Here is a 144,179-nt window from a genome sequence, read left to right as displayed (position 1 = left end):
ATGTTTCACGTGGTTGACTTGCTCGACCGATAGCGCGCGATCAACAGTAGTTTTCTCTCACCTTCGCCTGCCATGCGTCGATCGGTGTATGGAATCGCTTCGCTCCTGTCCAAAACCTCTTACCATTCAAGGGTGCCCCGATCAAAAACGCCGGTTTCCAGAGCGCAGGTCCTGCCTTTGTACTTTAGTGCTTTTACCTTTTCCCGCTTGCGGTCCTCTGGTTCCCTCACGTGACTGGGTGCTTGGGCTTTCCCATTTTGGCCCTGTTCACTTAGCGATGCGTGATTAGCGTTAAGCGCTAATTGCACATCAAAAACCTCACCCTTTTTTCATTCCGGAGCTCCCACGGGCTACTTTGACCTCCTGCGTCGTCTCCATGGGCCTCGATCAGCGCACTTTGACCGAGGTCCTCATCGTTACACGTTGGCTGCCATGGCCACTGGTTCAGGGTGTTTTTGATACTGTTTTGGATTTCATTAGAGATTTGTTTGACCTGATTCAGTCATGGTTCTTGACAGTCTTTCTATGGATCCAATTCGGATCAGGCCTTATCCTACAATGCCTCCTCGACAACGACGTCAAAATGTCGGGCGATATAAATGCAAGATTTACACCAACATTTAATTTGTCAATCTGGGTAAGTAAACTTAGAGGCATAGAACAATATATGCCAGAATACAACCTCTGGGATCCATCAAATAAAATCCAAGCTTTTACAAGAAATTCAAAAGAAGCATCATTTAGGAAAAAGAAACAATACTTTTTGAAATAAAGTAAACGCACTCCGGGAATCTATTTCTAGCTCCTCTATGGGTTGAGTTAACTCCTGCAGTAAGTCTTGCTCAGTTGTCCAGGGGACAAGGGAATGTAGGCCCCATTCAAAAGAATGTGATTCAAGAAATAAAGAATGCAAAACCTCTTAAAAGATTATTTCTATGTTGCAAGCATGATATTAAACTAGAAATTACATGACAACTTCATTCCAACTAATTTAAGGAAATGATAGAATGCTTTAAAAAGAATCAAGATAATAATGCATTGCTTCTCTTAAAGACAATTTAGTACTTTAGCTGTAAGGAAAATATGCAATAAGAAACAATGAAATAAATATATAATTTCTGTTGTTTACCCTGATTTTATTAAATACTTCCTAAAAATATTATGTATAATATATGCAACATTTAATTATAATGAAGAATTCTGTGAGCATTTTGTCAACAAGGTTCACAATCTTTCCTGATGCTGATCTTCACATTTGCTTGTAAGAGTGCAAGAATAAATGTTTTTCTGCAAAGGTACAGGAATCAGTCTCATATAATATTCAAAGGAAATCATGAATGCATGTTAAGTTAAGTTAACTAGAAGTCTTGCTCAACAATTATTTCACCATTGCGTCTTGGAATAAACTTTGTTATGCAACAATTAGATCAGGGCAAATCTTTGTAATAATAAATAAGAGACACAACTAAAACATTCACCTTTTACTTTAGTTAAACCTTTATGAAAATACATCCAAAAGCATTGATATTAAACTTAAATAACCAGAATGGTAAAATAAAGCTTGTGGAACGAAATTTAAAATTAAATGACTCAAAGAAGAGCTATGAAATGAAATTGTAGAACCACAAATGCACTAGTACAGACAATGTGCTTGGACTGGCAGCATGCTTGTACTGATCTTGCAGAAATGAAATCAATCATGAAAAGAAAAGCTTATGTAAATTGAAATCAAATACTTCTAAGCACTATGCAAAGAAAAATGCAACAAAGGAAATTAAGAGGTTTGGGGCAACAAACTGGCTGGTGGGCCCAACCACCCAACTCGTTTCCCTTACAGCAATTAAATCACAACCTTAAAACATTTAGGATATACAAGAACTCATAATCGAATGCCAAGTAAATTCGTATAAAAGTCCTGTTACAGAATTCATTGAATAATGCAGTGCTGGCTCTAGTGGTCCCCTCCAGGGATCATCCCACTGAGCGTGCAACTCCTCCCCTCCTACACAATCAAATTCGATTCCTTGTTCTCTTAAAAATGTAATGTATATAATACAATTCCATTGATCTGCATTTTGTATGCAGCCCTCTATCTTATAGCAGCAATGATGCCCCTATTTTTTCGTATCTATGCATACAATTTTAGCATGGTTGTTAAAACAAATTGGAACCCGAAACATGAAAATCCAATTTTGGCCAAGTTTGAACTGATGCTAGACGCATTTGCTGAATGTATCATGCGGCTAACAACTTCATAACTTCTAGAAGTAATTTGATTTTAGCTCCACGTATTGCTTTCCACACTGGTGAACATCCTTAGGCTTGGTATTATAATTATATGCTATGGTCTTGGACTTTAGCTGTATTGAAACAATAAATATTTTGATACGAATTTTCCAACTGGACGTTTTCTGGAATTCTGGAAAAATTGGTTTTTTTAACAAACTACCTCCAAAGAACTCTTTGTATCTCCTTAACCATTACGAATTTTGGAAAAATGTTTGGAGGAAACCTAATTTGTTATATTTACAACAATAACCTTTCTCAGAATTTTCTGGTTTAGCTCCATTGCCTTGGAAATCGTGCCCGAACTTGACTGTTTAAAATCTGAGATCCTAAAATTCTAGAAAAACAGTCTCTTTTTATAAAACTGCCTCAAATACCCTTATGTAACTTTTAGACCATTACGAATCTTAGAAATCTGTTTGAGGCTTAGTCAATTTTCTATATTGGGGCAAAAATTCATGTTCCATAATTTCTCTTTTTACATTCACCTGCACAGAAATAGAGGTGGAAGTTGGCAGTCTGGAAACTGCTATGAATTTGGGGCTAAAGCATGAATTATTCCCTAAACATAAATCCATATGACCTGGGTGTATCTTAGCTTATGTGGAAGTGTTCAAACACCATTTTGAACAAAATCCTCCTTCATATTTCCCTAGAAATGTTTCAATATATGAAAGTCCCAAATTGGTGTAGGCATGTTGGTGCAGGCACAACTAGTGCAGGAATGTTGGTACATGCACAACTGTAAAATCTGAATTGGTGCACAGATATTGTATGATACTAGAAGGTGAATGCAGGAGCAAGGCTTGTTTTCATATGCATAGGAATGTCAAGGTCCATGCCAAGCTATCAAAACTAGCAACATTAGTATCTCTGCACTATTGGTATAGGAACTGCTGGTGCTGGAATGTAGGTATAGGAATGTTAGCACCTGCCACAAAATAGCCTAACTTTAATGACATTTTCACATTAAATACTCTTCAAATTAACAAAACAATAAGAGTTCATGGATCAATAACTATCAACTCTAAATTCCTCTAAATAATAACTTAATAATGCGTAAATAGAATAATAATGATTATAAACACTTAGTACAGGTATAGAGTTATTCAACAAAAAGTGTGAAAATTTGGACAAATTGGAGGCTCAACATTAATGTATGCTAAATTATTATGCTCCTCGATAACTAATTGATGATTCAATGACTAGTAAAGAAAAGGAAAAATATTGAAAATTTTGATCCATCGGTACAATACTAAATCACCCCCCTCACTATTTTCAAGCTCTCAAAATTTGATCCACTTATTGATTATTTTGTTCAACTCTGGTTGCCCTACTTATATAAGTGTCTGAACTATATTAAGATTTTAATTGATAGTCATTAAAATTTGATTGTTCCATCTAGTTACAGTGATTTTCCTTTAGAAGATAGAAAGATGTGCATACACCGACTCAATAAAATGTGTGAAAAGTGGAAGGCAAGTCATGGTTTACTTGTTGAGCCACCAATTTCTCTTTATCATTTCTTGCATTAGGAGATTGGTTGGTTGAAAAATCTAAGTACTTTTTTGGTGACCATTATGTGGCCAAGTTAATGTGTCGTAAAAACTTTTAAGAGTTGTAGCAACAACCACTTGACTGAGTGTTGCAACATTGCATTTGAGTGAGTTGTAGCAACAACCACTTGAGTGAGAATTTTAGCACTATGACAGAGTGAATTGTAGTTATATCACAAAAGAGACTTACAAAAATAAAGAGTCACCATGAAAGTGTTGGCCTTGTAGAATTGTAGCACAAGCATATTTAACTCATATTTTTAGCATGAGTTTGATCAACTGAAATATGTAGTAATTAAGAGATGTAAAACTTTATAATTGTAGAACTATATTGCAAGGTCAGCCATAAAATCATGCAATAGAGAGTCACATGTGACACCCCTATGTTTTGATTTTTATAATATGACTATTTTTAGGCTATTGAATTGTTGTTGGACTTAATGGCTATGGACGTTAGGATTGAAATTAATTTATTATGTAATTAATTTTTATTATATTAAATTAATAAATGTTTTTACTAGGATTATTTGAGAAATCACACTTGAGTATTAGAGATTTATTGCTAATTTATAAAAAGTTGTCTGCGGTTAAGTCCAAATGGTGGAGCTTCCCAAAAACTCTCCTAAAATCCCAAGGATAAAGATAAAATATAAATTAATATAATGGGAGAGAAAGATTGTGTTAAACACTTAGCTCGAGAGAAATGTTAAGTTGGGAGAAAAGAATAATAAAGCACAATGGGAGAGAAAGGTGTGCTTTAAAGAAAAATAGAAGATATTTTTCTTAAATTAAAAACAAAAAATCCTAGGTAACTAAGGGATGTAGACCCTTAAATAAGGATACCGCTAAGGAAAGATCTGTTGGGAAGAATCTATACGAAAACTGCACAAGAACACAAGAAAGTTGTTGATTCCTAGAGGAAAGAATGTCTAAGATCAGGGGGACTTGTTGGTGACAATTCATGTTTGGGTGGAGCATGCCTTATTGTTGAGTAATTCTCAAGTAGCTAATTATAGTTAGATTTGTGTTATTACATGTTGAAGTACAAAATTGTTGAATGCTATTATGAAGACAAACTAGAGTATATGGGGAATTAAAGTATAAATTGTGAATGAGATAAATCATAAATGCATAGTTAGAGTATTTATTTTAGATAATATAACCTAATTTTTTAAAGTTATGTACTACAATTGACTCTGATACTTAGAAATAATCCTATTAGACATACCATCAAACAGTGATACAAGTATAGAATTTTATGTTAAATTATATAGTAGATCTAAACACTTACTATTGGAAAATTATTATGTTCTTAATTTGTAAGTGATATATATATATATATATATATATATATATATATATATATATATATATATATGAGAGTATACCTCTCACAAAATATCATTGGGAAGTATATTCATTGAAATAATATCCAATTAATCATTATGGGACCTACTAGTTAAATCCTTGTATTGTTGTAGGAATGCATGAAAATTTAACGTGTGATACAAATAGAATTAATCAAATCGGATTTGAGAAATCTCTACAATATTTTTCAATTATTAATAGTCTAACCTATTGAAATACTATGCAAAAATTGTTATTTATAATGAATATTAAATTAATATTTTGAGTAAGGAAAGATGGAATATGAAAGTACTAATTACATAAATATATGTAAAAGGACTATGTTTGTGATTCTCGTTAATGAAGTGACCTAACTAGTAGATCTCATGAGTGAATGAAATTTAACTAAAGCGAGCTAATATCTATATGTGCCTGTGTCTCTGTGTGTGGTTATTCTATGATAGAGAGACACTTATGTTAATACTATTATTAAGAATAGAACTCGAGAGGAATTCATTCCTCAACCTTATGTATAGAATGGTGACTGAGGAAATAAATTACAAGCTAAAACTATAACACATTTAGAAAGTATGCCTAAATCAAATCTAGGCTAAGTACATGAAGGTATTAAATTATTGTAACATCTCTAAATTCCATACAAAAAAAATTTACTATATATCTCTTCGGTACCCATAAGTTTTATTTTTACTTTTTTTTCTCTAAATTGGATCTTATTTGCCTTTCATATATAGTTAAGACAATTTCCACTTGATAAATGTATTCACTTATGCGTATAGTGGTGTCATATCTATATATACATATACGTATACATATACGTACATATTAATGTTCTACTTTTGCATTTACACTTTCAATATCAAAACTATGATTTATATCTCCCACCACATGGCATGCATTTTTCCAAACTACACATATATAAACTATTAGCATATGGATGTGTCCAATATCATTCTCATATCTTTGAATAACTAGTTATCTATGTATAGATCAACAATTATGTAACATTGAATTCTTATTCCATTGAATTGATGTCATTATGCATAATTAATTTAATATATAAGCCTCACAACTTTGGTAAAATTTGGAGATGTGGGATATAACAATCCTCATTTATTTTTTTCCTGGGTAACAATATTCAATATGAGCCCAATAGGCTCAACCGATGTGACATCACACATTATCTTTCACATGCATTTTTTATGCTTGTGATCTTAAAAAATCACAAAATCACAGACGCATTGGTTTCCCTACAGATGTCTCACGTACTAATAAGGGAAGAACACAATGTTGATGCACACATAGAAGGAGAATCCAATGATCACTGTTGGCTTATTGGGGCCTGACCCAGGTTTAGAAGTGATTTAGCCAAACAAATCCCGCACTACCAGCCCTTTCAGCAACAGTTCGCGGAGTGCGGACTGAGGTCCCACCAGAGGTAGTATGGGAGGGTGCTGGAACTAGGTTTCCGCACCCTAGGGAAGTCTTGATGAGGTCTGGAAAGGTCGTGACCTGATCCTGCACACTCGCGCTGCTCCACGCAGTTGTCTGATCTTCGCATAGTTTTGGGTATAGAGCGTGAAGAGGCGTTGTCTAGATCCTTTACTCTTACTGTGTTATTATTATAGATCTGACTTAATTTTGTGGGCCCAGTAGTCTTATTAATCATTCACATTCATAACACGTGCACACAATCACAGAATGTAAAAAGATGCATAAAAGTATAACAAAAGCATAAGTACACTGATCTACAAGCAGATGCACAATATTTCAGAATCCACGTATCTTTTATTAATCTTCTTTTCCGTTACAATCCCACTTCACCCTGCACGCTCAGCTGCAGGGGTCCATGCACACAGCTGCAGACTCTACTAGGCCTCTGTGCACACAGCTGCAGAGCCTTTTCTTACTATTGCCGACCACAACTCGGACTTACAGACTCAGAGCCAATTTCTCCTTCAAAAACCCATAATTCTTAAGACTAAGACTCCAAAAAAACTCCCTTATACCCTTAGAGCCTCACTCTATTTATACATTCCCATGGTCCACGGACCATGGGTAGGCTGACACATTCTATATTAAGTTACAATATTTTATGGTAGACTACCCTAGACTCTTGCACTCCGTGCCTGCATTTTTCGGGGTCTTTACATGACATTAACCCAAAACTTGGGCTTTAAGTCCCAAAAACCCACTATGGGGGGATCTGCTGCCCAACAGGCCCCCAACACAATCATCGTGACTCGTCCCGAGTCACTCAGCTGGTGCAGTGATCTTTGCGCGAAGTTCATCTAGCAACCTCTGCGCTTCACTTACATCTGCAACACATTCTTCCGCTGTCTACTGTACTTGTTGTGTGTGTATCTCCGATGCTTCATTGTCAAGTGCAATTCCTTGCCTGAATGCGTATATGCCCTGCATTTTTTCCAACTTTCCCTTGATCTTGGCTGTGACCGTGAATGCTTCCTCAAGCCAAGGCTGGATGCATTCTTTAAGCACTGCTTCTTTCTAACGCGCGACGTCCACCTGTGCCTTGAGAGCCTGGGCCTCCTTCATCTTTTCCAGTCGCTAAATAAGGGCAACCGTCTGTGCGGTCCCCCGGACATTGTCGTAGGCCTGTTGCAATTCCCGCACTTCTGTCTCTAACCACTGTAGCGTTGGGTATTCCTGCAGCGAAGTGAGGGTGGAGAGTGATTGATCTAACAAGCTTGTGTAATCTTGTATGGCGTGCTCTATTGCTTCCAACCCTGACTGAATGTCACGGTTCCGCTGCTCTCTAACTTCTGGTGGTGTAGAAGGCTGTGCTTTCAGCCTTAGCTCCATGATCTGCAGGTTGAGGTCCATCTGGATCCTTTTTGCTTCCTCCTTTGCCTCACGAAATCCACTGGCCAGTTTGTGGATCCAAATACCTACTGGTAAGTCTGCTGCAATCTCTAGCTCGGGGACGCGGCGACATGCTTCCTCGATGATTTGCTCCAACTGCTGAGCCTGTGCTACCGCTTCATCGCATTGGAGGCTTAGCTGCTCGATGTTGATTCGCTATTCACTGAGCACCTGTACTACGCATCCTTCCCTAGTGCAGAGCTCTATCGTTGCTCCATCCTGCAGCTGGTATAATATTTCTCGTGGCAGGGCAGCCAAGTTTAAACCCAGTCCCTTGAGTCGGCTTACCGTGGCTTTGTCCTCCGTATTGTCTGCTGTCAGTGCTCCTTCTGGTAGTGCAATGGTATTTTCCATTTTGGCCCGCAACAATTGCTCGGTTGCTGATGTACCCGTAACCTCGGCTACCGTTCCCTGCTGTGGGGCCCGCACCTGAAGTTCCTAGAGTTGTGCCCTAAGCTCCCCCAACACATTCTGCTGCTCCGTCATTGCCTCCTGGAGCGCCTCCCTGGTGACTTCATGAACTGTGTCGCTGATGTCATATAGGTCACCCTCAATCAGTGTAATAGGCTCCCCATCCAACTTGGAAGCCTTGGTCTTCTTCCATGGTCCTATTCCTCCTGTCCTGCGTCAATTGTGTCGAGGTGGTGCTTGGGTCCGTGCCTTTAGTTGTCTCATCTGTCCCCTATTATGTGGTTAGGTCTAGGCCTCTTTCTTCCTGCATCGTAGTGGCCCCTACTATGGCTGCTTTTCCGTGGCGGCCTTCGCTGTTTCCCAGAACACTCGTACTTCTGCAGCTAGTTGTTCGTTCCGCTTCTATTGTGCTATCCACTTGGCAGCAACCTTCTGTTTTTTAATCTCTATCTCTTCGTGCACTACCACATCTGGTGCGTGCCATTCTGGTGGCCATTTGTCGAGCACCATGAAAATAGCGTCATCTATGGAGATGAAGGGGAGCGTGGTCCACTTCTGCTCCAGATCCTTCCGCACTCTGATATACACATTGTGCATATCTGCTTTAAAGTTTGGAAAGCTCTTCAGATTGTCATATACTAAGCGGGATAGGCATGGCTGTTTGTTGACCCATAGTCGTACGCTCGCCTCCATCAGTACCCAAAAGATCTTGGTTTCTTAGATGCCCGTGGCATCCTTTGTTGCCCATAGTGACACATATTTTGCTGCCTCTGGCGAGTCTTAGTCAAGGGGAGGAAACTGACTATCCTCAAGAAATTCTCTTGTAACCAACATGATGGATAAGAGTAACCACGTGTAGTGGAAGGTCTTACCCTGCTCCTGGGCCTCCCTGTAGTTCGTCAAGAACTTCTCGCAGAGGAACTGCGACTAGTTGAATCGTACCCCTTCTGCGCATTGCTCGGCCAACGTAATGACCATTGCTGGTACCTCATTTCCACGAGATTTTCTCATCACCTTTCCTGCCAACAATTGGGTAGCAAGGGCTCCTTTGTCCTGAATGCTAGTAATAACGTAACCCCTCTGCTTTTTCTCCAACTTATATTTCTTTTTCATGGCCTCCGTAATCGCCAAGTCTCCACTTGTGCCAACTATTTCTGTGGGGTCCCTTCTCGTACAGGGAAGCTGAGAAATCCTATGAATGAGCTCCGCTGTGATGGGAATGGGCTCCTCCAACCAAAAGTACCCATCGTGCACCAAGCAAAGTAGTTTCCTGATGACAAATATCATGATTGGGGCCCGATGAAAGTGTGGAATCGATAGGAGGTGGAGTAGCCCGGCCTCCTCCACCCCACACAACCATTTCCGTGGCTACAACATTGTAACTGCCCCCTCCATGCTTTGTTCCATCAGATCGCTAGTTTCCAAATGAGGGAACTTCTCACTATCCGCGAGGTCCTAGTCTTCAAACTTCATAGTAGGTACATGGCCCACAGTCGAACCTTCGAACAGAACTTTCGTAGGGAGGAATGGGGTGTTGAGTGTGCTCTTAACAACATCCAAATCTTTATGTACCTTTACCCTCCCTTTCTGTGAAGGGACATACTTGGGCAGCTTTGCTGTGGGGTGTACTAGCTAGATGTCTTCTTCTGTCTCTTCCTTTGGTTCCATCTCTTCGACAAAGGTCGGAGGATCCTCTTCCTCATCATCGCTCTCAATATTAACTATTTTTCCCTTCTCTTCCATCGATAGTTTGCCGAACCACGGATTTCGCAGAGACATACGGACTGGTCTTGCTACCTGTGGATCCTTTTTGGGCCTCGGTGTCCGTTGTGATTTTGGAATTTCCGACGCATCCCCCACTGGTGACATAGGGCTTGGTGCGGCTTCCTTGGCGGTCGACATTGCTCTGCTGAGAAGGTCCTGCATCTCTTTCGGTAATGCTTCAAATACTGAACTCGCTGTCAAAGCCTCTAAAGTCGTAAAGTCCATGCGCAATAACTGAATTCTCAAGATGCCAAGGGTTGTTCAGCAGATGACCATCTAGGATTTATAGGCCTGCTAGAATTCAAATTCGACCGTTCCCCCTTTCTTGGCTCATTAATGTGATATTGGTGGCAGATCATTCCAAATCTAGTTCTGACTCTGTGTCTTAATTGTCCGATGTCCGCTCCTCGTTGCCTTAAATTGAACATCTTGTCATGAATAGTGACACCAACGGTCACTTTCCATCCCATCTGTGCAGCAGCGCAGTCCCTTGTGCGCGAATGCGATCTATGCGTCATACTGATTTTACGTGCAATGTCCGGGCTGCACAGCTCCCATACAGACTCTTTTATAATCTCATGCTCTCTTTCAACTGCTTGGAGTGCTAAGATTGTGGTTCCTACAGATAGTCAGGTGGTCGCACTACTGGTGCAAGGCTTCAAGTCACTGCCCAGCCCGGTCCGCGGGCCTTCGTTAGTTACCCCTGAGCCAATCAATGCCTCACGTTCTTCCTTATGTGGAGTGCTTACTTGGTTGCTTCACCTAATAAGGTCCGGTCGCAGCCATGGTAGTATAGCCAAAAGCTCATAGTGACAATCTTCTAGCGCGGTGGTAGGGTTGCCCATACATGGACCCGTCCTACTGTCGACGCGTAATGCTTGTGAGATTTTGGTTTCTAGTTCTTTGATATCCTCTTCCATTAATATACTTTTTTACTTTAGTCATACCCGATTTTCTTTCAGTTCGCGAAGCTCAATGTTCCCTCACTGAATGGCTTCTTAAATCTGCATATGTTCATCCTCACGCAGCTGCATAATTTCTTTGCTCTGGTCCTCACGCGCTGTCACAATTATGGGAGTGATTGTGTGAGGATTCTTTCCCAAAACTACGGCCTTGACTCTGCTCGTCGTCTTCGGAACCATTTCCGTGCCCTATATTCCCATCGGTTAGCTGGCACACGTAGGTCCCAATCAGTTCATCCTATCTGGTAAACTTTGTTCATGATTCCACATAGCTTTGTGAAGGCTTCGACGTGAAATTTTTGTGGCATGCATCGCGTTCCCTGATTTTTGATCCCTAGTTTGGGAGGTTCTTGCACAGCACACATCTGCACCCATCAACACAAGTGGGTGCGCAAAATACTACGTCCTAGCTGCCCAGCTCGCGTTCATCACTAGGGACTTCCAAGTCATAAGTGCATCCGTCTTCTACATTCGTTCCAGTTCCCCATAGTCTTCTGATGTATATTCCCCCATTATGTGGGTGTTGCGCGCAACGCCCATTCTAGCGCACTGCACTGCTGCTGTTCAGGTACTACACTTTCAAATTTGTTTAAGAATTCATCCACTCTTGTTACCCCTTGATATGTTAGCAGTTCCCATGCTTCAGTTGTCACGTGCCCTAGTGATCTAATCATCATGTTGTAATTCAACATTGTTACTTTGTGCAACCGGTTTTGCCAGCAGTCTATTTCTTCATCTGAATCTGACGTACATGAACTGTCGCGCTCCCATGAGATTCTTCTCTCCGCTGTTGGGTTCACACGATCCTGTCTTACGCCGTTATTTGGTAAATGCAATCCAATTCATCGTCGCACACAGGTTCAGTGTAGCACGCTCCTTCGGCTGGATCCAACGGAACTACTACACGTAGAGACTTTTTCTTGAATATCATCTTCTGCTTCTTCAGGTTGATGACTCCATTCATACCAATGGCCCGATCTATTCCTAGCAATGTGGGGTAAGGGTTGCTGTCATCAACAATCTCTATTACCTCAAAGTCCATCTGCATGCTCGCACCTTTGATATCCACTGTTACCCTTTGCAAGCTTCCCATGGGCAAGATCTTTTGTTGGTTCGCCATTCGTAATTGAATCGGGGACCACTGCAATGCGGGCCTACCCATGCGTTCCCATGTTTGCTTAGGTAATGAATTCACATCCAAACCCATGTCTAGGATTACCTGATCCATCTCATATTCGCCAATCTGCGCCGTTAATCTCATTTCCCTCCTGGTGCGCAATGTATGCCTGTCCAGCTTCCAGACTATGCAAGGTTCACTTGACCCTGCGCACCTAGTGATTAGCTCTTGCAGTCCTTTAACTGCCTTATTATCGCGCATGAACTTCATGCATGTCTCTAAAAATGTAGTAAGCATAGAAGGATCCATTCTCGGCTCTGGTTGATCCTTACCCCCTGAAGTGGAGGCCTCCGTGAAGCTCTTCTTAGATTCCATAAACATCTCTCTTGCGCGTTCCAAGTCAAACTCAGGTTCCTTTGTAGGAGCCTTACGAACCCATGTATCTTCCTCAGGCTACTTCCCCTTATCTTCCCCTGTGGTCGCACCGCTTCTAAGCACCATGTTCACATTGGGGTATTCTTCGCGTGGTTTAGATCTCATCATTTGGATATTCTGGGTTAAAGTAGGTTGTAGTAGCCCCTTCTCGTGCATCTGTGTGATCATCATAGGACAATATACCATTTCATGATAAAACTGCTCACAGTACGAACAAGATATTCTCGTTAGGTTGGTACAATCACGAGCATAGTGCCCTGGTCCTCTGCAATTGTAACAAATTAACTATCCGCGGCCCCTTCCTGGCCCCATTCCTCCTCGTCCTTGACCTCACCCTTGAAATCCCCCATGCGCCATCCCCGTTGTTGGGTTGAGGGCTTGCGTTTCTATCTACATCCGATAGGCTGGGGTTTGATCCATCATTAACTCGTAGCTCCAACAAGTATGCTCGTCGTGGCCCACTGATCTACAAAAATTGCAAAACAGCTGCTGGGGGGTCTGTGTATATTTCTGCAACAAATGATAGTTGTCTGTCATGTGCTTTCCTCCCACCAGACAGATCGTGCACTAGAGCGCAGGTGCCACACTTGGCCCTGCCTGTGCCTCTAGTCTCAACAACATTGGTCCCCCTCCTGCCAAGTAGTTCACAAATACTGGACAGTGATCCTTGTCGTGGCCCTGGCCTTTGCATTTTATGCACCATATCTCTTTGCGTACCTTTGGCCACGGCGCCCTATCCTGCTTCAAACTCTGCATCTCCAAGCATAGATTTTGTAGTTGTGCGTGGATTTGTTGGACTCCCAATCCCAGATCTTGTATCGGTGTTTCATGCAACCTCATTTCCATTTCCAACACTTCTTCCTGGGTTGAAAGCTTCTACTGTGACAACGCCGTTCTCAGTGCATGGTGCTGCGCATCCATTAGTGTCATATTAGCCTCGCAGATCATACTCTTCAGCCTCTGATCCAGATCCCAAGGGGTCTCGCCTGGAAGCATCGTGATCTCTTTAAACCTGATGATTGACTGTTTCTCTGATTTTGGCTAACTAAATTCTCTATTCAACGCATTTTGGATCTCTGCTATTCCTGCATTTTGGTGATCATTCGAGTGCTTGATGTACCATGTCAACGCGCGATCCTGCAGCATGCTTACCAATGTGGCCTTCTTAATGTTGTCATCTATGACCCCATGTGCTTCCCACACTACTCTTACCACGAACCAGAACTGATCCAGATCCTCATTCCCTACTCCTCTGAATACAGGTAGCTTGATCACACTCGCCATGCTGAACTGCGGGTTTGGTGGAGGTGGGGTGGTTGAAGATGGAGGTGAAGTAGGTGAAGTGGGTGATGGCATAAGTGGAGGTGATAACTGCGGAATGCGCTACCTTATCAAACTGACCGAACTTCTCAGAGAAACCTGAGTGCGTTCTTCCTCGCTCTCTCGCGAAGGTGAAATTAAGGGACTGTTTCCTAATCCTTTGATACCATGGTAAATCTTTCCTCTCCACATTGTTCCAAACATTAATGTATTCGCATAACCCGCTTTTCACATTACAACATCTTAATCCAAGTGTTCAGGGATTTGATGTACCTACCTCGCGGTCCCTTGAGAAAACGTCGTTCTGCTTCGCTATAGCTCACGGTCTTATCTACCGTGAACTCAGTGATAAATCCCCCTATTATCCGGTTGAGCCAATGGTCCACGACCCACACGATATTATCTTCTGATGCCTCTAGTCTGTGCACTAACTCCAGAGTCCACACTATCAATTGATTGAGCTTATACCTTCCCTGGCTGTCGGCTAACCTCACGATCCAATCATATAGTTCAGAAGAGAAGGACACGAAGAAGATCTCATGGATTTCTGTATATACGTAGCGATCCAACCACCTCTTCTCGGATATCTACAGAGTTTTGTTTTCATGTACCATGAACTCGTGAAGCTTCTAATCCAACCATTCTTCAATTTCCTTCTTTGTGGGGTTCCAGTGTTTCGACATCAGACATCGCTTAGGTAGATCTCAGTCCCAGCAACGGAACCATTTGTTGGCTTATTGGGGCTTGACCCAGGTTCAGAAGTGATTTAGCCAAACAAATCCGACACTATCGGCCCTTTCGACAATAGTCCGTGGAGCACAGACTAAGGTCTCACCTGAGGTAGTATGGGAGGGTGTTGGAACTAGGTTTCTGCACCCTAGGGATGTTTTGATGAGGTCTGGAAAGGTCGCGACCCAATCCTGAGTGCTCGCGCTGCTCTGCGTAGTTCTCTGATCTTCACGTAGTTTTGGGTATAGAGCACGAAGAGGCGTTGTCTAGATCCTTTACTCTTACTATGTTATTATTATAGATCTGACTTAATTTTGTGGGCCCAGTAGTCTTATTAATCATTCACATTCATAACACGTGCGCGCAATCACAAAATGTAAAAAGATGCATAAAAATATAACAGAAGCATAAGTACACATATCTACGAGCAGATGCACAATATTTCAGAATCCACGTATCTTTTATTAATCTTATTTTCCGTTACAATCCCACTCCGCCCTACGTACTTAGCTGCAGGGGTCCGTGCACACAACTGTGGACTCTACCAGGCCTCTACGCACACAGCTGCTGTCACACGGAATTTGTCAAGGGTGCGGACACGACTGACCTTCCTAGAAGTCTAAGACGTTCTAATGACAAACAAGACAAAATGGAGTGATCTTTCTCTAAATACACCTTTTACAACATGAAAACTACAAGTGTTTAGGCTTACCTTATTCCAAAACGTTGTTGTTGAAGTCCGTTCTTGACGATCCGGATGAGCTCCTCCTTCAAGTCAATTCCTGCAACCACAAACAATCAAACAATTACCAAGCACTTGTATTTCATATAATAAAACATATATTCAACATGCAGACCAAGGAACACATGAAATAACTCATTAACACAAGCTATTGAGAAAAATAAACCAGTTTGTATTAATAACGAAACAAAGAAACTCTTACAACCTGGCCTTGGTGTTGTGCAAGTTCCTCCCAGGGTCCATCAAGGGTTTTCCTCTACTTTGACAAAGCTCACCCTCTTCCAAGTAGAATCAAGTAAAGACAATCTCTCGTCACAAAGGCTCTAATGGAAGACCTAAATCCTGCAGCATTTACCCAAAGAAAATGTATAGCTCCAACCTCCTCTCCCTCTGGCTCAATGTCTTTATTTATAGTGCTGTAAAGAGGTTATTCAGGTCCACTATCAATGGGATCATCCCCCTTTTTGGGTGGGATAGCTCCCTTATTGATGGGATAAGTTCCCCCTTAATAGAGATACATGAACCAACTGGAGGCGCATCCATTTCATCAAACCGACCTCTAGAATGTTCTAGAAGTAACCACAAGTAACTTTTTCAAGATAAAACTCGCGCATTTTGCCTTTTACAGAGGGACGCACCTGTCCCTTAATATACAGAGCGTCCATGGACGCAGATTTTGTGAACATGGTCAGCGTCCCCGCAGGTAAGGCTAGAGAGAACCTGCGACCCCAGAGATAAACATAGTTTTTACAAGACTTTCTCTCTTCTTTGAGTTTGAGATGGATAACAGAGGCATGAGACTTGCCTAAGAGGGTAGCATGACTGTTGATTTGAGCCATACTAACTGTAAGTAGTCAAGGTGACATTTTTTAGTGTAACAGATTGCCCCCTAAAGTGCGAAGCCTGGAATAGAGTAGGGTTTTGTAATTCTAGGAAGGGTGAAGCGCTTTATCATTTCAAGGATTGTCTTGTGGATGGCCTGGTTGGAACCTGCAATTTTCAACACAAAATACATGGATAAGATTATATCATCACTGAGGTAGGCATTCCCATACTCAGATTCAAAACTTTAACTAATGGACTAACTATTCTGATACAGGAATGATCTTGCAGTACATCATTTTTATAGACTTTTGTAGACACAGTATGGACGCAGCCATCTGTTCATGATTAGTCTATATAGATAATGAATACAAAACTCCTCGCAGCCTGGATGGTAGAAACTAGATCCAGGGTCTTCACTTCTACTTCCCGAATTGGTACGATTCTAGCCATGTGATTAAATGATTCGATGTCGAACATGTTAGAAACCACTTGATTACCAGTCGATGATGTAAACTGTTAACAAGCATGAGAGAGACCACCAGTAATGTCAATGGTTCTCAAAGTACCAAGCACAACCCGTGAAATGTGAATAGATGTTTTGATGTCGAACACTTCACGGAATCCTTTGATCGAAAGTCAATGATGTAAACTGACGTCAAAGGCGAGAAACCTGCCATTGATGCATGCAGACTTCAAGGTACTGTCGATTCCTAAGTCATCTTTCTAGATAATGTGTCGATGTCGATAGAAAGCGACCCGTTGCAGGCAAGCCCACAACACGAAATCATTGTTCAAGTTGAAGAAATGTTGCTGTAAGGACTGACTCAGGGATGGTCAAATGGATGACAAGTATTTTGCAGATGAAAGTTTTGCTTGCAGACCTCTTGAACACATAACGACACGACAGATGGCTTGGTGACGAATAACTCAAAGTTAATCCCCGGAACCCGGTTAAAGACTTTCAAAGTGGTTTGGTCAACTGTGAGGTAAAAGATTTCCCAACCCAGGTGAATAAAAAGTGTCGTGTTCAAGAGCGGTAATAAAGTTTCTTTTGAGACAAAAGGTGACGAACAGGTTCATTCTTCTCTCTTTTCCCCCACCATTTCTGGCAAGTACCTCTTTATTTTTAACAAGCTTGAGGAGGATAACATATGCTTGATTATAAGCTCATCCTTCGGACGAGTCCAACCTAGTTTAAATTCGAACCCTAGGAAGGAGTGGTTCGTTCCTGTTTGTAATTGAACAGGTCCTCTACTGTAAAAGTTTAACGAGCCCAGTATAGGAGAAACTTGGCGTTTTTCAATTTTAGAGAGTCTGAAAAAACTAAAGGAGACTCCACGTTGAACTTTTTCGTATATTTGTGTCCCTCAAGCCCGAAAAAGTATAAAATAATACCTGGGGGAACCGCTTGATCTTGCGACCAAGGAGTACTTTCATAATAGTGTCGTTGACCTGAAAAGTAAAAAGCGATCAAGGACACGTCGTTTTATTTCCTTATCGAGTTCGAAACGACAAAAACCCGGCAATCTTTTCTTGATTTTGCGGTCAGAAAAGAGCTAAAAGGGGACCGTCTTTTAATTCCGTTTTAACGAGTGAAAAAGAAACACTCGGCGATCTTTTCATGTTTTAGGAGTCAGAAAAGGGCTTAAAAGATGACTCTGATATTTTTGTTTGTGAAAAATTACAATTTCCCTCGAAATCCCTTTGTCCTGCACAAAAGCAACACATTACTCATACCTGTTTAAAATAGGCAAAAATACATTCAAAAACATCTTTTCATGGTAAAAAATGAACTAATTCATCCAAAAAACCTATAAAAAGACCTTTTACCATGTCATTTTTACCGTTTCACTGTTGAGGTTGAAAAAGGAGCTTTTGACAAGAAACTTCCTGTGGTCGCTGCAGAAAATCTGACCGTCGGAATCGAACGCCGTCTCATCCAGGTATTTTACACATCCTACTCTGCATTTCTATCCGTTTAGAATCAATTTTTAGGTCTTAGTTTTATTTTTTGGGGGGGTTTTGGTTTTGGAATGCGCCTCTCGGCGGACGCAGGTGCCCTTCGGGTGACCTGCGTCCCCCGACTTTTTCTCATACGGGAAAACGGTCGGAAGACGCAGCCCGCCTTCAGGCCAGCTGCGTCCGGGCGCCCTGTGCTACAAAGCCGGGGTGCGTCTTCCGAGAAACGCGCAATTCAAAACCCCAACTCTCTCAAAAAACCACCAAAAATTCCCAAATCAATTTCTAATTTCTATTTTTGATATGCAGGGCATTAATCATGTTAGATTGGAGAGAAAGAGAGCATGTAGAGGAAGATGAAGCTGCAATAAATCATCAACCTTCCCTGGATGCCCTAAGAGCATGCGGATTATACAAATATTGGACCATACTGGGCATGAGGGGCCATGTAAGATTCTTGGAATGGCTGGTTGAGCGATGGAACGTTCAAGAACAATGCTTTTACATAGGAGGGCACCAGCTCGAGATAGAGCCCTCGGATGTATACTTTCTCACTGGCTTGCCAAACAGAGGTGAGCAACTCAGTCTTGCGGGGACTAGGCCGGGTGGCCAATCCCTTGATAGTCTCCGCGAGGATTGGTGCACACGTGGGGCTCACCATTCAAAAGGCATAGAGATAAAACACATCACTTTACCGGAACTCAAAGTCATAGCGTTCACGGTTACCAGAATTTGCGGCGCGGCCGCTTTACACATTGCTTCCGGATCCCAAATGCGGATGGCAATTGACTGTTACCAAGGCACCATTTTCAACTGGTGTGAAGCTGTGTCGGCTCATATGAAGAGCCAACTGACCAAGGCAAAGAACGGATGACTAAAGACTTTTGGATATGGGCCTATAGTCATGAGCTTTGCCTTGGAGAGAATTCCAATGTTGATCCCTCAGCAACTCACTGTTGATATCTTGGGTCCTCGGCAGCCAAAGCTGATACGATGGGTTGCGGTGATGGCCCGGCATCCTGACGAGGGCGCGACAGTAGTTCGATTCTCAGATAGTTATTTTGACTGGTTAGAGGGCCAGCTTTTTGTGATACAGGACTTTCCGTATGCCGGAATGGATTTCAGAGGTGATCCGGACATGGTTCTTCCACAGGGAGAACAATGGGACGACAGAGGTACTTTTATTTTCACAAGTTTTCTAGTTATGTATTTTTTATATATATCGTCTCAAAACTAATAGTAAAACTTTTTCAAAATGCAGATGTTGGACCACAGCGTCCAGCCAACCTCCGGCCTTATGATAGACTACATCCAGCTGCACCGGTACCGGTCCCACAGGATGTGACAGCAGAAGTACTAGCTGAGTTGGAGCATGATCTAGAGCGTCTCACGGCAGATATACCTGAGACTACTATGGACGACATTCCTATCAGGCTTCAGCGCTTCGTAGTCGCGGTCCCTGGACCGTTTAGGAGATTTTTGCGTAAGGTAGCCCGCGCAGTGGTGTCGTACAGAGAGCACCACCAGTGATTGACTAGTCACTTTTGTAGTCACATGTGACATTTTTGACTTTTTGTACTATCATTTTGCCGATCATAAGGTGTTTTCAACCTATGATCGAAGACGATGTATATGTTTTTTGACACACTTCTATCTATATATATATCACTATTACCGGCTTATCTTGTTTAACATGTATGATGAAATGTTTTTAAATTTACTTGCATGATTATTATAAATGTCTGTCCAACACTCGAGAAGCAATTGCATCTGCTAATGTATTCAGGGACCTTGGAATATGTTGATATTCAATGTAATCAAATTCACGTTCCAAGAGATGCACTCTCAAAAACAACCTTAATAACACAGGATTTCTAATGGCATAAACTCTATTAAGCTGTAATACAACAAGTTCAGAATCTAACCTCACTATCAAACGTCGAATTCCAAATGAAATAGATTCGGATAATAATTCAACCACTGCACTGTATTCTGCAATGTTATTCGTTGTTTGACCGAGGCTTACCCCATGCATAGAAACTAACTCGTCAGAGGGTGAATAGATAACCCAAGCTGCGGAAGAGATATTCCGTGTATTACGACAAGCACCATCAGCAAATCCAATGTATGTTTGGAGAGGCGTCGACATCTACAATATCAAGAGTAAAACCAAAATAAGCCAGAATAATGACGAAAAACCACACTCGCTAAGCTAAGCACACTGACTAAACTAACACACTTGCTAGCTAGAAAGGAAATCTAACCTATCTAAAAATTTCTCCATACCCATCATTTTAAGCATAATACCTCTTTAGGTAAAGTCCATTTCTGGGTTTACCCAAAGAGTCCCCATCAAAATCAACTAACTCATAAGCCCCTTTTGCTAGCTTTCGCTTTACAATGTAGGGCCCATGCCACATGGGAACGAATTTTCCGGCACCTAGCTTATCGTTAGCTTGATCATATAATAGTACTAGGTCTCCTTCCGAAAAACTTCGAGGGGTTACATTTTTATCGTACTGAGCTTTCATTCGTTTCGCGTGAGTCTCGATAGCTAAAGTAGCGTCACGTCGAGTCTCATCTAATTTAGCCAAGTATAATAACCGTTTCTCCTCTTCGGAAGTAGCTGGAAGTAATTCGACAGCCATTTGAAGTGATGGGATTTCGCATTCAATAGGTAACACGGCTTCTAAGCCATAAACTAGCTGGAAAGGGGTGAAACCTGTTGAATTTTTCACTGAAGTTCGATATGCCCATAGCGCCGAAAATAACATGTTATGCCAATTCGTTCGATGGATACCAATGATCCGTCGAATCATGATGACTAGAACTTTGTTGATTGACTCAACCAAACCGTTGGCTTGTGGATAATAAGGAGTAGAGCTATCGTGGCGCAAACCAAGCTGGCTTGTAAGCTCAGTCATCATGACGTTTCGAAAATGGCTCCCATGGTCAGTAATGATTGCTTGTGGGACACCAAACCTAGTTATGATATGATTGAATACGAAAAGTGCAGCTGTCTTGCCGCTTGCGTCGAATGTAGGCATCGCCTCGGCCCATTTTGTAAAATAATCAACCGCGAGGATGATATACGCATGCCCCCCGGCCGAGTGAGGGTTACAAGTAATAAAGTCAATGCCCCATTTGGCGAATGGACCAGCGGCAATTATAGGGTGGAGAGGAGCAGGTGGAGCGCGCATCTTTCGATCAAACACTTGACAGTTGTGGCATGTTCTGACGGCAAGGATACAATCTTTAAACATAGACGGCCAGAAATAGCCAGCGCGCAACACCTTCTGAGCTGTGGCGTACCCAGACATATGACCGCCACATGCTCCAGAGTGACAATCATTCAAAACTCTCTCAGCCTCGTCGTGAGTTAAACAACGTCGAAAAACTAAGTCTGCCCCCCGGCGATAAAGTGTATCTCCGATAATTCTGTATTGCTGGGATCGAAACCGAATTTTTCGACGGTCTTCCTTGGAAGCTTCAGGCCGAAAGGTTTGGGTTTGGAGATAGATGATTATATCCCCATACCACGGATCTAAAGTGCTAATAAGAAACAAAGATTCGTCGGCAATGGACTCCTCTGCCACAGTCTCTGTGTCAGCACTCGGGAAATCACACATCAACTCCGCAAAAACTAAAGATTTCTTAGACTTGGACTTCTCGAACTCCAAGTCGAACTCTTGCAGGATAACAATCCATTTAGAGTACTTGCCCCCTAGCAGTTGTTTTGTCAATATATAAATCATAGGGTTGCAATCCGAAATAACCGTAGTTTTGCGAAGAAGAATGTAGTGACGAAAACGCTGGACAGCTTGAACGACTGCCAGGGCCAATTTCTCCACATGCGAATATTTTAACTCAGTGGGATTTAAGGTTCTACTAAGATAATATATCACATGCTCTGCTTTGAATTCATCTTCTTGAACTAACACCATTCCAATGGTGGAATGCGAAGCTGCGAGGTATAAGAAGTAGTCCTGGTTGTAGTTGGGAGGATGCAATAACGGTGCATGGGTCAACGCGTGTTTTAATGCATCAAAAGATTGTTGGGCAATCTCGTCCCAAAAGAATTGTGCGTTCTGTTTCAACAACCGTGTAAAACCTTTAGTGACCTCGGCGTAGTTTGGGATGAATCAGCGTAAAAAGTTCGCTTTCCCTTGCAAACTTTGGAGTTGGCGCAAACTCGAAGGAGGAGGCAATTTGATGATAGCCTCGACTTTCGAGGGATCGACGCGAATGCCGGTTTTTGAAACAACAAATCCCAGCAATCGACCTGTTTCTATACAGAAAACACACTTGTGGGGATTCAACCGAATTCGATAATGCCTACACCTCAGAAAGATTGCTCGTAGGTGGACAAGGTGGTCAGCTCGACGTAAAGAATGAGCAGGCAAATCATCGAGATAGGGTTGCACAATGTGCTTGATGTCATGAAATGCATAAGACATCGCCCGTTGAAAAGTAGCGCCGGCGTTCTTAAGCCCAAAAGGTAACTTGCAATAAGCAAATGTCCCCCATGGACAAATGAATGCCGTTTCTGGTTGATCGGCAGGTAGAATATTGATTTGATTATAGCCTGAGAAACCATCCATGAAGGAAAACATCTCACTTCCGGCCACCAATTTGTCACACGGAATTTGTCAAGGGTGCGGACACGACTGACCTTCCTAGAAGTCTAAGACGTTCTAATGACAAACAAGACAAAATGGAGTGATCTTTCTCTAAATACACCTTTTACAACATGAAAACTACAAGTGTTTAGGCTTACCTTATTCCAAAACGCTGTTGTTGAAGTCCGTTCTTGACGATCCGGATGAGCTCCTCCTTCAAGTCAATTCCTGCAACCACAAACAATCAAACAATTACCAAGCACTTGTATTTCATATAATAAAACATATATTCAACATGCAGACCAAGGAACACATGAAATAACTCATTAACACAAGCTATTGAGAAAAATAAACCCGTTTGTATTAATAACGAAACAAAGAAACTCTTACAACCTGGCCTTGGTGTTGTGCAAGTTCCTCCCAGGGTCCATCAAGGGTTTTCCTCTACTTTGACAAAGCTCACCCTCTTCCAAGTAGAATCAAGTAAAGACAATCTCTCCTCACAAAGGCTCTAATGGAAGACCTAAATCCTGCAGCATTTACCCAAAGAAAATGTACAGCTCCAACCTCCTCTCCCTCTGGCTCAATGTCTTTATTTATAGTGCTGTAAAGAGGTTATTCAGGTCCACTATCAATGGGATCATCCCCCTTTTTGGGTGGGATAGCTCCCTTATTGATGGGATAAGTTCCCCCTTAATAGAGATACATGAACCAACTGGAGGCGCATCCATTTCATCAAACCGACCTCTAGAATGTTCTAGAAGTAACCACAAGTAACTTTTTCAAGATAAAACTCGCGCATTTTGCCTTTTACAAAGGGACGCACCTGTCCCTTAATATACAGAGCGTCCATGGACGCAGATTTTGTGAACATGGTCAGCGTCCCCGCAGGTAAGGCTAGAGAGAACCTGCGACCCCAGAGATAAACATAGTTTTTACAAGACTTTCTCTCTTCTTTGAGTTTGAGATGGATAACAGAGGCATGAGACTTGCCTAAGAGGGTAGCATGACTGTTGATTTGAGCCATACTAACTGTAAGTAGTCAAGGTGACATTTTTTAGTGTAACAGCTGCAGAGCCTCTTCTTACTACTACTAACCACGACTCAGACTTACAGACTCGGAGCCAATTTCTCCTTCAAAAACCCATAATGCTTAAGACTAATACTCCCAAAAAAACTCCCTTCTACCCTTAGAGCCTCGCTCTATTTATACATTCCCATGGTTTGCGAACCATGGGTAGGCCGACACATTCTATATTAAGTTACAATATTTTAGGGCGGACTTTCCTAGAATATTGCGCTCTGCGCTCACATTTTGTGGGGTCTTTATATTACATTAGCCCAAAACTTGGGCTTTAGGTCCCAAAACCCCGCTATGGGGGGATCCGCTGTCCAAAAATCACATTCACTTCCATGGATGTCACCAATATTCAAGCCACCATACACCCAATTTGGACATGTACAAATTTAATGATTATAACCCAGTAGTATGGGTGGCACAAATGGAATAATATTTCCTCCCTAACAATATTGTGAATATGAAAATAAACTACATGTGGGAGCTCTTTAATTTGACCAAGAGCACTGGCAGTGGTGATAGTGGCATAAAAAATGCTATCCAGGGAGACCAACATGGAAATTTTTCTCAAAATCCATTTGTGATCATTTTGATCAAGAATGTCACTTTCTAGGTTGTCTCACTAACCTCACATAAATGGGCACAAAATGGGACTACATTGTATCCCTTGAAAACTTGGCCATCCATATTGAAGGACTAGGAGATGCCTTTCACTTGGAATGTTCCATCAATGGCTTAAAGTAAGCCATCCAAGCCCATGTCAGAATTCATCACCCAACTAATTGGTTGGAAGCATGCAACAAGGTTGTATAGGAAGAAGTCACTTTAAATGCCCAATCCAATCATCCAAATTTCATCGCACAGGAACATCCAACCTAACTACGAGCCTCAACCAAACACTGAAGGTTCAAAAAGTGTCGCTGATAGAAATGGCCAAAAAGAATGAAACAAGAACTTTGCTATTATTGTGATGATAGATACTCTCGGGACATAAATGTAAGGAACCAAAATTATTCTAAATTAATGCTATTGAGAATAGTTCCACCGATGAAGCTTCAACCACTAAAATGGATGAGGAGGAAGAGGGTTAATGCCCAACAACCCCAAACACTGATACTCTAGCTATGCCAAATGAGCCAGTTATCTCTCTCCATACCCTAGTTGATATTTCTTCTCCCCAAACTCTCAAAATCAGAGGTTTTATTAAACATCGGTCATTAGTGGTGTTGATTGATAATGGAAGCACACATAACTTTGTCCATAAGATGGTAGCAAAATAAGTTCATTGTTTTATCAAGGCAATATCTAGTTACCCATTCCTTATGCTGATGGGGGGACAATGAAATGTGAAGGACAATGTGAAAATATTAAGCTTAAAATGTGGGATTATCACCTCAAAATCCACATGTTTTCCATTGAAATGGGTAGTTGTGATATTGTCCTTAGGGATGAATGGCTTTGCACAGTGGGCCGTATCAGAATGGACTTCCACGAGTTATATATGAGCTTTAAAAAAAATGACCACACTCATACAGTGCAGGGACTCCAGGAAAGTGCTCCTACTATGATTTGGTCACATCGAATGGAGAAGATTTTAAAAGAAGGCCCATCATGGGATAGTAGCACAATTTGATTCCATTCATTCCATTGAATCCACTCCTCTCATTCATCCCGATATGCAATAGGTATTAGTTCGCCACTAGCAAGTCTTCGACAAACGTAAGGAGCTCCCACTCTCTAGGGGGTGAACATGATCATAGCATCCATTTTATCGTGGTACCCAGCCGCCAAATGTTCATCCCTATCGATATCATTTTTCCTAAAAGATTAAAATTGAAAAAATCATCAAGGAACTCCTCGATGTCGGTGTTATTCATCTTGACACAAGCCCTTATTCATATCCAGTGTTCACGGTTCTAAAGAAATATGGTGAATGGCGCATGTGTCTATACTTTACTGTCCTTAACAAGCTCACTATCAAGGAAAAATACCCTATCCCAGTAGTTGATAATCTACTTTATGAACTGCATGGTGCCAATTTTTTTACCAAGATGGACCTCTACTCAATCTATCACCCAATACGAATGAAGGAAGTTGACATTGCCAAGACAACCTCTCGAACTCATGAAGGCCATTATGAATTCTTGGTCATCCATTTCATCTCTGTAATATCCCATCCACTTTTCAAAGCCTCATGAACCACCTTTTTAGGTTGTATCTCAGAAAAAGCATCTAGGTCTTTTTGATGGCATTATCATCTACTACATAACATGGGACACTCACCTTTAACATGTTGACAAAGTATTGCAACTGCTCCAAGATCATAAATAGTTTGTCAAATTATGAGAGTGCTCCTTTGGCATGGAATAAGTAGAGTATTTGGGACACATTGTGGATCCTACAGGAATGAGGGTTGATCCGAAAAAGATTCAAGAAATGCAAGAGTGGCTCCAACCAAAAATATTGAAGAGTTTGAGGGGATTCTTGGGTCTCACAGGCTACTATCGTAAATTTTCCCACAATTATGGACACATTTCCCAACCCCTCACTAATATTCTCAAGAAAAAATAATTTCTTTGAGTTGACACAACTCAGTAGGACTTTTTGGCTCTCAAATAGGCCATGTGATCCACTTCAATATTGGCCCTACCAGACTTTACAAAAACTTTTGTGAATGAATGTGATGCTTCAGGTATGGGAAATGGCGGAGTATTAATGCAGGAAGGTAGACCATTGGATTTCACGAGTCAATAACTCAATGAAAAGAATAGTGTTCAATCTACATATGATAAAGAAATGATGGCAATATTACATGTAGTAGACACTTGGCAAAAATACTTATCGAGGCATCGTTTCCAAATCCACGTTGACCATCATAGCCAAAAATATTTCCTTGAGTAGGGCCTATTTTCGCCACGAAAAAATAAATTTCTCACAAAAATGTTTGGATATTATTATGAGATAATTTACAAGAAGGGGCATGGAAATGTAGTGGTCAATGCCTTATCACACCAATTTGAGAATGAGGTTACCCTTTTATCCCTCTCTCTACCCATACTAGATTAGATTGAAGAAGCTCTTCATGAATGGTTCTCCTACTTCTTTCTGTCCTATCTCATTAATAGATTAAGAGCAAATCCTAATTACTCAGAGGAATACTCTTTGAAGGATGAGGTTCTTCGTTACAAGGATTGGGTAGTGATATCCCCAACCTCCACCCTCAAAACTCACATCTTGGAAGAGTTGCACTCCTCTTTGGTCGCAAAACATTCAGGTTTTCAGAATACTTATGCATGAGCATGCCACTCTTCCTTTTGTACTAACATGAAGAATGGCATTCTTACTATTTTAGGTGAATTCCATGTATGCCAACGCAACACAAGGGAAATGATCAAGATCTCGAGAAAGTTACAACCATTTCTACTCCCTACATCTATCTCGGCAAATGTTTCCATGGATTTCATTACAGGTCTCCCAAAGTGAGGAAAAAAATCACTCATCATGGTAGTTGTTGACATACTTTCCAAAATTCTCATTTTTTCACTCTACACACCCATTTACTTCAATATTAGTGGCCCAAGTTTTCACGAACCAAATATTTAAAGTGCATGGCATGCCGACTTCCATTGTGTCTAATCGAGACCTCACTTTCACCAACAAATTTTCGCAGGACATTTTCAAGCTACAGGGCATACAACTCCAACTAAGTACAACTTATCATCCCCAAACTAATGGTCAAACAAAAGTAGTCAACAAATGTTTGGAGACCTATCTATGGTTCTTCACTTCAAACAATAAGAATCAATGGGTACAATGGTTTCCTTTAGCTAAATGGTGTTATAATATTATCTATCATGAAGCCACCAAGATGATACCATATGAGACAATGTATGGCCAACTCCCACCTTCACCAGATTTTTATATCCCTTGATGTTCCAAAGTATAGGCAAACGATGAGCTCTTGCAAAACTGTGCCACCATGATCGCTTATCTCAAAGATAATATACATCAAGCTTAGAATAGAATGAAGCAATAGGTTGTTGAACAACATCATTCCGAGTGGTCATTACAAGTTGGTGACTAGGTGTTCGTGCAACTCCAACTTTATAAGTAGACCTATCTCAAAGAAAAGAGCTACCAAAAACTAACACCAAATTTCTATGGGCCTTATCAAGTACTTCAACATATAGGCATAGTCGCTTACAAAATTGCCTTGCTGACTACTTAAAAAATCCACTGAGTCTTCCATGTATCTTGCCTCAAGAAAGTTGTGGGGAAAAATTGCAAGGTTCAAACAAGTCTTCTATAATTAGATGATGAAGGCTCACTTTGGCTCTGACTCGAATAGGTCTTCGATACTCGTGAAATACATCCAGTGGAAAGAAACTTCTCTAGAAGATGCGACATGGGAACTCACCACTATCCTTCAGCAGTTTCCACAACTTCAACCTCGAGGATAAGGTTGTTTTTGATGGGGGAGGGCATGTTAGGCTCCAACCTTAACCCCTTATTTATGTAATAAGCCCAAGGGGCCTAGTTAGGGTCATAGTTAATTAGTTGACTCAATAAAGCTCGTAAGTGGTTATCCAAGTAATAATAATTGTAAGTGGTTGTCCCACATTATATAAAAGGGACCAAAATTAGTTATAAATAGGCCATAGTTAATAAATAAAATGTTTAACCCATATTATGCAAGGGACGAGTAGTAGTTAGGGGTTTGGATGTCATAAAGCTATAAATAGTCTTAGATATCAAGTGAAGAATCATCGGGTGCTATTGTAATTAAGATCTGCTATGTTGGAGGTTTCCCCCTTGAAAAGGCAAGTGAACATTGTAATATGATTCTGAATAATAAAATATCCTTGTAGCTTGTCTCAATTCATGTGATATTTCTGTATTTCTGGTAATATTGTTTTGTATTTTAGGCACTCTGTTATTCTCACAGGTCAAGTGCATTACAGTATGATTAAATATTTGAACACATTGAATGCTGAGACAACTATTCTAGATAAATGCTAGAGAAAACAAGCTATGCCATCTGACATATCAGAACATTCCCATACAATGGTTCATTTACTTGGCTAGTTTTCCTTACAATTATTGTCAAGTATGTAATTTGGAAGAATCGATTTTGTTTGATGTTACAATTTCCTCAATTATTGCGAGAGATAGTTGTACCTTAAATGAGTCAACTTGGAAGCTAGAACATTGTGGCAAAGAAAGAGCATGGTCTGTGACATTTAAGAGTGGGTAGAAGTGCCGTTGAACACATGTGAGCTATATGTGAATTCTAATATGCATTTGGTATGTAACCATTAAGGGAGGGACTTTGATGATAATTCATCCATGGTAAGTTTTGAGTTGGTTTGATATTTGTAGGTGGTTTTTGAGAGATCCTCTCAACTCCTCTATATAATGTTAGAATCAATTTGATCTCAATCCAACTATATATGTGCATCATATTTGTGAATGGAAAATAGTTTTGTTGTGTGAAAATTAATTTTGTTTGTGTTACAAGTGTGTTAGTTTTCAAAGTGATGTTTTTAAAAAAAGTTGTAATTTTGAATTGAAAGTGAGATTTGATAGAGATGGAACATTTTAATTTTAGGATTCATTTAAAAACTAAAAAGAAAAAATTTCCCTTAGCAGCCCAATATGTGTAAGATGTTGTAGTGGTTGTAAATAATCGTAAACATTTAAATGCTACCTCAATATCAAAGAAGTGTTGCAGTGTCACTAAAATGAAGTATTAGATGATGGGACCAGCCTGCAATTCCACACTCTAATAGTTGACAATAATATGTGATTGCGCTAATAAAAAATTAAATGATTAAGTAATGATTTGGGACTTAACACTTGGGATTAGGGGTTAATCATGGGATGGTTCTAGATTGTGTTGGATGGCATTTATGTTGGAATTTAATTCTGCAGTGCTGGCAGTACTTGCCTCAGTTACCGTTTCCCGCTCTTTGGTTTATACCAAAACCCTGCCTTCTATGTCATTTCTTCATTTTTTCGTTCTTGTGACTTTGCTACACTGAGGGTTTGGTCTGGAAGTGAGGTTTCGTGCTGAAAATGTATGGAGCTAAGCCACGGATCTGCATGCGCCCAACTATGGGTTGTGCTGCTTGTTGGTATGGCACCTTCTTTTGTTTTGGTGGCTTTGTTGCTCGGTTCCTTGGGCACAGTGTGACGGTTCCGATCATTTGTGTAAGAGAAGGCTACTATATTTGTCTGTTCGGTTGCTAAACTTATATTTGCTCCACTGTTCTTGTTTTATTGAGGTTATTCTGCTTGTTAAATTTGGTTAATGGGTTTGCATGCTACAGGTCACAATCGTGGTGGCCTCCTCTGCTCGCAGTTCTTTTCAGGTATGTTGTCTCTCCATGATCTGTTTTCCCTCTCTGTCTTCCTCCTGTTCTAACAAGAATGACTCGTTCGTCTCAGGATGTCACCGTGGACTGTGGCTTAGTGGGTTTGCATTTTTTCCACGTGACTAAACCTCCAGGTAAACAATTTGGTTTACTGTACATACAATTCCTTACTCTTCATTTGCTTCCACCTTTTCTCTGTTGACAGTTGGCTGACAATGTCGCCTTGTTTTTTTTGCATAGGTGGGGGTTCGTTCCTTGGTGTGGTTGGTGAAAGCACTACGGCTTTTTCCGGGTAGGCTCTGCCACTGTTATCAACTTTTTTTTTTACTATTGGTCTCTATCAGTTTTGCTGGGCAGAGTCCCAGTCCTTGTTCGCTTGTTCTCCTCTGTCGTCGCTATGTGACCTGGGTTAGTTTGGTACAAACCCTTGTTTGTATTCCACAATTTTGTAATTGTAAAACACTATTTTGGAGGGTGGTTGTCCAAAACCCTCGCCATTAGGGTTTTGCTGGTTCATTTGGTTCTTCCACCGTTCTAAGGGTTATCCCTGGACTGTTATATGTATACAAATATCTTTTGTTGTTGGAATGAAAAGAATTAAATAGTGTATTTGGTTATACTTTGTTACCTCTGTCCTGGGTTTTGTTTCTCAGCGTTTATATTCTCATTCTTGGTCAAACTGTTCATGATGTGCTCAGCTCTTTCATTTCTAAACTCTGTATATTGATTTCCAGCCTTCGTACTGGAAATACTCGTGCAATTTTCTTTACCTGCGTTCTATTCTTTAAGAAAGGAAATAATGAAAAGTATAGGAATGCACAGTATTTACTTAGTTTAGCTTGCTCAATAATTAAGGGAAAAAGTAAATGAATATAAAAAATAACTGTTACAGATGGACTCAAATGTTTTCGAATGAAAGAAATTATTCTCTGTATTTTATTTCTATTTGCACATGTTGAACCCCTCCATGATTGTATTACATTGACTTTTATATTGTGCTAGAACAGTTACTAAAACTGTTCTCGATTCCATACAGTTACCCTCTATAGTTACATGGTTGATAATCTTGTTCGGTTTTCTTGTATTGTAGGAGTTACAAAAGTACTGTAGGAGTTACAATATTACACTTTTTGTTTATGAACAAACACCTGTAAGATGGATTAAGAAAATGACAAAACAATGCAACTGTTGTGACATTACCCTAACTGTACTGTTTCTAATGTTTCTTAACTAATTAATAATAAAACAAACTAATTCCTAGACACTGTTTTATTCATCAAACGTAAATGAAAGTAAAAGTTTTTTAACCTATCCTTCTTAGCTGAGACCAACACCCGGTCATGATGCCCTTAGCTGGATGCTCCTGCATCAAGGTCCTAGGGTAAGAAAAATTCATGACTCTGGTCCATGAGCTTCTCCACTGAATAACTTGCCTGCTCTATCTATCTAGCATTAAGCCACGAACTGTCGTCAATAGGATGATTCTTCCACTTGACCAGATATTGCAGATACTCTTTCCGCCGAGTTCTCTTGGCCACCTGAGTGTCGAGGATCCTCTCGATCTCGAGGGGTTGAGCATAAGGCATTTGTCTCATCCAAGTATCACTTCCATCTTGTGTGTCCCATGTAGGCCATGCGGTACTGTCTTCTTCTGGATCAGCAGTGTATGGAAACAGGTCTGCCACATTAAAGATGGGCGAGATGCCTATTCCTGGTGGCAGCTGTAATTCATAAGCGTTTGCTGAAAATTTTCGGAGAACTTTGTAGGGGCCTATCTTTTTGTACTTTAGCTTGTTATATGCACCTCTAGGAAAACACTCCTTGTGCAAGTGTGCGAGGACTTCATCCCCTACATTAAACTGCACCTCTCTCCATTTCAAATCTGCTCACTGCTTATATTTTTGACTGCTGTCCTGCAACTTTATTTTCACCTGCTCGTGTAAATCATTCATCGCTTTAGCGAAATCCTCCCCATCAGCGCTTTGTCTTTCCTGCTTTCCTAGATCTCGTAATTCGTGTACTCTGCAAGGATGCATACCATATAAGATTTGAAAAGGACTGTAAGCTGTGCTGCGATTGGGTGAGTCGTTATAAGCAAACTCTGCCTGGGAAAGTACTCAATCCCACATTCACGAATTTTCACTAATCAAACTTCGTAGTAGGTTCCCTAGACTTTTGCTTACCACCTCTATTTTCCCGTCAGTTTGCGGGTGATAAGCAAAGCTAAAACTTAACTGCGTGTCCATCTTCTTCCACAGGGTGCGCCAAAAGTTCCCCGTAAACTTCATGTCCCTGTCAGAGAGAATGGACTTAGGTAGAACATGTAGCTTGACGATCTCTATAAAGAACAAGTGGGCCGAGTGGCATCGGTGGTTTTTCTGCAAGGGATGAAATGCGCCATCTTCGAAAATCAGTCCACTACTACCATCATCGAATCATAACCCTACTGTGTCTTTGGTAGACCCAAGACAAAGTCCAAGCTGACTGAGTCCCACGGTCTACTTGGAATGGGAAATCGTGTGTAAAGTCCCGTATTTTGACTGTGTCCTTTTTCCAACTGACACACTTTACATCTGGTCACAAATCTTTCCACATCCCTTTGCATTTTTGGCCAATAATAAAAATGGTTGAGTTGCTTTAATGTTTTGTCTATGTCGAAATGTCCGGTTAGACCTTGTTATAGACATATTTGGGCACTGCAACCCTAATCACATATGTCAATAAACCAAGGGCTCTTAAACCCCTAAAAGTGTTGTTTCACACCCTAAAGAATCATGGTCAACTGATTACATCATTTCCCAGATGTTCCACCTAAAAAACCACTCAGAACTGGCCAAAACTGGACCATACAGACTGCTCCATGGTCAAGGTATGATGCATACTAGCTGCTACACTGGTCAGGTGCGATGCATACTGAAAGAGCCTTCTGTGGGGTGTGATGGGAAAGAGTAAACAAATGGCAGAGATAGTTTGCTAAGTGGAAACCTAGAGAATCTTCTACAAACTTCTAATATGACACTTGCCTCTCTGAATTAGCCTAGGGATGAGTAAGAGATCATTGAAATCTCCAAGTGGAACCAAGAACTATCAGTGAAATGACACTAATCAAAAACCCAGAAGTTGACTCACCCCTCTGCAAATATATATAAATGGATCCCTCATTTGAGAGATCTAGAGGCTGGAATTTTGTAATTTGTAAGGAAGTGCTATTGGTTTCTCTTTGAGAAGAAACATTTTATTGTTGGGTGATCTTGCTTTTCATGAGGTGAAGAGGGCTTTCATGCTGGGAGGATGATGCTGGATCAGACAGCTGGGTTGTAATCCTCTCTTCTATTTCTACTATCAATAAAGTTCTTTGAGTTTTCCTCCATATAATCGTGTATTTGTGAATCTTGTTATTTGTAGATGCAATTATATGGTCAATGTATTTCTGATTCTGCATTGTTTATGATATCATAGATTGAGATGCTTTGATAGTGTTTTTTTGCTTTGCCTCTACAGGTATTCTCTAAAGCAGGACAAGTAGGAGAAGAGTGGCAAGCTCTATCAAGGGAGAGAGGAAACAAGCAAGGAGCCAAGCGGAAGATACAGGTTGGTCCTCTTTGCTTCTCTCTTATCTATCATACATAAAGGAAATCTTGAAGCGCTTTGAATTGTTTGTTTCTAAGATAGCTACCCGTCTTAGTGGGACTAGCAAATCGAAAAGACACTAGTTTTCCCGGAAACAAAATGGTGACTCCGCTGGGGAGCAAATAGTTTGTTTGTTTGTTACTGTTGTTTGCTTTATAAACTACAGACAAAGCCTGAAGTTAAGCCAGCTAGCCTTCAAATTGCCCTTGCTATGCAAGTGCAAAGTAGATCAATGCTACTTTAGTCAATCTCTGGGTTGGTTTATGAAATGAGCACCTGTCTTGCAAACATCCTAAGCGCCCTTGTGGTAGCTCAATAACCTCATAAGATCATACCTCTGACTTTGTTTTTACTGTCTATCATAGCTTAACCTAAATCACTGATCTTAGCTGCAAATTTTGAGTGAAAACCAAACTCAGTTTCGTTCCCTAGTCCATCGCATTGTCTATAACTGGTAGCCTGTATGCATCACACCTCCCATGTGTTGCAGGTGAGATGCATCCTTGTTTCCCTTAAAGACAGGTGCGATGACTGAATGATACTATTTCTCTCTTTGGAATTTGGTTTTTTCCTCCTTGTTTTCAGCTCTATTCAGTACTTTTTCTGCTTATGATCAATATATCATTGTTGAAGCCTCCTTCCTTCACATTATTTAGCCTCCATTGATCAAGATTTGTGAATGTTTTTATGTATTTTTCATCATTTACAGTCCTCCTTTGTCAAGAGTAGCTTAATCGAACTATCGTTTTTGATGCAAAGAAGTGTCGTAACTGTCATTGTGAGTCGAAAAGAAGAGTGTCGTAAAGTCTTCCTCTTCTAGATAGTCTATTGTACTTTTGCCATTGTATTTGATTTGAATTGTCAATATTTGAAGTTTCAAAAGTAGTTTTCTTCGAAATTGAAAGTGTCGTCTTAGTCTACCTTTCATTTTGAAAAGAAATCGTTGAAGTTGTTATCTCAAAATCAGACCCTGATAGGCTGCTGGTCAGGTTGACTCTAAGTAACTATTTCAAACCTACTTTAGGCTGAGGCTTAGCCTCCTCAACCTGAGAGGGCTCTCTCTAGATGGGTTTGTGATTTTAATTAAGATAAGATGGCTAACTCTTTGTGAAATAACTGAGACAAATATGGATGCTGGAAAAACATTAAACAAGTTTCCATTGGGCCTATGGAGTCAACAACACCTTAATAAACAATGATCTTGACTTTACATAGAAGTCAGGGCATTCAGCATTTGAATATTCAGAACACAACTCATATGGAACCACAGTTTATAAATGCATACAGGAAATCAGAGCACAATCAGTGAATTCTGAGTGATTATACATCTATACAACTGTAAAAAATTAAGGAAAGGAAAAGATCACACATTCTGAACATAGAAATCCTTCATGAATCCTGAGAAGTAAAGCCAAATTATATTACTGAAACTCTGTCTTTACATAAGCCAAATACAATGCTCTGTTATAAAGTTTTCCAACCCTCATTACATTGCTGTTTCAGCTATATATAGAATTCTTATTCTAACTAATTGAGATTCCTCCTCCAGCATGAGGGGAATTCGATAACTACCTCTAATGACACCTATCAACTATTTAACTAACTAATAAATACAATAAAGTGCTGACTGGAGCTTTTTTAGAGTTCTAAATCTATTATGACTCTAACTCCATATTATATGCATGATGGCTTCTCCTCATTCTTTGACACCTGGTCCTCTTTCAGTTTGGCTGAGATGGCTGAGATGGGTATTTAATGTCCCATGTTGAACTTGGATGTTGAGACTTTTTAACTGCTCAGAAATATTAGGAGGTTACCCTTTCTTCTCGGCTTCAGTTTTTTCCAAAATCTTCGAATGCACAGAAGCATGTTCTTTAGCCTTTAATTACCCAAGATGTGGAATACTGTCACGTCCTTGATGCGTTGTAAGCTTTTTTGATGAACATGTGTACAGGCAAAAATTCCTTGCAGGCAAATCGTTTGATATATTTTGAACTGTGATAAAGGAGCTTTATGACAAAAATTCAACATTGGATTTGAATATTCAACCCTTTTAAACATCCATCTGTCTTGACCTGATTGACTGTTGTTTGCTCTAGCTGATGTTTTGCACACCCTTTAGACGTTTCCCTTTCGAAATTCCCGCTTATAATTCAAACTACTTGACTTGCATTAAAAACAACATCTTCAGCAGTTTCGTAGCACGCTATGAAACTGCTGAGTTATTTGAAACAGTTTGCCTTTGACCCGAGATCTTTATCAACCGAGTATTTGATTGCCAAAAAACTCCCTTTGACTTTCCACATGTTGAACAGGGATTATATTTCTTCAGAAAAGTAAGATTAAGCAAATTTGTCAAAAATTTGAAACAAAACCTTTTTTAAAAAGAAAACTCATTTAGTAGGTAGCTGGCTTAGTTGTGTCTTCAAATCTTCAATTTGTTTCCTCATAGCTCTATTCCCAGCTCTCAGTTGCATATTAATCCTTCTGATATACTTAGCTTCTTTGATTGCTGGTACTGTCCAGGTGTGAAATTGTGTATGGCCATCAACCACTGAATTCAACTGAGCTTTTACAGCTTCATTTCCTTCCCATAAGGTTTTATAATATTTTGCATGTATGGCCGCATGCTTTCTAGCGGCTTTCTTCAATTTAGCAATCTCATACTTGGCTGACTCTAATTGGCTCTTCAAGGCTGCTATATTGTTTTCTTTAACTGTAATAAAGGTTCTGCCTGTGTCTTTTTGTGTTCCTTCCCCTGTTTCCTCTGTTCTCGGTAGTGCTTCCTGTACTTGCTGGAATCTCCTTGTCATAGTTCTTCTAGGTTTAAAAATGAATTCTTCAGCTGGCTCATCAAATTTAAGCCTTTTTGAAGCCTTGGATTTCTTGGTACCTTCTTGTTCTGACTGCATCAATTCAATTTGGACTGGTAGAGACTGCTCGAATTCAATGGCCTGTAATAAATCATTCAAATTTGCCTTGGACACTGGGCTCTCTTCAACTGCTACAGCTTTACCTTTTTCCTTATTTATCTGGCTTCTTGTTCTTACCCTTGAGACTACTTCAGATGTGCTTGTTTCAGGTATAGTCTTCTTACCATGAGCTTTTTCCTTGGTTGATTGCTGAGGTTGATCTTGAATGATTAGTGGCTTCACTGGTTTTCTTAGTTGTGGCTTTGGAACCCTTTTAGCTCTTGCTTCTTTTTGGAGCTCAGCTATTGTAAAATCTCTGGCCGGTTGTGGAGTGAGGCCAGTCTTGCTTTGGAATCCAGCCATAAAAATAAAAGAATTCCAGTCTCTGTCTATCTTTTGGAGGCCATCTAAAACCAGCAGCTTGATCAAACCATGATGAAACAAAGAGGTTTCAGAATCCTCTTTTCTCAGCTGAACTTTATCACACATCTTACTCAAACTACGGAAGAGATAAAACGGTAAGTCTATGGAGACCTTCCCGGTGAAATGCAAAAGTAGTTTGAAATGGTAAGAATAAACCTTGTTATACCTTCCTTCACAAGTCAAATATTTTTGTATGCAGGTGAGTAAGAGAGCATAATGTTCTTTGACATAATTCCTGGGCACTCCTCTACTTAAATCTTCATTTACATATGCGTCCTTCAAAAACTCCTTACAAGGATTCATGTCAAATTTGAAATTTTTGAACCATTCCTCTTGTCCCCTTGGGATCTCTGTCACAGCAGATATCACCTCTGGAGAAACCTGCACTTCTAACATAGCTACCTTTGAATTCAAACCAGTGAAGTTTAGTGCAAATTCTTTAGTTACCTGTGCATGTCCTCCTTGTAGCTTTTTGCAAAAGTTCCAGCACCCGGCGTTTTTAAACGCTTTCTTCACCCCTTCATCTCTCAGCGTTATATCCAGGCCCTCGGGTTCAGTCCTTAGAGGTTTACCGGATCTGTGCTCTTTTTTCTCCATGGATTCTTCCAAATCTTCGCACACAAAGACTACCAGCTCCAGTTGGAATTGTGATTCAGCTTCTTTTTGAATTCAGCCTCGCTTGATTATCAGCCTCGCTTGATTATCAGCCTCGCTTGAATTTTGAATCTTTCCGCTTAAAACCTTTCAAGACATAATCTTGCAGATTTATCATTCATGCAAGACTTACGACCATCATTAAGGCTTATGCACGGTGAAATTTCTTGGGAATGATAATACATGCGTATCAACAGATCTAATGGTGGTGATAATGGCAATGAGCGTTAAAACGTGATAGGAGAGATATATGAACTGACATGAGAAGACATGGCTGATGACTCACCTAACGGACTTGATATTTCGGGAAAGATTCGCTGCAGAAGTACGAATCCATGATTTCGCAGCACTGTTAGTTTTAAATTTTAATGATGCACTGCGAAACTACCTAATCATGATGCGCTGCAAAACTGCTTAATCATGATTGCGCTGCGAAACTGCTGCATTGGAATTGTGCTGCGAAATTACTAAAAGACACGGTGGCTACAAAACAATGATGGGTAGAGGAGGACCAATGGGAGTTGAGAATGACTTGAGTTAAAAACTCTTTAAAACTCCAAATTCTAAGGGAAGAAATTAAAACTAAATTAAACTAACACAGACCTTTGTCATCGGGCTAGGATAGAAAATTATATGCATCAAATTTTTAGTTCTAAGTGATAACAGTGGCTCCACTTGGGATAGTGTGCTCCTGTAGTACACTAAGAACTTGCAGGTCCAGTGCTTTGTCCAACTTATGAAAACTTAAACAGAGTTGACAAGCATCCCTTTCTAGCTTTGTGAGCCTTCACCTCGGGCTTGAGCTTCCTGTTCAGCTTGTCATTTATTTGCAACAAAGAAAGACTAATAAAACGGTTATATACAATGTTTGTGAGATACTTGGCAGAAATTCAATCAATTGTAATGCTTTAGGAACCTGCCATTAACAGGTCCTCCAACATATGGTGTTCCATCAATCTATTGTAGAATGTAGGTGTTATTCCCATGGAAAGCAGAAATTTGATATGGCCCTTTCCACAAATTTTCAAATTTACCATGTTTACCTTTCTCCTCAATTCTAGCTTCCCATTTCAAGACTTTATCATGAATCTGGAATGTAACTTCTTTGATCTTTTTGTCAAATGCTCTCTTGATCCTGTTCTGGTTTTGTTGATGACTGTCAAACACCTCATTTCTTTTCTCTTGTAAAGCTATTAGTTGATTGATCCTTCGTTGTATAGCATTTGGTTCCTCTTCTAGTCCTTGAATCAGCTTCATTACTGGTACTCCGAGGGATGTTGGAAATATAGCCTCTACTCTGTATACTAGCTCATATGGTGATGTTCCAATGGACCTCTTTGTGCAAATCCAGTCAGCCCACAAAGCATATTTCAGTTTCAAATGCCAAGCTTTTTTATTTTCTTGCAGCAGCTTCTTAATGATTCTCACAAGACTTTTGTTTGATGACTCAGCCAAACCATTTCCTTGTGGATAATAAGCAGTAGAATGTCCAAGGGAGAGATGATACTGATGGCAAAAATTTATCATTCTTTTTGACTTGAAAGCTTGAGCATTGTCTGTAATGATCTTGATTGGGCAACCAAATCTTGATAATATATTGTTTTCTAAGAAAGAAATAATCACTGAATCATTTGCTTGCCTTGTGGGTATTGCCTCTATCCATTTTGTAAAGTAATCGGTGGCTGTGAGAATCCAGCGATGCTGTCCTGATGAAGGAGGATGTATTTCCCCTATAAAGTCTAATCCCCACTACTGGAACGGTGCTTCAACATAAATAGGAACCAAGGGCATTAGCATAAGCTTTCTCTTTCCTTCAAACACTTGACATTCATGGCATGTGGCTATCTTTTTATAGATATCTCTAAACATAGTTGGCCAAAAATAGCCAGCTCTCAAGATCTTGTTTGCAGTGGCTTTCCAATAGTGATGTCCTCCACAATCCCCTTTATGAAACTCATCAATTACCTTATCAACTTCTTCTTCAATGAGGCAGTTTAACAATATTCCTCCTGCATCCTTCCAAAACAAATTTTGGTCGTACACAAAATATCTGAGAGATTTCAATTTGGTAAACCGAGCTTTGGATTTTGAAAGATTATCAGGAGCTCTATTATGCTGCAAAACAAATGCTATATCCTTGTACCATTCTGAGATCAAGAATTTTTCATTTATCTGGACCAATTCCTCTTCATTTTCAAAAATTTCTGAGATTTCTGTGCTTAAATTAATATCAATACAGTCCAGATTTGACTGGGTCAACAATTTGGCTAGGCCTTGACCCTTTACCAACTTGGTGGGTTTGATCTCAATATCATACTCCAATAGTTTTGCTATCCACTTTCCCCTTTTTCCATTTGGATCGGCTTGTGTAAGAATATCTTTAATAACAACATTTGGGACGTATGCAACAATGTGAGAGTGCAAAACATAGATTCTGAAATCTTTAATTGCTTTCACCAATGCATAGGCTTGTTTCTCTAAGATATTATATTTCAATTCAGCATTGGCCAATGTCTTGCTAAAGAAAGAAATGGGCTATTCAGTACCTTGACTTCCTTTTTGCAATAAAACTCCAGCAATTGTGTCCTCAGAAGCGAATGTAAAGATAAGGAACTCCTTGGTAAAATCCGGGCTGATGAGTACTGGCGCTTGAGTAAGTGCCTTCTTGATTTCTTCAAATGATTTCTTTGCTTCAACTGTCCATTTCAAATCTGTTCCTTTCTTTAACATCTTTGTTATGTTCTTGACAACTTCAGCAAAATTAGGAATAAATCTTCCAACAAAGTTAACTTTCCCAAGAAAGGATTGAACCTCCTTCTTACTCCTTGGTAAATCCAATTTTTGAATTGCACTAACTCTATTAGGATCAATCCTAATTCCTTCTTCAGAGATAATATGACCAAGCAGTTTGCCAGAAGTTAGAGCAAAAATACTTTTGGTTGGGTTTAGAGAAATACCAAACCTCCTACACTTCATTAGGACCGTTTCAAGGTGCTTTAAGTGGTCTTCTTCCTTTTTTGAAAAAACTGTGATATCATCAAGGTAAACCACCACTGATTTGTCCTTTTCTTCAGCAAAAGCAATATCCATTGCTCTCTGGAAAGTGGCTCCTACGTTCATGAGGCCAAAGGGCATCTTTGCATACATGAATGTTCCCCATGGTGTAGTGAAAGCTGTTTTCTCCTGATCATCTGGGTGAACAAGAATCTGATTGTACCCTGAGAAACCATCAAGCATAGACATCCTTTGTGAACCAACAATGTTTTGCAGAATGAAATCCATTTTGGGGAGGGGGTAATTATCTTTCAATGAAGCCTTGTTTAAGTTCCTGAAGTCTATACAAATTCTGATCTCTCCATTCTTTTTTCTGACTGGTACCAAGTTGGCAAGCCAATTTGAAAATCTGATTGGGACAATAATTTTAGCATCAAAGAGCTTTTTCACTTCTTTTTCAATCAGTGGCATTAGAAGAGGATTAATCCTTCTTAGCTTCTGCTTAAAAGGCTTTTCATTCTGCTTAATAGGAATGGTATGCTGTATGATTGAAGAGTCATATTGTTTCAAGTCAGCATAGCTCCATGCAAAAACATCAATGAATCTTTTCATCATCTCAACATATTTAGTCTTCATATTAGCTGAAAGGAATTTGGAAATCTTGACTATTTTAGGCACAATAGAGTCACCTAAATTGCAGTTTTCTACTTCTTCTTCATTAGCTTGTAATCTTGGTGCTTTGAACACATCATTTTGATCAAATAATTTTTCAAGGGGAATGAGGCCTTTAGGGATTAAGTTGTTTTGTAACTGTAAGACTTCAGAACTTTCCTTTGACTCTATTAACATATTCTGTTGATCTATCTGATTGTGCTCAAACTCTTCTTTTAATTCAATGAAGTTCCTTACTTGCTGATCATCTTCAAAAACTTGCCAATTTGTGATATTATCCGGTATGACTGGTCTATGGCGAACCTCCACTTCATAGCTTTCAGAAGAATGCTTAGGAATAATAAAGAGATTGGCTGAAACAGCAAGAGAATCTGCAATAGAGTTTTGATCTCTAGTTTTGATGCTAAAATAATAGGTTTGAAATTTTTCCAACATCTCCAACACTAAATTTCTGTATGCTCTCATCCTTGCATCCTTAGTTTGATATGTACCTTCTACTTGTTTAATTACCAATTCAGAATCTCCACAAACAACAATATTTTTAGCTTTCAACTTTATCAAGGCTTCCAAACCTAAAACTAGAGATTCGTACTCAGCCATATTGTTGGTACAATCAAAGTTTAATTTGTATGAGAGAAACTTACTTTCTTCAGTTGGACTAGTGATCCAAATCCCAGCTCCTGCCCCTTCTTTTCCTGCTGATCCATCAAAGTATACTGACCAGCAGCCCATGATGTCCCTTTCATCTCCTTGCTGCCCTTCTTGACACTGATTTTCTGCAGGTTTATCCTGTGACTCTCTTCCAACTGATTCATTGAAAAGGATAGCTGATCCAAGACCAGTATCACATGAGTAAATAGGAAAATTCTGAGGCTTTTCTTTGCTGCTTACCATGTAGGCCATCCTTGTTTCGCGATACAACCTCCTTTGTTCACCAAACACTGGGATGGTAGCATATGTAAGATCCATCTGCATTGTGCCCTTGATTTTTGCTGCCCATGACCTTGAAAGAAGCATCCCAAACTTTGGTGGAATGTCTACAACAACAATGTCCATAACAGTTGTTTTTACTGGAATTTGTGTGAGCCCCACAACAACATGTTTTATCAAACCAATGCAATGGACTCTTTTTGAATCAAAGGAAAATAAATCCTTATATGGCCTAGTTACCTCTAACCCTAGTCTTTCCATGATTACCTTAGGCATGAGATTATGTGATGCCCCCGAGTCTAACATAGCATTATGTAGAGTCATATCATGAATAGTAATGCTTATGTAGAAAGGGGGAAACTCTTCATTTTGTTCGTCCTCAAGTCTTGGACCCAAACAGATAACAGGATTATCTTCTTGTACATTTAGGATATCAGCCACTCCTGGTTGTGAATTAAGCATTTCAACAATTTTGCTTCTGTATTTGTCTACCTTGAGAATTTCATTAAAAGGGACTGATATCTTAATTTTTGCAATTTCATTCTCAATATTAAAAACAGAAGTGGTCTTGTCAATTTCTTTAGGAGGAGAAGGAATTTGAATATCCTTTTTAACAAGAGGAGGGTCATCCTTACCTTCAATCACCTTTGATTTTTCCTTTTTATCTTCAGCTGTCTTTGAGATATTCTTCTTGGGCTGTGCTTTATTTGCTGTAATAGGAACATCTCTATTCCTAAGATTGTACTGCTTTTGCATCTCAAAGATAGCGTGCTGATATCCCTTTAAAAAATCTGAAGGCTCTTCTTCTGATGTTATCATACTAGACTCATCATGTTCCTCCTTAGTCATGAAAATCCCTGACACTTCTTCATCAAAACAATGGATTGATTCCTCAGGGACTTCAGGTTCATCTTCTTCCTCTTCATCTACCAAATTTTGTTGGAAGGGAGGTCTCACTGGAGGATCTGCCTGCTGATTTCTATTGTCTCTTGGCCTTTGCTGATTCTGAGGTCTTCTGAACTGAGGGTTCCTGAATTGAGGTCCTTGCTGTGCTGGAGGAGCAGAAGCATTCCCAAGAGCTAATCGGTCCATCAATTTCTCCATGGTTTTCATCATTGTTTCAAACTTGTCTTCTTGAGCAGAAGTAGAAGGTTTCTCTTCTTCCTTTAGCTTAGTCTTTGCCATCTTTGATTTTTTAGCAGCAAGCATGTTCACCTCCACTTTAATTGCATCATTTTGCATGTCAGCAAGAGAGGCAGACTCTCTCTCTCTGAGTAAAAGAGAAAAATCTGAATCAAATGATTCAGCATATCTCAACTGTGCCAAAGCTCCAGGAGGTTTCAAATGAGCTAGAATAGAATTGTATATTTTATTAAACCTCTTAGAGAAGTTTTGGACAGTTTCCTCTGGAGCTCTCCTAAGATTGTTGTATTCAGTAAGGGCTTGGACAGGGTTGGTTCTGTTTCCCCATTTCCTTAGAAAACTGTCTTCAAATTCAACCCAACTATGAATGCTTCCGGCTCTAAGGGCTTTAAACCATTTTCGAACTTCCCCAATGAAAGTTTGAGCAAACAATCTTAGTTTTACATCTTCATCATCCACTTCCTCCCTGTCAATTAAATCATTGAACCTATCCACGTGTTCCTCTGCTGTAATATCTTCATCTTCTCCCCATGTTGGAATTCTGGCAGCATATTTGCTAGGAAGATCATGTAAAACAGCAGGGAGAGCTAGAGGAGCATACCTAGCAGGTATAGCCATAATGAATGGAGGAGCAGTAACAACAGGTATTGTATGACCGGTGGAACTAGAACTAGTATGAGATAGTGTCTGAGGACTATTAGGACTAGCAGAGGCAGAAGATAAAGTATTGGTCCGAAAAGGACTATTTGGACTTTGCAAACCACTGACAAAGGAACTCCAATTTGGGAGAGGTAAACTAGTTTTGGACTTGAGAAAAACCTCAAAAGGATCAAGTTCTTTGAGTTGATTCAAATCTTCTTCCTCTAATAATAATTCTGAAGTAACAACCTCCCAAAATTCTTCCTTATCCTTTTGTGACACTAAAGATGAAGTATCAATGCCTCTTTTTTGTAAATCTAAAATAATTCCAATAAGCTCTTCTTCGTTTTCAGACCTCAACAATACCTCATGAATTTTATCATCAACAATTTTATCTTCAAGACTTCTAGAAAATTCAGGGAACAGAGATTTTGATACAGATGAAGTACCTGATATATCAGGAAATCTTTGCCTGCTCCTTGAGATGGTGTTCGGATTATCCACAGGAGTAGGTGGATTCAGGTCAGGATTACTCCTTGTATATCTTCCTCTCGAAGCCACCTTTTTAACATTAAGATTGTATGGAGTCACCAACGTAGAATGCAGCCTCGAAAACCCTCTGAGCTCCTGCTACCTTCAGAAGTTCAGCTTCATAATTTCGGGAATGAGTAATCTTCAGACTCCCGGCAGACGCACCAAAATGTTATCTCAAAATCAGACCCTGATAGGCTGCTGGTCAGGTTGACTCTAAGTAACTATTTCAAACCTACTTTAGGCTGAGGCTTAGCCTCCTCAACCTGAGAGGGCTCTCTCTAGATGGGTTTGTGATTTTAAGTAAGATAAGATGGCTAACTCTTTGTGAAATAACTGAGACAAATATGGATGCTGGAAAAACATTAAACAAGTTTCCATTGGGCCTATGGAGTCAACCACACCTTAATAAACAATGATCTTGACTTTACATAGAAGTCAGGGCATTCAGCGTTTGAATATTCAGAACACAACTCATATGGAACCACAGTTTATAAATGCATACAGGAAATCAGAGCACAATCAGTGAATTCTGAGTGATTATACATCTACACAACTGTAAAAAATTAAGGAAAGGAAAAGATCACACATTCTGAACATAGAAATCCTTCATGAATCCTGAGAAGTAAAGCCAAATTATATTACTGAAACTCTGTCTTTACATAAGCCAAATACAATGCTCTGTTATAAAGTTTTCCAACCCTCATTACATTGCTGTTTCAGCTATATATAGAATTCTTATTCTAACTAATTGAGATTCCTCCTCCAGCATGAGGGGAATTCGATAACTACCTCTAATGACACCTATCAACTATTTAACTAACTAATAAATACAATAAAGTGCTGACTGGAGCTTTTTTAGAGTTCTAAATCTACTATGACTCTAACTCCATATTATATGCATGATGGCTTCTCCTCGTTCTTTGACACCTGGTCCTCTTTCAGTTTGGCTGAGATGGCTGAGATGGGTATTTAATGTCCCATGTTGACCTTGGATGTTGAAACTTTTTAACTGCTCAGAAATATTAGGAGGTTACCCTTGCTTCTCGGCTTCAGTTTTTTCCAAAATCTTCGAATGCACAGAAGCATGTTCTTTAGCCTTTAATTACCCAAGATGTGGAAGACTGTCACGTCCTTGATGCGTTGTAAGCTTTTTTGATGAACATGTGTACAGGCAAAAATTCCTTGCAGGCAAATCGTTTGATATATTTTGAACTGTGATAAAGGAGCTTTATGACAAAAATTCAACATTGGATTTGAATATTCAACCCTTTTAAACATCCATCTGTCTTGACCTGATTGACTATTGTTTGCTCCAGCTGATGTTTTGCACACCCTTTAGACGTTTCCCTTTCGAAATTCCCGCTTATAATTCAAACTACTTGACTTGCGTTAAAAACAACATCTTCAGCAGTTTCGTAGCGCGCTACGAAACTGCTGAGTTATTTGAAACAGTTTGCCTTTGACCCGAGATCTTTATCAACCGAGTATTTGATTGCCAAAAAACTCCATTCGACTTTCCACATGTTGAACAAGGATTATATTTCTTCAGAAAAGTAAGATTAAGCAAATTTGTCAAAAATTTGAAACAAAACCTTTTTTAAAAAGAAAACTCATTTAGTAGGTAGTTGTCTTAGTTGTGTCTTCAAATCTTCAATTTGTTTCCTCATAGCTCTATTCCCAGCTCTCAGTTGCATATTAATCCTTCTGATATACTTAGCTTCTTTGATTGCTGGTACTGTCCAGGTGTGAAATTGTGTATGGCCATCAACCACTGAATTCAACTGAGCTTTTACAGCTTCATTTCCTTCCCATAAGGTTTTATAATATTTTGCATGTATGGCCGCATGCTTTCTAGCGGCTTTCTTCAATTTAGCAATCTCATACTTGGCTGACTCTAATTGGCTCTTCAAGGTTGCTATATTGTTTTCTTTAACTATAATAAAGGTTCTGCCTGTGTCTTTTTGTGTTCCTTCCCCTGTTTCCTCTGTTCTCGGCAGTGCTTCCTGTACTTGCTGGAATCTCCTTGTCATAGGTCTTCTAGGTTTAAAAATGAATTCTTCAGCTGGCTCATCAAATTTAAGCCTTTTTGAAGCCTTGGATTTCTTGGTACCTTCTTGTTCTGACTGCATCAATTCAATTTGGACTGGTAGAGACTGCTCGAATTCAATGGCCTGTAATAAATCATTCAAATTTGCCTTGGACACTGGGCTCTCTTCAACTGCTACAGCTTTACCTTTTTCCTTATTTATCTGGCTTCTTGTTCTTACCCTTGAGACTGCTTCAGATGTGCTTGTTTCAGGTATAGTCTTCTTACCATGAGCTTTTTCCTTGGTTTATTGCTGAGGTTGATCTTGAATGATTAGTGGCTTCACTGGTTTTCTTAGTTGTGGCTTTGGAACCCTTTTAGCTCTTGCTTCTTTTTGGAGCTCAGCTATTGTAAAATCTCTGGCCGGTTGTGGAGTGAGGCCAGTCTTGCTTTGGAATCCAGCCATAAAAATAAAAGAATTCCAGTCTCTGTCTATCTTTTGGAGGCCATCTAAAACCAGCAGCTTGATCAAACCATGATGAAACAAAGAGGTTTCAGAATCCTCTTTTCTCAGCTGAACTTTATCACACATCTTACTCAAACTACGGAAGAGATAAAACGGTAAGTCTATGGAGACCTTCCCGGTGAAATGCAAAAGTAGTTTGAAATGGTAATAATAAACCTTGTTATACCTTCCTTCACAAGTCAAATATTTTTGTATGCAGGTGAGTAAGAGAGCATAATGTTCTTTGACATAATTCCTGGGCACTCCTCTACTTAAATCTTCATTTACATATGCATCCTTCAAAAACTCCTTACAAGGATTCATGTCAAATTTGAAATTTTTGAACCATTCCTCTTGTCCCCTTGGGATCTCTGTCACAGCAGATATCACCTCTGGAGAAACCTGCACTTCTAACATAGCTACCTTTGAATTCAAACCAGTGAAGTTTAGTGCAAATTCTTTAGTTACCTGTGCATGTCCTCCTTGTAGCTTTTTGCAAAAGTTCCAGCACCCGACGTTTTTAAACACTTTCTTCACCCCTTCATCTCTCAGTGTTATATCCAGGCCCTCGGGTTCAGTCCTTAGAGGTTTACCGGATCTGTGCTCTTTTTTCTCCATGGATTCTTCCAAATCTTCGCACACAAAGACTACCAGCTCCGGTTGGAATTGTGATTCAGCTTCTTTTTGAATTCAGCCTCGCTTGATTATCAGCCTCACTTGAATTTTGAATCTTTCCGCTTAAAACCTTTCAAGACATAATCTTGCAGATTTATCATTCATGCAAGACTTACGGCCATCATTAAGGCTTATGCACGGTGAAATTTCTTGGGAATGATAATACATGCATATCAACAGATCTAATGGTGGTGATAATGGCAATGAGCGTTAAAACGTGATAGGAGAGATATATGAACTGACATGAGAAGACATGGCTGATGACTCACCTAACGGACTTGATATTTCGGGAAAGATTCGCTGCAGAAGTACGAATCCATGATTTCGCAGCGCTGTTAGTTTTAAATTTTAATGATGCGCTGCGAAACTGCCTAATCATGATGCGCTGCGAAACTGCTTAATCATGATTGCGCTGCGAAACTGCTGCATTGGAATTGTGCTGCGAAATTACTAAAAGACACGGTGGCTACAAAACAATGATGGGTAGAGGAGGACCAATGGGAGTTGAGAATGACTTGAGTTAAAAACTCTTTAAAACTCCAAATTCTAAGGGAAGAAATTAAAACTAAATTAAACTAACACAGACCTTTGTCATCGGGCTAGGATAGAAAATTATATGCATCAAATTTTTAGTTCTAAGTGATAACAGAAGTGTCGCTTTGAAGAAAATAGTTCAAATCTGTACTTAGTTTTCCTTTTTGGCATTCTCACATTAAGGAAATGGAAAAACAAATACATGCATGTGCATTTGCATTTAGACTGCATGCAGGAAATGATTTAGGAAAAGTGCATTTAGTGTGTGCTATCTGCTCTCTTTTGAAAGAATCGTACTCTTCTTTCCTTAGTAGCTAGGTTTTTCATTGCTAAAAGAAAACAAACGACTGTTTATCATTTTAGATTGCATATTTAGGAATTTTACATCTACATCACATGGTGAACCTTGAAAGGCAAACTCCTGAAAAGATCAACTCTAAAATAAACCTCAATGAACATAAAAACATTTTGGAACCTAATGCAACACATGTAGAGGTCTAGGCTAGAGACGTATTCCGGCATCGTAAAACCTGGTAACTATCGTTTTCATCAAAGGTTGGGTGATTCCTCCTCTTTGATATGACAAGTGCCAGTATGGACTTGTGCTCCCCGTACCGTTGAGTATATATTGGGAGACCACAATAGGCATATATCCTTTATCCTTAGGAAGCCGTGTCTGCCACCCTATCGATCGCAATGCACTGAACACAACATTCAGGAAGATTGATTGCCATACGTAAAATCCTTGGTAATTTCTCTTTAATTTCCACCAAGGTGTATATTGCAGTTTTGTGATTGGTTTGGTAATCTCTTTGTCTAGGTTTCCATAGTAGTCACTTTCGTTCCTTTTCAACTCCTTAAAAGAAAAGGTCCATCTGAGCAATTGTCACTTTAGTCTCATTAAAAATCGAAGGCGACTAGAGTCATCTTTAGCTTTTTCTCGACTCTTAAAAATTGAAAAAGAAAAGTTGTGTCAAAGTGTCATAAGATTTATTTAATTCGGAATAAAATTTTCCCCTTTTTAATTTTGAGTTGATCAAGTAATCTACAATCATGGAAGAAAGTCAATCAAAACCCTGTCGTTCGCGGAGGCTAGTGATTCAATTGTCTTTGACTCTGGAAATGAAACCATTCTGGGTGAAATGGTCTCGTTTAACTGAGTCCACCTCTCCTGGTTTATTTGAAACTTGTGTTTCAACATCATCAGAGACTACAATTACTTTGATCATTTCTGGTACATCTGCCTTTATAGAAGAAGTTTCGTAGTTACAAGAGGACATTAGAACTAATCCTAGTGTAACAGTAAACACCTCTATACCTGAAACAGCTCCATCTAGAGCTGATCCAGAAACTAAAGTTCACTTACCTGAACATTTGGAAGTTGTGTTCCAGAATTCAGAAGGTGTCTGTTACATTGTGTATGAGTGTTAATCGCCTTTGAGTGTTTTTAGTTTATGATCTTTGGAACTCACACCCGTTTTTCTTGATTTGCACTTGATTGGTTCTTAGATTACGTTAGAATCATCGTGTGTTTGAGAATTCTCTTGCATAGATCACACTTGCATAATTAGAATTCTCATTTTCAGGATATGAATGAAAAGTGTGCATAGATTACATTTACATACTTTGGGTGTTTTCCATTTTCCACCGATTTCACATTTTAGCCCTAGGGCATTTAGTGGCTTTGTGCATCGAGCCTTCCTTAGGAGTTTTGGTCTTCTGTTGGTCCAGTCAACTTTTTAGTTACTCTCTTGCACTTGTTCAGTGATTGTTAAACTTTTTATTGCGTTATTCGAGTGATCCTCTTCTTTTCGCTTGGATTTCGCTTGGCTTCGTTTTGGGCTTAGATTACATGGCCCATTGAGGTCTTTGAGATCTTCTCTTGGTTCTGAAGGACTGCCTTGGTATTTATGGACTTGATTGTATTTTCATTGAGTGAAATTTGTCTTTTTACTCTTTGTTATTGTTTCTCAAAATTTGTTTAGTGCATTTTGCCATCAAAAAGAAACAAACAATCTCTTTTGCTTTGTATTAGTTAATGGAAAATAAAGCTTTTCGTTGTTATTAGCAATTAGTAACTTTAGAGAAAAGTTTTGTTAATTGCCATTAGCTGCATTAGAGTTATTGTTGATTGTTTTATGGTCATTTTTGTTTGTGTGAAAGCTCTCAACCCTCTCGTAGTTAGCATTCATCGAACGAAATGATATATTTTGGCATATAGTTTGCATTTAGGAAATTGTGAGAAATTACATACGGTAAGGCCTAAAAATCGAAACCTAATCAAAGATCAACCATAAAATAAACTGAATGAAATTAAAAACGCATTGGAACATAACGCTCACTATTTAGAGGTCTAGGCAAGAGACGTGCTCCGGCGTCGTTAAACCTAGTCACTTTTGTCTCACTTAAGGTTCGGTGATTCCTCCTTTCGTGACGCAACAAGTGGTCTAGCACGGAATTGAGCTCCCATGTACCATCGAGTATATGGGGAGACCCCACTAGGTTATCATCCTTTGTCCACAGGAAGCCGTGTCTGCTACCTTACAAGCCGTAACGCACCGAATACAGCATTCAGGAAGATTGACTGTCGTACAGGAAGTCCTTGGTTTTCATATGACTGCCAAGGTGTATATGCAGTTTTACGGATTTGTTTGGTAAACCTTTTTGCCTAGTTCTCCAGAGTAGTCACTTTTGATCCTTTTTAGACTCCTTAAATGAAAAGGCTCATCTGAGCATATGTCACTTCGAGCTCACTAAACATTCGAAGGAGACTAGAGTCATCTTTTTGTCCTTTTCTCGACTCTTAAAACATGAAAAGGTCAAGTTGTGTCCTTGCGTCTTAAAATTTATTTGGCCACGATTAACATTACCCGGTTAGATTTTGTTTGCGTTATCTTGAGTAGGCTTCTTTTCGTTCTCAATGGCAACTTTTCCGGGGTTCACCAACCCAGGGACCCCCTCTGATGAGAGCCCTGGTCATTTCGCTCCTTTTGGAAATGTTGGTGCTCCTTATATGGCAACGTTGTCCCTCCCAGGGTTAACTGTTGGGTTGCCAGTTTGGTTGTTCTCAACCTCCTTGGTCCCTGCCGTCTCACTGTCTAGTCAATCCGTCCCTCCACCTGAACAACATCATGTTGATCCTAAGGTGGATCTCTCCCCTTCTACGCCCACTTCTACGTCCTCATCTTCTACTTCACCCGGTGAAAGTCTAGATTTGAGTAACCAGGTGGCTAAGAAGAAGAAGAAGAAGACGAAGAAGAAGAAGGCTCCTAAGGGAGAGGTTACAAGTGCAGCTACCCCCTCGAGTACACCTGAAGTCGGGCCCCCTTCCGCTCCTCCGCGGAAGGTCAAGTTTCCTTGTCGATTATGCAAGGAGGACCATCTTCTTCGTGATTGTCCTGGCATTCCCAGGGTACTAGAAGTATGGTCTCGCGATCCGGCCCGCCCCTCATCGTCCTCTGAAGCTCACGACGATGCTACCTTATCAGTTGGGAATGGTAAGGGAAAAGGGAAGATTCGAATCCCCTGTAGACTTTGTGAAGGCAATCATCCCCTTCACCTTTGTCCACTCATGGATAAAGCCTCCGTTGTCTTGGAAAGTCTTACAGCTCCTTCACCCCAACTACCCGTTGGATATCGACGTCTCTCTGTAGCTGCAGATCATCCCCCTGCTGACAAAGAGATTGCTTCAAATTCTTCTCTTGTCTAGGCCCCTCTTCCCAAACCCGGCTGTCCCCAGCCTGTTCCAGACCAACCATTGGTCGGAAAGAGTGTCGACTCGAGTCCGCCGCTCGCTCACTCTGTTTCGGAAGAGAATCATGCCCATGTTCTTCTCGTCTCTTCAGATTCTCCTGAGTCCTGAAATGACTCTCCTAACCCAGCTGCTCCCGAAGGTTCTCCTTCGGTTCCTTTAGCACATGGGGGCAATCATACGATTCCCCCACCAAGTAGTTTGGTCGCTTCCTTTGATTGGAATCGCCTGATCGTTGGTCGCCTTCCATCCCATATGCCTTTCCAGATCACAGTACATGCCTGTGCTAAGGCAGTACCTGGCACTGTTTTGGATGAAGGGGCGTCTGTCAGTCTTATGCCGTACACTACTTGGCAAGCTTTAGCTTCCCCGCAACTTGGGCCAGTCACTCAGAATCTGTTGGCCTTCAACGGAGGAGCCTGTCCATCTCTAGGAGTTCTCCCGAAGTTCCCTATTACTTTGGGAGGCAAAACCGTCTATATAGACGTCTTGGTTACCCAAGGTGTTTTAGACTTTAGTCTTCTCCTTGGTCGCGACTATGTTTACGCCATGGGGGCCCTCATTTCTTCGCTTTTCCGTGTGGTTTGCTTTCCGCATGATGGAAGAATTGTGACTATCGATCAAGTGTCATCGTTAGTCCCCCGATGCCTCCTACACTGTTGTCGTCCCCTCCTAGTTTTCGTCCACTAGTTGCATCTACCCCACCACAGATCAACTACGTGGCCACTTATCCCATGCCTGGATCCAGTGATGCTGCCATTGTGCATAGTGTCCTGGGGGCATTGGGCCCTGACTTCCAAGATGTTTCCCTTCCACCGGGAGTGGCAATCTTGGAAGCCCCGACTTTCTATTCATTATGATGAAGTTCGGGTGGAGCATAGTTCCTTTCCGGTGTCAAGCTCCTTAAAAAATGAAACTAGGTTTGGTGGAGCATAGTTCCTTTCCGGTGTCAAGCTCCTTAAAAAATGAAACTAGGTTTGGTTGGAGCATAGTTCCTTTCCGGTGTCAAGCTCCTTAAAAAATGAAACTAGGTTTGGTCGGAGCATAGTTCCTGATCTTGTGTCAAGCTCATTAAAAAATGAAACAAGGGTTTTGAGGATAGTTCTTTTACTGTGTCAACCTCATTAAAAAATGAAACAACTCCCTTTCCAAATCGAGTCTTTTGATTAAGATCTCGTAAAATACAAGTCGAGTCTTTCATTGATCTCGAGAGTGAACCTTCATTCCATCCACTTTGTTGAATGCAATGAAGCTTGGGGGGCATGTACCTCGATTTGCGTCATTATGCTGGGGGCATGCGAGCTTATAACAAGCATAGTTTTTCATTTCAAGCTTGTGTAAACATGAAACCGAATCCAATCTGAGTTCTCCATGGTTCAAGCTTGTGTAAAAATGAACCCATACTCGATTTACATATCGTGATTGTCGTTTATCCATTAAAATTAGATGACCCTTGGTTGTTTCTTTCCATCGCCACCATCTCTTTGGCCGATCATATGCTTTCACTTGGTTGTTTTTCCTTTCCTGAGGAACCACAACGATGAGTGGTTTTATTAGCCAGCCTCTTAACCATTACATGTTTTGAGTAGTTCCATCATTGCCGGAACCAGTTGCTACCTTTTATACCACTCGTTCCTCTAGGACGAGTCTCCTTTAAGCTCTTTTCTGACTCGTAAAAGATGAAAAGATTGCCGAGTATTTTCCCTTTTTGACTCGTTAAAGAGAATAAAAATGGAGGTCTGCTTTCAGCTCTTTTTCGACGTGAAACAAGAAAAGATAGCCGAGTCTCCCTCTCAACTCGTTAAAAGAAGCGAGAGGCGGTTGCCTTTAAGCTCTTTTTTCGACCGTTTAAACTTAAAAAGATCACCGGGTTTTTGTCGTTTCGAACTCGTTATTGGTTACAAAACGACATGCTTCTGACCGCTTTTCTACTTTTTCGGGTCGAAGTCACTACTTACAAAAAGTACTCCTCGATCATACTAGTCGGGCGGTTCTTTCAAGCATTGTTTTATACTTTTTCGGGCTCGCGAGACACAACTTTACGAAAAAGGACCCCCCTGGAGTTTTCTTTTCTGCTGTCTTTTCAAACTCTCTAAACATGAAAAGACACCAAGTTCTTCCTTTGTCAGGCTCGTTAAAACCTGATGACATCGGATCCCGTCGGAATGACGCCTCACAAGCATATGCTATCCCCGTCAAGCTTGTTAAAAATAACTGGGGTACTTGCCAGAAATGGTGGGGAAAATGGGCCCATAATTATTGTCGTGTCGGCAGTATGTCGCTCTTGAACATGGCACTTGTCTGCTTTCGTGTCTAGGTGGGGACATCTCATCTCGCTTTTCACTTGCCTCTGTGGGTTTTGGGTGATCCTGTTTGACCTCTCATCTACTAATTGCCTCGTCACCGTGACCTTTGATCCGTTGATGTCAAATACTGCCAAGTCCACTGTCGTGCTTCCAATATGTTCAAGAGAAGTTGACCTCTGCAGAATTACAACCTTCCTCTGATACCTCACATAATTCTGATTCACCACAACATTCTTCCTCTGTCTCGTGTCAATGATGTGGGAAACACTATGGCCCACCTTTGATCAACGTCACTTCCTGTCGACTTCAGCTTATTATCTGGGAAGCTGATCTAGAGACTCCCTTCCGGTGCCTTGGAGCCTGCATGCCTCAATGGCAGGTTCTTCATGTTCGACACGAGGTTTTTATCATTGGCCTCCGATCGAATGATTCTACGGGTGTTCGACGCCAGCTTACTGATTCGCACGCCGTAGATTGTACCTATAGTACCTTGAGGGCCATTGTCATTATTGGTGGTACCTCTCGCGTCTGTTAACAGTTTTCATCATTGACTGGTAATCAGACGATGTTCTTGCATGTTCGACTTCGACTCCCATATTTGCATGCCTGAACTTGTACTTTGTTCGGGTCGAGATGGAGCGCAAGACCCTGGATTTTGTCTGTTGAAATCCAAGTTGCGATTTGTGGCTTATTATGATCATTACATGACTCATTCACTAGATGGTTGCGACCATGCCTGAGTCTACTTATCGATCCTTACTGGATGGCTGTGCCCATACCTTGGATCTAGATTTTTATGTACTCTGCTATGGATGGCTGCGCCCATACCACACACATCATGTACTTTAGATATCAGTTGTATTTCTTCATGCAGGTTCTTCGGTGGTAGTGTTTTTAGTTACGCATGTTCTTGTAAAAGCATTTCACCCCTCTCTCTCTCGGGCCTCATGCTTTAGGGGGCATCTGTTACACAGTAATTTGTCACCGTTTATCACCGTCCCTATTTCCCCTCTCCCGTACATTGAAGGACTCATTCTGGGACTTGTGAGAAGTGACATAACCTGAAACCACTTGCATTATATTCCTTTAAGTATGAGCTTCATATGACCTGAAGACATCTCCTGCAGAATACCCATAAAAAGACCTCTTTTGCATTGGCACGGTTCCACAGTGTACTGCTCGCACCAATGGGGGAAATCCTCTAAAGAGGGTGCGCCAGTTGGTGCTCTGTCTCAGAGTCGCACTCGCGCCAACCCAGTTGGGTAAAGTTTTTAACAAACAAACTTCCGAAGGTTCTCCCTAACCCATTCATCAACTGAATCTATGTTGAGCTAGGATGGTTTTGCTTCGAATCTCCATAGAAGGGAAGTGGTTTGCCACCTTTCATGGAAGCTTCTTAGTGATAAAGCCAATCCCATGAATATTGTGGTTGATCCTATCTCCTTCCCCTCTATCTATAAAAGCTTGTTCTTTTGCCTTGAGCAAGCTAGTTCCAGCAGAGTGCTAGTGATAGTAAGAGTTCCAGGAGTTCAAGAGATTGAAGTTGCAAGAGCCTTCTTTGCATCCATAAGGCCAAATCTAAGTGAGGAGATTCTTGTCACCAAGGAGAGAGAGGCTTGTTTCCCATCCCAACAAGCTTTGCAAGACTTGTGTAGCTGATCACCCAACCAAAGGAGGATTTGACGTCAGAACTATGGTTGTATTCTTCTTTGTTGTTTATCAATAATAGATGACTATCATTATGGTTCCACTCTCATTGTCCTTTGTAATGATTGATGTTGAGTTATATCTTTTCTGACTGATATATAATTGCATCTATTGGATTTTATGCTTGTATTTGTGTTGTTCTTTGCATGTGCAGGTGTCCAATCACGGAGATCGTGGGGATCGTGACCGGCCGAAGCAAAGGAACGAGAGTGACGTCTCTTCTACGAATATTAGCGTTGGAATCCAAGTAGGTTCTCATCATCCACCTTTAATTTGCAATTAGGAACTTGCGTGATAGCATTGTTTGATTGTTGCTAGACCCGGTCTGGGCTAGTAGGGATCGCCTCTGTCCGCAGAGGGGATTTACCTCCACAACAGTGTCACCCCTCCAGTATCTGTCACTGCAGAGACTATACCTTCTTCGGCCCCAGAAATATTTTATGGACCTGACGGTCTACCTCTTCCACCTGGACTGATTGCTATAGAAGAAGTTGTAGAGGATCTTCCATCCAGTACTCCATTGCATTTTGGAGCTGGGATCCACTTATATCCTTCTATTCCTGAAGTTAGTTCTTTCAATCATCCTTCATCGCAAGTCCCTGTTGAATCGCTAGGAAATATTTTGGATAGACTAAATATGTCTGAACAACCGTCAACATCTAGGACTGTGTCATCTAATACAGCCGCAACAGAACTTCCTGCTACCACTCCTACGATGTTTGCTGGTATACCATATGTCCCAACTAGTTATCAATCACTAGATGGAGTTCACCTAGGGACTGTTTCAATGACATGGTATGTTCCCATTGGTTCCTTCGGGATCCTATCTGGCATTTCTTATGTTGAAACTGAGAAAATTGATCCTGCATACCGGCTTCAATTTGGGCAGCCCAGTCTTCAAAGACCCATCTATCCTTTGAGCACTGGATTACCACCATATGGGGGGTAGTATGCTTTTTCATTGTTCCCTCCTGGAGAACAACCGTATGAGAGCTCACAACAAAATTCAGGTCAAACTGGAATTACATCCGGTGGTTGGATACCAATACTGCCTCAACAACCAAGGGTTGTATATTCAATGCAACCAACCCAACCTGTGTCGAATATTACCACTATGCCTGCTATTGTGACTGTGTCGCAAGTACAAGCATAACTTGTTGTATGTCAACCTCAAATTTCTCAGGTTGCATTACAATAGCCTCTTGTCTCTACGGCTCCATCATAATCTTAGATTAGTGCTTCCTTAACCAGAACGACTCAGGCTCAAACAGGTGTTATCACTTTGTATCTTGGTCAATCATCCAGTATTGGGCAACAGCAAATGGTTCAAAAACCATGGCTGGTGCAATATCAACAACCCCAATTCCAACAAGTTTACCGAGGACCTGAGCAACAAGGCGCTTTAGGTAATGGACAACCACATTTTCAAAACGGTTATCAACAACCATTCTATACTGGTTATGTCCATCAACCTTATCAAAGTTACCAGCATCAGATACATTATGCTGGTATGCAAAGACCCACTGCTCAGGCAATCCCATCTTATCCTGGGTATGCTTCACCAAACCTGAATCAACAGTTTCCCTTTGTAGCAACTCTAGAATTACCAGATTTGAATTGGTTAACAAATGATCCAATTGCTTATGCCCCTTGGTGGCCAGCGATTCCTCATAAAATTCCCTCAGATATTCCTAAATTCAATGGAAATTCGGGTGAAGATCCATTGAATCACGTAATGACCTTTCATTTGTGGTGTTCATCCAACACCCTCAATGATGATTCGATTAGGCTTCACCTTTTTCAGCGAACGCTAACTAGTTCAGCAGTGAAATGGTACATCGAATTGCCTAGAGCTTCATTCGATAACTTCGACGCCCTTGCCACTACCTTTTTAACCCACTTTCATTTACCCATAAGGTACGAAACAGGGACATAACCCCTTACCAACTTTAAACAGACAACAACCAATCATATATCTGATCATATTCATGAATGGCGACGTCATCGTTGAATGGTAAAGACATATGTTCCTAATCAGCTTCTAGCTGAGTGGTTTATTAAGTCATTATTACCTTCTATTACAAAAGATGTGGTGAAAGGAGTTGTCACTGAAGAGCAAGTCATTGCTCGTGCACAATATTTGGACTTGATCTATACTTAGTCTGGCACGCTCTATGAAAAAATCCCTGACACTCCCAGACCAGAATTTTACGTTCCTCCCCCTCCTAAATCAAACAGGGACTCTCATGCCATTGATGGCATGATTGGTACCTCAAGTACGCAAACCGCAAAGGCTCAAACTGGTAAAGCCCTTGTAGTTTCTAGTAAAAAAGCAAATGACAAACTTCCTACCTCGGAGGTTAATGCTGTGTCATCCGACAAAGGCAAAGAATCGAAGAAACTAGGAGGCAAGAAGAAAGGGAAAAAAAAAAGAAGAAACAGGAAGATTCAACTCCTGAAAAATCTTCTGAAAACCCTGCTGGGCAAAAGAAACCTAATCAGCCATGTTTCATATGTAATGAGGACCATTATACGAAAAATTGTCCACATCGAGTTGAGGTCAAGAAATTTTTAAAAACTTCAAGCACCTCAGCAGTATTGACTGATCCGTTTCCAAACCCAGAAACTAATCTGGTTGCTATCGATCATGCTTCCCCATCCCAAGTGCTTATGTTATCCGTCTCGAAGCAGCAAAATGATGCTTTGATATCGACGAGGAATAAAGATTATGGGAATCCATAGATGTCGAACAACAAGGCTACAGATCAACCCAGTAGTTCGACAACAACTTCGTCAGAAGTTGTGCCACCCATCATTCCTGAACTAACAATAAAGCCACCAAAGGGAGTAGTACATAAATCGACATTTAATCCTCATGCTCGAGTAGCACAGAATTATAATATAGTAGAGGATTTGGCTCAATCGCCATCCACTATGTTGACACTTGAAGTACTGCAGAATTGCCCCTCCCAAAAGCAGGCTTTATTATCAACAATAGGTGGGATTGACCCAATGGATTCCAATCTTGTGGCCTTTAACCACAAAGGATATGAACCTCAGTTACCGGCCCAACTTGCTTTCCTTATACAGGTAAAAGCCCTCAACAAAACTGTTCATTGAACAATCATTGATGAAGGGGAATCTACCTGTATTATGTCAACGAGTTGCTGGAAAAATTTAAGCTCACCACCCTTTTCATGATCATCAACGACATTAAAAGCGTTCGATGGAAGAACATACATGCTGTATGGGATATTAAGTAACTAGCAAGTTGAACTGGGGGGCAAGACAGTAGAAATTGAAGTCGAAGTTATCGATGGAAACCTTGATTACAATATCCTACTTGGAAGGCCTTGGATTTATGCTATGGCTGCTTTTGTGTCAACATATTTTAGAAATATTGCATTTCCCTTCCAAGGCAGAATAACAATCATTGACCAATTGACCTTTCTCCCCAACAGTTCACAAGCTATGGGAAGCATTACAATGATCCATGGAAGCTCTCAATCGCTTCAAAATGTTGGAGTAGGCCTCCTAAAAGACCCTACCTTAATGGGTACTTTTACCCTCCCGCCTTCGAGTAATCTGGCGGAAGTGGCCACGGTGGAAACCTGTCATATGGTATCTTCTACATCAGCAAAGATTAAGAAGATTTCCAAACATTTTGTTAGCATGGATCATCACCAGGTATTGCCCCCAAGCCCCATAGAAATTTTGTAGCAATCAATTTTCTGGGCCTGGGTGGCAAACCCAAATCAACACTCATCAAGTGTTTGGATAGACAGGTCTCTAGAATATGGCACCTCTTCAAATCCTTGGTCACGTATACATTCCACAGACAAAGAAATCATTCAGTCATTCATGATAGGAGAGGCACCATGGGAAGATTACCACCATCGTTCCCATATTCAAGATAACGACGAAGATTATTCCAACGACCTTAATCATCCTTCAGTTTTTTATTTTCTTTCAAATACTATAAATACGATGGATTCTGAGCGAAATCTGTCCAATATTGAAGAGACTATTGCCATAAATATCTCAACCAAACCTAATGTTGTAGAGAATATTCATGTTGGCAAATCTTGTTCTCCTTCAGAACTGGAAAAATACTACGCTCTTTTTCGCGAATTTAGAGATGTCTTTGCATGGTCATATGAAGAAATGTCAGGCATTGACTCGAGCATCGTTGAACATGAAATCAAGATCTATCCAAATGTCAAACCAGTACAACAACGGCTTCGACCGGTTCACCCAAAGAAATCCGCTGCCATCAAGGCAGAAGTTGAAAAACTTTTACATGTTGGTTTCATTTACCCTGTTCCTCTAACTGATTGGGTATCGAATATTGTTCCTGTGATGAAAAAGCAAGGAACGATTAGAGTGTGCGTTGATTACAGGGATGTAAATCAAGCTTGTCCAAAGGAAAACTACCCTACACCCTTCATCGACTAGATAATTGATGAATGTGCCAGATGTGAAATCTTTTCCTTCATGGATGGATTTTCCGGATACAATCAAATAAGCATCCACCCATAGGACCAGTTGAAGATTGCATTTATATGTCCGTGGGGCTCATTCGCGTACCGTAAACTACCTTTTGGTTTAAAGAATGCAGTGGCAACTTTTCAGAGGGCAATGAACTATGCCTTCCATGACATCAAACACATCATTCAACCATATCTCGACGATCTACTGGCTCATTTGCGAAAGTGGACTGATCATCTGCAACATTTGAGAGCTATATTTATACGTTGTCGACACTACAAGATACGACTCAATCCACACAAGTGTGTGTTTTGTGTTAGTTCTGGTTGTTTACTTGGTTTCATAGTTTCTAAGGACAGGATTCGACTTGACCCATGTAAGGTTTAGGCAATCATCAACATGCCTCCACCTTCAAATTTGCTTCAGATTTAGAAACTCCAAGGGAAAACAAACTTTCTAAGGAGGTTCATTCCAAATTATGCCGAACTTGCTAAAGGTAATACACGTCTTTTGAAAAAAGAAGTACCCTTCAACTGGGATCAGGTGGTGCAAGCTTCCTTTGATGCTTTAAAGGATTCCCTAATAAAAGCATCATTAATGTACGCTCTTGACTATCAAAAAGAATTTAACCTATATCTCGCCGCAGCAGATACAACCATCGCAATGGTTTTAGTACAAGAAGACAATGGAATTGAACATCCAGTTTATTATTTAAGCTGAAACTTAAATGATACAGAAAGCAAGTACTCCTATGTTGAAAAGCTAGCTCTAGCAGCTATTCAAGCAGTACAGAGATTTTGACACTATATCCTCTTTCACAAAACTACCATTCTGTCAGATTGCAACCCTATGACCTACATTTTGTTGCGTCAATTACTAGGGGAAAATATTCAAAATGGATAGCCATTTTGCAAGAGTTTGATCTGGAATTCACAAAATCCAAATCAAAGAAATCTCTAGTGTTCACGGAGTTACTATGCGACCTCCCATCGTCATCCAACGGTCCAACATCTAAAGCATCAATCATTGATGAATCTGTCTTTTTGATATCATCAAGTGATCCATGGTATGGAGATATACTGATCTATCTCCAAACCTAAACCTTTAGGCCTAACACCTCTCGCAACGAACAACGGCGTACTCAATACCAAGCCAAAGACTACATGATCGTCGGTGGTACACTTTACCATCATGGTGTCGATACAGTTATGAGAAAAGGCCTCATGCATGAGGACGCTGAAAAAGTCCTAAATGATTGTCATTCAGGTGTGTGTGGGGGGCATCAATCTGGTTACGATAGGGCACAAAAGATCTTACGAGCTGGTTACTTCTGGCCTACTATATTTAAACATTGCATAATCGCAGTCAGAAGTTGTCATGCTTGTCAGATTTTCGACTGCAAAACCAGACTACCACCCGCACCACTGCATCCAATAGTTGCTGTTGGGCCATTTTCCAAATGGGGCATAGATTTCATGACATGTAACCCCACCTCGGTCGGGGGGCATGGGTATATCATAGTTGCAGTCGACTATTTTACAAAATGGGCTAAGGCGATGCTTATATTAAACAACAATGGTGAAACGGCTGCTCGTTTCTTTTTCAATCATGTAGTCTCCAGATTTGGTGTTCCACAAGCTATAGTCACAGATCATGGATTGCATTTTCGCAGTCACATGATGGTTGAATTGGCTGCCAAATTAGGACTGTCCCATGACAGTTCTACTCCATATTATCCGCAAGCTAACGGACAAGTTTAGGCCATCAACAAAGTCCTAAAGCGCATGCTGCAAAGAATGATTGGAGTCCACAAATGGAATTGACACTTAATCATGTACTTAGCTTTGTGGGCATATAGGACATTGGTGAGAAATGCGACCGGATTTACACCCTTTCAGTTGGTGTATGGCCTGGAAGCGGTCTTACCGATTCAGTGTGAAATTTCATCTCTCAAGCTCGCAATCGATCTACTTCCCGAAACTTTAGAGGAAGAGGCTCGTTTCTTGGAACTAATCCAATTGGATGAAACCCGTCGTGATGTCGCATTGGCTAACAAAGCTCATAAGAAATGTGTTAAGGCACAATTTGACAAAAATGTCAAACCTCGTGTCTTCTCAGAAGGTGACCTGGTCTTGCTTTACGATCAGGACTCCGATAAACTGGGAGCAGGTAAGTTCGAACCATTGTGGATGGGCCCCTACATTGTTAAAAGAGTATTAGCGAAAGGAGCCTATGAGCTAGTAGATTACAATGGGATTCCACTGTCGCAACCCTGGAATGGGTTGTCTCTTAAGTGTTACTATGCTTGATTAAGTGTAGTAATCTCTTTATAGATATGCTTTTGTTACATTTTTGTTTTCGTCAAGAGGTATCGTTTTGGTTAGGTAATCCACTTTGCATTTGTTGCAGATGTCGAACCTGTTGGAATCATTCGTTGGATACGCCGACGGAGCTAGTCGTAGTACGCGGAACCTATCTTCTGCAGCCTGGGCCATTTTTGATCCAAGTGGCGAGTTAGTGAGTTTCAGAGGGATATGTATTGGTTGATCAACAAACAACATCACTGAGTATAGCACGTTGATGGAGCTTCTCTCTGATGCCATCGCACATGGCATATGCCAACTTGTTGTTAGGCTAGATTCGCAACTCGTCATCTTACAACTTACTAGCGTCTATTCCGTTCAGAATCCAGCTATCTATCGTATGTTTCTAAGGGTCAGGATTTTGGAAAGGCAGTTTGATTCTATTCAATATCAACACATTTCCAGAAACTTCAACACATTAACTGATTCATTAGCAAATTATGTGTTAGATAGACATTTGCAACATTTATAAAGGAAAAAGCATTTCACATTAACATTTGCATCAGGATCACATCACTTAACCAAAATAAAACTCCGAAAATCAAAAATATATATAACTGTTTATAGTTTTTTACAAAATGTTCTGTGTCCAAGACAAAATCAGTCATACGACCCAAAACTCAAAAATGCAGAAAAGCACCCTAAACTAATGGTGCTATTGATGACAAGTCACTGCCTGTGCGATCATAAGTAAGAGACTAGTCCATCGACTCGGCACACCAGTGGTATGGCGCTATAATCTCAGAGGTAACTCATCAGTACTCACATCTTGAATACCAAGGGTGAGACCCTCAATTTGATCCTGCAACACTGCAAGGGTCTCCGCTATGTCCAGATCGCGAAGGAAAACCCTCCCTACAACCTCTCTTGCTGGATAGGCAGCTGTTGCCCTTGGGCGTGCTGTTGGTCGCACTGGCCAAACATATGCACACATATATGAGTTTGATTAGTCTTGATAACATTTAAAAAACACAAGAAAAGTATAAAAACCAATAAAAAAAGATATGGTCAGATCATTTTACGCATAACACTCCACTGCTCACCAGTCGGTAAAACCAAAACCGGGTCACCTCGGAAATCCATCCCAACGTATGGATACTCTACAAAGATCATCTCCTGACAGTCGAACCACTCAAAGAAGGAATCGGAGAATGAAATCTGTGACTAACCAACATGTCTGGCCATGAGGTCAACCCATCTCTGCATCTGTGGTTCCCTCGGTGCTGGCAATCCTAGTGAAATGTACTGTGGTTGCATCAGTGGAATCCTCTCCAAGGTGAAAGCAGTCAGAATGGAACCATAACCAAATTTCTTGGATCTTCCATTCCTTGGAAAGTTGTTCTTTTATGACCGGAAGTACCGCCTCACACCAGTTTAATACCTTTGGTTCCAGGCATTCCAGGGCATACTGCATATAAGATCTGTTGGCCAAATGAAGAGTCGCGCTACCAACCAATCTAGAAAAGGTGAATAAAATGGTCCTCAAGGACTGATTAGTGAAATCTTAGATACTGATCTTGCCATCCCTGCTCGGCTGAGATCCATCTCTACAAACTGGTGAATGTAATCCCTTACAGATTCACCCCCACAGGCGGATGTTGATAGTGAGAGAGGGGCACCACGCCTCGATAACCCAGTCAAAAAGTAGATATCCTCGACTGTCAAAGGAATGGATTTGCCTCTAATCTGGAATACCTAATTGATCGGATCCCATGCATCAAGAAGATATTGAAACAAATTGATTTGTTGCCTCATGCTGGATATGCGGAAGAATTTGAGCAAGCCACAGTTTCACAATGCAGTAATCATACCCACATGATGTAAGGCAATCATATCCTCTTCTTCATGCTCGTGTTCATGCCATGTAACGACCATCTTGATCTGATGAATCTCTGAAACACAAACAAAAGATGAATTAGGATCCTGATTTGGGCAAAAACAGGCAAAAATTTCATGAAAAAACATTGTACAAACTTTCCCTTCTGCACCCATCGCACCCTGCTTGTGTACAGGGTGAGATGCATACTGACTGGCCAATGACCAGCTCAGTATGCATCGCACTTTTCGATGCAGACTAGGTGCGATGGGGAGAGAATGAATTCTTCAAACCCCTGGGGCCCAGAAGAAAGGGAAAGCTTGCTAAAAATCAGAGAAAGATGAATTGCAATTGAAGAGCTCAGGGTTAGCTCCTACCTGGTTCGGATGGCATGGAGAATAGTCCACCGGATCTCCTGAAATCAGCTAATGAAATTTGGGGGGGAAAACACCTCCAGAGCTCCAAAAATCCCAAATTTGAATGAAATGGTAAAAATGAGAGGCAAAACTACTTTTATGTTACTATTCACGTACTTCAAGTAAAATGTTGGTTTTTAACTCATTTTTCAGGCATGTATTTGTATTTCTAATCAATTTGATGGAGCAATTGAACAGGTTGTACGACCATCAAAAGAATCTAGTGTTAATGGTAAATTGAACATCTCTGACTATTATTATGAGCAATGTTTCCGCAAGGTTCAAGCTCATTAAAAAATAAACCTGCCACTGAGCATAGTTTATTCTGATTCAAGCTCATTAAAAAATGAATCCACCCTCGGTAAATAACCTTTGTGATTGCCTTGATATCAACCTTTTGAGCCTTGTTTGTGTTCTTACCCTCACCTCCATTCTTTTGGCCGATCATACGCTTCCACTTGATTGTTTACCCTTTTGGGGAAAAGTTGTGATGAGTGATTCTATTAGCCACCCTCTTTACACTGCCGTTTTTGAGAAGTTCCAAACTTACCTGGAACCAGTTGCTACCCGAAAACATCACTCATTCCTAAAAAAACGAGTCTCTTTTAAGCTCTTTTTAGACTTGTAAAATATGAAAAGATTGTCAAGCTACTGGCATTTCTAGCTTGTTAAAGTAAGGGGAAGCGTCATCCCTCCTCTACATTTTAATCTTTTTGGACCCGAGGGATCATTCTACAAAAATATCGAGTGCTTGTCTCTTTCGGCTCGCTAAAGCAATCGAGAAGTCATCCCTTTCGTATTATTTTATACATTTTTGGACTTAAGGGATTATGCCACGAAAAAGGACTGCTGGAGTTTCCTTTTTGTCCCTTTTTCAAACTCTCTAAACATGAAAAGGACCAAGTTATCTTTGTCATTAAACTCATTAAAACAATAGTGACAAACTTGTCCATCCGGACAAGAGCGAGTTTCACTGTCGCTAGGCTCGCTAAAACATAGCGACAAGTTTGCCCGAAGGGAAAATTATAGAACAAGCATATGTTATCCTCCTCAAGCTTGATAAAAATAAAGAGGTGCTGGTCAGAAATGATTGGGGAAAAAAGGGAAGAAAACTTGAAGAACTTCATTGGTAGCAGGTCGCTCTTGAACATGACACTTTCACTCCATCACCATGGTTGAGTTGGGTTGGGTTATTCTGTTCACCGGTCACATCACCATTGGTCCTTCGTATCATCCATTTTTTGGGTTAACGCTACCAATCCATCTCAGTGTCACTGATATGTTCAAGAGAATTCATTCAGAGAACTCACCACCTAGCTAACGCCTCATCCATTGCAATACCTTCACCCACCATTTTTCATGACTGCAATTCCTGAGCCTTGTATCATCAGATTGTTTTCACCTCCAGAAAATCATTTGCTTCGTTTCGTGTTGTAGATGTGGGATTCATTAAGGCCCTCCTACGATGAGTCACTTCTTGTCGACATTAGCTCATTATCCAAGAAGTTGACTTAGGAACAACCCTTTCAGTACTTTGAATCTTGCATGCCTTAATGGCAAGTTTCTCACTTCCGGCAACAGGTTTACATCAATGGCCTTCAACCGAAAGATTTTTCGTGGTATTCGACATCAGATCCTATATTCAAACCATGTGAATTGTACTGTAGTACCTTGAGGGTCATTATCATTATCGGTGATTCCTCTCATGCCTATTAATAGCTTACATCATTGGCTGGTAATCAGGTGATGTCTTTCCATGTTCGACTTTAGAACATCTTTTCACATGGATCGACTTGTACATCGGGTGAAGATTGAACGAGTTTGAAGACCCCGGATCTAGTTTCATCCATCCGAGCTGCAATATATTCAAGAAGATAAAGACATCAAATGTACACAGTAGCTACATAGATGATCATCCAAGCTAAGGGATGATGACTCTACAAGAAACACCAGTCTGCAACAGCGGACGATTATCTATCCTATGTACATGAAAATGAATTTATAAAGCTGAGCATGGGAATGCCCACCTTAGCTAGATCAAGAAAATAATATGAAGATGATGTATTGTATTGCATTTTATACAGGTCACCTTCTAGTTTGAATACCTCAGATCCTCATGATAAAGCATTTCACCCGACATAAGAAGATTTACGACCTCATGCTTTAGGGGGCAACTGTTAAAGAAATATTTGGGCACTACAACCCCAATCACATATGTTGATAAACCAAGGGCTCTTAAACCCCTAAAAGTGTTGTTTCACATCCTAAAAAATCATGGTCAACTGATTACATCATTTCCCAGAGGTTCCACTTGAAAAACCACTCAGAACTGGCCAAAATTGGACCATACAAACTGCTCCATGGTCAAGGTGCAATGCATACTGGCTGCTACACTGGCCAGGTGTGATGCATACTGAAAGAGCCTTCTATGGGGTGCGATGGGTGAGAGTAGACAAATGGCAGAGACAGTTCACTAAGTGGAAACCCAGAGAATCTTCTAGAAACTTCTCATATGACACTTGCCTCTCTGAATTCGCCTAGGGATGAGTAAGAGATCATTGAAATCTCCAAGTGGAACCAAGAACTATCAGTGAAATGACATTAATCAAAAACCCAGAAGCTAACTCACCCCTCTGCAAATATCTATAAATGGATCCCTCATCTGAGAGATCTAGAGGCTGGAATTTTGTAATTTGTAAGGAAGTGTTGTTGGTTTCTCTTTGAGAAGAAACATTGTATTGTTGGGTGATATTTCCTTTCATGAGGTGAAGAGGGCTTTCAAGCTGGGAGGATGATGCTAGATCAGACAGCTGGGTTGTAATCCTCTCTTCTATTTCTACTAACAATAAAGTTCATTGAGTTTTCCTCCATATAATCGTGTATTTGTGAATCTTGTTATTTGTAGATGCAATTGTATGGTCAATGTATTTTTGATTCTGCATTATTTATGATGTCATAGATTGAGATGCTTTGAGAGTGTTTTGTTTCTTTGCCTCTACAGGTATTCTCTAAAGCAGGACAAGTAGGAGAAGAGTGGCAAGCTCTATCAAGGGAGAGAGGAAACAAGCAAGGAGCCCAGCGGAAGATACAGGTTGGTCCTCTTTGCTTCTCTCTTATCTATCATACATAAAGGAAATCTTGAAGCACTTTGAATTGTTTATTTCTAAGATAGCTACTCGTCTTAGTGGGACTAGCAGATCGAAAAGACACTAGTTTTCCCGGAAACAGACCTCCACTGTGTTTCTCTCGAATGATATTCTCTCTCATTGAGCAATCGGGAATGCATAACTGTCCTCCTCTAAACAACAACTTCTCCTACAAATTATAGTCCAACCACGGAATATTGTTTCTTACCAAAGGATTTTGATACACTTCGTAAGCCTCCTTGAAATCTGTGTCAGTTTGATACAAGTCTTTCAAGTGCTCAAAGCCCAGCACTTGTATTGTACTTTCCTGTAAGAGTAAGGCTCTTTTGCTCAATGCATCCGCCACATTGTTGGCCTGCCCGCTGATGTGTTTCAACACAAAGGTGAAACTCTACAGATATTCAACCCACTTAGCATGCTTGTGATTCAACTTGTGCTGTTGCATCACATATTGCAGTGCGGAATTATCAGAGAATAAAACAAACTCATTCCCTAGTAGATAGTGTCTCCAATGCTTTAGTGCTTAGATGACAACATAGAATTCCTTGTCGTAGGATGAATACTTCTGCCTGCTTTCATTCAAATTCTCACTGAAAAATGCAACAGGTTTGTCTTCTTAGCTAAGTACAGCTCCAATGGCCATACCACTTGCATCATATCGAACCTAAAAAAGCTTTTTAAAATCTAGCAATCTCAGGATCGATCTCTCTATGATCTTCTTCCTCAGTAGCTGAAAACTCCTTTCTACTGCCTCAGTCCAACGAAAAGGTTGACTTGACTTCTTTATAGTATCCAACATAGGCGCACAGATTTCACTGAAATTTCTTATAAAGTTTCAGTAAAATCTTGCCAGCCCATGAAAACTATGTACCTCAAATAGACTTTTCGGGGATGGCCAGTTGACAATTGCTGCAATCTTTTCTGGGTCCATCTTCAACTTGTTTTCTGCAATCACGAAACCCAGATAAACCAATTCTTTTTGCAAAAAAGTACATTTTTTCAAATTTATCAGCAACTTATTCTGCTGTAATTTTTCCAGTACTTTGTGAACATGTCGAAAGTGTTCCTCCCTTGTCTTGCTGAAAATTAATATATCATCCAGGTACACTATTACAAACTTCCCAATGAATTCTTTCAACATTTTGTTCATTGATTGCATAAAGGTACTGGGTGCATTACTCAGTCCAAATGGCATTACCAGCCACTCATATAGTCCTTCATTAGTTTTGAAGGCTGTCTTCCACTCATCCCCTTCTCGGATTCGAATCTGATGATACCCACTCTTTAAATAAAATTTTGAAAAATATGTTGCCCCACTCAGGCAGTCCATCATGTTGTCCATCTATGGCAGTGGAAATCTATACTGGATGGTAATCTTGTTGATGTCCCTCGAATTTGTGCACATTTTCCATTCTCCTTTCTTGGGAGTGAGAACTATTGGAACTGCGCAGGGGCTCAAACTCTCCCTTATCAACCCTTTATCCAGCAATTCCTGCACCAGTTTTCTGATCTCCTCATTGTCTTTGGGGCTCATCCGATACGCTGCCTTATTCGGTAGACTTGCTCCAGGTATAAATTCAATATGATGACTTATACTTCTCTTGGGAGGCAATTTATCTGGCAAGTCATCCACTACTATATCGCTAAACTCCTGCAGCATCTGCTGAATTTCCGCAGGCAAATCTGACACCTCTGTGTGTAGCAGCACCATCTTTGCTCTTCTTACAACAACATAGCTTACTTCACTGTCTTCAATTTGCTTCAAAAACTGTTTTCTACCCATTAGTAACACTCTCGTCCCGCTTGTTTCCGCTGTCTCTTCTTCCTTGATGGGCACAAGCGTGTGCTTGATCCCATCTTTGACAAACTTATAATAGTTTTTCTTCCCGTCATGTACTACCTTCCTGTCATACTGCCATGGCCTGCCTAGTAGTATGTGACATACATCCATCGACATTATATCACAAATAACCTTATCCTTATATCTGCTGATATGGAACTCCACTTCGCATTGCTCATCCACCAACAGCTGATGGCCTTTTTGCAGCCATGATACCTTGTAAGGAGTGGGGTGCTTCAACCGCTTCAACCCCAACTTCTCTACCATCTCCGTGGCAACCAGATTATCTGTGCTCCCACTATCGATAATCAGCTTACAGCATTTGCCGTGTGACTTACAAACTGTCAGGAATAAGGCTCTCCTTTGAGATTGTTCAGTTGTTTCTTTGGCTGGTTTCAACAAAACCTTGTTCAAAACTAAGGCTTCCCCTATTTCCGGCACATTTTCTGCTTCTTAGGGAGGTGCCTTTGCTTCCTCTGGCTGTGTGACATACGCACCCCTCTATCCAACTTCTTCCGCCTTAGGACACTCAAAAGATCTGTGCCCCCACTTGTGGCACCTGTAACATTGATAATTAGCTCCTCTGACTCGGCCATTTCCCCTTCCTCACTAATAAGGCCTACCACCTCTCATGCTGTCACCTTTTTCTGCTGTCCCAGAAGCTTTGGAACTACTACCTTCTTCACTATTGCTGGCAGTTTTTCCTCTTCCATAAGACCGTTCTCTTCCTCTATCAGTTCCATGTCCTCTCCTAGCATTTTGTTTCTTGGTGATCTTCTCCTCTGCTTTCATAAAACTTTGATATGCTTCTTCTATGTTTTTCAGGGAAAGAATGTTGATTTCATCTAATATTTCTAACCTTAAACCATTCACATACCTTGCTTTTTTCTCCGGGGTGTCCTCCATATAACCGGCTCTTAAATTTACCCGGTAGAATTCTTCAGTGTACTCTCTTACTGTCATCCCTTTCTACTTCAGATTCTGCACTTGCTGATGTAGTGCAATCTGGTAATCCTTAGGTAGAAATCTGCCTTTCAACTTGGCCACCATCCTTGACCATTTCTTGATTGGCAACTTGTTCATCCTCCTTCTCTCTATTTGGACACTATCCCACCACAGGGCTGCGTGTCCCTTCAGCTTTGTTGCAGCGAACTTAACTCTCCGATCTTCACTGACCTCTTCACACTCAAAATATTTATCTAGTTCACTGATCCAGTCCAACAGAACCTCTATGGACAAGCTGCCGTCATAATTTGGGATTTCTGGTTTAGGCTTGCTACTCGCCAATAGGACCGACCTCAACAGTCTCATTTCTAGCCCTTCTTCATCCGATCCATCTGTTGTCACTATGGCTTCTTCTTCACTATCATCTCCTACCTCTGGATCCATTCTCCTTCCTGCTTCAATTGCCTCCAAACACGAAGTAAGGATCCTGATTTCTTCTCACAATCCTTCATATGCTGCTCTCCGAGCACCTCTTCCACGTCCTCATCTTCCAACTTCCATTTCTCACAAAAAAAAACTAAATCCTGCTCTGATACCACTATGGTGGGACCAACCCGCAATTCCACACTCTAATAGTTGACAATAATATGTGACTGCGCTAATCAACAATTAAATGATTAAGTAATGATTTGGGACTTAACACTTGGGATTAGGGGTTAATCATGGGATGGTTCTGGATTGCGTTGGATGGCATTTATGTTGGACTTTAATTCTGCAGTGCTGGCAGTACTTTCCTCGGTTACCATTTCCCACTCTTTGGTTTATACCAAAACCCTGCCTTCTATGTCATTTCTTCATTTTTTCGTTCTTGTGACTTTGCTGTGTTGAGGGTTTGGTCTGGAAGTGAGGTTTCGTGCTAAAAATGTATGGATTTAAGCCATGGATCTATGTGCGCTCAGCTATGGGTTATGGTGCTTGTTGGTATGGAACCTTTGTTTGTTCTGGTGGCTTCATTGCTTGGTTCCTTGGGCATAGTGTGACGGTTCCGCTCGTCTATGTAAGAGAAGGCTACTATCTTTGTCTGTTCGATTGCTAAACTTATATTTTCTCCACTATTCTTATTTTATTGAGGTTCTTCTTCTTGTTAAATTTGATTAATGGGTTTGCATGCTACAGGTCACAGTCGTGGTGGCCTCCTCTGCTCGCAGTTATTTTTAGGTATGTTGTCTCTCCATTATTTGTTTGCCCTCTCTGTCTTCCTCCAATTCTAACAAGAATGGCTCCTTGGTCTCAGGATGTCACCATGGACTGTGGCTCAGTGGGTTTGCATTCTGTTAGAGTCGGTCTGGTCAGCTCTCCGTCAGAGATCAAAACACTTTGTGCTTTTCAATTTTAGGTGTCTCGCTCCATTCACTCAGTTGCATTCTGCTAGGGGCATGCCATGATCTGACGGAGAAAGTCATGCTAATCATTTCCCTTCATGTCTGGCTCCTGTTGGCTCAGGTCTTTTGTCAATAATCACAAAAGTCCATGACAGTCAAGGTCTGGTCCTTTACAGGACAAAATTCATTTTCTATGTTTGGGTCTAGGAATTCATCAATTTGGTCTTTGAAACATGTCTAGTAAAGCCATGCAGGCCAGAGGGAGGCCCTTACACAGCTATGGTTTAGAGGGCTTCATTGTCATGTGGATAGACTTCGACTCTTCTTCAAAACTCTGTTTTGAAGAAAAGTCAAACAGTGTCATTGATGACAAAATTTTCCAAAAAATCGCCAGTTGAAATTTTCAGATGCAATCATGGTTTCCATGGCCAAATGCCCTATCATACAGTCCCTGCAAAGATGCGCCGAAAATTTCATCATTTGAGCCAAGATTTCAAAGGAAAAGTGAAAATAAGTGTGTTTTAAAGTCAGTGAAAAAGTGCAAAACACAACATTAGATAATGGGTTTTCAAGGAAGCAAAAATTAAATCCATCTTTTCCAAGGCTATATATACATGTTTTTATCCAAATCAAGGGCATTGTGCTATTACAAGCTTTGGAGAGACATTGCAAAGGTGTGAGGGCGAAATCATGAGCGTTTGAGTGAGTGGGAGTTGGTTTTAGAGGGCACGGCGCACATACCCAAGAGAGTGGCGCACACAGAGGGCACGATGTAGATGCAACCTAACCCCAGTTCAAATTTTCTAAGGGCACAGTGCACTGGGTTTTGCGCGCGATACACACAGACCAAGGGTCAAAAAACATTGCCAAACCACTCCAAATTTTGGTGAATGCTATCAAATCGAGAGGCAGGCCTTACGACATCACCTGTTCGTCAAATTTTATCAATGATATGGTGTTTATAGAGATGTTTGAATGTCACCAAAATGCATAAGGTCAACCATAAGAAATCACCAAGAAAATGATGGCTAGGGTTGTTAAAATGTGTTGTTAGTGCCAAGGTTTCACTCCACTCACCTTTTTCCCCTCACCTATCATTTTTCCCATCTCCCCTTGATAATTTTTCCTAAAACCCCGCCCTAAATCACCACCAAACCCTCTCCCTATTCCTCCACTATTTGGTCAACTCAAAATCACCATAAGACAAGCTCATTGTGCAAGCAAGGCGGTGGAAGAAAGGTGTAAGGTCGAAGAGTTGAAAAGTGAAACGATTAGGATCAATTTAGGGTGGTTTCAGAGCATGTGGCACACACACAAAGAAGCGTGGTGCACTCATTGGGCAGGGCACACAAAGAGCCCGTCCACTGTGTAAATCCGCCACTGGTGCGGCGCACTCAGAGCACGCGGTGCACTGGGCATTGCGCGTGGCACACTGGGCATTGCGCGCAGCGGACAGGGATATAAAGCCCAGAAACCAACTAATTCACCCAAAATTTTTGTGGATGCTCATCAAATTTGGATTAGGATCAATTTAGGGTGGTCTCAGAGCACGCGGCACACACACAAAGAAGCGTGGCACACTCATTGGGCAGGGCGCACAAAGAGCCCGTCCACTGTGTAAATCCGCCACTGGTGCGGCGCACTCAGAGCGCGCGGTGCACTGGGCATTGCGCGTGGCACACTGGGCATTGCGCGCAGCGCACAGGGATATAAAGCCCAGAAACCAACTAATTCGCCCAAAATTTTTGTGGATGCTCATCAAATTTGAAAGGTAGGCAACCTACCTCCACTCTTGCATCAAACTTGAAAGGAATAGCATGGTTTTAGGATTATAAATCAAATGCAAAATTTTTTATAAAGCCAACAAAAGAAGACACAAAGAAAACATGATCCTAGGGTTTGTGCTACAGTGACAGTGTTGCCAAGGTGATTCCTACCCTACCCCCATTACTCATTCCCCTATGCTATTGTCCCTATAATCACTACCCTAACCCTACCAAAAAATCATACTCCCTTTCCTCTCTCCCTATTGCTCAAAAAACCCCAAACCCTACCTTGCAAACAACACAAACCCTACCCCATCATGTTATGAAACCAGCTCAAGAAAAGATAGAAAAGATAGATCAAAGCCTTAGAATTCAGCCTCTTCGAGGGGGCAACCTCCTTTACATTACATAAATGAACAATTCTTGGATGATTCAAATGAAAAAACCTCCTTTCTATATATAGGAGTCTAAGGAGTCACAATATAATCCAACCGACCTAACAATAATAATATAAAGCCACAAAAATAACAATAGAGGGATTCTATGGGGCACAGTAATAACAATATGGGGGCAATAGGGGCACAAAAATATTAATAAGGGGTATAACTACAATAGTAATGGGGTAATCACTAGTATTATGGGACCCAACATGCCCCTCTCCTTCAAAAAAGTGTTGTCCTCAACGCTTGAGTAGTTCTGGATACTTCTGCATAAAATTCTCATCCTCCCATGTGGAATCTTCAGCGGATAAGTTCTTCCACTTGATAAGATACATTGAAATTGATCGATTTCGTAGCTGTCGAGTTCTTGTTTCTGTGACTGCTTCCGGTTCCAATATAATTTTTCCTTCCTCGTCAAGTTCTGGCAATATTGTTTGAACTGGGAGCTTGTCGCCTATAACCTTCTTTAAACATGAAACATGGAAAACTGGGTGCAATCGAGAAGCTGCAGGAAGCTCCAATTTGTATGCCATAGTACCAATCTTTTGCAACACCTTGTACGGACCATAATACTTTGGTGATAATTTATTATCCTTCTTAGCTTGCTTGAGGGACATTTTCTTATATGGTTGTAGCCGTAGGAATACCCAATCACCTACATCAAAACTTCTTTCACTGCGATGTTGATCTGCCTGTTGTTTCATTCTATTCTGTGCCAACACGAGGTTATCCTTTAAGAGTTGGAGGACTTGTTGTTGATGTTCGATGTGATGTTCCACTGCCTGAACCTTAGAATTTTCTCTTAAATATGATGTGATGGATGGTGGTTGATACCCATAAAGTGCCATAAATGGGGTCATTTTTGTTGCTGTATGGAAGGAAGTGTTATACCACCATTCAGCCAGAGGCAACCATTTGACCCATTGTGTCTGTTTATCAGATACAAAGCAACGAAGATATCCTTCCAAACATTTGTTTACTATCTCAGTTTGCCCATCAGATTGAGGATGATAAGATGAGCTATGAGCTAACTGAGTACCAAGACAAGAAAATAATTTTGTCCAAAAATTTCCAGTGAAAATGGGATCTCTGTCACTTACAATAATCTTTGGGTTTCCATGTAGCTTTTGAATGTTTCCATAAATGCAGTAGAAACTGTACTGGCTTTAAATGGATGTGATAATGCACAAAAGTGTGCATACTTGGTAAGTCTGTCAACTACCACCATGATGACACTCTTTCCCTCAGACTTGGGTAAACCTGTGATAAAATCCATTGAAACCTCCTCCCAACGTTGGCTTGGAATGGATAAAGGTTGTAATAGACCTGGTGTCTTAATTGTTTCAACTTTATTTTGTTGGCAAACCAAACATTCTGCCACAAACTTTTGAATATCTGATTTAAGGCCATCCCAAAAAAATTCCTTCTTAACCCTGTGGTAAGTTTTTAAAAATCCTGAGTGCCCTCCTAAGGGAGAAGTGTGCAATTCCATAAGAATCTTTTGTTTTAGCTGGGAATTCTTACAGAGGTATAAGCGATCTTTGTACCATAACGAATCATTTTGCCAGCTAAATGTATCAGACGTACTGGAATCTTGTTGTAACTTTCGAATAAGTGCCCACACTTCTTCGTCATTCTTCCATTCCTCCCTTGCTTCATTTATCCAATCTGGTTGGATAATAGAAATGGCGCACAACAATGCTTCCACATCCTCATCCTTTCTTGAGAGTGCATCTGCCACCACATTTTGCTTCCCTTTTTTGTAGATGATTTCAAAGTCATAACCCAACATCTTTGTGACCCACTTTTGTTGCTCTTCAGAGGATAATCTTTGTTCTAAAAAGTATTTAAGGCTATCATGATCCGTTTTTACCTTGAAGTGTCTTCCCATTAGGTAGGGTCGCCATTTCTTAAGTGCATGGAGTATTGCCAACATTTCCTTCTCATAAATAGCTTTGCTTAAAAACTTTCCCTTGATTGGACGACTTTCAAAAGCAATGGGTCTTTCATCTTGCATTAGAACAACACCAATTCCATTTCCTGAAGCATCACATTCCACAATAAAGGTTTTTGTGAAGTCCGGTGTAGCTAAGACCGGTGCTTGGCACATTGCCTCTTTAAGATGTTCAAAGGCCTTTGTTGCTTCCGGAGTCCATGAAAATGCATCTTTCTTCAATAATGTTGTTAGAGGTGCTGCTATTCTCCCATAATTCTTAACAAACTTGCGATAATACCCTGTCAACCCAAGAAATCCTCGCAGATGCTTTATGGATGTGGGGATTTTCCATTCCTTAATGGCTTTAATTTTGCTAGGGTCTACCTTAACTCCTTCATGAGATACAATATGACCCAAATATTCCACCTCCTGGACTCCAAAGAAACATTTGGATCTTTTTGCATATAATTGTTTCTCCTCCAATAGTTGTAGCACCCTGTCAACATGTTCAACATGATCCTTCCAAGACTTGTTGTAGATTAGTATATCATCAAAAAATACTAACACAAATTTTCTAAGGAATGGTTTGAAAATTGAATTCATCAAACCTTGAAATGTTGAAGGTGCATTGGTAAGGCCAAAAGGCATGACCAAAAATTCATAATGACCCTCATGAGTTCTAAATGTTGTTTTTGGAATGTCTTCAATCTTCATTCTGATTTGATGATATCCGGAACGAAGATCCAACTTGGTGAAGTAAATTGATCCATGCAATTCATCCAGTAATTCATCAATGACAGGAATGGGGAACTTATCTTTAATAGTGAGCTTGTTGAGCTCCCTATAATCTGGACACATGCGCCATGATCCATCCTTCTTGTGCACCAATACTACTGGAGCAGAGAAAGAACTTTGACTCGGTTGAATTATACCAGCCTCTAGCATTTCTGCAACCATACGTTCAATTTCACTCTTTTGGACATAGGGATATCTGTACGGCCTGATGTTTGGAGGAACACTTCCTGGAATCAGATGAATAGCATGATCATGATCACGCATAGGTGGGAGACCTTTGGGAGTCTCAAATACCTTGGAATGATTGTCCAGGACTTTTTGGAGATCTGGAGAAATAGATGATTCCGATGTGGAAACATCTAGCGAACATAATTGTGCAATTACACCTCTTTGCTCCTTTTTTAGAAGCTTTGTCATACCATTAGAGCTGATTATCTTTCCTGGTTTCCCTGCAATACCCCTTAATTCAACTTCCTTTCCTTCCGTAGAAAATTTGATGAAAAGTTCTTGAAAATTAAAAGCTATTGTACCCAAGGATTGTAGCCATTGGACTCCTAGTACAACATCAGCACCTCCCATTGGAATGGAAAGCATTGGGCTAGTCAATACATATTCTCCCATGGATAGCTTGATATTATGGCACTTTCCAGAGCAATTTATTGTTCCTCCATTTGCAATCATCACTTGACACTCTGGTGCTGGATATAGGAAGCAATTCAATTCTTTTGCTACCTTACAATGAATAAAATTGTGGGTGCTTCCTGAATCAATCAACACTATTACCTTTTTCTTCTTGATTTGTCCTTCTATCTTGATGGTTTGAGGAGTGGTAATTCCGCCAATGCATTACAAGATATGGTCGGATTTATTTGTTCTTCATCTAGGCTTTGTTCCTGGAGTATATCCTCTTCTTTTGACCTTTCTTGCTCCTTTTCTTCTTCCTCTTCACAATCTATGTAGAATAATTTCTTCTCAGCACACTTATGACCTTTAGTGTATTTGCTATCACAACTGTAACAAAGCCCTTTTGCTCTTTTTTCTTCCAATTGTTGTGGTGTCAACCTTATAGGTTGTGGAAGACTAGGGGCAACAACACTTCCGTCTTTATAGTTGTGAGTGGTATGCTTCCTGGTTGCCATAATTTTGCTTTCCATTTTTCTTGCTAACCTGAATGCCTTCTCTAATGAATCAGGTTCCCAAAGGCGAACATCATGTTGGATATTATCCTTTAAAGACCCTATGAACACATCAATCCTATGCTCCTCTGGAATATCTTTTACCCTTATGTTCAATTTTTGGAACTCCTCAATGTGCTCCATTATTGAACCCTTTTGTTTGAGACTTATCAATTGGCTAAAAAAAGTGTTGCTTTTTGTATCCTCATAATGTGCTATCAATTCTTCCGTAAAAATTGCCCAAGTGATAAATTTTTTACGAGAGCAAAGCCATTGATACCATACAAACTGATTTGGTTCCAAATATAAAGTTGCCATACGTACCTTTTGTGTGTTTTGCACATTATTGAGATCGAAGAATTGCTCCATCTGTAATATCCATGTTGCGGGATCCTTGCCATCAAACTTCCTCATATCGATTTTTGGAATATGGTGGGTCTTCGATCCAACATTAGAGTCTATGGAATCATGATTAACATTTCTTTTGTTCTCATCATGAGTTTCCTTTACTACCCTTTCACCATTAGTGACCCTTTCTTGTAGCAACTTCTTCAATTCTTCCATGTCTATCTTCAAATCTATCTTCAAATCGTCCATCTTAGCTTCTACGCCTTTCTTTAAACCATCCATCTTAGCTTCTACATCTTTCTTTAAACCATCCATCTTAGATTCTGTTCCTTTTTGTGCAAGTGACACTTGTTGCACTTGGTCTTGTAATTTTGATATATCATGTTGCATTTCTTCCTCTTCTTCATGAGTCATGCTAGAGCTTTCAGGTTTCTTACTAGGTGTTTGCATTTTCTTTCCTCGGGGCATCAATTACCGATAATAATGCTTTACTATGCCCTTTGAATTCCTTCAAACCAAGCTTACGCAAAAATTTAAAAAAAAAACTACACACCTTTTTTCACTTTGTAGAAGCTTGATATTGAATCTGATGTATCTCTGTAATTTCGAATCATCCAATTCTGAAATTGTGATCTGTAGTAGCATTTTGTGTCCTCTTTCCAATGCCACTAGTCTGATCCAAATTGGATTCTCCAAGAAAGAGTTATGCACAATCTCCTGCAGTGACCTGATTGTAGACTAGTTCAGTAGAGCAAACTTGTATGAAGTGCCACGTGTCACTGTTTCGACCTTTGACTCTAAAAAATATATACAAGAAAACTACAGTCCGTCCTCTTTCTGTACCTTCTTGTAAAATTTCAATCCGATGCTCAGAAAGAAAGTTATGACGATTTTCCCCAGGTCACCTGTTTGGAATGTAATTCAGGAGTCTGCAAAAAGACCAACTTCCTCAGATCATATCTCCGCAAATATAGTGCGAAAAGCTTTGAAATTCGGACCCGAGGTTCAGCGCGATTTCTTCTCAAATGGTTTTTTTTCGACTTCTGAAACGTCGCAGAAAAAAGTTATAGCAAAAATGCCACGATGACCTGTTTGGAGCAGCGAAACCCTAGAATCCAAAGCTCTGATACCAAATGTTATGAAACCAGCTCAAGAAAAGATAGAAAAGATAGATCAATGCCTTAAAATTCAGCCTCTTCGAGGAGGCAACCTCCTTTACATTACATAAATGAACAATTCTTGGATGATTCAAATGACAAAACCTCCTTTCTATATATAGGAGTCTAAGGAGTCACAATATAATCCAGCCGACCTAACAATAATAATATAAAGCCACAAAAATAACAATAGAGGGATTCTATGGGGCATAGTAATAACAATATGGGGGCAATAGGGGCACAAAAATATTAATAAGGGGTATAACTACAATAGTAATGGGGTAATCACTAGTATTATGGGACCCAACACATCAACACTATACCCAAACGACTCCCAAGTCCCTGAAAAATCTCTCCCTTTAACCCCTATTCCCATTACATCATTCCCCTCCTAATACTCCCTGTTTTATTGTCCCCTTGGTGGCAGATTGTCAGAGCAACTACCAGCTTCATTGGAATCAAAGGGCAGCATAAAACTCAGGGTAAAAACAGCAGTAATGGCATCCGAAGTTTCATCAGAATATGAGGAAGAGACCCACAGTGACACAGCTTCAGGAGAAAGGGCCCACAGGAGACATCACCGGAGTGGCAGACATCTTAGAGATGAGCCAAACACCCTCACCGAGTTGCAGGCATGCCCTCTTGCTATGACATGTTTCCAGCACTTAGTATGTTTTGAATTTTGTCAGAGGGTGGCAAATGTCAGAGTTCATCATGAGTTGGTGTTGTAGCTCTGACCCAAGGTATTATGATAATATAAATAACCCAAGAATAAGAAGATAGAAATAGATAGAAATGCTTCTTTATTGATCAAACCCTTAAGGTAGGGCAACACCATACATTCACTCCTTAAGGAAGGAGAACACTCCACAAGCCATATGCCTGTTCATACAATAATCCTTGACTATATCCCATGTGGAGTCTCTAGCCTCTATATAGGCCTCATACATACAATACCATGGATCATTACCATGGTTCCCTCATACCATCAAACTAATACCATGGGCCCATTACCTTATTACTAACTACTTGTGGTCCCTTACATGACATGGGTTAACCACCTTATTTATTACTATGGCCCATCCCATTATTACATTATTACCTTGGGTACCTCCCTTGGTACCCCATATTATCCCCCCTAGGTATATAACATTCCACCCCCCTAAGCATGTTTCGTCCTCGAAACATGGGAAGAACACAAATAATAAGATCTACTCAAAAGAGTTGTCCACTGGTACCATGCACATGCATCTAGCCATCCAAGAGAAAGGTGAACCCTCGATCTCGCTAGTGCCTCACTCGCTTGAGATGGAAGTTGACCATGGCAGCTCTTCTGTGTTGATGTGTAGTAGGTGGATCTAGGCTCCTTGCTATGCATCATACGGGGGTTGTTGTCCTTGTGGCTAGTTGGTTGCCATCTTGTTGGTTGTTTTCTTGCGGGGTGATGTGGGTGATGATATGTTGAAGTTTTAACCCACGGTGTCTTTTTCTTTAATTCACCCTGTTGTGGTGCCTGTTGTCGTGTCTTCTTTTCCAATATGACTTCAACCACTGAGCCCTCCTCTGATGTATCAGCACCTGTAACCTTTTCTGCTTCAGCCTCTGTTTGTGTTTGATTATCTATCATTACTAGCTCATCATCTAATATGTCAGACTCGGGAACATCTTCTGCTTCAGCCTCCTTGGACTCTACCTGTTTATTAATGGAAATATCCTGTAATGTAATTTTCTTCTTTTTATACCAGAGCTTCAGGAATTTCTTTTGCACATTAATATTTATAGTACCCACTGATTCCATCCAAGGGTATCCCAAAACAACATCCATATTATCTGTCTCTGAAGCATAAAAATCACCATGCAACACATACTTATCCATAGAAATCTTCAAATCCTTATACACTTGAACATCCTCATTATCAATCTGTGCAGTTTCAATGTGTTTTGTTGCAACTTGCAAGTTTTTTGCCAAATTAACATTGATAAAATTATGTTTACCACTAGGATTGATAGAAACAATGATCTTCTCTTTCTGAATCAATCCATGAACCTGCAGTAAGGAGACACCCGTAGCAATTAACCCCTTATGTGTCTCATTCTCCTTTTTTCTAGCCCGAGACCATTTGTCCAAAAAGATTTTTTCAAATTCTGCATCTGAAAGTGTGATCAACTGCTGATAGTCAAGTGATGAATTCCATTTTTGAGCCTCATCTCTCATATTAAACAACATTGGAAGCTTCCAATATGTCCCATATGTGGACTTGTATCTTTGTATGAATTCTTCAATAGTAGGACCATCATCTTTTCCTGTAAAATATAGAGTCGTCATGAAGAGGGTTTTGAGAAAAAATTCGCTGACTTGGCGAAAATTTGAAATTGTCACAGTTTCGTCAATATTGCTCAGAATCCTTATTATGACCTATTTTCAGAAATGGAACAATCATTCTGCATCTGCCCATGTGATAGAAATCCTGATCCAGGCACTAGAATTCCAGATCTGCGCTGCTACTCTCCCGCCGTCACCCAAAATTTCTGAAAAAAGAGCTGATTTTAAATCAGCGATATCTCCCTCATCCGGACTCCGATTCGACTGATTGTTTTTTTGAAATTAGGTGTTTTTTCACAAAGATTCCAGATCTACAATTAGATCTTGCAGATCTTGCAACAAGACGTCCAGATCTGTGCCGCAAACTCGCTGCCTTGAAAAATTGTCTGAGACCCCATTGATTTTTAGATCAGCGATATCTCCTTCATCCGGACTCCGATTCAACTGATTTTTTTTTTTGAAATCGGCTATTTTTTCACAAGAATATAGATCTACAATTAGATTTTGCATATCTTGAACCAAAACTTACAGATCTGATCTGCAAACTCGTCGCCCTTGAAATCCTGCAAAAAATAAAAAAAAAATTCTCCACGGTTTGCCCAAGAAAGTGCTCTGATACCACTTGTTGTAGATCTGATCTAAAAATATAAGAGAACACAATATACCCATAATTAAGATAAAAATAGATAGAAATGCTTCTTTATTGATCAAACCCTTAAAGTAGGGCAACACCATACATTCACTCCTTAAGGAAGGAGAACACTCCACAAGCCATATCACTGTTCATACAATAATCCTTGACTCTCTAGCCTCTATATAGGCCTCATACATACAATACAATGGATCATTACCATGGTTCCCTCATACCATCAAACTAATACCATGGGCCCATTACCTTATTACTAACTACTTGTGGTCCCTTACATGACATGGGTTAACCACCTTATTTATTACTATGGCCCATCCCATTATTACATTATTACCTTGGGTACCTCCCTTGGTACCCCATATTATCCCCCCTAGGTATATAATAGTTGGCTCGTCTTTCTGCACTTCACCTACATGGAGGACAGTCTATCTTGGCTGGGGTCACTTTCACATTGACACCCGAAACCATATCAGTGGCAACAGGCATACCAAACATTAGAGAGCAGTGGCATAAGAAGAAGAAGGTGGAGAGGCATCATTATGAGCCTTACATCAAGGACAGCTATTTGAGTCACCTCACGAGAGTTTTTCCATTCAGATTTTTGAGAGATGAGTATGCCCCGCTCATGAAATTGATCATGAAGTACTTCAGTTGTGAGGGGAGGTTTTCTTGCCTTTATGCCTATCACATCAGGCTGCTCATGCACTTTACCAGGGTGCAGATGATGAACCTCCCATTTTTTATCTGCGGAAACATAGAGAGGATGAGACATTTCATGCAGCACAAGACCCCTCGACAGTAGCTCAACAGTGTTTATCACTTTTCCCTTATCTGGATTTTGGTGGACTATCAGTTGGGATTGCAAGGTATTGCTTGGGATGACTTCATCTCCCGTTACTTCTTCAGCTCTCCACAGGTGGTTTCGGAGGCAGAGCATGAGATAGGGGTCCCATCTCATTAGTATGAGCGACATGAGACTACTACTATGCCAGTATACATCACCTATCAGAGAGGCAGTAGACCCTTATTTGCAGCAGCAAAGTGAGTGTTATCTCCACCCGGGGTGGAAGGGGCCTCGCTTCCGACATCAGCATCATAGGAGTAGGGTAAGGGTAAGGAGCCAGTGCAGGAGGAAGGGCCATCAGGTGAGCGAGAGACCGAGTTTGTTCTCCTCCAGGATGATGAGATAGATGCAGAACCAACAAATGCGAAGCTTACAGAGATCATCCAGGAGCAACAGTCAGTGATTGAGTCCTTATCCCTTGATTTTGGAGAGGGCCAAGTGGAACATGAAGTACCTGGAGCGGAGAAACAAACAGCTTGAGGACCAACAGACGATCGTGGAGCTGCAAAACATCTGTGAGCATCGCCAAGCTGCTCAAAGAAGAAGGGTTACGCTCACATCTTTGGAGCAAGCAATCAATGAGGATCGGGAGGCCAACCTTGATAGGGTCAACATGCATTTGGAGAGGCTGCTGGACAAATCTGACTAGGACCTTGCTTTACTGAGACATATGGCTTTCCGTTATAGGGTGAGAAACATGAGTGCACAAGCCTGGATAAGGAACTTGAAAGCAAAATTGAGGAAAGCAACAAGAAGGGCAAAAAGGTAAGAAGAGCAAGATCGACTTCGAATCTTGGCTGAGGCTTCCTTGTCCCATCATAACACCCCATAGAGATCCTCCAGCCCAAATTTCAAAAAATTTGGGGAAATTTTGGTCACTTGGTAATTTTTGGGTAAAAAACAAGGATTTTCTCGCTGTGCGCCGCACCACTGGCACGACGCTAAAATTCTAGAGCTCTAAATGAGGAATGGCTTGCAGTTTTGGATTCAGCATGGAAAATCATGACTACTGGTGTCCGGGAAAGATATTTGGGCAAGATCTGGGTCTCCTAAAGGTCAAAAAACACCCAAAAATGGCCTCTCTGCCACTTTTTTGACACACAAAAAGCAGTCTTGGGATAATGGAGATTTGGAGGGGCAAACGAGCACCAAATTTGAAAATTCCAGTTGGGTTAAAAAGTAGACAGGATAGGCTTTCCAAAAAGCCCACTTGGGCACATTTTGGACACCCGCAAGTTCCCCAAAACAGGCCCCAAAGTAGAGTGACGCACAGAAAAAATGGCATGGCGCACAGAGGAAAAAATTGCCAATTTGCTTCTGTTTCGCGAAATTTCGGTTCGCGACTTCTCTAAGTGGGCCCGCTCATCTACACTCTAGTTTTTTGGCACCAAAGGCAGCATTTAAAGAGTTTTTTCTCCAGATTGGCTTCTATCCAAGTGGCGAAGGAAGGCAAACGGTCACCCCAAGCCAAATGTCATGTTTGTAGCGCTGCACCTGTAGCTGATGGTTGGCTCTCCATCTCCATTTTGTAATGATTCGAGTAACTCCCCAACCCTTGGGCGTTCTATCTCTTCCTCACACATTCTATATATTGTATGCAAGTTATTTGCAAAGGGTTGGTTGGCTTGTAACTTCTGGGAGACTGTGGGAAAGAAACTTTGTTTCTTCACTGTGTATTTTGACAGAGAATTAATGAAAGGCGGCGGCTTTGTTTCATGAGATTCTTGTGGTTGTGAGTGTAGCAAATGTGTCTCTTATGTTTTCATATGTATTTCTTTATGTTTCATAATTCAATTCATGTTCATTTCCAGTGAATTTTTCTGAGTGAGATTAGGTAGAATTCAATTTTATCGCTCTGCCTGTGGGAAAATTTCATGTTCAGTGTTATTCTTCTGTTGAAAAGGATTCATGTCACTATGCCCTTTTCACTTTCTTCAGCAATCTATTCATGCCGCGGTACCTCAAACTAAATTGTTACATTTTCCGCCTACCTTGCCTCACGGAATAATCTGTGCCTTTGTATTAAAGTCTCTGTTATTTGCTGAGTGCCGGTCCCATAACATCCCAGAAGCTCGATCATTCATGAAAATTGTTTCCAAAATCCCTATTCACTTACTAGCATAAGGTAAATATTCCATTGTAAGTCATCTCAGACCATTTTCGATTATCTATCCACTGAGCGTGTCTTGGAGAGAGCCCTCTCCTGCTCTGGTAGGGTTAGCTACCAGACTGAGCGTGGTTTGTGGTTACCCTAATTTTTGCCTTCCTTCAGCCTAAGGCAGATTTAGGTGCTAACATAGTGGCGACTCCACTGGGGACAAACTGAAATCAAATCCCCTAGTTTCATAATAATTCTAAGCTTTTGAATGATGAGCTTAGGATTGGAAAGGCTGAGTAAGTTGGTTGTGTCCTGTGATTTTTCTCAATAGCACGTTGGATTCGAGACGATATACCAGAGCCAATCCAGACCCGGATCCTCCTCATATTTACGAAAACCCCAATTTTATCCCAAGACTCCTTCGTCAAGAAAGCACCATAACTCCCGTGTTCAAATCCCATTCATGTCCCGACATTTTTGAGTATCTTGAAGAGCTTGAGTTTGACGAACGGTTTGAGATATCATTGTTTGAGTCTAAATCCGAAAGGGCTGTTGACTACACTGTCCCCAATCCGCAATTTCTTGTAGACTTGGAAATAGAAAGAGCTAATAGGTTAATTGATAATTACATTGCAACACAGCCCCAAACTCCAATTGCAAACCCCTTGCAAACTGTGCACACTCCTCCAACACCTCCAAGGCCAAATCCACCGAGAATGATGGTTGCCCATTTTGCACCCCTTGTTCTGCCCCAAGTTCTAGATGACATGCCAACGGATTATCAAAGTCAAATCCCATTTTTTGATGGCACTCCTAACATCATTACTGCTCAGCAACATGTAGACAAAATGGCAGACTTCTATGAACTTCATGAGATCGATGTGGAGAACGTGGCAATGAGGCTCTTTATACAGACATTTGCAGGCGATGTGAGGAAATGGTTCAGAGGTTTGCCGGCAGCAAATATCACTACCTTGGCTAAACTACAAAGACAATTTTTGAACCGGTGGGAAGTGAAAAAGAATCCCCTTCAAATTCTGGCCGAATATGAACAAATCAAACGGAACACTGGTGAGTCAGTCCAAGACTATTTTGTTAGATTTAATGCAATTTATAACGAAATTCTAGATCATCTAAAGCCACCTGTGGGACTAGCAATGATGAAGTTTCCAGATGGTTTTGATGCTGACATGGTGTACCAATTAAGAGAGAGAGAACCGGCCACAATGGAAGACATGCAGAAAATTGTGGTCAGCGTTGAAGCAAATCTGTTGTCCAAAAGAGCTAGAGCGAAAGCAGAGAAGAAAACCACTGTGAAAGAAGAATCTTCTTCAATGGATCAACTTCTCAAAAAGGTAGAGCAGATGCTTGAAAGGGTAAAACTTGACAAGCCAGAGCCACAAGTCAGGAATCCTAACTTCCGTGGCCAGCAGCAGCCACAATATAGAATAAGATAGAGAGATCAGTGAACTCAAGAGCAGACTGCACAACAGCCGGTGCAAACACCTTTGCAGCAGAATTTTGTGCATGGATCGGAGTCAGATGAGGACAAGAATGTAATAGGTGAAGAAAACCACCTCTTTACACCAGATGAGCTGCCTACTTACATTACTGAAGAAGAAGAATGTGCAGTGAATTCAGCTGCACACCAAGACACGGATTTTATTCTAGCTAGCGACACTGTTTTGGAAGAAGAATCGGAAGAATATCAAAGGGGATATATGAATGCTTTGTCTGCACAACAGCAGCGATATTCACTTAGAAACAGAGATGTGCCGGCCAAACCAATTCAGAAAAAGAAGGAGGTTGAAACAGCAAAAAATGATTCATCAGCTACACAAAGAAAAGGAAAGGAGGCGGTTGGTCTGGAGAGCAGCAAATCAAAATCAGCAAAACAATCACAGCAGCAAGCTACATCAAAGGAAAAGGAAAGGAAAGAGATCCCAGTCAAAGAGGTAGAAAAGACTCCCGCTTTTAGCTTAGAGAATGAGATTTCTAAGTTAAAGGTATCCATCCCCTTGACTGAAATAATGAAGAACAACAGCTATAGAGGACAGATTTCTAAAATGTTGAATTTGGACCCAATGTTCGACATGGTAAATGTAGAAGATGATCAGCCTGAAATGATTTTTGGACCAGCATCGAATGGTGAGTCTCCTGATAGCGATGTGCCACCCTTCTATATCAATTTACGATTGCATGATTTTGTGTTACACAATGCCATGTTCGATTCCGGAGCTTCTCACAATCTCATGCCCAAGGCTATCATGGATAAGCTTGGTCTGGACATCACCTGGCAATATCATGATCTCTATTCATTCGATTCCAGCAGAGTAAGATGTATAGGACTCATCAAAGACTTGGTTGTGAGTTTGGATCAGCTTCCTATGAAAAATGTTTTGATGGATGTGGTGGTAGCAGATATTCCTCCAAGGTTTGGCATGCTTCTTTCCAGGTCTTGGGTAGCGAAATTGAAAGGGACACTACAGCTGGATTTCTCCTATGTAACAATCCCGGTGTTTGGACAAATGAGGAAGTTATATCGGGAACAAAAAATGAAATATATGATCACAAGCAAGGAGAAACCTATAAATCATCCTATTAACTATGTACATACATATTTAGAGTCTTTTGTTTTGTTTTCAGATAGTTTAAATGAGATAGATAGTTAGATAGTAGAAGCAGATGACATTCCGGAAATAACAGAAAATTTCAGAGAAATTTTGAAGAAAGAAAGACAAGAAAAGTAGGAAAATGTTGGGCAATCAGCTGAAAGTAATGGACAGCAAGCAGACAAGGCACGACAAACAGATTTCCAACACTTACAAGAGGAGGAAGAAGGCTTGTGGACCATGGATTTCGATGGAGTAGTAGGAAATGATGGCGCTGGAATTGGAATTTGGGTACACAGTCCTTTCTCTGCCCCAAACAAAGTGCCTAGCAGCGTGAGGGTTTGCTCTTACAAGCTGGCCTTTGAGTGTTCAAACAATGAAGCTGAGTATGAAGCTTTGATTGCTGGCCTGAAGATTCTTAGAAAGCTAAATGCAAAAAGGATTTCGGCATATGGCGACTCCAAATTGGTAATAAAACAAGTCAGAGGTGAGTATCAAGCAAAACATCCTAGGATGCGGGCCTATCGTAATGCAGTTTTAGACATCTCGAAGTTATTTTCAGAATACACCTTGACATATGTGCCTCGTATACAAAATAGTATTGCTGATGCTCTTGCCAAGGTAGCAAGCAGTTTGAAGATCCCCATGAACTCCAGCAATAAATTTGAAATCCATGTCAAGCATTGTCCAACCATTCCAGATAATTAGCGATATTGGCAAGTATTTCAAGATGATGAGGAGATTAAGGATTTTCTGCTAAACAAAGGCAAGTTCAAAGAAACCTCCATTGATGTAGAAAATGACGATGGCAAAAGGAATGGTACAGATGAAGTGCAGATCAATGAAATGGACGTATTGCAGCTGAAGAATAACATCATTCCTAAAGGCTTGATACCTCTGGAGAAACTTTTTGATCAGGATGATGTAGCCCGCAAGCCAGCATTGTAGCCAACAGAGAAGGGTGTAGAAGAGGTCAACATCGATACAGCTGCCAATCCAAAGTTGGTAAAATTGTCTAAAGCATTACCGCCAAAGATCAAGGACAAATACATCAGTTTGATGGCTTCATTTGCAGATGTTTTTTCTTGGGACTATTCTGATTTAAAAACCTATGATACCAATATTATTCAGCACACAATACCCATCAAGCCCAATCAAAAACCATTTAGACAGAAGCTGAGAAGGATAAATCCAAAGTTGTTGCCATCTATCGAAAAGGAGGTAAATAGGTTGTACAAGTCAGGTATCATTGTGCCCATCAGATTTTCAGATTGGATATCTAACTTAGTGCCTATAGGCAAGAAGACCGGTGAGATCCGCCTATGCATTGATTTCAGAAATGTAAATAAGGTCTCATTGAAGGACAACTATCCACTACCCAAGATGGACCATATACTTCAGCGAGTAGTGGGGGCATCTCGTATGTCACTGCTTGATGGTTATTCCGGATATAACCAAATTTCTGTCCATGAAGATGATAGAGACAAGACAACATTCACCACTCCATGGGGAACCTTTCACTACGCCAAAATGCCCTTCGGTTTAAAGAATGCAGGTGCCACATTTCAGCGGGCAATGGACTTGGCTTTTGCAAATGAGAAGGATGTGTTTTTGGTGGTGTACCTGGATGATTTGATGGTATTTTCCAAATCTGATGAAGAACAGATGCATCACCTAAAAATTTTCTTTCAAAAGTGCAGGAAATATGGTCTATCACTGAATCCTAAGAAGAGCTTGTTCGCCATGGAGGAAGGAAAATTACTTGGGCACATCATTTCAAAGGATGGCATTCGTATAGACCCAGCATGTGTGCAAGCAATTCAGCAAATCGATCTGCCTAGGAACAAAAAAGAGATTCAATCATTCAATGGTAAGATGAATTTTCTACGTCGCTTTGTGCCTAATCTTGCAGAACACTTAAGAGAAATGACCAACATGTTTAAGAAGGACAGCCAGGTGAAATGGATAGAGAAGGCTGTAAAATATTTCAACTTGGTCAAATTGGCCCTTTCTTCAGCTCTAGTTCTAGTCAGCCCAGACTACACTCAGGATTTCATATTGTTTTCATTTGCTTCTGAGCACACTATGGCAGCGGTATTATTGCAGAAGAGAGATGATCATGAAAGACCCATTGCATTCTTCAGCAGGGCTATAAGGGATGCAGCTTTAAAGTACAACATCATTGAGAAGCAAGCCCTGGCATTGGTGAAGGCATTGAAGGATTTCCAGGTATATATCCTACATTCTCACATTCTGGCCTATGTTCCTAATACTGCTATAAAAGATGTTTTAGTGCAGACTGATCCGGAAGGAAGAAGAGGCAAATGGATTGCAGCCTTGTTGGAATATGATGTGGAAATAAAGCCCACAAAGCTGGTCAAAGGACAGGGGTTGGCGAAGCTAATGGCCGAATCAAACTTGCATGCCTTGGACATAAATCTGATCGCTGCCATGTCTGATGAGAATGAGGAAGGAACGTCAATTCAGGTATCTGAAATGTTTGCCTTGTCCCCATGGTATTCAGATATAATATATGTGCTGAAAAATCTGTCACCACTGCCTAGCATGACTAGAAATAAAGCGAGAACACTCAAATTGAAGGCTGCCAAGTTTTGTATTTTGAATTCTGCACTGTATTGGAAAGATCCCGATGGCATTTTGTTAAATTTTTTGGTGGAAGAGGAGGCAAAGAAAGTCATGGAGGATTTCCACGGAGGAGAGTGTGGTGGTCACCTTTTTTGGAAGTCAACAGCGAACAAAATTTTGAGAGCAAGGTACTACTGGCCTACTTTGTTTGCTGATGTGTATAGGATGGTCAAGCGATGTCATAAATGTTATTTTTGAAGGAAAACAGAAATTACAGCCTTTTCCACTTAAGCCTATTGAGGTGAGCACTCCCTTCCAGCAGTGGAGGTTGGATTTCATTGGGGAAATTCATCTCGCCTCTTCCGGACAGCATAGATGGATCCTTACAGCGACAGACTATTTTACAAAATGGATTGAGGCAGCTCCTACCAGACAAGCTACAGACATGGTAATCATTTCATTTCTCGAAAATAACATCTTGTCTCACTTTGTTTGTCCAAACAAATTAATCACCGATAATGTAGTAGCTTTCAAATCAAAAAGGATGGTAGAATTTTGTCATAAGTATCATATCATTTTGGGTCATTCAACTGCCTATCATCCACAAGGCAATGGATTGGTGGAACCTTCGAATAAATCATTGGTCAACATCATCAAGAAGCTACTAGAAATAAATAAAAAGAGCTGGAATAAGAGGTTGGTCCATGCGCTTTGGGTAGATCGGATCAGTCAGAAAATGTCCATTGGTATGTCATCGTTTGAGCTTGTTTATGGAGTTGACACAGTGTTTCCTGCCTCTCTTGCTACCCCGGTGGTCAGACTTCTTCAGGAGGCAAGCAGTGAAGAAGATCCCATGCAGAGAAGGTTGAATCAAATGGTCCACTTGCAGCAAACAAGAGAAGAGGTTTTCAAGAACACATCCAAGTTGCAGGAGAAGATAAAGAAAATCTATGACAGAAAAGTAAAGTCAGATAAATTTCAGTTGGATGAGGTGGTGCTGAAGTGGGACAGAAGGAATGAAGAGAAAGGCAAGCACAGAAAGTTCGAAAATCTTTGGAAAGGTCCTTTCAAGATTGTAGCATATAGGGGTTAGAATGCCTTTCTTCTGAAGGAAATGAACGGGGAAGATTGTACTGGAGGGCCGATCAATGGTTGGCTGCTCAAGCGGTATCACTCCTAATTTATTAACGCTACTTCCATTGTCACTGTAAATACCATTTTTATTTCAGTTTGGTTTCAGTCTGTGAAGTTAGTTTTTGAGTTATTTCAATGTCAAGTTTGAGTCAATTTCTTGGTCATTTCAGTTTCATGAATAAGTCAGAGTCCTGTGCTATTTATCGAAATGATGATTCCATATCCCAATGGACAAAAGGCACTGTCTAGCTCCTCCAGAGATCGGTTGTTCTTGGCACCTCCAAGTAGCTACCATCCCCCATTGGAGCCAATGTTAGAGTCAGTTTGGTCAGCCCTCCGTCAGAGATAAAAACTCTTTTTTCTTTTCAATTTTAGGTGTCCCGCTCCATTCACTCAACTGCATTTCGCTAGGGGCATGCCATGATCTGACGAAGAAAGTCATGCTAATCATGTCCCTTCATGTCTAGCTCCTGCTGGCTCAAGTCTTTTGTCAATAATCACCAAAGTCCATGGAGGTCTGGTCCTTTACAGGACAAAAGTCATTTTCTATGTTTGGGTCTAGGAATTCATCAATTTGGTCTTTGAAACATGTCTAGTAAAGCCATGCAGGCCAGAGGGAGGCTCTTACACAGCTATGGTTCAGAGGGCTTCATCATCATGTGGATAGACTTCGACTCTTCTTCAAAACTCTGTTTTGAAGAAAAGTCAAACAGTGTCATTTATGACAAAATTTTCCAAAAAATCGCCAGTTGACTTTTTTAGATGCAGTCATGGTTTCCATGGCCAAATGCCCTGTCATACAGTCCTTGCAAAGATGCGCCGAAAATTTCATCATTTGAGCCAAGATTTCAAAGGAAAAGTGAAAATCAATGTGTTTTAAAGTCAGTGAAAAAGTGCAAAACACAACATTAGAAAATGGGTTTTCAAGGAAGCAAAAATTAAATCCATCTTTTCCAAGGCTATATATACATGTTTTTATCCAAATCAAGGGCATTGTGCTATTACAAGCTTTGGAGAGACATTGCAAAGGTGTGAGGGCGAAATCGTGAGCGTTTGAGTGAGTGGGAGATGGTTTTAGAGGGCACGTCGCACATACTTAGGAGCATGGCGCACACAGAGGGCGCGGCGCACATGCAGCCTACCCCCAGTTCAAATTTTCTAAGGGCACGGCATACTGGGTTTTGCGCGCGGTGCACACAGACCAGGGGCCGAAAAACATTGCCAAACCACTCCAAATTTTGGTGAATGTTATCAAATCGAGAGGTAGGCCTTACGACATCACCTATTCGTCAAATTTTATCAATGATATGGTGTTTATAGAGATGTTTGAATGTCACCAAAATGCATAAGGTCAACCATAAGAAATCACCAAGAAAATGATGGCTAGGGTTGTTAAAATGTGTTGTTAGTGCCAAGGTTTCACTCCACTCACCTTTTTCCCCTCACCTATCATTTTTCACATCTCTCCTTGATAATTTTTCCTAAAACCCCGCCCTAAATCACCACCAAACCCTCTCCCTATTCCTCCACTATTTGGTCAACTCAAAATCACCATAAGACAATTCCATTGTGTAAGCAAGGCAGTGGAAGAAAGGTGTAAGGTTGAAGAGTTGAAAAGTGAAACGTTTAGGATCAATTTAGGGTGGTCTCAGAGTGCGCGGTGCACACACAAAGGAGCGTGGCACACTCATTGGGTGCGGCGCACACAGAGCCCATCCAATGTGTAAATCCGCCACTGGTGCGGTGCACTCAGAGCGCGTGGCACACTGGGCATTGCGCGCAGCGCACTGGGCATTGCGCGCGGTGCACAGGGATATAAAGCCCAGAAACCAACTAATTCGCCCAAAATTTTTGTGGATGCTCATCAAATTTGAAAGGTAGGCAACCTACCTCCACTCTTGCATCAAAATTAAAAGGAATAGCATGGTTTTAGGATTATAAATCAAATGCAAATTTTTTTATAAAGCCAACAAAAGAAGACACAAAGAAAACATGATCCTAGGGTTTGTGCTACAGTGACACTGTTGCCAAGGTGATTCCTACCCTACCCCCATCACTCATTCCCCTATGCTATTGTCCCTATAATCACTACCATAACCCTACCAAAAAATCATACTCCCTTTCCTCTCTCCCTATTGCTCAAAAAACCCCAAACCCTACCTTGCAAACAACACAAACCCTACCCCATCATGTTATGAAACCAGCTCAAGAAAAGATAGAAAAGATAGATCAACGCCTTAGAATTCAGCCTCTTCGAGGGGGCAACCTCCTTTACATTACATAAATGAACAATTCTTGGATGATTCAAATGACAAAACCTCCTTTCTATATATAGGAGTCTAAGGAGTCACAATATAATCCAATCGACCTAACAATAATAATATAAAGCCACAAAAATAACAATAGAGGGATTCTATGGGGCACAGTAATAACAATATGGGGGCAATAGGGGCACAACAATATTAATAAGGGGTATAACTACAATAGTAATGGGGTAATCACTAGTATTATGGGGACCCAACATGCCCCTCTCCTTCAAAAAAGTGTTGTCCTCAACACTTGAGTAGTTCTGGATACTTCTGCATAAAATTCTCATCCTCCCATGTGGAATCTTCAGTAGATAAGTTCTTCCACTTGATAAGATACTCTGAAATTGATCGATTTCGTAGCTGTCGAGTTCTTGTTTCTGTGACTGCTTCCGGTTCCAATATAATTTTTCCTTCCTCGTCAAGTTCTGGCAATATTGTTTGAACTGGGAGGTTGTCTCCTATAACCTTCTTTAAACATGAAACATGGAAAACTGGGTGCAATCGAGAAGCTGCAGGAAGCTCCAAATTGTATGCCATAGTACCAATCTTTTGCAACACCTTGTACGGACCATAATACTTTGGTGATAATTTATTATCCTTCTTAGCTTGCTTGAGGGACATTTGCTTATATGGTTGTAGCCGTAGGAATACCCAATCACCTACATCAAAACTTCTTTCACTGCGATGTTGATCTGCCTGTTGTTTCATTCTATTCTGTGCCAACACGAGGTTATCCTTTAAGAGTTGGAGGACTTGTTGTTGATGTTCGATGTGATGTTCCACTGCCTGAACCTTAGAATTTTCTCTTAAATATGATGTGATGGATGGTGGTTGATACCCATAAAGTGCCATAAATGGGGTCATTTTTGTTGTTGTATGGAAGGAAGTGTTATACCACCATTCAGCCAGAGGCAACCATTTGACCCATTGTGTCTGTTTATCAGATACAAAGCAACGAAGATATCCTTCCAAACATTTGTTTACTATCTCAGTTTGCCCATCAGATTGAGGATGATAAGATGAGCTATGAGCTAACTGAGTACCAAGACAAGAAAATAATTCTGTCCAAAAATTTCCAGTGAAAATGGGATCTCTGTCACTTACAATAATCTTTGGGTTTCCATGTAGCTTTTGAATTGTTTCCATAAATGCAGTAGAAACTGTACTGGCTTTAAATGGATGTGATAATGCACAAAAGTGTGCATACTTGGTAAGTCTGTCAACTACCACCATGATGACACTCTTTCCCTCAGACTTGGGTAAACCTGTGATAAAATCCATTGAAACCTCCTCCCAACGTTGGCTTGGAATGGATAAAGGTTGTAATAGACCTGGTGTCTTAATTGTTTCAACTTTATTTTGTTGGCAAACCAAACATTCCGCCACAAACTTTTGAATATCTGATTTAAGGCCATCCCAAAAAAATTCCTTCTTAACCCTGTGGTAAGTTTTTAAAAATCCTGAGTGCCCTCCTAAGGGAGAAGTGTGCAATTCCATAAGAATCTTTTGTTTTAGCTGGGAATTCTTACAGAGGTATAAGCGATCTTTGTACCATAACGAATCATTTTGCCAGCTAAATGTATCAGACGTACTGGAATCTTGTTGTAACTTTCGAATAAGTGCCCACACTTCTTCGTCATTCTTCCATTCCTCCCTTGCTTCATTTATCCAATCTGGTTGGATAATAGAAATGGCACACAACAATGCTTCCACATCCTCATCCTTTCTTGAGAGTGCATCTGCCACCACATTTTGCTTCCCTTTTTTGTAGATGATTTCAAAGTCATAACCCAACATCTTTGTGACCCACTTTTGTTGCTCTTCAGAGGATAATCTTTGTTCTAAAAAGTATTTAAGGCTATCATGATCCGTTTTTACCTTGAAGTGTCTTCCCATTAGGTAGGGTCGCCATTTCTTAAGTGCATGGAGTATTGCCAACATTTCCTTCTCATAAATAGCTTTGCTTAAAAACTTTCCCTTGATTGGACGACTTTCAAAAGCAATGGGTCTTTCATCTTGCATTAGAACAACACCAATTCCATTTCCTGAAGCATCACATTCCACAATAAAGGTTTTTGTGAAGTCCGGTGTAGCTAAGACCGGTGCTTGGCACATTGCCTCTTTAAGATGTTCAAAGGCCTTTGTTGCTTCCAGAGTCCATGAAAATGCATCTTTCTTCAATAATGTTGTTAGAGGTGCTGCTATTCTCCCATAATTCTTAACAAACTTGCGATAATACCCTGTCAACCCGAGAAATCCTCGCAGATGCTTTATGGATGTGGGGATTTTCCATTCCTTAATGGCTTTAATTTTGCTAGGGTCTACCTTAACTCCTTCATGAGATACAATATGACCCAGATATTCCACCTCCTGGACTCCAAAGAAACATTTGGATCTTTTTGCATATAATTGTTTCTCCTCCAATAGTTGTAGCACCCTGTCAACATGTTCAACATGATCCTTCCAAGACTTGTTGTAGATTAGTATATCATCAAAAAATACTAACACAAATTTTCTAAGGAATGGTTTGAAAATTGAATTCATCAAACCTTGAAATGTTGAAGGTGCATTGGTAAGGCCAAAAGGCATGACCAAAAATTCATAATGACCCTCATGAGTTCTAAATGCTATTTTCGGAATGTCTTCAATCTTCATTCTGATTTGATGATATCCTGAACGAAGATCCAACTTGGTGAAGTAAATTGATCCATGCAATTCATCCAGTAATTCATCAATGACAGGAATGGGGAACTTATCTTTAATAGTGAGCTTGTTGAGCTCCCTATAATTTGGACACATGCGCCATGATCCATCCTTCTTGTGCACCAATACTACTGGAGCAGAGAAAGAACTTTGACTCAGTTGAATTATACCAGCCTCTAGCATTTCTGCAACCATACGTTCAATTTCACTCTTTTGGACATAGGGATATCTGTACGGCCTGATGTTTGGAGGAACACTTCCTGGAATCAGATGAATAGCATGATCATGATCACGCATAGGTGGGAGACCTTTGGGAGTCTCAAATACCTTGGAATGATTGTCCATGACTTTTTGGAGATCTGGAGAAATAGATGATTCCGATGTGGAAACATCTAGCGAACATAATTGTGCAATTACACCTCTTTGCTCCTTTTTTAGAAGCTTTGTCATACCATTAGAGCTGATTATCTTTCCTGGTTTCCCTGCAATACCCCTTAATTCAACTTCCTTTCCTTCCGTAGAAAATTTGATGAAAAGTTCTTGAAAATTAAAAGCTATTGTACCCAAGGATTGTAGCCATTGGACTCCTAGTACAACATCAGCACCTCCCATTGGAATGGAAAGCATTGGGCTAGTCAATACATATTCTCCCATGGATAGCTTGATATTATGGCACTTTCCAGAGAAATTTATTGTTCCTCCATTTGCAATCATCACTTGACACTCTGGTGCTGGATATAGGAAGCAATTCAATTCTTTTGCTACCTTACAATGAATAAAATTGTGGGTGCTTCCTGAATCAATCAACACTATTACCTTTTTCTTCTTGATTTGTCCTTCTATCTTGATGGTTTGAGGAGTGGTTATTTGTTCTTCATCTAGGCTTTGTTCCTGGAGTATATCCTCTTCTTTTGACCTTTCTTGCTCCTTTTCTTCTTCCTCTTCACAATCTATGTAGAATAATTTCTTCTCAGCACACTTATGACCTTTAGTGTATTTGCTATCACAACTGTAACAAAGCCCTTTTGCTCTTTTTTCTTCCAATTGTTGTGGTGTCAACCTTATAGGTTGTGGAAGACTAGGGGCAACAACACTTCAGTCTTTATAGTTGTGAGTGGTATGCTTCTTGGTTGCCATAATTTTGCTTTCCATTTTTCTTGCTAACCTGAATGCCTTCTCTAATGAATCAGGTTCCCAAAGGCAAACATCATGTTGGATATTATCCTTTAAAGACCCTATGAACACATCAATCCTATGCTCCTCTGGAATTTCTTTTACCCTTATGTTCAATTTTTGGAACTCCTCAATGTGCTCCATTATTGAACCCTTTTGTTTGAGACTTATCAATTGGCTAAAAAAAGTGTTGCTTTTTGTATCCTCATAATGTGCTATCAATTCTTCCATAAAAATTGCCCAAGTGATAAATTGTTTACGAGAGCAAAGCCATTGATACCATACAAACTGATTTGGTTCCAAATATAAAGTTGCCATACGTACCTTTTGTGTGTTTTGCACATTATTGAGATCGAAGAATTGCTCCATCTGTAATATCCATGTTGCGGGATCCTTGCCATCAAACTTCCTCATATCAATTTTTGGAATATGGTGGGTCTTCGATCCAACATTAGAGTCTATGGAATCATGATTAACATTTCTTTTGTTCTCATCATGAGTTTCCTTTACTACCCTTTCACCATTAGTGACCCTTTCTTGTAGCAACTTCTTCAATTCTTCCATGTATGTCTTCAAATCTATCTTCAAATCGTCCATCTTAGCTTCTACACCTTTCTTTAAACCATCCATCTTAGCTTCTACATCTTTCTTTAAACCATCCATCTTAGATTCTGTTCCTTTTTGTGCAAGTGACACTTGTTGCACTTGGTCTCGTAATTTTGCTATATCATGTTGCATTTCTTCCTCTTCTTCATAAGTCATGCTAGAGCTTTCAGGTTGCTTACTAGGTGTTTGAATTTTCTTTCCTCGGGGCATCAATTACCGATAATAATGGTTTACTATGCCGTTTGAATTCCTTCAAACCAAGCTTACGCAAAAATTTAAAAAAAAAACTACACACCGTTTTTCACCTTGTAGAAGCATGGTATTGAATCTGATGTATCTCCGTAATTTTGAATCATCCAATTCTTAAATTGTGATCTGTAGTAGCATTTTGTGTCCTCTTTCCAATGCCACTAGTCTGATCCAAATTGGATTCTCCAAGAAAGAGTTATGCACAATCTCCTGCAGTGACCTGATTGTAGACTAGTTCAGTAGAGCAAACTTGTATGAAGTGCCACGTGTCACTATTTCGACCTTTGACTCTAAAAAATATATACAAGAAAACTACAGTCCGTCCTTCAAAAATACCAACTTCCTCAGATCATATCTCCGCAAATGTAGTGCGAAAAGCTCTGAAATTCGGACCCGAGGTTCCGCGCGATTTCTTCTCAAATGGTTTTCTTTTCGACTTTTGAAACGTCGCAGAAAAAAAGTTATAGCGAAAATGCCACGATGACCTGTTTGGAGCAGCGAAACCCTAGAATCCAAAGCTTTGATACCAAATGTTATGAAACCAGCTCAAGAAAAGATAGAAAAGATAGATCAATGCCTTAGAATTCAGCCTCTTCGAGGGGGCAACCTCCTTTACATTACATAAGTGAACAATTCTTGGATGATTCAAATGACAAAACCTCCTTTCTATATATAGGAGTCTAAGGAGTCACAATATAATCCAGCCGACCTAACAATAATAATATAAAGCCACAAAAATAACAATAGAGGGATTCTATGGGGCACAGTAATAACAATATGGGGGCAATAGGGGCACAAAAATATTAATAAGGGGTATAACTACAATAGTAATGGGGTAATAACTAGTATTATGGGGACCCAACACATCAACACTATACCCAAACGACTCCCAAGTCCCTAAAAAATCTCTCCTTTTAACCCCTATTCCCATTACATCATTCCCCTCCTAATACTCCCTGTTTTATTGTCCCCTTTGTGGCAGATTGTCAAAGCAACTACCAGCTTCATTGGAATCAAAGGGCAGCATAAAACTCAACGTAAAAACAGCAGTAATGGCATCCAAAGTTTCATCAGAATATGAGGAAGAGACCCACAGTGACACAGCTTCAGGAGAAAGGGCCCACAGGAGACATCACCGGAGTGGCAGACATCTTAGAGATGAGCCAAACATCCTCACCGAGTTGCAGGCATGCCCTCTTGCTATGTCATGTTTCCAGCACTTAGCATGTTTTGAATTTTGTCAGAGGGTGGAAAATGTCAGAGTTCATCATGAGTTGGCTCGTCTTTTTTCACTTCACCTACATGGAGGACAGTCTATCTTGGCTGGGGTCACTTTCACATTGACACCCGAAACCATATCAGTGGAAACAGGCATACCAAACATTGGAGAGCAGTGGCATAAGAAGAAGAAGGTGGAGAGGCATCATTATGAGCCTTACATCAAGGACAGCTGTTTGAGCCACCTCACGAGAGTTTTTCCATTCAGATTTTTGAGAGATGAGTATGCCCCGCTCATGAAATTGATCATGAAGTACTTCAATTGTGAGGGGAGGTTTTCTTTCCTTTATGCCTATCACATCAGGCTACTCATGCACTTTACCAGGGTGCGGATGATGAACCTCCCATTTTTCATCTGCGGAAACATAGAGAGGATGAGAAATTTCATGCAGCACAAGACCCCTCGACAACAACTCAACAATGTTTATCACTTTGCCCTTATCTGGATTTTGGTGGACCATCAATTGGGATTGCAAGGTATTGCTTGGGAGGACTTCATCTCCCGTGACTTCTTCAGTGCTCCACAGGTGGTTTCGGAGGTAGAGCATGAGATAGGGGTCCCATCTCATCAGTATGAGCGACCTGAGACTGCTACTATGCCAGTATACATCACCTATTAGAGAGGCAGTAGACCCTTATTTGCAGCAGCAAAGTGAGTGTTATCTCCACCCAGGGTGGAAGGGGCCTCGCTTCTGACATCAGCATCATAGGAGCAGGGTAAGGGTAAGGAGCCAGTGCAAGAGGAAGGGCCATCAGGTGAGCGAGAGACCGAGTTTTTTCTCCTCCAGGATGATGAGACAGATGCAGAACCAACAAATGCGGAGCTTACAGAGATCATCTAGGAGCAGCAGTCAGTGATTGAGTCCTTATCCCTTGATTTTGGAGAAGGCCAAGTGGAACATGAAGTACCTGGAGTAGAGAAATAAACAGCTTGAGGACCAACAAATGATCGTGGAGCTGCAAAACATCCGTGAGCATCGCCAAGCTGCTTAAAGAAGAAGGGTTTCGCTCACATCTTTGGAGCAAGCAATCAATGAGGATTGGGAGGCCAACCTTGAGAGGGTCAACATGCATTTGGAGAGGCTGCTGGAAAAAGCTGACCAGGACCTTGCTCTACTGAGACATATGGCTTTCCGTTACAGGGTGCGAAACATGAGTGCACAAGCCCGGATAAGGAACTTGAAAGCAAAATTGAGGAAAGCAACAAGAAGGGAAAAAAGGGAAAAAGAGAAAGATCGGCTTTGAATCTTGGCTGAGGCTTCCTTTTCCCATCATAACACCCCATATAGATCCTCCAGCCCAAATTTCAAAAAATTTGGGGAAATTTTGGTCACTTGGTAATTTTTTGGTAAAAAACAGGGATTTTCTCCCTGTGCGCCGTGCCACTGGCACGACGCTAAAATTCTAGAGCTCTAAATGAGGAATGGCTTGCAGTTTTGGATTTAGCATGGAAAATCATGACTACTAGTGTCCGGGCAAGAGATTTGGGCAAGATCTAGGTCTCCTAAAGGTCAAAAAACACCCAAAAATGGCCTCTCTGTCACTTTTTTGACACACAAAAAACAGTCTTGGGAGAATGGAGATTTGGAGGGGCAAACGAGTACCAAATTTGAAAATTCCAGTTGGGTTAGAAAGTAGACAGGATATGATTTCTAGAAAGCCCACTTGGGCACATTTTGGACACCTGAAAGTACCCTAAAATAGGCCCCAAAGTAGCGCAACGCACAGAAAAAATGGCGTGGCGCACAGAGGAAAAAATTGCCAATTTGCTTCCGTTTTGCGAAATTTCGGTTCGCGACTTCTCCAAGTGAGCCTGCTCATCTAGACTCTGGTTTTTAGGCACCAAAGGCAGCATTTAAAGAGTTTTTTCTCCAGATTGGCTTCTATCCAAGTGGCGAAGGAAGGCAAACGGTCACCCCAAGCCAAAAGTTATGTTTGTAGCGCTGCACCTGTAGCTGATGGTTGGCTCTCCATCTCCATTTTGTAATGATTCGAGTAACTCCCCAACCCTTGGGCGTTCTATCTCTTCTTCACACATTCTATATATTGTATGCAAGTTATTTACAAAGGGTTGGTTGGCTTGTAACTTCTGGGAGACTGTGGGAAAGAAACTTTGTTTCTTCACTTTGTATTTTGACAGAGAATTAATGAAAGGCAGCGGCTCTGTTTCATGAGATTCTTGTGGTTGTGAGTGTATCAAATGTGTCTCTTATGTTTTCATATGTATTTCTTTATGTTTCATAATTCAATTCATGTTCATTTCCAGTGAAATTTTCTGAGTGAGATTAGGTAGAATTCAATTTTATCGCTCTGCCTGTGGGAAAATTTCATGTTTAGTGTTATTCTTCTGTTGAAAAGGATTCATGTCACTATGCCCTTTTCACTTTCTTCAGCAATCTATTCATGTCGCGGTACCTTAAACTAAATTGTTACATTTTCCGCCTACCTTGCCTCACGGAATAATCTGTGCCTTTGTATTAAAGTCTCTGTTATTTGCTGAGCACCGGTCCCATAACATCGCAGAAGCTCGGTCATTCATGAAAATTGTTTCCAGAATCCCTATTCACTTACTAGCATAAGGTAAATATTCCATTGTAAGTCATCTCATACCATTTTCGATTATCTATCCACTGAGTGTGACTCAGAGAGAGCCCTCTCCTGCTCTGGTAGGGCTAGCTACCAGACTGAGCGTGGTTTGTGGTTACCCTAATTTTTGCCTTCCTTCAGCCTAAGGCAGATTTAGGTGCTAACATAGTGGCAACTCCACTGGGGAAAAACTGAAATCAAATCCCCTAGTTTCATAATAATTCTAAGCTTCCGGATGATGAGCTTAGGATTGGAAAGGCTGAGTAAGTTGGTTGTGTCCTGTGATTTTTCTCAATAGCACGCTGGCTTCGAGACGATATACCAGAGCCAATCCAGACCCGGATCCTCCTCATATTTACGAAAACCCCAATTTTATCCCAAGACTCCTTTGTCAAGAAAGCACCATAACTCCCGTGTTCAAATCCCATTCATGTCGCGACATTTTTGAGTATCTTGAAGAGCTTGAGTTTGACGAACGGTTTGAGATATAATTGTTTGAGTCTAAATCCGAAAGGGCTGTTGACTACACTGTCCCCAATCCGCAATTTCTTGTAGACATGGAAACAAAAAGAGCTAATAGGTTAATTGATAATTACATTGCAACACAGCCCCAAACTCCAATTGCAAGCCCCTTGCAAACTATGCACACTCCTCCAACACCTCCAAGGCCAAATCCACCGAGAATGATCGTTGCCCGTTTTGCTCCCCTTGTTCTGCCCCAAGTTCTAGATGACATGCCAACGGATTATCAAAGTCAAATCCCATTTTTTGATGGAACTCCTAACATCATTACTGCTCAGCAACATGTAGACAAAATGGCAGACTTCTATGAACTTCATGAGATCGATGTGGAGAACGTGGCAATGAGGCTCTTTGTATAGACATTTGTAGGTGATGTGAGGAAATGGTTCAGAGGTTTGCCGGCAACAAGTATCACTACCTTGGCTGAACTACAAAGACAATTTTTGAACCGGTGGGAAGTGAAAAAGAATCCCCTTCAATCTCTGGCCAAATATGAACAAATCAAACGGAACACTGGTGAGTCGGTCCAAGACTATTGTGTTAGATTTAATGCAGTCTATAACGAAAATCTAGATCATCTAAAGCCACCTGTGGGACTAGCAATGATGAAGTTTCCAGATGGTTTTGATGCTGACATGGTGTACCAATTAAGAGAGAGAGAACCGGCCACAATGGAAGACATGCAGAAAATTTCAGTCAGCGTGGAAGCAAATCTGCTGTCCAAAAGAGCTAGAGCGAAAGCAGAGAAGAAAACCACTCTGAAAGAAGAATCTTCTTCAATGGATCAACTTCTCAAAAAGGTAGAGCAGATGCTTGAAAGGGTAAAACTTGACAAGCTAGATCCACAAGTTAAGAATCCTAACTTCCGTGGCCAGCAACAGCCACAATATAGAATAAGACAGAGAGATTAGCGAACTCAAGAGCAGACTGCACAATAGCCGGTGCAAACATCTTTGCAGCAGAATTTTGTGCATGGATCGGAGTCAGATGAGGAAAAGAATGTAATAGGCGAAGAAAACCACCTCTTTACACCAGATGAGCTGCCTACTTACATTACTGAAGAAGAAGAATGTGCAGTGAATTCAGCTGCACACCAAGACACAGATTTTATTCTAGCTAGCGACACTGTTTTGGAAGAAGAATCGAAAGAATATCAAAGGGGATATATGAATGCTTTGTCCGCACAACAATAGCGATATTCACTTAGAAACAGAGATGTGCCGACCAAACCAATTCAGAAAAAGAAGGAGGTTGAAACAACAAAAAATGATTCATTAGCTACACAAAGAAAAGGAAAGGAGGCGGTTGGTCCAGAGAGCAGCAAATCAAAATCAGCAGAACAGTCACAGCAGCAAGCTACATCAAAGGAAAAGGAAAGGAAAGAGATCCCAGTCAAAGAGGTAGAAAAGACTCCCGCTTTTAGCTTAGAGAATGAGATTTCTAAGTTAAAGGTATCCATCCCCTTGACTGAAATAATGAAGAACAACAGTTATAGAGGACATATTTCTAAAATGTTGAATTTGGACCCAATGTTCGACATGGTAAATGTAGAAGATGATTAGCCTAAAATGATTTTTGGACCAGCATCGAATGGTGAGTCTCCTGATAGCGATGTGCCACCCTTCTATATCAGTTTATAATTGCATGATTTTGTGTTACACAATGCCATGTTCGATTCCGGAGCTTCTCACAATCTCATGCCCAAGGCTATCATGGATAAGCTTGGTCTGGACATCACCCGGCAATATCATGATCTCTATTCATTCGATTCTAGCAGAGTAAGATGTATAGGACTCATCAAAGACTTGGTTGTGAGTTTGGATCAGCTTCCTATGAAAAATGTTTTGATGGATGTGGTGGTAGCAGATATTCCTCCAAGGTTTGGCATGCTTCTTTCCAGGTCTTGGGTAGTGAAATTGAAAGGGACACTACAGCTGGATTTCTCCTATGCAACAATCTCGGTGTTTGGACAAATGAGGAAGTTATATCGGGAACAAAAAATGAAATATATGATCACAAGCAAGGAGAAACCTATAAATCATCCTATTAACTATGTACATACATATTTAGAGTCTTTTGTTTTGTTTTCAGATAGTTTAAATGAGATAGATAGTCAGATAGTAGAAGCAGATGACATTTCGGAAATAATAGAAAATTTCAGAGAAATTTTGAAGAAAGAAAGACAAGAAAAGCAGGAAAATGTTGGGCAATCAGCTGAAAGTAATGGACAACAAGCAGACAAGGCACGGCAAACAGATTTCCAGCACTTACAAGAGGAGGAAGAAGGCTTGTGGACCATGGATTTTGATGGAGCAGTAGGAAATGATGGCGCTGGAATTGGTATTTGGGTACGCAGTCCTTTCTCCGTCCCAAACAAAGTGCCTAGCAGTGTGAGGGTTTGCTCTTACAAGCTGACCTTTGAGTGTTCAAACAATGAAGCTGAGTATGAAGCTCTGATTGCTGGCCTGAAGATTCTTAGAAAGATGAATGCAAAAAGGATTTCGGTATATGGCGACTCCAAATTGGTAATAAAACAGGTCAGAGGTGAGTATCAAGCAAAACATCCTAGGATGCGGGCCTATCGTAATGCAGTTTTAGACATCTTGAAGTTATTTTCAGAATACACCTTGACATATGTGCCTCGTATACAAAATAGTATTGCTGATGCTCTTGCTAAGGCTGCAAGCAGTTTGAAGATCCCCATGAACTCCAATAAATTTGAAATCCATGTCAAGCATCATCCAACCATTCCAGACAATTAGCGATATTGGAAAGTATTTCAAGATGATGAGGAGATTAAGGATTTTCTGCTAAACAAAGGCAAGTTCAAAGAAACCTCCATTGATGTAGAAAATGACGATGGCAAAAGGAATGGTACAGATGAAGTGCAGATCAATGAAATGGACGTATTGCAGCTGAAGAATAACATCATTCCTAAAGGCTTGATACCTCTGGAGAAACTTTTTGATCAAGATGATGTAGCCCGCAAGCCAACATTGCAGCCAACAGAGAAGGGTGTAGAAGAGGTCAACATCAATACAGCTGCCAATCCAAAGTTGGTAAAATTGTCTAAAGCATTACCGCCAAAGATCAAGGACAAATACATCAGTTTGATGGCTTCATTTGCAGATGTTTTTTCTTGGGACTATTCTGATTTAAAAACCTATGATACCAATATTATTCAGCACACAATACCCATCAAGCCCAATCAAAAACCATTTAGACAGAAGCTGAGAAGGATAAATCCAAAGTTGTTGCCATCTATCGAAAAGGAGGTAAACAGGTTGTACAAGTCAGGTATCATTGTGCCCATCAGATTTTCAGATTGGATATCTAACTTAGTGCATGTAAGCAAGAGGACCGGTGAGATCCGCTTATGAATTGATTTCATAAATCTAAATAAGGTCTCATTGAAGGACAATTATCCACTGCCCAAGATGGACCATATACTTCAGCGAGTAGTGGGGCATCTCGTATGTCACTGCTTGATGGTTATTCCGGATATAACCAAATTTCTGTCCATGAAGATGATAGAGACAAGACATCATTCACCACTCCATGGGGAACCTTTCACTACGCTAAAATGCCCTTCGGTTTAAAGAATGCAAGTGCCACATTTCAGCGGGCAATGGACTTGGCTTTTGCAAATGAGAAGGATGTGTTTTTGGTGGTGTACCTGGATGATTTGACTGTATTTTCCAAATCTGATGAAGAACACATGCATCACCTAAAAATTGTCTTTCAAAAGTGCAGGAAATATGGTCTATCGCTAAATCCTAAGAAGAGCTTGTTCACCATGGAGGAAGGCAAATTACTTGGGCACATCATTTCAAAGGATGGCATTCATATAGACCCAGCACGTGTGCAAGCGATTCAGCAAATCGATCTGCCTAGGAACAAAAAAGAGATTCAATCATTCAATGGTAAGATGAATTTTCTAAGTCGCTTTGTGCCTAATCTTGCAGAACACTTAAGAGAAATGACCAACATGCTTAACAAGGACAGCCAGGTGAAATGGACAGAGGAGGCTGTAAAATATTTCAAATTGGTCAAATTGGCCCTTTCTTCAGCTCCAGTTCTAGTCAGTCCGGACTACACTCAGGATTTCATATTGTTTTCATTTGCTTCTGAGCACACTATGGCAGTGGTATTATTACAGAAGAGAGATGATCATGAAAGACCCACTACATTCTTCAGCAGGGCTATAAGGGATGCAGCTTTAAAGTACAACATCATTGAGAAGCAAGCCCTGGAATTGGTGAAGGCATTGAAGGATTTCCAGGTATATATCCTACATTCTCACATTCTGGCCTATGTTCCTAATATTGCTATAAAAGATGTTTTAGTGCAGACTAATCCGGAAGGAAGAAGAGGCAAATGGATTGCAACCTTGTTGGAATATGATGTGGAAATAAAGCCCACAAAGCTGGTTAAAGCACTGGGGTTGGCGAAGCTAATGGCCGAATCAAACTTGCATGCCTTGGACATAAATCTGATCACTGCCATGTCTGATGAGAATGAAGAAGGAATGTCAATTCAGGTATCTGAAATGTTTGCTTTGTCCCCATGGTATTCAGATATAATATATGTGCTGAAAAATCTGTCACCACCACCCAGCATGACTAGAAACAAAGCGAGAACACTCAAATTGAAGGATGCCAAGTTTTGTATTTTGAATTCTGCACTGTATTGGAAAGATCCCGATGGCATTTTGTTAAACTTTTTGGTGGAAGAGGAGGCAAAGAAAGTCATGGAGGATTTCCACGGAGGAGAGTGTGGTGGTCACCCCTTTTGGAAGTCAACAGCGAACAAAATTTTGAGAGCAGGGTACTACTGGCCTACTTTGTTTGCTGATGTGTATAGGATGGTCAAGCGCTGTCATAAATGTTAGATTTTCGAAGGAAAACAGAAATTATAGCCTTTGCCACTTAAGCCTATTGAGGTGAGCGCTCCCTTCCAGCAGTGGGGGTTGGATTTCATTGGGGAAATTTATCTCGCCTCTTCCAGACAACATAGATGGATCCTTACAGCGACAGACTATTTCACAAAATGGATTGAGGCAGCTCCTACCAAACAAGCTACAGACATGGTAATCATTTCATTTCTCGAAAATAACATCTTGTCTCGCTTTGTTTGTCCAAAAAAATTAATCACCAATAATGTAGCAACTTTCAAATCGAAAAGGATGGTAGAATTTTGTCATAAGTATCATATCATTTTGGGTCATTCAACTACCTATCATCCACAAGGCAATGGATTGGCAGAATCTTCGAATAAATCATTGGTCAACATCATCAAGAAGCTACTGGAAATAAATAAAAAGAGCTGGAATAAGAGGTTGGTCCATGCGCTTTGGGCAGATCGGATCAGTCAGAAAAAGTCCATTGGTATGTCATCGTTTGAGCTTTTTTATGGAGTTGACACAGTATTTCCCGCCTCTCTTGCTGCCTCGGTGGTCAGACTTCTTCAGGAGGTCGGCAGTGAAGAAGATCCCATGCAGAGAAGGTTGAATCAAATGGTCCACTTGCAGCAAACAAGAGAAGAGGTTTTCAAGAACACATCCAAGTTGCAGGAGAAGATAAAGAAAATCTATGACAGAAAAGCAAAGGCAGATAACTTTCAGTTGGATGAGGTGGTGCTGAAGTGGGATGGAAGGAATGAAGAGAAAGGCAAGCATGGAAAGTTCGAAAATCTTTGGAAAGGTCCTTTCAAGATTGTAGCATATAGGGGTCAGAATGCCTTTCTTCTGAAGGAAATGAACGGGGAAGATTGTACTGGAGGGCCGATCAATGGTTGGTTGCTCAAGCAGTATCACTGCTGATTTATTAATGCTGCTTCCACTATCACTGTAAATACCATTTTTATTTCAGTTTGGTTTCAGTCTGTGAAGTTAGTTTTTGAGTTATTTCAATGTCAAGTTTGAGTCAATTTCTTGGTCATTTCAGTTTCATGAATAAGTCAGAGTCCTGTGCTATTTATCGAAATGATGACTCCATAGCCCAATGGACAAAAGGCACTATCTAGCTCCTCCAGAGATCGGCTATTCTTGGTACCTCCAAGGACCTACCATCCCCCATTGGAGCCAATGTTAGAGTCGGTTTGGTCAACCCTCCGTCAGAGATAAAAACTCTTTGTTCTTTTCAATTTTAGGTGTCCCGCTCCATTCACTCAGTTGCATTCCACTAGGGGCATGCCATGATCTGATGGAGAAAGTCATGCTAATCATTTCCCTTCATGTCTGGCTCCTGCTGGCTCAGGTCTTTTGTCAATAATCACCAAAGTCCATGGAGGTCTGGTCCTTTACAGGACAAAAGTCATTTTCTATGTTTGGGTCTAGGAATTCATAAATTTGGTCTTTTAAACATGTCCAGTAAAGCCATGCAGGCTAGAGGGAGGCCCTTACACAGCTATGGTTCAGAGGGCTTCATCGTCATGTGGATAGACTTCGACTCTTCTTCAAAACTCTGTTTTGAAGAAAAGTCAAACAGTGTCATTTATGACAAAATTTTCCAAAAAATCGCCAGTTGACTTTTTCAGATGCAGTCATGGTTTCCGTGGCCAAATGCCCTGTCATACAGTCCTTGCAAAGATGTACCGAAAATTTCATCATTTGAGCCAGGATTTCAAAGGAAAAAGTGAAAATCAGTGTGTTTTAAAGTCAGTGAAAAAGTGCAAAACACAACATTAGAAAATGGGTTTTCAAGGAAGCAAAAATTAAACCCATCTTTTCTAAGGCTATATATACATGTTTTTATCCAAATCAAAGGCATTGTGCTATTACAAGCTTTGGAGAGACATTGCAAAGGCGTGAGGGCGAAATCGTGAGCGTTTGAGTGAGTGGGAGCTGGTTTTAGAGGGCACGATGCACATACCTAGGAGCGCGGCACGCACAGAGGGTGCGGCGCACATGCAGCCTGCCCCTAGTTCAAATTTTCTAAGGGCGCGGCGCATACCCAGCGCATGGCGCATTGGGTTTTGTGCGCGGCGCACACAGACCAGGGGCCGAAAAACATTGCCAAACCACTCCAAATTTTGGTGAATGCTATCAAATCGAGAGGTAGGCCTTATGACATCACCTGTTCGTCAAATTTTATCAATGATATGGTGTTTATAGAGATGTTTGAATGTCACCAAAATGCATAAGGTCAACCATAAGAAATCACCAAGAAAATGATGGCTAGGGTTGTTAAAATGTGTTGTTAGTGCCAAGGTTTCACTCCACTCACCTTTTTCCCCTCACCTATCATTTTTCCCATCTCCCCTTGATCATTTTTCCTAAAACCCCGCCCTAAATCACTACCAAACCCTCTCCCTATTCCTCCACTATTTGGTCAACTCAAAATCACCATAAGACAAGCTCATTGTGCAAGCAAGGCGGTGGAAGAAAGGTGCAAGGTCAAAGAGTTGAAAAGTGAAACGATTAGGAGCAATTTAGGGTGATCTCAGAGCGCGCGGTGCACACACAAAGGAGCGCGGTGCACTCATTGGGTGCGATGCACACAGAGCCCGTCCACTGTGTAAATCCGCCACTAGCGCGGCGCACTCAGAGCGCACGGCGCACTGGGCATTGCGCACGGCGCATTGGGCATTGCGTGTGGCGCACAGGGATATAAAGCCCAAAAACCAACTAATTCGCCCAAAAATTTTGTGGATGCTCATCAAATTTGAAAGGTAGGCAACCTACCTCCACTCTTGCATCAAACTTGAAAGGAATAGCATGGTTTTAGGATTATAAATCAAATGAAAATTTTTTTATAAAGCCAACAAAAGAAGACACAAAGAAAACATGATCCTAGGGTTTATGCTACAGTGATAGTGTTTCCAAGGTGATTCCTACCCTACCCCCATTACTCATTCCCCTATGCTATTGTCCCTATAATCACTACCCTAACTCTACCAAAAAATCATACTCCCTTTCCTCTCTCCCTATTGCTAAAAAAACCCCAAACCCTACCTTGCAAACAACACAAACCCTACCCCATCAACACTATACCCAAACTACTCCCAAGTCCCTGACAAATCTCTCCCTTTAACCCCTATTCCCATTACATCATTCCCCTCCTAATACTCCCTGTTTTATTGTCCCCTTGGTGGTAGATTGTCAGAGCAACTACCAGCTTCATTGGAATCAAAGAGCAACATAAAACTTAGGGTACAAACAATAGTAATGGCATCCGAAGTTTCATCAGAATATGAGGAAGAGACCCACAATGACACAGCTTCAGGAAAAAGGGCCCACAGGAGATATCACCGGAGTGGCAGACATCTTAGAGATGAGCCAAACACCCTCACCGAGTTGCAGGCATGCCCTCTTGCTATGTCTTGTTTCCAGCACTTAGCATGTTTTGAATTTTGTCAGAGGGTGGCAAATGTCAGAGTTCATCATGAGTTGGCTCGTCTTTTTTCACTTCACCTACATGGAGGATAGTCTATCTTGGCTGGGGTCACTTTCACATTGACACCCGAAACCATATCAGTGGCAACATGCATACCAAACATTGGAGAGTAGTGGCATAAGAAGAAGAAGGTGGAGAGGCATCATTATGAGCCTTACATCAAGGACAACTGTTTGAGCCACCTCACGAGAGTTTTTCCATTCAGATTTTTGAGAGATGAGTATGCCCCGCTCATGAAATTGATCATGAAGTACTTCAGTTGTGAGGGGAGGTTTTCTCGCCTTTATGCCTATCACATTAGGATGCTCATGCACTTTACCAGGGTGCGGATGATGAACCTCCCATTTTTCATCTGCGGAAACATAGAGAGGATGAGAAATTTCATGCAACACAAGAACCCTCGACAGCAGCTCAACAGTGTTTATCACTTTGCCCTTATCCGGATTTTGGTGGACCATCAGTTGGGATTGCAGGGTATTGCTTGGGAGGACTTCATCTCCCGTGACTTCTTCAGTGCTCCACAGGTGGTTTCAGAGGCAGAGCATGAGATAGGGGTCCCATCTCATCAGTATGAGCATGAGATAGGGGTAAAAAACAGGGATTTTCTCCCTGTGCACCGCGCCACAGGCGCGATGCTAAAATTCTAGAGATCTAAATGAGGAATGGCTTGCAGTTTTGGATTCAGCATGGAAAATCACGACTACTGGTGTTTGAGCAAGATATTTGGGCAAGATATGGGTCTCCTAAAGGTCAAAAAACACCCAAAAATGGCCTCTACCACTTTTTTGACACACAAAAAGCAGTCTTGGGAGAATGGAGATTTGGAGGGGCAAACGAGCACCAAATTTGCAAATTCCAGTTGAGTTAGAAAGTAGATAGGACAGGATTTCTAGAAAGCCCACTTGGCCACATTTTGGACACTTGCAAGTGCCCCAAAACAGGCCCCAAAGTAGCATGATGCACAGAAAAAATGGCGCGGCGCACAGAAAAAATGGCACGGTGCACAGAGGAAAAAATTGCCAATTTGCTTTCGTTTTGCGAAATTTCGGTTCGCGACTTCTCCAAGTGGGCCCGCTCATCTACACTCTGGTTTTTTGGCACCAAAGGTGGCATTTAAAGAGTTTTTTCTCCATATTGGCTTCTATCCAAGTGGCGAAGGAAGGAAAATGGTCACCCCAAGCCAAATGTCATGTTTGTAGCGCTACACCTGTAGCTGATGGTTGGCTCTCCATCTCCATTTTGTAATGATTCGAGTAACTCCCCAACCCTTGGGTGTTCTATCTCTTCCCCACACATTCTATATATTGTATGCAAGTTATTTGCAAAGGGTTGGTTGGCTTGTAACTTCTGGGAGATTGTGGGAAAGAAACTTTGTTTATTCACTGTGTATTTTGACAGAGAATTAATGAAAGGCAGCGGCTCTGTTTTATGAGATTCCTATGGTTGTGAGTGTAGCAAATGTGTCTCTTATGTTTTCATATGTATTTCGTTATGTTTCATAATTCAATTCATGTTCATTTCCAGTGAAATTTTCTGAGTGAGATTAGGTAGAATTCAATTTTATTGCTCTGCCTGTGGGAAAATTTCATGTTTAGTGTTATTTTTCTGTTGAAAAGGATTCATGTCACTATGCCCTTTTCACTTTCTTCAGCAATATATTCATGTCGCGGTACCTCAAACTAAATTGTTACATTTTCCGCCTACCTTGCCTCACGGAATAATATGTGCCTTTGTATTAAATTCTCTGTTCTTTGCTGAGTGCCGGTCCCATAACATCCCAGAAGCTCAGTCATTCATGAAAATTGTTTCCAGAATCCCTATTCACTTACTAGCCTAAGGTAAATATTCCATTGTAAGTCATCTCAGACCATTTTCGATTATCTATCCACTGAGCGTGACTCGGAGAGAGCCCTCTCCTGCTTTGGTAGGGCTAGCTACCAGACTGAGCGTGGTTTGTGGTTACCCTAATTTTTGTCTTCCTTCAGCCTAAGGCATATTTAGGTGCTAACACATTCTTTCCATGCGACTAAACCTCCAGGTAAATAATTTGGTTTACTGTACATACAATTCCTTACTCTTCGTTTGCTTCCGCCTTTTTCTCTGTTGTCAGTTGGCTGACAATGTCGCCTTGTTTTGTTTGCACAGGTGGGGGTTTGTTCCTTGGCGTGGTTGGTGAAAGTGCTATGGATTTTTCCTGGTAGGCTCTACCACTGTTATCAATTTGTTTTTACTATTGCTCTGTCGATTTGCTAGGCAGAGTCCCAGTCCTTGTCCGATTGTTCTCCTCTATTGTTGCTATGTGACCTGGGTTAGTTTGGTACAAACCCTTGTTTGTATTCCACAATTTTGTAATTATAAAACACTGTTTTGGAGGGTGGCCATCCAAAACCTTCTCCCTTAGGGTTTTGCTAGTTCATTTGGTTCTTCCGTCATTCGAAGGGTTATCCCTGGACCGTTATATGTATACAAATATCTTTTGTTGTTGGAATGAAAAGAATTAAACAATGTATTTGGTTATACTTTGTTACCTCTGTCCTAAGTTTTGTTGCTCAACGTTTATATTCTTGTTCTTGGTCGAACTATTCGCAATGTGCTCGGCTCTTTCATTCGTGAACTCTGTATGTTGATTGCTAGCCTTCGTACTGGAAATACTGGTGAAATTTTATTTGCCTGCGTTCTGTTCTTTAAGAAAGGAAATAATGAAAAGTACAGGAATGCGCAGTATTTACTTAGTTTAGCTTGCTCAATAATTAAGGGAAAAAGTAAATGAATATCACAAAGAACTATTACATATGGACTCGAATGTTTTCGGATGAAAGAAATTATTCTTTGTATTGTATTTTTATTTGCATATGCTGAACCCCTCCATGATTGTATTACATTGACTTTTATATTGTGCTGGAACAGTTACTCAAACTGTTCTTGGTTCCATACAGTTACCCTTTATAGTTACAATTGATAAACTTGTTGGGTTTTCTTGTATTGTAGGAGTTACAAAAGTACTGTAGGAGTTACAATATTACACTTTTTGTTTATGAATAGACACCTATAAGATGGATTAAGAAAATGACAAAACAATGCAACTGTTGTGACATTACCCTAACTGTACTGTTTCTAATGTTTCTTAACTAATTAATAATAAAACAAACTAATTCCTAGACATTGTTTTATTCATCAAACGTAAATGAAATTAAAAGTTTTTGAACCTGTCCTTCTTGGCTGAGACCAACACCCGGTCATGATGCCCTTAGCTGGATGCTCCTGCATTAGGCTCCCGGGGTAAGAAAAATTCATGACTCCAGTCCATGAGCTTCTCGACTGAATAACTCGCCTGCTCTATCTGTCTAGCATTAAGCCACGAACTGTCCTCAATAGGATGGTTCTTCCACTTGACTAGATATTGCAGATACTCTTTCCACCGAGTTCGCTTGGCCACCTGAGTGTCGAGGATCCTCTCGATCTCGAGGGGTTGAGCGTAAGGCATTTGTCTCATCCAAGTATCACTTCCCTCCTGTGTGTCCCATGTAGGCCGTGCGGTACTGTCTTCTTCTGGATTAGCAGTGTATGGAAACAGGTCTGCCACATTAAAGATGGGCGAGATGCCTATTCCTGGTGGCAGCTGTAATTCATAAGCGTTTGCTGAAAATTTCTGGAGAAATTTGTAGGGGCCTATCTTTTTGTACTTTAGCTTGTTATATGCACCTCTAGGCAAATTCTCCTTGCGCAAGTGCATGACGACTTCATCCCCTACATTAAATTGCACCTCTCTCCGTTTCAAATCTGCTCGCTACTTATATTTTTTACTGCTGTCCTGCAACTTTATTTTCACCTGCTTGTGTAAATCATTCATCGCTTTAGCAAAATCCTCCCCATCAGCACTTTGTCTTTCCTGCTGTCCTAGATCTCGTAATTCATGTACTCTGCGAGGATGCATACCATATAAGATCTGAAAAGGACTGTAACCCGTGCTGCGATTGGGCGAGTCGTTGTAAGCGAACTTTGCCTGGGCAAGTACTCGATCCCACATTCACGAATTTTCACCGATCAAACTTCGTAGCAGGTTCCCCAGACTTCTGTTTACCACCTTTGTTTTCCCGTTAGTCTGCGGGTGATAAGCAGAGCTAAAACTTAACTGCGTGTCCATCTTCTTCCACAGGGTGCGCCAAAAGTGCCATGTAAACTTCACGTCCCTGTCAAAGAGAATGGACTTAGGTAGACCATGTAGCCTGATGATATCTGTAAAGAAAAAGTGGGCCACATGAGTGGCATCGTTGGTTTTTTGCAAGGGATGAAATGCGCCATCTTCGAAAACTGGTCCACTACTACCATCACCGAATCATAACCCCGTTGTGTCCTTGGTAGACCCAAGACGAAGTCCAAGCTGATTGAGTCCCATGGTCTACTTGGAATGGGAAATGGCGTGTAAAGTCCCATATTTTGACTGTGTCCTTTTGCTAACTGACACACTTTACATCTGGTCACAAATCTCTGCACATACCTTCGCATTTTTGGCCAATAATTAAAATGGCTGAGCTGCTCTAATGTTTTTTCTATGCCGAAATTTTCGGCTAGACCTCCACTGTGTTTCTCTCGAATGATATTCTCTCTCATTGAGCAATCGGAAATGCATAACTGTCCTCCTCTAAACAACAACTTCTCCTGCAAATTATAGTCCAACCACGGACTATTGTTTCTTACCAAAGGATTCTGACATGCTTCGTAATCCTCCGTGAAATCCGTGTCAGTATGATACAAGTCTTTCAAGTGCTCAAAGCCCAGCACTTGTATTGTACTCTCCTGTAAGAGTAATGCTCTTCTGCTCAACGTATCCACTACCTTGTTGGCCTTCCCGCTGATGTGTTTCAACACAAAGGTGAAACTCTGCAGATATTCAACCCACTTAGCATGCTTGTGATTCAGCTTGTGCTGTTGCATCACATATTGCAGTGCGGAATTATCAGAGAATAAAACAAACTTATTCCCCAGCAGATAGTGTCTCCAATGCTTCAGTGCCTGGACGACAACATAGAATTCCTTGTCATAGGATAAATACATCTGCCTTCTTTCGTTCAACTTCTCACTGAAAAATGCAATAGGTTTGTCTTCTTGGCTAAGTATAGTTCCAATGGCCGTACCTCTTGCATCACAGCCAACCTGAAAAATCTTTTTAAAATCTGGAAATCTCAGGATCAGTCTCTCTGTGATCTTCTTCTTCAGTAGTTGAAAACTCCTTTCTACTGCCTCAGTCCAACGAAAAGGCTGACTTTCCTTTTTTATAATATCCAACATAGGCACGCAGATTTCACTGAAATTTCTTATAAATTTTCGGTAAAAACTTTCCAGCCCATGAAAACTACGTACCTCAAACAGACTTTTCGGGGATGGCTAGTTGACAATTGTTGCAATCTTTTCTAGGTCCATCTTCAACTTGTTTTCTGCAATCATGAAACCCAGATAAACTAATTCTTTTTGCAGAAAAGTACATTTTTTTCAGATTTATTAGCAGCTTATTCTGCTATAATTTTTCCAGTACTTTGCGAACATGTCGAAAGTGTTCCTCCCTCATCTTGTTGAAAATTAATATATCATCTAGGTACACTATTACAAACTTCCCAATGAATTCTTTCAGCATTTTGTTCATTAATCGCATAAAGGTACTGGGTGCATTGCTCAGTCTGAATGGCATTACCAGCCACTCATAAAATCCTTCATTAGTTTTGAAGGATGTCTTCCACTCATCCCCTTCTCAGATTCGAATTTGATGATACCCACTCTTTAAATCAATTTTTGAAAAATATGTTGCCCCACTCAGGCAATCCATCATGTTGTCCATCCGTGGCAGTGGAAATCTGTACTGGATGGTAATCTTGTTGATGGCCCTCGAATCTGTGCACATTCGCCATTCTCCTCCTTTCTTGGGAGCGAGAATTGTTGGAACTACGTAGGGGCTCAAACTCTCCCTTATCAGCCCTTTATCTAGCAATTCATGCACCTATTTTCTGATCTCCTCATTGTCTTTGGGGCTCATCTGATACACTGCCTTACTCGGTAGACTTGCTCTGGGTATAAATTCAATATGATGACTTATACTTCTCTTGGGAGGAAATTTATCTGGCAAGTCATCCACTACTATATCGCTAAACTCTTGCATCATCTACTGAATTTCCGCAGGCAAATATGACACCTCTATGTGTAGTAGCATTGTCTTTGCTCTTCTTACAACAACATAGCTTACTTCATTGTCTTCAATCTGCTTCAAAAACTATTTTCCACCCATTAGTAACACTCTTGTCCTGCTTGTTTCCGCGATCTATTCTTCCTTGATGGGCACAAGTGTGTGCTTGATCCCATCTTTGACAAACTTATAACAATTTGTCTTCCCATCATGTATTACCTTCCTGTCATACTGCCATGGCCTACCTATCGGTATGTGACATACATCCATCGGCATTATATCACAAATAACCTTATCCTTATATCTGCTGATATGGAACTCCACTTCATATTGCTCATCCACCAACAGCTGATGGCCTTTTTGCAGCCATGATACCTTGTAAGGAGTGGGGTGCTTCAACCCCAACTTCTCCACCATCTCCGTGGCAACTAGATTATCTGTGCTCCCACTATCGATAATCAGCTTACAACATTTTCCGTGTGACTTACAAACTGTCCGGAACAAGGCTTTCCTTTGAGTTTGTTCAGCTGTTTCTTTGGCTGGTTTCAGCAACACCTTGTTCAAAACTAAGGCTTCCCCTATTTCCGGCACATTTTCTGCTTCTTGGGGAGGTGCCTCTGCTTCCTCTGGTTGTGCGACATACGCACCCCTCTGTCCAGCTTGTTTCGCCTCACGACACTCAAAATATCTATGCCCCCACTTGTGGCACCTGTAACATTGATAATTATCTCCTCTGCCTCGGCAATTTCCCCTTCCTCCCTGATAAGGCCTGCCACCTCTCATGCTGTCACCTTTTTCTGCTGTCCCAGAAGCTTTGGAACTGTTGCCTTCTTCACTATTGCTGGTAGTTCATCCTCTGCCATAAGACTGTCCTCTTCCTCTACCGATTCCCCATCCTCTCCTAGCATTTTGTTTCTTGGTGATCTTCTCCTCTACTTTCATAGCACTTTGATATGCTTCTTCTATGTTTTTTGGGGAAAGAATGCTGATTTCATCTAATATTTCTAACCTTAAACCATTCACATACCTTGTTGTTTTCTCTAGGGTGTCCTCTGTATAATCGGCTCTTAAATTTACCTGGTAGAATTCTTTAGTGTACTCTCTTACTGTCATCCCTTTCTGCTTCAGATTCTGCACTTGTTGATGTAGTGCAATCTGGTAATCCTTAGGCAGAAATCTGCCTTTCAACTTGGCCACCATCCTTGACCATTTCTTGATTGGCAACTTGTTCATCCTCCTTCTCTCTATTTGGACACTGTCCCACCACAGGGCTGCGTGTCCCTTCAACTTTGTTGCAGCAAACTTAACTCTCTGATCTTCACTGACCTCTTCACACTCAAAATATTTGTCTAGTTCGCTGATCCAGTCCAACAAAACCTCTGTGGACAAGCTACCATCATAATTTGGGATTTTTGGTTTAGGCTTGCTACTCTCTAATAGGATTGACCTCAATAGTCTCATTTCTAGCCCTTCTTCATCCGATCCATCTGTTGTCACTATGGCTTCTTCTTCATTGTCATCTCCTACCTCTGGATCCCTTCTCCTTCCTGCTTCAACTGCCTCCAAACGGGCAGTAAGGATCTTGATTTCTTCTCGCAATCCTTCATCTGTTGCTCTCCGATCACCTCTTCCACGTCCTCATCTTCCAACTTCCATTTCTCAAGAAAAAACACTAAATCCTGCTCTGATACCACTATGATGGGACCAGCCCACAATTCCACACTCTAATAGTTGACAATAATATGTGATTGCGTTAATCAACAATTAAATGATTAAGTAATGATTTGGGACTTAACACTTGGGATTAGGGGTTAATCATGGGATGGTTCTGGATTGCGTTTGATGGCATTTATGTTGGACTTTAATTCTGCAGTGCTGGCAGTACTTGCCTCGGTTACCATTTCCCGCTCTTTGGTTTATACCAAAACCCTTCCTTCTATGTCATTTCTTCATTTTTTCATTCTTGTGACTTTTCTGCACTGAGGGTTTGGCCTGGAAGTGAGGTTTCATGCTGCAAATGTATGGATGTAAGCCACAGATTTGTGTGCGCCCAGCTATGGGTTATGCTTCTTGTTGGTATGGCACCTTCGTTTGTTCTGGTGGCTTTGTTGCTCAATTCCTTGGGCACAGTGTGACGGTTCCACTCGTCTGTGTAAGAGAATGGCTACTATCTTTGTCTGTTCGGTTGCTAAACTTGTATTTGCTCCACTATTCTCATTTTATTGAGGTTCTTCTGCTTGTTAAATTTGATTAATGGGTTTGCATGCTACAGGTCACAGTCATGGTGGCCTCCTCTGCTTGCAATTCTTTTCAGGTATGCTGTCTCTCCATGATTTTTTTTCCCTATCTATCTTCCTCTGTTTCTAACAAGAACGGCTCCTTGGTCTCAGGATGTCACTGTGGACTGTGGTTCAGTGGGTTTGCATTCTTTTCACGCGACTAAACCTCCAGGTAAATAATTTGGTTTACTGTACATACAATTCCTTACTCTTCATTTGCTTTCGCCTTTTTCTCTGTTGACAGTTGGCTGACAATGTCGCCTTGTTTTGTTTGCACAGGTGGGGGTTCGTTCCTTGGCATGGTTGGTGAAAGCGCTACGGCTTTTTCCCGGTAGGCTCTGCCACTGTTATCAATTTGTTTTTACTATTGGTCTCTGTCGGTTTGCTGGGCAGAGTCCCAATCCTTGTCCGCTTGTTCTCCTCTATCGTAGCTATGCGACCTGGGTTAGTTTGGTACAAACCCTTGTTTGTATTCTACAATTTTGTAATTGTAAAACATTGTTTTGGAGGGTGGCCGTCCAAAACCCTCGCCCTTAGGGTTCTGCTAGTTTTTGGTTCTTCCGCCATTCGAAGGGTTATCCCTAGACAGTTATATGTATACAAATATCTTTTGTTGTTGGAATGAAAAGAATTAACCAATATATTTGGTTATACTTTGTTACCTCTGTCCTGGGTTTTGTTGCTCAGTGTTGATATTCTCGTTCTTGGTCGAACTATTCGCAATGTGCTCGGCTCTTTCACTCGTGAACTCTATATGTTGATTGCCAACCTTCGTACTAGAAATACTCGTGTAATTTTCTTTGCCTGCGTTCTGTTCTTTAAGAAAGGAAATAATGAAAAGTATATGAATGCGTAGTATTTACTTAGTTTAGCTTGCTCAATAATTAAGAGAAAAAGTAAATGAATATCACAAAAAACTGTTATAGATGGACTCGAATGTATTCAGATGGAAGAAATTATTCTCTGTATTGTATTTCTGTTTGCATATGCTGAACCCCTCCATGATTGTATTACATTGACTTTTATATTGTGCTGGAACAACCACTGAAACTGTTCTCAGTTCTATACAGTTACCCTTTATAGTTACATAGTTGATAATCTTGTTGGGTTTTATTGTATTGTAGGAGTTACAAAAGTACTGTAGGATTTACAATATTACACTTTTTGTTTATGAACAGACACCTGTAAGATGGATTAAGAAAATGACAAAACAATGCAACTGTTGTGACATCACCCTAACTGTACTGTTTCTAATGTTTCTTAACTAATTATTAATAAAATAAACTAATTCCTAGACACTGTTTTATTCATCAAATGTAAATGAAATTAAAAGTTTTTGAACCTGTCCTTCTTGGCTGAGACCAACACCCGTCATGATGCCCTTAGCTAGATGCTCCGGCATCATTAGATCAAATACTATATCATATTGATCATGATCTTAGTGGATGTTAATTATAACCATGAATAATAATAAAACATTAAGTAGGATCAATTAAGAATGTAATAAAAATTAAAAAGCAGTACAAATAATAAATCAATTCAATTTTATTTGTTGTATTGTACTTTTGTTTTTATTAATAAATTTACAAACAAAATTTTCTACCAAAAAGTTACAATATCCCTATCACATTAAATAAATTTAAATAGTGACAATTCATATTTGTAGCCTAAGTCAGGAGGTTTGGTAAATAAAATTGATTAAATTAGAAGTTCACAAAATTTCATTCGTGGGAAAATTTATTTGACGAGGTATGTAATCTCAAGCATACCAAACACAACAAACCAAATAGCAAACCAAACAAAAAGATGAATACTTCCATGAAATTAGTTTAAAATTCTATTGAAATTTATTTAGAGCACATTATGAAATAATAGGAAATTCAAAGAGGTTATAAAAGAACAATAAAACCTTAAAGGGTAAAACCTACTCGTTTAAAAAAAATTTGAGGTTCCTTGCACTAACATAATTTTATGTCTGAATGTCAAACTTGACAACAAAGGAAATATCAATACGGGTTAAGTTAGCTTTTGGAGGATGTTGGGAGTCATGTTGTTGATTTACATTCTAGAACACTAACTTTTTTAATAATATCATTCATTTCTATTTTAATAATAGTTATCATTTCTATTTGTCTATCTTTATCTTCACAATTTTAATATATTAATTATACAGTTTTATATATTAAAAAACAATTATAATAAAAGTGTGATACACTAATAAAATTAAAAAATCAAATATATAAAACAAACGTATATATAGTCAATAAATATTTTAATATTTAAATTTGGCTTTTATATATAATAATAATAATAAAATTTATACTTTTATAGACAATTATATCAAAAATATAATATTTCAATCAATTATAAAAAATACATATCTAAATTAAATAAATAAATTAATTATTCAAACTATATATATAGACTAGAAATGTAATATTTCAATAAACTAGGAATATTAAATAAAAAGAAATATTTGTATATTAATAAATATTTTATTTTTTAAAATTTACTATTCTTTATTATTTTGAGTATATATGTGTTTTATTTTTTAATTGAGATTTATATATCTGTAACATATTTAAAGTCAATAAATATTTTAATATTTAACTTTGACTGTTATATATATCTATATATTAGAAATAAAATTTATACTTTTATAAACAATTATATGAGAAATATAATATTTCAATAAAATATAAAAAATACATATCTAAATTAAATAAATTATTTAAATATTCAAATTGTATTGTCATATATATATACAATTTGAATGTTTAAAAGCAATACACTCTATCTTATTCTCCTTATAGAAGTAAGTCTTTCCCCTATCGAGAGCCTAGCTATGACTAGGCTTCTATTGTACAAGCACAAACTCAATAACATAGGAGATCATAGACTTCCTAAGCTAGCTTTAAATTCCAGCCAAAACCACCTAAGGCTCAAGCGGGGGTGGTATAAAGACACGAAGGCCTGGTTAAACCATTGGGAGATCAACGAGAATGATGCATTGCAAAACATTAATAACATTAAAAATATTGTTACTTCTAAGTTCAAAGAAAAAATGTGGTGTGAGAAAGATTTAGCAACTAAAAGAAAATTAAGTTATTATAAGAAGGTCATCAACCCCACCATAGAAGATCAAAAGTATCTCTCTGTTTTAACTAGCTCAAAGAAGAAAATTAATATAGCAAAGATTAGAACGAACTCTCCCATAGTGAAACAAGTCATTGGGTAGTTCCTAAAACACCATGGATGGAAGGGATCTGCCATCTCTATAAGATTAGGAACATCGAAGATGAAAACCACTTCCTCTTAGAGTGCACCGTGTACAACCACATTAAATCTCATTTTCATAATCTTTGTCGCAATACTGACCTTCCTAGCCTTCTATGATGTCAAAATTATAGTGAGCTCGGGAGGCTTCTCTCCAAGCTTTTTGAGCATAGGAATAAAATCTTAAATCAAACTAAATAATTTGTTTCTTTAGGTCTGATAGACCAAAGTTTGGTCTCAGTGGACATTAACCACCACCACCACCACCACCACCACCACCATCATCATCATCATCATCATCATCAACTAAAAATGTAATATTTCAATAAACTAGAAGTGTTAAATATAAAAAAATATTTGTATATTAATAAATATTTTATTTTTAAATTTTACAATCATTTATTATTTTTGAGTATATATGTGTTCTATTTTTCAGTTTATATTATTAAAATTATATAGATTTATATATTTGTAACCTATGTATAGTCAATAAATATTTTAATATGTAAAATTGGTTGTTATATATATATAAAATAAAATTTATACTTTTATAAACAATTATATGAGAAATATAATATTTCAATACAAATATAAAAAACACATACCTAAATTAAATAAATTATTTAATTATTCAAATTGTATGGTCATATATATATAATATAAACTAGAAATGTAATATTTCAATAAACTAGAAATGTTAAATATAAAGAAATATTTGTATATTAATAAATATTTTACTTTTTAAATTTTACTATTATTTATTATTTTTGAGTATATATGTGTTCTATTTTTTAATTTATATTATACATATTAAAGTTATATAGATTTATATATTTGTAACACATGTATAGTCAATAAATATTTTAATATTTAAATTTGGCTATTATATATATATATTAGAAATAAAATTTATACTTTTATAAAAAATTATATGAGAAATATAATATTTCAATAAAATATAAAAAATACATATCTAAATTAAATAAATTATTTAAATATTTAAATTTTATTGTCATATACACATTTAGATTATTGTCACCAGAACATTGTGCTGAACCCAGAAACCTACATCATAATTAAGAACCAGATGCAGCCTCAACAATCATGCATCATAATGTATACGCTACTTTACTGAACCCAACCTATGCATATACGCTACTTCCTTTAATCAAACTTGCATATACCTTCAAAACTACTAAAACATATAACTTTTGAATCAAGTATGTACCAACCAGCAATATACTGAACATCTATTGTCAATTTACAGAGCCTTACACAGGCAGTAGCAGAGATCACCCTTCTCACTTATACAATCAATCAATCAGATATCAAACTCCTTATGCATTCAGTTTTGCATTCAGATCTAAGAAGAATTCATTGACAGACAACAGTAAAACAACAATACTAATCAAATAGATTAGTCATCTTTGAACAACATACCATTTCTTTTGCATATGCTACTTGGAAGAGTTGAACCGACGAGTATATGCAACTTCACCAAAGCGAACCAGCGTACAAATATGCAAATATTAACTCATAACTTCACTGCTATTTCGGACTTCAGACAAACCCATATCATGAAATTCAAAGAATAAAACAGGTGTACACAATTAGATCTGGCCCAACCAATATCAGATCATTCAATGATAAGTCATTTTAGATCTCATGATCCTGATCCAACATTGAATTCAAGTTACACAAAATATTTTAGGTCAAATCACCAAGATAGCCCCTGCAACATAAAATATACTTCAGATAGAAGTATTCCTTTGAAACCCTTTTCACTTGCACGCCATGGCCTTATGATCTTCTCCTCCTTATATAGTTTTACGACTTTCTCAATACCTCAGACCAAAACCACTTAGGACCTGTGGTATTCTTGGACAGGATCAAATAGTCATTACTTCACTAAATATTGTGGGCTAATACCATGGTATTGACCCTTGGTATTCTCTACTCTTGAAATTCCTTGATTTCCCAACATGTACGCGCTTTTCCTCTTGCGAGAGTGCATGTATACGTATACGCACTTTTTGTTCTGTGGACCTACGTGTATACGCTGTTTTGACTAAGTGGACCTATGTATACATATTAAAATTATTTTCACCATCCTTTACCTTCAACTTCTTCATTCTGATTAGTAGACTTTATTTCCATCTTCCTGTTCTTCTGTACCAATTCCCTGTTACATTTGAAATGATTTGTTACATTGTGGGTTGCCTTTCATCAAAACTAAATTGAATTGTGAGTGAGTTTCCATCAAGGACAACACTTGTATCATAATGCCAACACCTTATTCCTGAGTAATTCTCAAGTAGCTAATTATAGTTAGATTTGTGTTATTACATGTTGAATTACAAAATTGTTGAATGTTGTTATGAAGACGAACTAGAGTATATGGGGAATTAAAGTATAAATTGTGAATGAGATAAATCATACACGCATAGTTAGAGTATTTCTTTTAGATAATATAACCTAATTTTTTAAAGTTATGTACTACAATTGTGTCTGATAATTAGAAATAATCCTATTAGACATACCATCAAACAATGATACAAGTATATATATATATATATATATATATATATATGAGAGTATACCTCTCACAAAATATCATTGGGAAGTATATTCATTGAAATAATATCCAATTAATCATTATAGGACCCACTAGTTATATCCTTATATTGTTATAGGAATGCATGAAAATTTAACGTGTACTACAAATAGAATTAATCAAATCAGATCTAAGAAATCTCTGCAAGATTTTTCAAGATCTAATAGAACCTATTGAAATACTATGAAAAAATTGTTATTTATAATTAATATTTTTAGTAAGGAAAGATGGAATATGAAAATAGTAATTACATAAATATATGTAAAAGGACTATGTTTGTGATTCTCGTTAATGAAGTGACCTAACTAGTAGATCCCATGAGTGAATGAAATTTAACTAAAATGAGCTAATATCTATATGTGTTTGTGTCTGTGTGTGTGGTTATTCTATGATAGAGAGACACTTATGTTAATACTATTATTAAGAATAGAACTCGAGAGGAATTCATTCCTCGGCCTTATGTATAGAATGACGACTGACGAAATACATTACAAGCTAAAACTATAACACATTTAGAAAGTATGCTTAAATCAAATCTAGGCTAAGTACATGAAGATATTAAATTATTGTAACATCCCTAAATGCCATACAAAAACAAATTACTATATATCTCTTCGGTACCCAAAAGTATTTTCTTTTACTTTTTTATTTTTTTTTCTCTAAATTGGATCTTATTTGCCTTTCAGGTATAGTTACGACACCCGCAACTCGATAAATGTATTCACTTATGCGTATAGTGGTGTTATACATATACTTACACACACACACACACACACACACACATATATATCTACATACATACATACATACATATTAATGTTCTACTTTTTCATTTACACTTTCAATATCAAGACTATGGTTTATATCTCCCACCACATGGTATGCATCTTTCCCAACTACACATATATAAACTATTAGCATATGGATGTGTCCAACCTCATTCTCATCTCTTTGAATAACTAGTTATCTATGTATAGATCAACAATTATATAACATTGAATTCTTATTCCATTGAATTGATGTCATTATGCAGAATTAATTTAATATATAAGCCTCACAACTTTGGTAAAATTTGGAGATGTGGGATATAACAATCCTCATTTATTTGTTTTCTGGGTAACAATATTCAATATGAGCCTAGTAGGTTCGACCCATGTGACATCACACGTTATCTTTCCCATGCATTTTCAATGCTTGCAATCTCACAAAATCACAAAATCATAGACACATTGGCTCCCTACATATGTCTCACGAACCAATAAGGGAAGAAAATAGTGTTGATGCACCCATAGAAGGAGAATCCAATGATCACATTCACTTCCATGGATGTCAGCAATATTCAAGACACCAAACACCCAATTTTGACATGTACAAATTTGATGGTTATAACTCGGTAGTATGGGTGGCACAAATGGAATAATATTTCCTCCCTAACAATATTGTGAAGATGAAAATAAAATACATGTGGGAGCTCTTTAATTTGACCAAGAGCACTAGCAGTGGTGATAGTGGCATCAAAAATTCTATCCAGGGAGACCAACATGGAAAATTTTCTCAAAATCCATTTGTGATCACTTTGATCAAGAATGTCACTTTCTGGGTCGTCTCACTAACCTCACACAAACGGGTTCAGAACAGGACTACATTGTATCTCTTGAAGAATTGACCATCCAGATTGAAGGACTAGGAGATGCCTTTTACTTGGAATGTTTCATTAGTGGCTTAAAATAATCCATCCAAGCCGATGTCAGAATTCATCACCCAACTAATTGGTTGGAAGCATGCAACAAGGTTGTAGAGGTGGAAGTCGCTTTAAATGCCCAATCCAATCATCCAAATTTCATCACACGGGAACATCACAACCTGGCTACGGGCCTCAACCAAACACTTAAGGTTCAAAAAGTGTCGCTGATAGAAATGGCCAAAAGAATGAAACACTAACTTTGTGATTGTTGTGATGATAGATACTCTCAGGACATAAATGCAAGGAACCAAAATTCTTCCGAATTAATGCTATTGAAAATAGTTCCATCGATGAAGCTTCAACCACTAAAATGAATGAGGAGGAAGAGGGTTAACGCCCAACAACCCCAAACAGTGATACTCTAGCTATGCCAAATGAGGAGTTATCTCTCTTGATACCCTAGTTGACATTTATTCTCCCCAAACTCTCAAAATCAGAGGTTTTATTAAACATCAGTTATTAGTGGTGTTGATTGATAATGGAAGCACACATAACTTTGTCCATAAGAGGGTAGCAAAAGAAGTTCATTGTTTTATTAGGATGATATCTAATTACCCATTCCTTATCACTGATGGGGGGACCATGAAATGTGAAGGACAATGTGAAAATATTAAGCTTCAAATGGGGAATTATCACCTCAAAACCCACATGTTTTCCATTAAAATGGGTAGTTGTGACATTTTCCTTAGGGCTGAATGGCTCCACACAGTGGGCCCTATTAGAATGGACTTCCATGGGTTATATATGTGATTTAAAAAATTGACCACACTCATACACTGCAAGGACTCTAGGAAAGTGCTCCTACTATCATTAGGTCACATCGAATGGAAAATATTTTAAAAGAAGGCACATCATGGGATAGTAGAACAATTTGATTCCATTCATTCCATTGAATCCACTCCTCCTCTCATTCATTCGATATGCAATAGGTATTAGTTCGCCACTAACAGTTCTTCGACAAACGTAAGGAGCTCCCACTCTATAGGGGTGAACATGATCATAGCATCCAATTTCTCGCGGTACCCAGCCACCAAAGTTTGCCCCTATCGATATCATTTTTCCTAAAAGATTGAAATTAAAAAAATCATGAGGGAACTCCTCGAAGCCGGTGTTATTCATCCCGACACCAAGCCTTATTCATATCCAGTGGTCATGGTTCTAAAGAAACATGGTGAATGGCACATGTGTCCATACTTTATTGTCCTTAACAAGCTCACTATCAAGGAAAAATACCCTATCCCAGTAGTTGATGATCTTCTTTATGAACTACATGGTGCTACATTTTTTACCAAGATGGACTTCTACTACATATATCACCCAATACGAATGAAGGAAGTTGATATTCCCAAGACATCCTCCCAAACTCATGAAGGCCATTATGAATTCTTGGTCATGCCATTTCATCTCTGTAATATCCCATCCACTTTTCAAAGCCTCATGAACCACCTTTTGAAGTTGTATCATAGAAAAAGCATCCAGGTATTTTTTATGACATTCTCATCTACTACATAACATGGGACACTCACCTTCAATATGTTGACAAAGTATTACAACTGCTCCAAGATCATAAATTGTTTGTCAAATTATGAGAGTGCTCCTTTGGCATGGAATAAGTAGAGTATTTGGGACACATTGTAGGTCCTACATGAATGAGGGTTGATTCAAAAAAGTTTCAAGAAATGAAAGAGTGGCCCCAACCAAAAATATTGAAGAGTTTAAGGGGATTCTTGGGTCTCACAGGCTACTATCATAAATTTTCCCATAATTATGGACACATTTCCCAACCCCTCACTAATATTCTCAAGAAAAAGTAATTTCTTTGGGTTGACACAACTCAACAGGCCTTTTTGGCTCTCAAATAGGCCATGTTCTCCACTTCAGTATTGACCCTACCAGACTTTACAAAAACTTTTGTGAATGAATGTGATGCTTCAAGTACAGGCAGTGGTGGAGTAATAATGTAGGAAGGTAGACTATTGGATTTCACGAGTCAATAACTCAATGACAAGAATATGGGTCAATATAAATAAGAGAAAGAAATGATGACCATATTACATGTAGTAGACACTTGGCCAAAATACTTATCGAGGTGTTGTTTCCAAATCCACACTGACCATCACAGATAAAAATATTTCCTTGAGCAGTGTCTATCGTCGCCACATAGAAATAAATTTCTCGCAAAAATGTTTGGATATGATTATGAGATAATTTACAAGAAGCGACATGGAAATTTAGTGGTCAATGACTTGTCACACCAATTTGAGAATGAGGTTACCCTTTTATCCCTCTCTCTACCCATACTAGATTAAATTAAAGAAGCTCGTCATGAATGGTTCTCCCAATGCTTTCTGTCCTATCTCATTAATAGATTAAGGGAAAATCCTAATTACGTAGAGGAATACTCTTTGAAGGATGAGGTTGTTCGTTACAAGGATTGGGCAGTGATATCCCCAACCTCCACCCTCAAAACTCGCATCTCTTGGGTAGTGCTATCCCTAACCTCTGCCCTCAAAACTCGCATCTTGGGACAATTGCACTCCTCTTTGGTCTCAAAACATTCACGTTTTCGGAAGACTTATGCACGAGCACACCGCTCTTCCTTTTGGACCGACATGAAGAACAACACTCTTAATATTTTAGGTGAATGCCATGTATGCCAACACAACAAAAGGGAAACGATCAAGCTCCCGAGAAAGTTACAACCATTTCCACTCCCTACATCTATCTTGACAAATATTTCCATGGATTTCATTATAGGTCTCCCAAAGTGAGGCAAAAAAGCACTCATCATGGTAGTTGTTGCAAGACTTTCCAAATATGCTCATTTTTGCACTCTACACACCCATTTACCTCAATATTAGTGGCCTAAGTTTTCACAAACCAAATATTTAAACTAAATGGCATGCCGACATCCATTGTGTCTAATCGAGACCTCACTTTCACTAACAAATTTTCGCAGGAAATTTTCAAGCTACATGGCATGCAACTCCAACTAAGTACAACTTATCATCCCCAAACTGATGGTCAAATAGAAGTAGTCAACAAATGTTTGGAGACCTATCTATGGTTCTTCACTTCAAATAATAAAAATCAATGGGTAAAATGGTTTCCTTTAGCTGAATGTTTTTATAATATTATCTATCATGAAACCACCAAGATGATGCCATATGAGATAGCGTATGGCCAACTCCCACCTTCACTAGATTTTTATATCCCTCAATGTTCCAAAGTATAGGCAAACAATGAGTTCTTGCAAAAACGTGTCACCATGATCGCTTATCTCAAAGATAATATACATCAAGCTTAGAATAGAATGAAGCAATAGGTCGAACAACATCATTCTGAGTGGTCATTTCAAGTAGGTGACTAGGTGTTCATGTAACTCCAACCTTATAAGTAGACCTATATCAAAGAAAAGAGCTACCAAAAACTAACACCAAATTTCTATGGGCCTTATCAAGTACTTCAACATATAGGTATAATCGCTTACAAAATTGCCCTCCTGACTACTTAAAAAATCCAACGAGTCTTCCATGTATCTTGGCTCAAGAAAGTTGTGGGGAATAATTGCAAGGTTCAAACAATTCTTCCAAAATTAGATGAGGAAGGATCACTTTTTCTCTAAGTCAAACGGGGCCTCGATACTCGTGAAAGACATCCAGTGGAAAGAAACCTCTCTAGAAGACGTGACATGGGAGCTCACCACTATCCTTCAGCAGTTTCCACAAGTTCAACCTTGAGGATAAGGTTGTTTTTGATGGGGGAGGTCATGTTAGGCTCCAACCTTAACCCCTTATTTATGTGATAAGCCCAAGGGGCCTAGTCAGAGTCATAGTTAATTAGTTGAGTCAATAAAGCTTGTAAGTGGTTATCCACAGTAATAATAATTGTAAGTGGTTGTCCCATATTATATAAAAGGGACCAGAATTAGTTATCAACGGGCCATAGTTAATAAATAAAATGGCTAACCCATATTATGCAAGGGACGAGTAGTAGTTAGGGTTTTGGATGTCATAAAGCTATAAATAGTCTTAGATAGCAAGTGAAGAATCATAGAGTGTTATTGTAATTAAGATCTACTATGTTGGAGGTTTCCCCCTCGAAGAGGCAAGTGAACATTGTAATATGCTTTTGAATAATAAAATATCCTTGTAGCTTGTCTCAATTCATGTGATATTTCTGTGTTTATGGTAATATTGTTTAGTATTTCGGGCATTCTGTTATTCTCATAGGTCAAGTGCATTACAATATGATTAAATATTTGAACACATTCAATGCTGAGGTAACTATTCTAGATAAATGCTAGATACAACAAGATATGCCATCTGACATATCAGAGCATGCCCATACAATGGTTCATTTACTTGGATACTTTTTCTTACAATTACTGTCAAGTATGTAATTTGGAAGAATCAATTTTGTTTGATGTTACAATTTCCTCAATTATGGCGAGAGACAGTTGTACCTTAAATGAGTCAAGTGGGAAGCTAGAACGTTGTGGTGGAGAAAGAGCATGATCTGTGACATTTCAGAGTGGGTAGAAGTGCCATTGAACACATGTGAGTTATATGTGAATTGTAATATGCATTTGGTATGTAACCACTAAGGGAGGGACTTGGATGATAATTCATCCATGGTAAGTTTGGAGTTTGTTTGAGATTTGTAGGTGGTTGTTGAGAGATCCTCTCAACTCCTCTATATAATGTTGGAATCAAATTGATCTCAATCCAACTATATATGTGTATCATATTTGTGAATGGAAAATAGTTTTGATGTGTGAAAATTAATTTTGTTTGTGTTACAAGTGTGTTAGTTTTCAAAGTGATGTTTTTAAGAAAAGTTGCAATTTTGAATTAAAAGTGAGGTTTGATAGAAATGGAACATTTTAATTTCAGGATTCATTTAAAAACTAAAAATAAAAAATTGCCCTTAGCAACCCAATATGTGTAAGATGTCGTAGTGGTTGTAAATAATCGTAAACATTTAAATGTTAGCTCAATATCAAAGAAATGTTATCTCAATATCAAAGAAGTGTTGCAATGTCGCTAAAATGAAGTATTACATCAAATACTATATCATATTGATCTTAGTGGATGTTAATTATAATCGTGAATAATAATAAAACATTGAGTAGGATCAATTAAGAATGTAATAAAAATTAAAAAGCAGTACAAATAATAAATCAATTCAATTTTATTTGTTGTATTGTACTTTTGTTTTTATTAATAAATTTACAAACAAAATTTTCTACCAAAAAGTTACAATATCCCTATAAGATTAAATAAATTTAAATAGTCATAATTCATATTTGTAACCTAAGTCGATAGGTTTGGTGAATAAAATTGATTAAATTAGAAGTTCACAAAATTTCATTGGTGGGAAATATTATGTGACCAGGTATGTAATCTCAAGCATACCAACCACAACAAACCAAATAGAAATCCAAACAAAAAGATGAATACTTCCATGAAATTAGTTTAAAATTCTATTGAAATTCATTTAGAGCACATTATGAAATAATAGGAAATTCAAAGAGGTTATAAAAGAGCAATACAACCTTAAAGTGTAAAACCTACTCGTTTTAAAAAGAATTGAGGTTCCTTGCACTAATAGACATACCAACCACAACAAACCAAATAGAAATCCAAACAAAAAGATGAATACTTCCATGAAATTAGTTTAAAATTCTATTGAAATTCATTTAGAGCACATTATGAAATAATAGGAAATTCAAAGAGGTTATAAAAGAGCAATACAACCTTAAAGTGTAAAACCTACTCGTTTTAAAAAGAATTGAGGTTCCTTGCACTAATAGACATACCAACCACAACAAACCAAATAGAAATCCAAACAAAAAGATGAATACTTCCATGAAATTAGTTTAAAATTCTATTGAAATTCATTTAGAGCACATTATGAAATAATAGGAAATTCAAAGAGGTTATAAAAGAGCAATACAACCTTAAAGTGTAAAACCTACTCGTTTTAAAAAGAATTGAGGTTCCTTGCACTAATAGACATACCAACCACAACAAACCAAATAGAAATCCAAACAAAAAGATGAATACTTCCATGAAATTAGTTTAAAATTCTATTGAAATTCATTTAGAGCACATTATGAAATAATAGGAAATTCAAAGAGGTTATAAAAGAGCAATACAACCTTAAAGTGTAAAACCTACTCGTTTTAAAAAGAATTGAGGTTCCTTGCACTAACAGAAGCTTCTCTCTGAATGTCAAACTTGACAACAAGGGAAAGGTCAATACATGTTAAGTTGGCTTTTGGAGGATGTTGGGACTCATGTTGTTGATTTACGTTGTAGAACACTAATTTTTTTAATAATATCATTCATTTCTTTTTAATAATAGCTATCATTTCTATTTATCTATCTTTATCTTCACAATTTTAATATATTAATTATATAGTTTTATTTATTAAAAGACAATTATAATAAAAGTGTGATACACTAATAAAATTAAGAAATCAAATATATCAAACAAACAGATGTATGGTCAATAAATATTTTAATATTTAAATTTGGTTGTTATATATATATAGATATGAAATAAAATTTATACTTTTATAAACAATTATATCAGAAATATAGTATTTCAATAAAATATAAAAAATTACATATCTAAATTAAATAAATTATTTAAATATTCATATTCTATGGTCATATATATAAATAAACTAGAAATGTATACATAGAAGGTGTGAAGAGGAACTCACAGTTTTGGTGACTCCAAGATTCCTCAACCTCTACCATATACAATTTTGATTATATATATATAATTGCAATAAAGTATAATATTTTGATAATATATCAAAGTTAAATATATAAAAAAAATATGTTGTAGTGTATAAGTTTATAATATTTCTAATCGGACCCGATGCCTTTTTATTTAGTGAATTATTTTGTCTTTATTGTAATATTTTGATAATATATCAAAGTTAAATATATAAAAAAGATATTTTAGTGTATAAGTTTATAATATTTCTAATGGGACCGGATGCTTTTTTATTTAGTGAATTATTTTGTCTTTATTGTATGTATTTATTATGTGTTAGAGTTAGTCTTCTCCAAAGCTTCCTTTCTCAATAAGCTATCTATAGTGATTGGTAAGCTCATATAGGGATTTATATTTTTTTTTGCTATATAAAAGAGTTGTTCTATGTACTTTTACACATTGCCGAGAATAAGCTATCTATAGTAATTGGTAAGCTCATATAGGCACTTATATTTTTTTTTGCTATATAAAAGAGTTGTTTTATGTACTTTTAAACATTGCCAAAAATACAAACACTTTTACATGGTATAAAAATATAATTTATTATTATTAATAATGGAATATCACAATTTTTTCTAATTTCAAATTTTTTTGTGATCCTTTGTGTCCAGATTTGAGTTTAATCAGACTTGCTAGATTTGAGAAAGCTAGTTTTGGCCTCTATTATATGGATTGCCATCGTGCTCCTGTTGATCGGACAATCAGGTGCGCAGTGCGTCAAAGTGTCTGACTGCAGTCAGTGCAATCCGTGGTGGAATGTTTGCGAGCATGGAAATTGCTGTGCACTTGACTGTGGCGTACACTTCAAGTGCCCTCCGCCTTGACATTTAAATAAATAAATTTATATTAGATGTTACTGGGTGTATTGAATATTTAAATAAATGTTTGTTATATGTCAGTAGGCATTTGTTATTGCTCCCTGCAATAATGGAAGGATAATTATGTAATGTTTTTCATTATATATAGCTTTAATTAATATATAATATAAAATGGTTTTTCTTTTTGCTATAGAATTTTAGTGAGAGTATCATTTTTTTTCGATTTATCTTTATATTTTTTTTGAGTTTGATGTAATTTTAAGTTTACGTTAAAATTTAGGGGATTTAATTTTTTTTGGGTTAATATCAATGGCTGAAATGAAATTTAATTTTACATATAAATATGTATATTTTAATCTGAGGTTTGATATATTTTTATTTTTATTTTTATTTTTTAATCTAATTTTATTTTTATTTTATTTTATAAGATTTTATTTTTAAATTTTGTTGTAAAATATTTTTAATATTTCTGAGAATTATTTTATAATATATTTATATATTTATATATTCTTTAACCTATTAAACATAAAATCTGGGTGACCTAATGTTTTATTAAGATTCTTAGCAGTGAAAAGAGTTAATTAATTTGGAATCCCATTGACATAAATCAATTTAGATATAAATACAAGTTAATATGACAATACTTAGTTAAATTTGTGATCCTTAAATAACATTTAAATCATACTATTTAAAACCAAAAATTAAACAAAATAAAATAAAATAATAACTTATCTATTTTAAAATAAAAATGTATAAAAATATATGTGATATGGTATTGTGATCTAAATATACCCTTGATGTATTTTCCTTTGGGAAGTCATAAGTATGTAGTATATGGAAGAAGAGCATAGATAAAGAGATATGTGGTATGTTATTGTGATCTAAATATAACCGAGATGTATTTTCCATTGGGAATTTTTCATGTTGGTGTTGATAGTTTCGACATTAAAATGATCTTATATATTTTCCACAGAATTTTTCATTTTAATGTTGATTTGAGTGTCAAACATAATTTAGGCATTAAAATGATCTTATCTTTATCTTATCTCATGACCTTTGTTTGAGTGATATTACCAATTTTCATAGACTCAATCTAATTAAACCTGAAGATGTCGTTGACAAGTATTTAAAGAAAACTTAGTTTAGTTATTACCACGGAACCTTTGAATTTGTGGTTAATAGGAACTCAACAAGGTTAATGGTTAATCAGATAGTTACCGACAAGTATTTAAAAGAAACTTAGTTATTACCACCAAAGAAACTTAGTTATTACCACCAAACCACTCACTCTGAATGTGTGGTTAATCATTTGAATGTGTGGTTAATCGGATAGTTATTGGCAAGTATTTAAAAGAAACTTAGTTATTACCACCGAACCACTCACTTTGAATGTGTGGTTAATCAGATAGTTATTGGCAAGTATTTAAAAGAAACTTAGTTATTACAACCAAACCTTTGAATGTGTGGTTAATTCGGAATCATTTGAATGTGTGGTTAATCAGATAGTTATTGGCAAGTATTTAAAGGAAACTTAGTTATTACCATCGAACCTTTGAATGTGTGATTAACCTTTATGTGTGGTTAATCAAATAGTTATTGGTAAGTATTTAAAGGAAACTTAGTTATTACCACTGAACCTTTGGATGTGTGGTTAATCAAGAACTCAACGCTCACTTTGAATGTGTGGTTAATAAGATATGAATAGTTTGCATGAATGTGTGGCTAATTAGCATGAATGTGCTTTGAATGTGTGGTTCTATTGTAGTTAACCATGGTTGAGCAGCGAAAGCCCATCTTGACTGTGTTTTTGCCAAAAACAATAATAAATATATTATTGGTTGATTTTTTAAGTTTTCCAAATAAATCCAAGTGTACATGGTTTGAATATTATTACTATGTCTATTATTATTATATTTATTTCTATGATATTTACTTTAAAAGAATAACATGTAAGTATCTTGACTTAGTCTCGTAAATCAGAAATATATGGAAAAATCTTGTGTTCACTGGATTTCAAAAATGCACAGTACATAAAGAGCAAGATATCGCTCCATCAAAAATTCAGTCATCGTGAAAATCTGTGTTTAACCTCTTCTCAGTACATGAAATAAACAAGTCCTACTGTTAGCGCACCCTGTTCTTCTGCAATAGCCTCTTTCAGCTCTGCCACTACCTGAATCATCGTTGGCCTGAAATACGGATCTCGCTGAACACATCTAATCGCTAGATTAGCAACGCGAGTAATGGATTTTATCTCGTAATTTCCACGGAGCCTTTCGTCTATGATTTTTGTTATTTTGTTCTGATTTTCTTCGTTCTCCAGGTACGGTCTAACATATAAGGATTCCAATAATTACATATAAGGATTCCAATAATTACGATTGTTGTTAATCTAATTTTCCAGTAATCACGATTATTGTTAATTTAAGATGGATTACAAACTACAAAGTTACACTATTATAATTTGATTTTTGTTTTTATAATCTTTCATAGAAGGAAAGTCAAACCATTTCATCATTCTTTTTTAGAAATTTACAATTAGAATATAAAATATAACACGTTTTGGATGAAAAGCTATCAGATTCCTTACCCACCAATATTTTGAAATTTACAATTAGAATATAAAATATAACAGGTTTTGAATGAAAAGCTATCAGATTCGCAAAATCTTCCATGGATGGAAAAAATATAAGATTCCTTACCCATCCAACTAGGTTTCGTTCTATAATCACGATTATTGTTAATTTAAGATTCCAGTAATCACGATTATTGTTAATTTAAGATGGATTACAAACTACAAAGTTATACTATTATAATTTGATTTTTGTTTTTATAATCTTTCATAGAAGGAAAGTCAAACCATTTCCATTCTTTTTAGAAATTTACAATTAGAATATAAAATATAACACATTTTGGATTAAAAAACTATCAAATTCCTTACTACCAATATTTTGAAATTTACAATTAGAATATAAAATATAACAGGTTTTGAATGAAAAGCTATGAGATTCACAAAATCTGCTATGGATGGAAAAAATATAAGATTCCTTACCCATCTAACTAGGTTTCGTTTTTCTGTTGCTACTTAAATATAAGATTCCTTAGCCATCCAACTAGGTTTCGTTCTTCTGCTCCTAGTTTTGCATCAACAGCTTGTCTACCACTTATAATCTCCGACAAAACCACTCCAAAACTATACACATCACTCTTTTCCATCAACATTTGAGTTCGAAAATAACTATGGAAAAAAGCTTAAGCCAATCATTGAAAAAATACAATACAAATTTTTTTATCTGCTCTCTGTAGAAAAATACAAAGAATCCATCCTCTTATAATAGTTAATCCAGTTACTCAGTGTGGATAATGGAAAGAGATTGTAGGATGTATGTGGTTTACACTGGATCGAGGTATCATGCCATTCCTTTTACCGCAGTGGTAATGTGAGAAGCCTCCCCATCAATTGTCATCCTTGACAGACCGAAATCACCCAATATTCCATTCAAATTGTGGTCTAAAAAGAATGTTGGCAGTCTTCACATCCCTGTGAATTATCTTTGGAGTGGAACCCATGTGCAAGTATTCGAATCCCGCAGGTGGATCACAGGAAAACATGGTCAACATTTATATCATGAAAAACTAATGTGTAATATTATTCTCAGAAAGACATAGGAAAACATGGTCAGCGTTTATATCATGAAAAACTAATGTGCAATATTATTCCGAGAAAGACTGAAATCGCCCAATATTCCGTTCCAATTGCGGTCTAAAAGGAATGTTGGCAGTCTTCACATCCCTGTGAATTATCTTTGGAGTGGAACCCATGTGCAAGTATTCCAATCCCACAGGTGGATCACAGGAAAACATGGTCAGCATTCATATCATGAAAAACTAATGTGCAGTGTTATTCTCAGAAAGACACAGGAAAACATGGTCAGCGTTTATATCATGAAAAACTAATGTGCAGTATTATTCTGAGAAAGACATACCCTTGCCTGAGTTCAGAACATTGTGCATTAGGAGCCGCAAAAGAAAAGAATTAGAACCAAATTTGTGATAGTTAAGTTGCTTAATGAGCTTATATTTCTTTGAGAAACGTACGTACCACAAAGGAGGTCTTTGATGCACACCATTGCCATGATTTAAAACATAACCTGTATAAAAAAAAGTCTCGGGTTCTTTTTCCCTTGCCACAACGCGCTGCGCATACAATTTCAGTGTCAAGCTATGAATTCATGATACCACGCCGTAATCGATTATGTCGACCAATGTGTAAACCGTTTCAGCAACGAATTTGTAACCGTTAGATCATTGCGCAAACCATTTCAGCAACTAATTTGTAACCATTCTAATCTAATCGGCTGAAACTTTTGCAATCGTCTAACATATAATCCTATGGCGTATAAAGATGACAGGTGGGCAGAGAGGGGAGTTGATTTCAGAGGCGAACGCCTTATGACGTAAATATTATAAGGAGGTGATCAACTCCACCATTAAGAACCAAAATTATCTTTTTATTGTGACAAGCTCAAAGGAAAAAATGAACATCCCTAAGATTATAACTAACTCTCATGATCTTCTGAGTTTTCTATATTCTTATATATACCTGGGATCTATACTTAGTGCCTCGGCTCCATTCACCTGATGCTGCTCAAACCTGGACGAAACCCTAGCCAAATGTTTAAAAATTTTAAAACTTATTTTATAATATATTTATTACTTAGTAATATTTTTAGTCCATGAAATATAAAAGAGTAAAAAGAGGTGGTGAAATATAAAAGAGTTAAAAGAGGTGGTGAGATGATTTTTTATTAAAATACACCGTAGTAAAAATGTTCACTAATTTGAAAATATGTGGACACAAATAAATTTAGCCATAAATACAAATTAATATTATAGTAAATTGTTATATTTAAATAATTTTTCAATCTTTAAATGACAATTGAATCATATATTTCAAACCCTAAATTCTTTTATATATATATATATATATATATATATATATATAATTTCTTTTTTTAAAATAAAAATATAAAACTTTTCACAATATATTAATTTTTTATTTTAATCAATAAAAATAAAACTTCCTTTATAATTTTAACTTTAATAATAAAAGTAAAAGTAAATAAATTTATTTTTTTTAATAAATAAAAATAATGCTCCCCTCATAAATTTAACTTTAATAATAAAAATAAAATAAAATAAAATATATAACTTTTTAGTGAAATTATTAATTAATACTTTAATTTTTTAATTAAATTATATATGATGATGATGATGATGGTGGTTAACGTGCTGAGACCAAACATTGATTTATCGGACCTAAAGAAACAAATTATTTATTTTGATTTAAGATTTTATTCCTATGCTCAAAAAGCTTGGAGAGAAGCCTCCCTAGCTCACTATAATTTTGACATTGTAAAAGGTTAGGAAGGTCAGTATTGTAACAAAGATTGTGAAAATCTAAGCTGGTTGTATGCCGGCACTCTAAGAGGAAGTGGTTTTCATCCTCGATGTTCCTATTCTCACATATATGACAGATCCTTTCCATCCATGGTGTTTTAGGAATTGCCCAATGACCTATTTCACTATGGAGCTCATGAGAATTCGTTCTGATCTTTGCTACATTAATTTTCTTCTTTGAGCTAGTTAAAATAGAGAGATACTTTTGATCTTCTAGGGTGGGGTTGATGACCTTCTTATAATAACTTAATTTTCTTTTAGCCGCTAAATCTTTCTCACACCACATTTTTTCTTTGAACTTAGAAGTAACAATATCTTTAATGTTACTAATGTTTTGCTATGCATCATTCTCGTTGATTTCCCAATAATTTAACCAGGCCCTTGTGTCTTTATGCCACCTCTGATAGAGCCTTAGGTGGTTTTGGCTGGAATTTAAAGCTAGCTTAGGAAGTCTATGATTGTCTATGTTATTGAGTTTATCTATATATATATATATATATATATATATATATATATATTATAGAAATGGGATATTATCACTTAAATATATTTTTGTATTTAAAAGAAGAAGAAAAATATTAAACGTATTTATAATATAATAATTTAAAATGTTATAAAATATTTTATTTAATGAAATTTTATAGTTGTTTTTGTGGTAGTTCAATTGGTTAATCCTAGAATTGTCATTTTTTTTAAACTCAAACCACTGAGGTTCAAATCCCTCTTGTTGTGACCCTCACTAAGAGGAGGAGCCCATATCCTCCCCCTAGCCCCTAAGAGGTTTACTCTCTCTTAGTTTATATATATATACATATATCTCTTGGGGTTAGACAAACAAGGGCTTTATAACTATATCATGTTGGGGTTGACTACACGAGGTGTGAAAATATTGGAACTTTAGGTTCAACTCCAAGCTAATAAATCAAGTAGGAGTGAGGCTTGGAGAATTTTGAAGAACTACAAATTGCTATGTAACATCTTGGCTTATTGAAAACTTTTTTAACTTACCCAAAAAAAAAAAAAAAATTATAATTTTTGTTACTTTGTTTATGATAAAGATTAATATTTATTAAAATAAAAATAGTTTATCAAATTTAAAAATTTAAAAATCATTTAAAATTTTATTATTATATTAAAAAAATATTCCCATTCCCTATAATTTTATAAATAAAAAATTAATTATATATTAAATAATAATATAAAGCAACACAACTAACTTATAATATATTGCCTATTGAAAGGATAATAATATCAACCAACAAAGAAAACTAATGGAAACTAGCTCATTCATCATATAGTCACATGTCATAATTCAAGTCATCGAAGTAAGTATCATATTAATTTGAATATGTTATGATATATTGCAAAATACTTTTTTTCCAAATATTATAAATGATATCTTTAAATATTACACAATTAATATTTTCCCAATATTATGAATTTATTTAATTTGTAAAGGGTAGAAAATTTATTTATATATTTTTAATTAATATTATATTTTAAATTTTCATTAAAAAAATATATTAAATTAAATTAATTATAATTATTTAAAATTATATAATTTTTTTTTATATCAATAACCAATCTTGACATGTTACATTTTAAATGGGTAATTTCTTTATTTATTTTTTGAGAAAAATCTTAATTTTCATTAAAAGGTTTTGAAAATTACATTTTCAATATGCATAAGGGTATATTAAGATTTTCACTATTTTGAAGTACTGTCATCCATAAAAAAAAAGTAGTAAAATAACATGCTTTTGACGCCCTTCTCATTTTATATCACATGATTTCATTAGTACATATTATAAATAAGAAATATCGAGTCATCCATTAAGAAAAGGTATGTTGTCTTCAAGTATTAATAATATCCATCTGCGTGCCTTCTATGAAAGGTCTATGATAGTACTCATAAAAGAGTGCCATCTAGTTGCTCCATGATTTTCCATGTGCTATATTCTCTTCAACACCCACTTTAGAAAGCGTATCTGCAATAATTTTCTTTTCTTTGTAGAGGTGACCATAAAAAATATGATCAAGACCATGTTTTAACGATAAGATCTCTTTTGTAATAGGTATCACTGTGTGCATGTGACATATGGTGACCTCATTGAACAAATTTATAACAACCAAGGAATCCCCAAAATTTTGTAGCCACTTATATCCCCCTTCTGTAGCAAACAAGATCCAAATCTTGAGAATGAGTAATTATGCATAATTAATAGTACTCATTCCTAGCTAGTTTTCAGTTTGTAGAAATTATTATCCTTTAAAAAAATAGCACCATCACAACATTATCCCCAAGAAAGGTAGGTTGCATCAAAATAAGCCCATGGATAGGAACCATCAGCTTCTTCAAAAGTTATAATTTGAGGCCTAAGAAAAGAGAAAAATTCAATGATTAAATCATAAGTAGCTAGAACTTGAGTTGCTACCATTTCAGGAGTTGTATTGTTTTCTTGGAAAATGTCATGATTCCT

At 39.1% G+C, this 144,179-nt stretch overlaps 1 protein-coding gene across 1 annotated transcript; it reads right to left on the bottom strand.

Moving 5' to 3' along the window:
* Nucleotides 1-31,867: 31,867 nt before the first annotated feature.
* On the bottom strand, nucleotides 31,868-116,568 carry LOC149234001 (uncharacterized). Its single transcript, XM_089368117.1, has 4 exons — nucleotides 116,371-116,568; nucleotides 115,952-116,160; nucleotides 32,357-32,447; nucleotides 31,868-32,146 (listed from the first exon to the last, which is right to left on the bottom strand). Exons 1-4 carry the CDS (start codon nucleotides 116,566-116,568, stop codon nucleotides 31,868-31,870), a joined length of 777 nt encoding a protein of 258 aa, XP_089224243.1.
* Between the last annotated feature and the right edge of the window lie 27,611 nt (nucleotides 116,569-144,179).

The sequence above is a fragment of the Pinus tabuliformis genome, chromosome 8, assembly GCF_031772625.1.
Source record: "Pinus tabuliformis cultivar Carrire ecotype Pingquan chromosome 8, CPIR1, whole genome shotgun sequence".
NCBI lineage: Eukaryota > Viridiplantae > Streptophyta > Pinopsida > Pinales > Pinaceae > Pinus > Pinus tabuliformis.
This window is presented reverse-complemented; position numbering and strand designations above follow the sequence as displayed.

Coding starts and splice junctions, on each gene's coding strand:
- LOC149234001 (XM_089368117.1), bottom strand. CDS start 116,568: ATGTGGGATCGAGTACTTGCCCAGGCAAAGTTCGCTTACAACGACTCG. Junction 32,448..115,951: donor AAGCGAACTCGGTGGAAAGA/GTATCTGCAATA, acceptor GCATCCTTGCAG/AGTACACGAATTACGAGATC. Junction 32,147..32,356: donor TGAATGATTTACACGAGCAG/GTGAAAATAAAG, acceptor TATGAATTACAG/CTGCCACCAGGAATAGGCAT.